The following is a 126,845-nucleotide window of genomic DNA, read 5'->3' as shown; positions in this document are numbered from 1 at the left end:
AATTTGCCAGCTCCACAGCTCTGTTCAAAGCTAACACTTAAATCTTGGTCTCTATTGTTTTTCCATTAGTCAGTCACCTAATAGAGGAGGATGAAGACCAGAGGTTGAGCCTCGGACACAGGAGGAAGCAGCTGAAGTTCGAGTCCAAAGGGGTTTCAGGCCAAGAAATCAAGGGAGGGCACAAGGGCTGGGGGTGGGGGGAGCGGGTGTGTAACAAGTGTGTATCTCTGGTCCACTCCCCAGGAGCAGAAAGACGGAGTCTTGGGAGAAAGTAGGAATGACTCAGGACCTTAAGCTTTGAAAACCCATGGACTGTGTTCACATTTTCTTCAAAAGACTTGGAAATGATGTCTGCGGGCTCTTGGGCAGATCCCTTCATCCAAAAGGCCAGCTTTCTTATCTGCAGAATGGGGATATTAGTAGGAGATGCCGCCTTGAGATCCAGAGTAAAACTGGAATGAGATTGGACGTAAAGCTACTCAGTGCAGACAGTGCTTGACACACAGTGTCACCTGTGTTGGCTCATTTTTATGCATACCCCATCACCGAAACACTGCAGCAGCATCAGTGGGGTGAGTTCCAGGCCTTGGGAAGACGGTCTGAATGAAACCTTCCCAGAGGGTTGCCTGGCCTGACACCAGTCTTCCATGGCTAGCAGACAATCTACATAGTAAATAAGCTGACTGCATTGGCTCCTCCCTAAAACCCAGAGAGGCTGCTTTCTTCTCAGAGCCCAGCTCCTGTTTACCAGTCTCTTCCTTCCAAATCTGGAATCTCAGCCATTTCCTAGAGCTGTTCATGGAAGGCCAAGGCCAGGCTCAGAGCTTCAGCGGAAGAGCGTGCAGGCTTTGTTCTTAATTGTCTGGCCAGCTTCTCTGGAGGCCACTAATCCAGCTGACCCTTCTAGCTACCTCCCCCTCCTTGTTGGATTTTAGGGTCAGCCTTATCCCTAACCACTGAACTTCTGTTCTCTCCCCAACCCCTTCCTGAGACAGACTAGGACTGATTAAGACAGAATTAATGAAAAACAAAAACAAACAAACAAACAAAAAACCACTACAGTCTCTCCAAACTGAGTGGTTCCGTGGGCTACAGAACAGATGTGAACAGAGTGAATACAAATAAAAGGGTCGGGACTGGGGTCGGACTAGAATTTGAGATTTCAGGAATGGAAGCACACGGGGTGTGGTGGCACACAGCTGAAATCCCAGCATATAGAGGATCATGAATTTTAGTCTAAAGCAGTCTGTATCCTGTCTCAAAACAAAGAAGCAAAGAAAACAAAACAAAATAAAGCAAAGCAAAAATGAAAGCAGTAAGGGCATCGTTGGCCAAGTGTGTGCCTTCTGTGTGGAGGACGTGGGCGGTCAGATTGATGAAAGGGACACTTACATGGCTGAAGTCAGCCAAAGATGAGACAGAAAAGGGTATAGCAGGTAGACTCAATGAGCCTGGGATTTCCCAGGTACACTGGGTCCAAGAATGGCTGAGTTCCCTAAGAACAGTATTACTGGCGACAGTCCCCTTTCAGCCTCTTCTGCTTCTACTTTTGAGAACTTAACAAGTTCTCTGCTAGTGTTTCAAGGCCAACTTGGTTTTATTCAGTTTCTATAATTCAGAAAGATGGCATATATTTTCCTCAAAGGAAAAGGACTGGTCAGTCTCAAAGGAGCTCAGATTTATCCCCAGCTCCCTGCTTAGCTGAGCAGAAAGACAGGGAGTAGGGGTGCTGTGACATACACTCGAACCCAGAGTCTATGGCAGTGGGAGAGTAGCCTCATTCTATAGTCACATGTTCCGTCCCATACTTAAAGCTCAGTACTCTGAAGAGCCACTCGTGGAAAACTGAAGTCGATCAGAATGAGCACTGGCTGTGAACCGTTCCTGCAGGACATTAAGACGTCAACTGCATCCAGGCGAACCCTGGGATACACACTCACTTCCAGTACTCCGATTGTCTCATTTCCACAGGCTAAGGAAGAGCCTACCACATGAGTCATGGGGATGGGAGCCACCTCCTGTTTGTTTCCATTTTGGGTAAGTTTGCTACTTTAAGGGTCTGGTGACATGCAAGCCCAGAGAACGTTTAAATCCTGAGATTTGCCTGAGGAAAAAACAATTCCACCATTTTGAGCCAAACTTAAAGCAAACATCATTAATTATTAAATACTGACCAAGAGGTGGACTTTAGTCAGGATCATTCTCTGAACTTTTCCAGCTGAGAAAGGCCACGTGCTACAGGAGTTTATAAGCATGAACCTATAGGTACATTCCCATGAGGCTTTGCTAAGAACTACAATTCCCAGCATTCTAAGAAGTTACTGGGTCCCTAGACTGATAGGGCTTACAGGTTAATTTTGGGCATTAAAATATAGCACAGACCTCTTCCTGACCAGCTTAGCCATGGTGAACCACAGACAACCCTAAATATGCTGAGGCCTAAAGACTTTACCTGTTTTGTGTCTTCTATTTTCTTCTTTTTAAAAATTATTTATTTCTATTTTATATTTACGGGTGTTTCCTCTGCTTGTGTGTCTGGGCTCCACCTGCCTGCAGTGCCCTAAGAAGGTATTGGATACCCTAGGACTGGAGTTACAGATAGTTGTGACCCAATTTGGGAGTGCTGGGAAGTGAACCCTGGTCCTCTGCAAGAGCAACCATCTCTGTAGTCCTTGCTCAAGTTGGGTTGGTGTCAATCTCTGTGAGTTTTCTATTTTTGTCCCAAGCTGCCGAAGGCTAGAGGGAAATTGAGTCAAGCCAGGACACAAGGATGATTCCCCTTTGTTGGTTAGGAATAGTGTACTGATAACATTGTGATGGCTCAACTTATCTCTTAGTGCATTGTTCCGTTCCAGAAGCCTGAAATCACATCTGGATATATACACACTCTCTTAAACTTTTTCTTACTTCATAGTTTGTGTGTGTGTGTGTGTGTGAGAGAGAGAGAGAGAGAGAGAGAGAGAGAGAGAGAGAGAGAGACAGACAGACAGACAGACAGACAGACAGATACAGAGTAACAATATGGAGGTACATAGAGAGGAGAGGACACCTTGTAGGAGTTGATTCTCTCTTTCTACAAAGTTGTAGGTTGTCAGGCTTGGTGCAAGTGCCTTACCCACTCTCTAAGTCTTACCAACTGCAACACATCTTTTCTCTCAACTCTACATCACCTTTATTTTTTTTTTTCAAGTAATTATGGGTCACACCTATAGCCAACACTGCCCAAACTCAAATTAGGAGGTTTCAAAGGCTGACGTCATCTATAGGTGTACATTTTATGTTCATTCTGCTATGCATCACTAGCCAAAGACCACCAGACATAACTGTGTGTAAACATGTTGTGCTCCAAGCTGGGAGGCATTAGTGCCTTGGGGGAATATGTGGTGTCTCAATAAGAGGGTATTAGGAAGGACCCACTACTGTAGAATTAGGTCATAGCAGGGACATTTATGAAGAGGGCCCAAGGAAACAAGAATCCTATATTAGGTGCAATCTATAATGCTTTCTTTCCAGAACAGTACCAGAATCTTTCTTCACAATATAGTGCCTAGTCAAATATGTTTCTTTCATACTCTTATGAACACCACAGCCACCTTAGTCAGGGTTTCTATTGCTGGGATAAAACATGACCAATAGCACCATGGGGAGAAAAGAGTTTATTTGACTCATATTTCCATAGCACCATTGTTTATAATTTAAGGAAGTCAGGACAGAAACTCAAATAAGGAAATAGCCTGAGATATTGAGGCCATGCTAGAGAGCTGCTGACTGGCTTGCTCCCTGTGGCTTGCTCAGCCCACTTTCTTATAGAACCCAGGATTCCCAGCCCAGGGGTGACACTACCTATGAAGGACTTGGCTCTCCTTTTAGAGGTATCTTCTTAATTAAGGTACCCTCCTCCAGATGGCTTAAGCTTGTGTCAAATTTACATAAAAACTAGCCAACACAACTACCTCAAAATTTTATTTGGACAAATTCCCTCCAAAGCCCAGAATCCTGCAGCAAAAAGGACTTTGCCAGTTGTAGAGACTTAATCTTGACTTTTCTAGTTTCCAAAACTGTAAGAAATATGTCTGTGTTCTTTATACATTACTCAGTCTTAAGTATTCTGTTACAGCAACACAAAATGAACTAAAATAGACTCCCAGCCTGATACTCTTAAGGGTTTAATGGTTTCTCTAGAGCAAGCTGAATGGAGTTGGTTCTGGATTCCAGGATCTCAGAACTTGATAGTGAAGATGGGAGGTTCAGGAGTTCAGTGCCATCCTCTGCTACGTAACAAGCATGAGAATAACCTGAGATTGTCATAGAATAAAACAACAACTCCACAATAAAATAGTAAAATAAGTTTCTAGAGCATACGCCCAGGAGAAGAATGTCTGGGCCTTGAAATGTCTACATATTCAACCTTAGAGGATATTCCCATTTTTTCCTCAAAATCAGTTTTTTTTATTTGCTTATCTATCTATCTATCTATCTATCTATCTATCTATCTATCTATCTATCTACTATCTAGGGTCTTGTTATATGTCCCAGGCTGGAGTTGAACTCACCATCCTCCAGTCTCAGCCTCCTATGTGCTAGGATTATGAGTGTGCCCACCACCAGGTAGGGGTTTGAATGAGAATGGCCTCCATAGGAGCCTATGTTTGAATTCTTGGTTCCCAGTTGGTTGAACTGTTTGGGAAGGATTCTGAGGTGTGGCCTTGTTGGAGGAGCTGTGTTACTGGAGGTGAGCTTTGAGGGTTCAACCTACTTTCCCCACTTCTTTCTCAGAAGCTTCTGCTATTTTTTCCTTGTCAAATTCCCCGAAAATTTTGTGAAATTTTTTATTCAGGTAGATTGAACATACAGAAAGGGCTGATATTCTACAGCATGGCCTTCTTATTCCCAAACAGGCGTATTTCATTACTTAGGACATCGTCCATACCTTTCAGTAAAGTTTTGTAATCTGTATAATCTTATGCATTGGTTGTAATTAGCTAATGTTCTAGGCTGTACTGCAGGTCATTTGCAAACGTAAGGGTGGTGCTTCCTATTTGCAACGTTTGCTTCCTCTCATCAAGGGAAATGCAACTAGCAAAATGGATGTGGGTGAAAGCACTTGTCCCACAAGCGAGGCTTAGCCCATGGTAGGAGGCGAGAACTGACTCCCCAAAACTGTCCTCTGACCTCTCTATATAACATGTGTGCACTTGCTCTTGTACACACTGTTAGGGGAAGGATGAAGAGAGTGGGGGGCATATGACCCATGAAGGTGCGGCCGAGGCCTGAGGGGAAGGGAGATGCCTCTGAGGGGCCCATGTTGGGAATCCCTTCCCTGAGGGACCAGCCACACAACAGCATAGTACAGAATAGAGTTTATTCAGGTCATGGGAGAGTTAAGAGGGTGGTAGAGGCAGAGAGAGAGAGAGAGAAGTGGAGTAGAGGCCGGAGCACGTGGGACAGAGGGGGGAAGGGAAAAGGGAGAGCAAGGCTGCAAGAGCACAAGGGCAAGAGAGGCCAAGAGAGAGAGGAGGGGGCAAGCAGCTCCTTTTATAGTGTCAGGTCACTGGGGCGGAGCATACCTGGCCACTGCTGGGTAATTGAGGGGTGGGTTATACCTGGCTGTTGCTAGGTAACTGAGGGGTGGGGTTTACAGAATACCAACACACACACCATGAGATAACACACACAGCACACCACACACACCTCAATAACAACAGATAACACTTTTTTTTTTTTCATAGAAAAAGAAACCACTTTTTCAACTCATTGAAGTTGGACTGGCTTCGTGATTTGCTTCGGATACAGCTGAGGCACTGTTGAAGAACCTCCAGGACCAAGCCTTAGAAACCTTGCAAAAGTTGCATTCACCTCTTAACCTATGACTCTGGGGACTACTAACTTGGTTTAGGCCCAGAGAACACAGATCAACTATTACAGCTGGGAAATTCTAAACCTGTGTGGGCATCTGTCAGCAGACATGTGAAGAATTCAGTCATCCGGCTTCAGTTCAAGCTGTTGGATGACATAATCATAGAAATGACCCCAGGAAGCCCCAGCAAATAATTGCCTCTTTGAGCCCAGCACAAATTGTTAATATGAGGGACTGCAAGCAAATAAAATTGTCATTGTTTTAAGTCCCTTAGTTGTAGGGCAGATGGTGATGTTTGCTACATAGAAAAATCGTCTCGTCTAAATAAAGTGACAATTTTGTCTTTGTCATTGTCAATTTTTTTTTTTTTTGCTTTGTCGGTACAATATTAAGTATGGGCATGGTTATAATATAATAACAATTATTATATTATTAAACATCAGTACGTACTTCTTTATTTTTAAAAGGATCATTTCTAATGTGTTACTGTTAATAATGTGCACTGTGTTTTTCGTAGATGTTATCAGAACCTAAAAGTTTCCTTTTCTTTCTTTTCTACTTTACTAAAGACTTTTAAAAAAATCACTTTTAAAATCTTATTTCATTTGCATTGGTGTGAGGGTGTCAGATCCCTTGGAACTGGAATTATGAGCTCCTATGTGTAAACTGGGAATTGAATCTGGATCCTTTGGAAGAATAAACAGTGCTCTTAACCACCAAGCCATCTCTTTAGTCCTACTAAACACTTTTAGTCAAGAATAAACATTAGATTTTACAAATGTTTGCTTTGCAATGTATTGAAATGATTTGTCTCCTTTAATCTGTTAATGTGGCCAACAATATTTATGAAAAGGTGATGGGAATTCTGGTGCCTTGGAGTTCTCCTAAGAGCAAATTGTTGTAAAAGCCTGAGTCTGGCCACTGAATTACTCCTAGGCTTCGTGTTCAGTGGCAGTTTCTGACTCTCTCACATGGTTTTGTTATTGTTGTCAGTGTTGAGTAGATGTCAGTACCATGTCTCTGAAGACCCAGAACTGAGCATCAAATAAATCCCTTCTGTTTTTAAGGCTTACCTGCTTCAGGTGCTTCATTTTAGTAATAATAATAATAATAAAGGATCAGTAAGAAAGGCATATTGGTAAAGACAGGATAAACTGACGCTGACTCAGGCAAGGAGAAGTCAGGCTGTGCTACTGCTTGCATATCTTTTTAGATATCCTCTTTATTTTAATATTAATTAATCAGTTAACGAATTGATTGATTTTTGATTGTTCGAGACAGGGTTTCTCTGTGTAGACGTGAGGAATTCATTTTTCATTTTATCTCCACTTAGAAACTAGACAATGGAGCGTTTGCTATTCTAGCCTGAGTGTAAGGTAGCCCACCTCTGCAGGTAATCCACTGACTGAGTTGATTTTCAGGCTGGCTGCTGCTGGTTAGCACCTCAATAGTGACACAGCAGGAGGCTAGGTAAAGGTTGGGAATTGTGCTTCTCTAAGTTAAAAGGAGAAAGGGAGAGAGGGGATTTATTTTTTTTTCTGCCCTTTGTTTTCCGCTCTTGCAAGACTCTCAGAGCCTGTGTTCACACGGTGAGAAAACTCATTGCAAGTCTGCAAATAAAGTCAGTCATAAATTGATTAAGGGGTTATAACAGAGAATGTCTACGTGCATATAAATATACTAGGAGCAATTATCAGGCTTACCTGTCACCATTGCAGGGTCATGGAAAAGTTTTAGACAAACCCAGGCAGTATCTTCTCTAATGTTTTTGTACCTGGGGTGCTGTGGTGTATACCTTCTTTATGGTTTCTGTAACCCCATCGAATGTGCCTAAATTTTAGAAGTCTACTGTGATCTCAGAAGCAATTAAGCAGTCCCGTTATGAAAGGAACTCAGTGGCCCAGTGGGTGTGCCATTTGGAAACAATGGTAACCTTGCGTGCTAGACGTCTCTGAAGAATAAAAGCTCTTTGTCTTTGCATACTATTTAAGTCTGGGGTCTTTTTTCATTGATTTTTGAACCCTTACAGACATTTCTTTAATAGTACTCTTATTTGCAGTACTGTGGTATTGAACCCAAGGCCTTGCGTTATTAGATAGGTGCTTTATCACTGAATTACCTTAGTTCCCCTTCTCGCTCTTTATAATTTATTTTGAGACAACATCTTGCTCAATGGACCAGACTGAGTTTAAATTCACAATGTACTCCAGACAGACTTTGACTTTTGACCCTCCCTGAGTAGCTGCACTATGGGTGTTACCATCACCACGCCCAGCCTATAGTCCATTCGTTTTATATAAATAGCTGCGTAGCTAGCTTCCGTTTGCTTAGCATTTGCTTGGTATATCTTTTCCAGTAACTTTACTTTCAACTTTTCTAAACCATTGTTTTTAATCTTTTTTTTAATTCAATGGCATATGTAAGGATTTTTTAAAAATGCAATTTGACATATCTCTATATTTTTACTGGATAATTTAGATCATTTACAATTTAGCTTTTTTTCCTATTTTTTTTCATTTTATTGTCTGTATTTTCCTTTCTACCCTCTTTTGCTCTTTTCTTAGAAGTTGAAGAATGGATTGGATTTGGATTTGGATATTTAATATGCTTCCTTCTTTATTGGTAAATTAAATACATACTTAATATATAAAAATATACTATAACAAATGTATCATACTGTAATGGTAGGTATACATGTGGATATATTACTAAAAGTATAAATTGATATAGTTTGTTATACAGTTCAAGCTGCCTTGAAATTTCTTATGCCGCCAATTTTGACCTTGGACTTCTGATCTTTAGTTGTCATTCATATCTTCTTATAAATAAACATAAATACTTATTAAACCCGAACTTATTACCTTAACCACTTCCTCTTCCTCAAAAAACTCAAATATGTTGGACTATTTCATAATGATAAATCTTCCCAACTCGAGCCGTATTATTCATTGTATTTTTGTTCTCCAGGCTTTGAGGACTGCAGATTAGACACTATCATTTACAAGGGATTATTCAGTCTACTTATTATTCATTAGCCTGTCCTGAAAATCATTTTGGAATAATTTTCTGCCATGTATTTCTGTCAGAAGTCCCTTTAACGTTCACGGGAAACCCAGGTTTTGTTGTATTGGTGATATATTGGTTTTATTCTCACATAGGAAAGTCTGTCTTTACTCGGCAAAGTACTCGTGGTTTGAAGTCATTTTTGTCACTCTCTTGAAAAAAATTGCTCTACTTTCAAATGATGTCCACAACTACTATCTTCTAAAGGTGGAAAGTTCCTTCCCCACCCCCTCTAAGATTTTCACTTTGGCTTCGGCTTACTGGATTTTTACTACCATTTATGCATATTTATTACGTGTTAATTATTTCATGTATTAAGAAGGTTTAGCAAACATCTAGGGCTGGAGAGATGGCTCATTGTTTAAGAGCACCGGCTTTTCTTCCGGAGAACCTGAGTTTGATTTCTAGTGCCCACATGTAGCTTCAGTTCAGGGTATTCGATGTTCTCTTCTGACCTCTGAAGGCAGTGTGTATGTGACATACACACAGACAAAAGATCCATACACATAAAATAAAAATAAAGGAAAAAATTTTAAAGGAAAAATTACCTTTAAAACTATCTTTTAAAATAATGGCTTTTTAGGCCTTTTTTTTTTTTTTTTTTTTTTTTTTTTTTTTTTTTTTTTTGGATGTGTTCAGCCAAGCTTTTAATCTTAGCACTCAGAAAACAGAAGCAAGCAGGTCTCTTTGAGTTTGAAACCAGCCTAGTAGTCTACACAGAAGTAGGAGTTCGTTCCATTAGGTAAGTTCTGGGGACCAAGCTCAGGGTGTAAGCTTTGATGTCTAGTGCCTTAACCAGCTGAGCCATCTTACCAGCCCTATTTTTAATGAAAGTTCACCTTGTTCCTTTTCTAATTTGATCACTGCCATACCAGCCTTTGTAGTCTTTGTTGTCTTCTGTTCCTTTTGGCTTTCCACCTCTGTCTCATATCTGATGGTTCCAGCATCTTACGGCTTTGAGGGTTTAAATCTATTGCATCTTAAATTGTTTGATGCTCAATCACGGTGACTTGTTTCCTTATATATTTACTAACCTTTTCTTGTTGTTGTTTATGTTAATTCTCCCCAATGCTGAGCTAGGGCTTTACCATGTAGCCCAGGCTGGCACCAATCATGTGACTCACCTTCATTAACATTCTAGTTGCTGAGATCTCAGGTATCACCATATCCTGTAATTCGTCTTTGAGTGATTTTAATAACAGAAAATTTAAAATCCTCCTCTCCACAGAAGATTAGCAGTTTCTTTTATTATGGTTTCTAGACTTTTTAAAGATTTACTTGTTTATTTATTTATTTATTTATTTATCTATTTGTTATATATAAGTACACTGTAGCTGTCTTCAGACACACTTGAAGAGGGCATTAGATGCTATTATAGATGGTTGTGAGCCACCATGTGGTTGCTGGGAATTGAACTCAGGATCTCTGGGAAAAAAAAAATCAGCCAGTGCTCTAACCACTGAGCCATCTCTCCAGCCTGATTAGCAGTTTCATTGGCCAGTTGTCTTGTGCATCTCCAGCAGGGAAGCTCCCTTTGTAGGACATCAGCTTAGTCTACCAGTCTCAGATCCAGCTCTTCTTACCTTGCCAGTGGGCTAAGCTAAATTTTCAATACAATTCTATGCTGGGCAATTCCCTATTTTATTAGTGTAAAGCACTTTGGGTTTGTCTGGATTTTATTTTGTTTCTGGTTCCCTGGAAATTTCTCCTGGTAATATAAACTAAATATAGTGTCCTCAGGCAGGATCAAGCTGTTCTGAAACAGGATGAACTTTGGAATGCCCAGTGACAAGTATCCAGTTTCAGCTGAGTTAGTCATGACTCACCTACTGCAATCTGCTTTAACTCCTGCTCATGACTGGATCTCCTTATGCCCCCTTGTTGCCAAATTTAGTGTGTGTGTGTGTGTGTGTGTGTGTGTTTAATTTTTTTTTTATTTCCTGGGGATCAAACTTAAAGACTCATCTTCCTTCCTGGGGGTCAAACGCTGGGTAAGCACCATATCATAGGGCTACACATCAATCCCTCATCTTTACTTTGAACTGTTTTTCATACATGAATCCCTCAAAGGTCCTGGCTGTTCTAACCCCGAACCCCACCCCTTTGGCTTCTTTTAGGTGAGGCATCGATCACCACGTGCTTCAGCTGGTCTTGACCTTGAGGTCCTCCTGCTTCAGCTTTCTAAGCACTGAGATTCTAGACATGCACTATTCGTCACACCTGTCCCACTGATCTTGAAAGCCCCTTTGACTGTGTGACGGCCTTTCTCCTATACTTTAACCCATCTTTTCCCGTGTGCTTTTGTAATCTTCTTCGCGAGATCCTTTCAACTCAGCTTCAAAAATTACACTATCTGAGATCCCAGAGGCCTACAGAGTTTTCCTCACTTTCTACCCTACAGTCTCCTAAAATAAAACCATCCATGTCAGAAGCTCAGTGTCCTGAATTGTCCATGTGTATATATGTTCCCTGAGTACTTTCAACTGTATCTTTGTTATTGCTCCTACACGCTGTATTATAATAATCTGTTCACTTACTGTCTTCCTCTGTGAGATTGTTTTCTGAGTAGAAGCCACAGAATAATTCCATCTTTATCCTGTGTCTAGGATATAGTCAATGGTACACAAATGAATGTTTGTTTAGTAACTAAGAGAACACATGAATGAATGAGCGGCATGGCTTGGGAATGGATGGTTTGTAATATGAAAAGAAAGTGAAGGCAGTAAAGGAAGGTAAGAAAAAAAGGAGAGAACTTAAGAATTCATTCAGGTTGTTCGTCTGTTTCATCAAAAGTTTATTGAGCACCCAGGTTGTGCTATGCACTCTGCTAGATGCTAAGTGAATACAAAGATGAAGTTCAAAACAGAGCAAAACAAAAATTAAAAAAAAAAAACCCACTTCCTTACTTACCCCCGATTTAAGGCAAATTTGGCATGAATCTGGGTAGCCAGCCCGGCCAGGATTCAGCACCAGGGTGTGGCATGCTCTCAAGCATCCTATCCTCACCCCTGTGTCTCAAGGCTGAGCAACAGGTCATCCTCTGAGTCTTCCATCTCCCAACCTGCCTGCACTCTCACCTACAGGCACTATCTTATGGTGGATGAGGCACCTGGGAAGGTTAGTGAATTGTGGGTTCTGGCTAAGTGAGGAGAGCTGCAGACACACCTGCCACATGAGCAGGGAGACCATCAGGATGGGGGAACCGAGTCACGCTGGTGGGGTGAGGGGATGCAGGCAAACTAGAAATCTTGGTGCCTGCAGGGCTGGGGCGAAGTGTGTTCTGGTGTGGAGGTGATGGGTACTGGGCCTTGGGAGTTGTTCATGAGATGATACAGAAGCAGATGAGGTTGAGCAGTTGAGAGACAAGAGATGCAAAGGTCCCTGGGGGCATTAGGGAAGAGAGGGCAGAACAGCCTCTCTTCCACCTTCTTGCCTTTCATCTATTCGTGTGCTGTTTTTACACAGTACATTATTTCCAGTTTTCAAAACGCCCAAAGAGATGATGGTTTGAGAGTGGCCCAGCCCCTTTGAGTACAGATTAGGGAGCTGGCTCTGTCTACTGTCCTGGGTTCTGAGCATCTAGGAGCAGGGCAGGTAGGAAGCCATAGGCTAGGGGGCGGGCCGTCGTTGCTTTGACATGTTTGGATCATGTAAAGCTTCTTTCTCTTTCCGTGTTTCTCTGGAGAGTGGAATCTTGTTTTTCTTACAGCTCAAGGAAGCTTCTCAACCTTCCTGGGGATGACTGAAAGCTTTGCAAAACAACAGTCAGGAAGAAGAGCATGATGGTTAAAAGCAGATCCTTGTCAGGCGCAGCTTGCTGGGGTCAGAGGTGAGTGGGCACGCCCAACCACATTCTCCTGAAAACAGACAGGAAGAAAGACCAGTACGGGACACTTTGGGGGAGGCCACTGGAGGCCACCAAGCACTGGGAGCCAGATATTTTGTTCTTGCCTAGTCCAAAGTTCCCAGGGTCTCAGGAATGCATGCGGGGTTCACTCTCATCACCTGGAGAGATGGGGAAGCAGGTGTCAGTGTCCAGAAAAGGTTCTTAAGACAACTCTCCTTTGTGATCGGAACAGGCCCTGTGCATCCAGGAACCAGCATCAGACTTGTCTTTAGTTTTAGGACAGTGCGTTCGGGGGTGGGAGTAAGAAGCCTCTAAATTGGTCTGGGGGGAAAACTACCACAGACTTTTGGGATCGGAGGTATGTGGGGTTGCGGGGTGGATGGGAAGCACAAACGCTCCCAGGGGGAGCATTGATCGGCTCACTGGGTAAAATTACTGTTAGTTTCCATAAGATCTTTTAGGGGATTGGACCAGAAATTTAATAATCTATGTAGTCCTAAGAGGGCACAGCTCATACCCACTGAGAACACAGCCAGAGAACACAGCCAGTAAACCCAGCGCACATGCAACCGGGTTTAACACCAAGATCAGCGCTCCACCCATTTGTGCAAGCTCACACGCGTGTGTGTCCTAAACCGGGATCGGGCCACGATCTCCCCTCACCCCTAACCAGAGGCACCGGGACTTCTCAGCCTCCCCCCCACCCCCGGCCGCGGACGGCCGACGGTGGGCAACCGCAGCGGGCTCCCGAGGAGGCTCAGGCACTGATCTCCACCTGCCCAGCCTCGTCCTGTTCCCGGATTCTGTGCACGCCAGCAGTCCGCAGTGAGCGCGAGGAGCTGCGCGAGCAGCCGGGCGAGCTCGGGGCCCGCGGTGGCGACGTGTGCGTCCGGCCCGTGGCGGGGGAGCGCACTGGAGAACGCGGGTAGCGGCGGGCTGAACGGATGGGGAGCCCTGGAGAGCGGCCCGGCACAGACGGCGACACGGAGTAGCCAGGCGGGCCGGGTTCTGTGGTGCTCCGTGGTTCTGTAGCGGGGTTGTCATCCGGTTCTGAGGAGTCCTGCAAACACAGGCGACCTGAGGGTCAGTGATCCTCTGGACCCAATCTGGGAGTGCTTTGTCTTAGGGACTGGGACTACAGAGGCACGCGCAGGGTAGTGTGTGTAGGGTGTTCCTCTGAGTTTCCAGCCACATCCCCAAGTCCAGCTAGGTGGCAGACAACACTTTGTTTGGGCCAGGCCTCATCTATCCTCTTTCAGTTCTGGTTGTGGCAAACGGGGTTATTGCATGTGAGCAGAGAACAGCGGAAGGGCTCCTCCGATGATCACCAAGTAGGTCTTGTGACTAGCCTGGACATGGAAACTAGGCTGGTCCCTGAGATTGCCCTCTGACTGTCGCTTACACCATGAAGGGCAGGTGTGTCACTCATTTGCTTGTTTAGCCCGTCACACGTTACTTTGTCTCTGTCTCATTTTCCAATCTCTAAAATGGGGATTTTCGCAAATACTTCAGATAGACAACGATTTCTGCAAAGGAATGGTCACATCACAGGCCCCCTAGCATGCTGTAGGGTCTCCTTGACAGAGGCGCTTACCTTGTCCTTCAGGATATAGAGTGCCATTGGGTTCTTCCGCTCCTGTTCTCCACTTCGGGGTAGGGTGTCTGCTGCATAGTGAAAGGATGGAAGTCTGGTCCACGGATAGCTCTACATCAGTGCTTTTCAACATTGCTGCAACCCTTAATACAGTTCCTCATGCTGTGATGACCCTCTAACCATAAAATTATTTTTGTTGCTACTTCATACCTGTGATTTCACTATGAATCGGATCGTATTTTGTGAGGATCTTAGGGGATCCTTGTGAAAGGGCTGTTAAACGTCAGGACCCAGAGGTTGAGAACCACTGCTCCACACCGCCCAGCCCCTATATTCTGTGCCTGCGCCCCTCTTGACTCTGATGATTTCCTCATTGTCCTCTTCTCCTTTTCCCAGCAGGCCTCTCTGATCTGAACGCTGATGGGCTGGGGCCCATGGGTAGCTGGGAGCTTACCTTCTGATTTTAGGCGGTCATCATTCTGATCCATGTATTCCAAAGAGTTTTGCTTCTCCAACTTTCTCTTCTTCCTGAAAAATCAATCCAGCCCCCACCAAGAACAGAGCTATCGGTGATTCCATTGCTTTGGAATGAGGCACATCTAGGTTTGCACGTTAAACCTGTTAGCATTGTGACTGTGAGCAGACTTGTTTATCCAATGTGAGTTTCGGCATTTTTTTTTCTTTCTGTAAACTGTAGGTGCCTTGACTTAAAAGGCAGCACACTGGCCCAGCTGGCTTTTAACCCAAAGAGAAATCACCATTAACAATGCTGGAGTGGTCAGAGATAACTGTGCACAGATGCAGTTCCAAATGAAACGGAAAAACACACTTGGAAAGAGGTGCACATTAGGAGGAAAAAAATGTTCAAAGAGACAAGGGCAGAATTGAGCACTGGGGTGAGGGATGGCTCATTTGGTAAAGTGGTTGGTTGCCTTGTAAGCACGAGGACCTAAGCTCAGTTCTAAAAATCCACATAAAAAGGACAGGTGTATGCACATATAATTGTAATCCCAACACTGAGAGCAAAGACAGACACTCACACACATGTGCACCCATACACACATGCACCAAACCAACTCTCTCTCTCTCTCTCTCTCTCTCTCTCTCTCTCTCTCATGGACACGGGGGGGGGCAGTTTACCAAGTATGAACCTGGCCCCAGATTTAATGCTATTAACATTAAACTTGGGGTTGAAATAGTCTGAAGGAAAAGTAAGGTGTGGACGTTGACAAGTTACCTAGACTTTTTTGAGGGTTTCCAGCAGGCACAGACTGTTACCAGGGTCACAAGGAGAAAGATGCCTCCTGTAGACAAGATGATATAGAGGGAGCTTCTTCCTGAGGGAAGAGAGACAGAGCGGTAGGGACACTTGGAGAAGGGGAACAGAGGTTGTCACTAGAGGACTAGCAGGGGAGGGAAGAGGAAAGGGCCCAGGCAACACAGATAAGGGATATGCAATGGCAGAGCTCACCTGAAGCCCGCCTCTCACTTGTGGCTGTCCTTCAAGCACTATCAGCCCACCTCTACCCCTGCCTCACTCCCTCTAGACCAGAGGTTCTCAAACTATGGTTTTCCATCTCCCTGGGGGATGGTGTCAAAGGACCTTTTCATAGGGCTTGCTTAAGACCATCAGAAAACAGAGATATTTACATTATGATTCATAACAGCAGTGAAACTAAAGTTAAGACATAGTGGTGAAAATAACTGCGGGTAGGCCATTTATCCAATGTGAGTTTCGGCACTTTTTTGCTTTTCCTGTAAACTGTAGGTGCCTTCACTCAAAGGCAGCACACCAGCCCATCTGGCTGTCAAACCCAAGGAGAAATCGCCATCAACAATGCCAGAGTGGTCAGGGGTCACCACAGCATGAGGAACTGTATTAAAGGGTCACGGCGGTGGGAAGGTTGGGAACAGAACCACTCACTGCTCTAGACAGTCACTCTCTGGAATGCCTTTTGTCCCAGAGGATGTCTCTTGGGGAGACAGGGAAACTTACTATAGACAGTGATCTTGACAGGCAGGCTTCGAACCTGGCTGATAGGGTTCTCCACCACGCAGCTGTACAAGTCGTCATCTTCCATGAGTACTCGGGTGATGGTGAGCACCTTTTGGTCAGGGGACAGGAGCATTCTGGAGTCATTGAGGAGGGGTTTGCCATCTTTCAGCCAGGTGTAGCTAGGCTTGGTGCCATTCTCATGGGAGCAGTTGAGGGTGAAGGCCTCACTGAGCTCCAGCACAGTGGTTGAAGCCACTAACACCTGTGGCCTTGAAATGGGCACTAGGACCAGGGAACAGATGGATGGAAATGCCTGTGAGTCATAGTCTACAACATGCTTCCTCCCCTTTCTTTAGTCTCCCATCTTCAACATCTAATAATTCAGTCTGTTGTCCGAGGAGTCCCTCTAGAGATCCCTAACTTACTCCTGTCCAATAATTAATCCATCCATCCATCCATCCATCCATCCATCCATCCATCCATTTATCCATCCATCCATCCATCTATCCATTTACCCACCCACTCATCCATTCATCCATCCACCCATCCATCCACCCACCCATCCATCCACCCATCCATCCACCCACCCATCCATCCATCCATACATCCATCCATCCACCCATCCATCCATTTATCCATCCATCCATCCATCCATCCATCCATCCATCCATTCATCCATCCACCCATCCATTCACCCACCCTTCTATTCTTCATCCACTTAAGCAACTTCTAGACTGAACAACAAACTCATAATGAATGTCCTCCCTCCCTCCTTCCTAAATGCCATTTTGAAACTACGGGGCTTTACTTAAACTGATCAAGAATAGGAGACATTTTAGCTGGGGGAAACTAGGTCAAGCTCTCTAGGTTTAACGCTATACTTTATCAGTTGTAAGATCTTGGGCTACTCTCTGTACCTCTGAAGAGAGTAACATTATCCTTGTTAGTTGTGCCTAGGTACCACCTTCTAATGACCACTCAGACTTTGCACGACATTTTCTAGGGTCTAGCTTTAGTCCCAGTCTGTTCCTGCCTGCTTCCCTGCCGAGTGCTTTACCATCCACGGTGAGGTTGATAGTCTTCTCCCCAGTGAAGGTATCGTCAGTGATGGAGATCTCCACTTCATAGGTTCCCTCATCCGCCAGCTGCAGGTCGCTGAGAAGCAAGGAGCCATTTTCAAAGAGCCGGATACGGTCTCGATAGTCAGGCCGCAGAGTACCAATGACCTCTGTGCCTATAGACTGCACCACGGTCACTGGCTTGTCACGCTTCAGCTGCCACTTCACCACGGGCTTGTCGCTGCTGGTGCTACTGTATTGCACTGAAAGCAGGGCGGACTTCCCCACTGTGCCGTGGATCAGACGTACTGGGCTGGTGATGTTCACCCCCTCCAGGGGGACTGCAAACAGAGGCCCATTGGGGAAGAGGGCAGTGTCAGGCCCTCAGCTCCAGAGCCCACTTCCACCTTCACAGACCCTTAACTTCCTGCCAGTCCTAGCTTCTTACCCATCAGCGCCATCACCTCTCCTATGGAAGGTCTTTGCTCCCTCTCCTCTGTCTTTCTTTCCTTATAGCCATCCCAGGTTTTCCATGGCTTCATCTCTCTGGCATTTTCCTCATTGCCTATCTCTTGCAGAAGATGTACATTTATACACCGTCTACATGTCCCTTTCATAGAAATATTTAATGAACATCTTATGAGTCAAGTCTGATACGGAAACAGTATGGCAGGAAATAGAGAAAACGTGGGAACTTAGATTCCTAAAGAAAGAGGAATGTGGCCTAAGACAGTGCTCAGGAAGAGGAAGCTCAGGGGCCCAAAGACACAGGCACTTCCCAGGCACACTCTGTCCTTACGGGGGGGGGGGGGGGGGGGGGCATAACTGTATCTCAGCAGGGGAGCTCAGTAGAAAGTAGTTCTGCAACTGGAAAGGAAGTCCTAGGAATTCACCTAAACCCTATCCCACTTTTATTCCCTACAGAGGAAGAATTTGAGTGGAGTATTAGAATAAAGAGTTTGGAAACTTAAGGCCTTCCAAGATGGGGGTCTACTCCTTCTTGGCTGGGTACATTTGGATAAATGATCTTCCTAAGCCCCACTCATCCCATTTATAAAACAAAAATAATGACTATAAACCCAGCTCTTTGGAGGTCGAGGCGGGAGGATCAGAAGTTCAAGATCACTCATGACCTACATAGTGAGTTGAAGTATGAATCCAGCCTAGGACACATGAGACCCTGTCAAAGGAGAATGGGGATCAAATTAGGAAGACGGGGCTGTCCTTTTCTGTTTCTTCTTCTTTTACTTGTGCTAGATGGTCCAAACGAAATCAAGAGCTACGTGAACTAGAAGGTTGGTTATGGTAAAGAACTTTTATTTAAACGAGTTTTATTTGCTAAACACAATCAATTCACTTAAAGGGCAGGTGCTTTGTTAGGTATGAGCTCCTCCCTTCTATTAAAGAAAGACCACTTTCCCACCTCTCAATGGCTCAGATTTTCTCTTCGTACAATAGTCAGTTAGACCAGATGATCTCTAAGCAATTTTCAAATTTCACATTCTATCCATCATCAGCCAGGTATCCCCAAACCTCAAGGGAGAGCCCTGCAGACCAAAGCTGTTATAGGTGGGATTTGTTGGGTCCTTTTCATTCGCTTATAGGAAGGAAGCCTTGAGTTGAGGAAGTTAGACTGGTCAAAGATAACTATTTGGAAGCTTTTTCTTTTGTTTTGTCATGTCTTGAGGGTCTTGCTATGCTGTCTAGGCTGACGTCTATCTCACAATCCTCCTGCCTCTACCTCCAGAGTACTGGGATGACAGAAGTGTGCCCAAACATCTCATTGATGTTTTTATCAAGATTTTTCAAACAGTTTCTCAGGTATCCAAAATTGGTCTCAAACTTGCTCTATGGCCAAGAATGATCTTGAATTTATGATCTTCCTGCCTCTACCTCCCGAGTCCTTAGCTATGGATGTGTCAGCACACACAGTTTATGCAGTGCTTAGGATGCTTTATGCATACTACCACACAAGTACTTTTTCAACTGAGCTACATCCCAGCACCTCAAGCATTACTTGTAAAGATTTTTTTTTAATTTTATGTGTATGAATGTTTTGCGCAATTGTATGTATGTACACCACATGCATGCCTGGTGCCCAGAGAGGAAAGAAGAGGCTGTGGAAATGAAGTTACAGATAGTGTGACCTGTCCCATAGATGCTGAGAATTGAACCTGGGTCCTCTGCAAGAACAAGTGCTTGTAACTACTGAGCCATCTTTCCAGCCTTAAAGGTTATTCTTATCTTTGCTTTTAAGTTATCGGTATGTATGTGTGTCTATGTGAAAGTGTATTATGTGAGTATGGGTGTCCATGGAGGTCAGAAGAGACACTGGATTATTTGGAATTGAAAACAGAGGCTCTTATGAGCCACTTGACTTAAGAGCTGGAATCTGGACTCTGTCTTTTAGGAGATCAAGAAGTGCTCTTAACTGCTCAGCCTTCTCTCAAACATTTTATTTTTCATTTTAAAAGACAGGGGTCTACTGTGCCGTCCTGGCTAGCCTGCAATTAGGTATATATACCAGGCTGACACACCTTCTCTGGCTCCAAGGTGCTGCGATTAAATGCATTTGACATCATTCCTGGCCTAATCTCAAACATTTTTTTTAAAGCAATAGTACTTTTATTTTTTTCTAAAACTCTTACATAAAAATGAAAGTAAGTAGAAGATGGTTCCATCTATCTTATTTTGGCAGAAGAGATGATACGGACCTGAGTTCTCTTCTCCCCATTAACAGAGAGCTGCTAGTAATTTCTATGTTCCTGTGTATCAGACTAAAATCCTGTCAAGTTTCTCTCAACTTTCAGGATTGCCGTGAGTTAAGTTGGATTACATGTCTAACACCTACTAGCTTCTATTCCCAGCTAGATTTAGAAAAGCAAGCTTTCAAGTGTTCCTGAGCAGGCAAAGGAGATTGGTGTGCATGACTTGGTGATGTTCCAGTAGCGAGGAGGTATCTGTTCCCGTCTCAGAACCCAGTCTGAAACCACAGGCTCAGCACAAGCTAGCGCTGTGTGTGGAGTCACTCAGAGGTCCCATATCAGAGTCAGGAAGGGCTGGAGAGGCGGTAGCTAAATTGCATACTGTTCTCACAGAGGACCCAAGTTTAGGTCCCAGCACCCATATCAGGTGACTCACAAGTACTTGTAACCCCAGCTCCAGGGGATCTGATGACCCCTGTGGGCACTACTACATACATGTACATATATAACACATACATGTAAAAAATAAAATAAGTATTTTAAACATTTGAGGGACTGGAGAGATGGCTCAGCAGTTGAAAACATTGACTGCTCTTGCAGAAGACCTGGGGTTCTATTTCCAGCACCTACATGGCAGCTCACAAGCGTCTGTAACCCCAGTTTCAGCTCCAACTTCACACAGGCATACACACAGGTAAAACAGTCAATGCACACAAAACAAAAATAAATAAATTATTAAAAAAGTAAAAATTTTGAATAAGAGCCCTGTTGTGGTTTGGATGTATTTTGTCTCTCCAGTGTTTCTGTGTTTTTTTAAGCCTTTTCCTCAAGATGGTGGTATTAGGAGAGAGTGGAGGGGGAAGCTCTGGAAGTAGAGTCCTTAAAGGAAATTAAGAAAGTCATCGTGGGACTTTGTTCATTCTCCAGAAGTTAAATTGCTATAGAAGAATGAGCCCAGCTCCCTTGAGCCTGTGCCAGCTTCCTGTTTTACTGATCTCTCTTCCCATAGGCATTCCTTGATGCTATCCTGATAGAATGAAATGAAGTTGAGGGTATTTTCCAGAGCTCATGTTACATGGTTTGGAATTTCTACCTCCAAATCTGTGAGCTAAATAAACTTTTCTTTAGACACTGTTCAGCCATGAGTATTTCGTTATAGAAATGCAAAACTGACTAATACAGACCTCAAGCATCAAATTCTGAGGGAGGTTTCTCAGTTCTTCCTACCAGCGATATTCCTGGACCTCAGACAAGCAGAAGGTATCAATAACCTTTCTCACTCCTGTAATCTCTGATCTCTTTCTCTTGAGCTTCCCTGGGTTATATTGTCTCCTCTTCTACTTCTAGATTTCCAGTAGCCATTTTTGGTAATGTTTCCCTCTTAATTCTGCTTTTTTAAAAGTATCAGTTTAGATTATATTTGGATAGAACCATGGAGAAGATGCAACCTTTGAATTCCTCCTAAGTTGCTTTAGCCCAGGAGGCTGCCCTCCGTATTGTGAACATGGGCATGCTCACAAGAAGAGATGCACACACACTCATTGGAAGACCATGGTGCCATCTTTCTTAGACTCTGATGACAAGAACATTTTTGCTAAGCATGCACTGTTGCCTAGAAACTGGAAAGAATCTAAGTTTGGGTTTCATAACTTCCAAGAGACACAGAGAACTGGGACAGGAGCCAAAGCAGGATGCAGAAATGAGGAAATGGATAACACCTCAGGCTCAGAGTGGTCATAAAAGGGAGGAGGACTGTTCAACCTGGAGAAGCAATTAAAGTAATCTTTGTGTCTGAGGCATCATTATGTAGAAAGTCTGTTTTCCCTACCACAGGCAAAACAAAAGGAGATTACCATATCTATAAAATGTTCCTATCTAATTGAACAATGCCCTGGTGTTTAGGTCAGTAGCTTCTGCTCAAGGAGGATTTGACCTCCTGTGACACTAAGTCAAGGCAAAGTTCAAGAGTGTACCCAGGAACTGCTGTCTCTTTATGTCCCATTCCTTAAGTCCCTTGAAAGAATCACCTTCTACTGCTTTTCATACCTTTATGAGACAAAGTCTCCATCTGGCCTTAAAGTCACCTTTCAAAAGCTTCAGCAGATGCTGCCGAATTTGTGCTGTAGGACTTGCCTCTCTTCTCCTTCCCCAAATTCTCTAGCATCAGAAACCACACTTATAACCTTTTTTTTTTTTTTTTTTTTTTTTTTTTTTTTTTTTTTTGTTCCTGTTTGCTTGGGTCTTTCTCCTTACATTAGTCATTAGTTTGATTGTCATAGATGCCTTTTCTTGGGCTTTCCCCGAATGGATTATTTCCTTTCTGAAGTATGATGACCAGACCTCCTCATACAATTACCCAAGAGCAGCAAGAGTTTTGTCCTCTGAAAGGAAGGACATTTTGTTTTCTGCTTTTGGTCTTTAATATCTTTCCTTTCTATTTAGTAGTGATCCTGAGATGATCTTGAGGTAGGCCAGACAGATGTGCACAGAGCAAAAAGAGACAAGCTGTATGGTGTTTGGGTGGTGATGCAACTATAGAGCTACATTGCAGAAGACATCATAAGACTGCTCAGTTAGGAAAAGTCAACTTTATCCAGAACCATCTACCAGCACCTGTAGCCAGCATGGCCAACAAAAATTACTGTCTGTCCTCTAACTCAGTCTTATTGTATATCTTTAGCAAACCCCATCTCAGAAAAAATAAGAATAGTATAATAATAATAATAATAATAATAATAATAATAATAATAATAACAACAACAATAACACTTTGACCTATAATTTAATACACTACTACGCAAATCTCAGGAAACTTCCTTTCTTATTGTTGTAAAGACAGAACAAAAGAGTAGTCCAGAGTACACTTGCATATGACATGTCAGTTTATGACAAAGGTGTAGCAAGGAGCAGGTTTGTTGTCCTTGGATGACAGAACCACTGTTTCGGAGTTGTCCCCTCCCTTTGCCCTTCCCAAAGGTGCCCCCTCTAATGTTTCTGCACTCTTATGCTACTCTCTTTTGCCAGGCATCCCCAATTCTGAAAGAGAAGCCCTGGTGCAACTGTCCTGCTAGGAATGAAAATACTCTAAAGAGACACTATGCTGTCCTTGTGGCTATCAGACTATTGAAACAATGGTCTCCAAGGAACTGGGACACCTCAGGAACCTTACAGTTGGAGAAGGAAAGGCTAAAGTTTGATGCCAGCCAAAGGGAAGAGTTCCTGTAGGTCTGACTTATCAACCATCCTGCTCAAACAATGATGGGTCAGTGATAGACAGGACCACACTGTTGACCAGGACTGTTTAGGTATGTATTCCTCTTGCTCTCTGTATAAACCTAAACTTCTTGTCTGTACCCCAAAGCCTGACTTGTAGGGATGGGTCACTGGGTCTTTCTCTGTTCCTTTTCCCTTTATGGCTACACTGGATTTTTACTTTCTGTGCTTTTTATTATTGCTTGTTTTCTTCTTTTTTAATATTTGTTTGTTTGTTTGTTTGTTTGTGGAAGGCACAGTATGTGCCCCAATGCACACTCCAGTTCTCTCCTGTCATGTGTTTTTACCATGGATCACAATTAGATTGTAAGACTTGGTAACAAGTACCTACTGACTGAGTCACCTCACGAGCCCCTTACTGTCTTTTTAATTGGGCCATTGAGGACAAGTGTCTGAGCCTAACTTGTTAGAGTTGCCAGGGTCAAGCCTCTGACTCTAACACGTCTGGTAACATCATCTAATGATTAGGCCCTGCTAACTCTGGAGACCTTTGTAACTCTCTCCTTAGTCTTTGGTTATGTGCACTGACCAACATACAGCATATACACAAATGTAAGGTTTAACTTAAAGAAAATAATGTCCATCTGAAGAACTACAGGAGCTCATCAGTCCCAGAAAGTTGAGGTCCACTGCGATGCTTCAGAGAAGAAAGGAGAGGATGCATAGTTTGGATGAGAAAGACTTCTACTCACTGTTTAGCCTTCCTGATTTACACTCCGCTCCCACAAAATGTTTGCATTTCTCCCCACTAATGTGTTAGTGTGCATGCACATGCACATGTGTTCACTTATGCAGGACACTGCATGTCCTCCTCTATTACTCTCTGCCTCATGCATGGAGACAGTGACTCTCTGGACATGGAGCTAGGCTAGTAGTCAGGAAGTCCCAACAATCTTCCTGTCTCCTCCCTGACTCCTGATGCTGGGTTTGACAGGCATGAACTTGACACCACCAGTCTTTTTATGCAGGTTCTGAACATTTGAACTCAGCTCTTTAAGCTTCTGCAACAAGTCCTCTTATCCTCTGAGCCACCTCCTTAGGCTCTAAGGTGGAGCTTTAAGGATGATAGTTCCTTATGGACAACTCTTGACTAAACAGGGTCCTTCCCACTAACTCTGGGCTCCCCAGTACTGACCACTGAGTAGCACATTGCCTGGACTTATTCCAGTAACAATCATTATAATCAATAGTGGTGGGAGGTAAACATGTGAGGCATATATCACTTCTACATTGACTGGAGGGCTACATATGAGCGGGTAAACAACGTTTTAAACAAGACAGTGTCTGCCTGGCCTGAGAATAGATACAGACTCCTTAGAGTATACACACACACACACACACACACACACACACACACACACACTTAAGATAATATAAAACAGATCCTAAGTCCTTTTTAAAAAGATTTAGAACAGGTACTTCAGAAAAAATATATCCAATTGGCTGATAAAAATATGAGAAAAGCACAACTTGATTATCATGGCAACGTAAGTTTAAACTATATTGATTCCATTTCATACTAGCTAGGACAAGGAGATTGGGAGATGAGTGACTCATGAAGGCATTAACTTCATCAGTGGGTGAATTCATCAATGGTTGGTTCTAAGAGGGCTATTAAAATATAGGGCCTGCTTGGAGGAATAGGTGGCCTCCTTGGAGTCATCTGGTTCCAGTGCTTCTGGGCCTGTGCTTAGTAGCGGAACATCTCAATGTTAGAGGACACGTGGGAGAGCAAACCAGCTCCTGGCAGTTTATCTATGGATAAGAATCTGCACTAAACTCTGTAACTGATAATCGCGTGAGAAGAATGAGAGACTTGGCGGTCATAGGCCTATGTGAGTCCTCTACTAACCACAGAGAGAGAAAATGATGAGGGAAAAATCACAGAAAGTAATAAGAAAAACACCAACACAATGAATTAAATAGACAAGGCTCGGCTGCCTGAAGTATGGATTGATTATTCACCTTTGTTCTTGTTCCCTATTGATTGGGTTAGTTAGTAATGGTCTGAATAAGGCAGATCTGCTGATGGTAATAACTCCACGATTGCTGGCTCTGTGAATAACGTGCTGTTTAAAGATTCACTTCCTGCTTCTGTTTATTGGCTTCTGTAGTAACAGGCAACACAAACTACTTGGGTTCATATCTTGGTGAGTACAAAGCCAAAATAAACAGAGTCAAGCCATAAAAGTGGAGTGGAGACAGATTTATTACCTGAAGTAGAGAAGGAAAACCTAAGATTTATTTCTAAAGCAATGCCCTCTTTGAACAAAGGGAGAATGGGGATCTCATTCTGGGAGCCTATACAGACTCATATAGAGAGTGGTTGGCCAAACCCTAAGCATCACAGCTTAGAGAGTATACCCTGGGCATGCCGATATGACACTGTACATGTTTAGAAGGTTATATGATGATAGTAATGTCTCTGAGCATGCTCAGCTTGCACCACTAAGTTTATGCTGAAAGTGAAGGCTCTCTGAAGGCACATTAATACAGAAGTCTTCTTTGAAGGTGCCTGACTCAGTGGCTAAAAGCAACTGAAACAAATATATAATTGGGTGATTCTGAGGTAATAGCATTTTTTTTTTTTTTTTTTGAAACAAGGTTTCACTATGTAGCCTTGGCTGGCCTGGAATTACTAGATAAACTAGACTGCCCTTGAATTTACATAGATCCTCCTGTCTCTGCCTCTCCCAAATTATTGAGATTAAAGGTGTATTTCACCAACCTAATCATATCCATTTCTTTGTCTAGAGGATGTTTATATGGGCTCATTAACTTGTTAAGGGCACATCAGACTATATCTTTAAGCCTGATGCTTGTTCCTCTGTGGCATTTCAATTACATCATTTGTTAAACTGAAAAGCATCACCCTGTTTCTTGGTAGTGAATTTAGGCTAAAAGGATACTTGGTGTGATGGCTCATACCTGTAATCCCACAACTCAGGAGGCTGAAGCATGAGAGTTGTCTAAGTTCAAGGATGACATGGACCACAGTGTCAGACCATTCTCAGTATCCACCCACTTCTCCAAATTCAGCACAGAAATCAGGCAGAGGAGCAGAAGAATCCAGAGAATAAAAACTCCAATGTTTGGATTCATACCTCTTAATGTTCATCAAGGTGTCAACACCATAAACTCTGGAAAAGGCTTATTTGAACATTCTGTGAATTGTGCTATGATGAGTTTAAGAAGCAGAATGTGGCCTGACTTGGGGGTCAGCAAGATGGTTTGGTGGGTAAGGGTTCTCGTCACCAAACCTGATACCTAGGACCCATAGAGTGGGAAGAGAGCTTAGGAAACTTGCCTTCTGACCTCTACAGTTCTGTGCCTCACTTCCACAAAATAAGCAGATAACAGTGAAAACAAAGGAGGAGGAGGAGGAAGAGGCTGTGGCAAAGAAAACCTGAATGTCAACATCAGAACCTGAACTTCATTTTATGTGGATGGGTGTTCTGCGTGTATGATGTGTGTGTGTGTGTGTGTGTGTGTGTGTGTGTGTGTGTGTGTGTGTGTGTGTGTGTGTGTGTGTGTGTTGGGTGGTGGTCAGAAGAGACCACCATGTGGATGCTTGGAACCAAACCTAGGTCTTCCCCAGCTGCAGCAGACACTCTTAACTGAGCCATCTCTCTGACCTGCTCCGTGACAGTATTAATACTACATTTCCCAGCTCTCTTTGCAGTTCGGTATGGACGTGTGCCAAAGTTCTAGCCAATAGAACCAGTGAAAGTAATATGCACTACTCAGAGACTTACTTCGGAAAACCTTCCCTTACATGTCTCTTTATTGTTGTATGTCTTAATTAGTTATGTTGTTTTTTTGTTTTTTGTTTTGTTTTGTTTGTTTGTTTTTGTTTTTAATTCTCTTTTTGGCCAGGCAATGATGGTCCAGGTGGAGACTGGTAAAGTTGAGGCCACTCTGGTTTAAATAGCACCTTCCAGGACAGACAGAGCTAGAGTAAGAAGACCCTGTCTCAAACAAACAGACCAACAAACAAATGCTCTTTCTAGAGTAAAGAGAGGCAAACCCCACAGTACTGAAGTCCTAACCCCCATTTCCGAGCCCTGCAGCTCACAACCCCATGTCCTTTGGCAATGGGGTCTTTTCAGAGCCAAGGAGTTAAGATGAGGTCATACTGTATTAGGGTGGATCCATTTCCGCACAAGTCCTTGTAAAACTCGGACATTCAACACGGACACGCAAACAGGAAAGCGCCACCTGAAGGCTGGAATTTTGCTACCACAGCCAAAGAAGCCTGTCCTTAGTGCTCTCTGAGGGAGTGTGGCACGTCGTCGGTACTTTGATCTCCAAGATCTGTTTTTCAGAACTGCAAGAGACCAACTCCCTGCTACCTAAGCCGCCTAGTCTGTGTTGTTCGGTTCATGGGCTCAGGAGAATGAAGTCGGTCTCCATGCTCGTCCATTTTGCGTTGTTTCTCCTTCAGTGCCTCACCGAAGACCAAGAGATCCAAACAGTCTATCTGAACCTGCCAGGTCCCACGTTAAAGATCAGACAGCATCCCCATCCACCATTAATCGACTCCATCTCGTTTTCTGAGAGAGGTTTACAAGACTTTTACTGAACTCAGTTTCCACTTTCCCCTCAGCAATGCTGAACTTCTGGGCTACGCCTAAACACACGAGACTATTTCAAGCGCTTGACCTTTGTTTCCCAACAATAATCTCGCTCATTCTCCTACCTCTTTCCTCATCTTCTAAGATCCAGTGCAGACATTCTTTCTACAAGGAAACATTCCCTGGTTTTCAACACCCACCAGCATCCTGCCCCACCAGCCCCAGCTTCCTGGATGGAGGCAGGTGACTCCCCCCCCCCCCCATTCCTGCTTTTTGTTAAAATGATCTATGTATCTGCTTGCCATATAAAGATGTGCATTTCTAGGCTCCCTGTAATTGTGTGTATGTACACATAAATATATCTACAGTACTTAAAATAAGACCAGTTCTCTACGGAATTGATAGGGGGCGCTACAAGAGGTCTGTGGCTTGGAGTAAATAATGAATAGGACTGATTGCTATCCTACATCAGGAGACTCGTTATCTACAAAGCATCTTTCATCTTTCACACTGTTTGACACTCAAAGAAGCCTCAGTGGAGGTTTGGGAGGTGCAAAACCAAGATTTCCCCTCCTCCTCCCACCAAGAGCTCACATAAGCCCTTAAAAAGAATGCTGGCCTGGCTGGCCCAAGCGAGCAAGTCATCCCATAAGTGGCATGATGCCTTCCAGCTAATGTACTGAATGCCGTGGGCGCTCCAAAGTCATGCAGCCTTTCGGGGCCAGGGGCCAGGCGGGAAGCACCGGGAATGAACAGACAAATTCAACACAGATTCCTGAATTCACTGAGATGCTTCCCACGGCCACCGAGTCTCTCCCCTCCTCCAGCCCCGAAGGTATTCAGGCTCTGCCCTTCCCTTCCCTCTGTCAAAAGCCCCCCAATTCTTTTCTCCAGACCCTCTGGTCTCCTACCTGGCTGGATGAGAAGCAGGTAGACAAAAGGAGAGAGGCGCAGGGCCCTGGAGGCTCTTGACAGGGCTCCCCTTTCTCTCTTCATTTTGGGTGGCGTTCTTCAGCTCTGGTGCAGACAATTAGCATGATTTCTCCACTCCGGGCACGTCCCTTTGTACCACTCGGAGTTTCTCTGCCCGGGCACAACCCTGCCAACTTCCCTCTGAATACACAGAGCTCTGTGTGTTGCTGGCCCTGTTCTCTCCTCTCGCTTTGCTCAGACCTAGCATTTTCTACTTTCCAAACCCTTCGCCCCCCTAGTTTGGACAGGAGTATCTGTTTAGATGCTAACCTCGATTGCAAGTTTCATCCTATGTGGCTCCGGTGGTCCAGTGGTTCTTGGCTTGTCTTGCAATAAAGTCCCACTCCCAAGGCAGAGGCAGATCTGTGCTCAGTGTCCCAACTCACCAGGCTCCACCTCACACTCCTCCTTGTGTTTCGGGACAGACTTCTAATAGGAGAGAAAAGGTGGCCAGGCGGGGATGGGAGGGGGAGCGTTTGGATATCTCGGTGAATGAGAGACCCCAAAGAATTGCTGAAGAAGTGGAAAGCCCTGCTTTAGCCCACAAGAAGAAAAGTGGGAAAGGGTTTGATTTCGGTAACGTTCACAAGTGTTCTAGTTGGGACTGTCTCCTATTACAGGTTCACATAGATGCTGGGAGCATCTTTCTAGTACCCACTGTAATCCCTTTGCCTGCAGACAGTGTTCTAGGACATGTCAGAGGAATGATGAGGTTAATACTTCACAACCCTTGGGTTCTGCTATCAGTGTGATAGCCTAACTTGCCTCCTGGCTATGCCTTCTCATAAAAGGCTTGGTAACTTTTCGGTAATGGAATGGACTCAGTGCCTTTGAGCCCTTGATTTTTATCTCTGTAAAATGGCTAAAATAATAGCCTCCTCAGAGGAATTGTTGGGCGGATTGGTGAAGGGTTGCTCTAGAGTGTCCAGGAAATGCTTAGCGAGGGAGAAAGCGTGTGAGTATGCAGTACACGCCTGTGATCCCAGCACTAAGGAGGCAAAGGCAGGCAGATTGGGAGTTCAAGGTTAATCTGAGGTTCACAATGATACCCCTGTTTCAAACAAAACAAAACATGTATAGTGGTTCATGCCTCTTATCCCAGTACCTGTAGGACTGAGCACTTGGAGAACTGCTCTGAGTTTGAGGCAAGTTTGGGCTACATCATGAGTTCTCAGTTAAGCTGGGCTGCAATTCGAGACCCTATGTCAGCAAAACAAAACAGAATAAAACAGAAACCCCAAACCAACCAACAAAACAAAACACCAAAAGGACATTTTATTTCTATTTTATTGTTCTTAGCTATACATGAATGTATTTAATCTTAAAGTCAAAATTAGTCTATGTTGATAGACTTAAACTTTGAGAAGCACTCAACAGTCTTGCTTCCCCTCCCTTATTTTTATGTTTAAAACATTTAAATTAAGACATAATTCATATATCAGGAAATTTACCCTTTTAGTATGTCATTCAGTGGCTTAAATTTTACAAGGTTCTGAGACTACCACAAATATCCAATTCTAGTTAGCTCTCCCCAAATACCACTCCTACTCTTAGCTGTCACTAACTGTACTTCCTCTTGCCAGCCCCATTAACTACTGACCTACTTCCTGTCTGTATGGATTTTGCTGTTATGGGTATGATATATCAATGACGCCATATCACATAGATTTTTGCCTATTATGGGTATGCTATATTGATGACACCACACCTGTTTAATAACGTTTTATGGAACTCCCAAACTCTTTTCCCAAGAACCTAAATCATGTATAACCTCTCTAGCAATTCTCAGGTGGCACTGTAGGATAATTCCCATTTCTGTTTGTCTTTGTTCTTGAGACAAGATCTTATATACCTCGGTTGCTTTCCAGCTGGCTGTACAGTTGAGGATGACCTTGGACTCCTGATCTTCCAGCTCCCATGTCTCAAGCATTGGAATCTCAAGTATTCAGCACTCTGCCCATTTTATCAGCCCTCTCCCATTTAAAAGAGCTAACTAAAAATATTTTTTTAATCCTTTGACTCTTTTCTACATGTATCTAGTATATTTTGTTCATTTCCCCATCCCATCACCTTCTCTTATCCCCTCACCCCAAATCTTCTGGAAAGGCATTCTTTCCAACAAACCCTCTTCCTAATTTTGTATCTTTGGGGGGTGGGGCGGAGGGAGAGTCAGGATAACTAAGCAAAGAAATGAAGCTTATTGAAGACAAAAGAAAACAGCTCTCTGAAGCTGTGTGTGTGGAGGAGGAGGAGACTGGAAAATAAGTTATTCTTTTATGTTTTTGCCTTGTTTTGTTTGGTTCTGTTCTGTTCTGTTTTGTTTTGTTTTTTGACCCACTATATTTAATCAGAGGTGTTTACATGAATGTGGGCAGAGGCTTTCTGTCTGGGGCTTGGCTGACCTCCCAATGGTTCCACCACAAAACAGGACTCAGTCTTCCCTCAGCAACCATTAACCATCTAACGCTTCAGGAAGAGGTAGGGCCTCATGAGACCCTCTCCCGGAACCTTTTACATCTTTTAGAAAAAGATTTATTTATTTATTTAAATACACTGTATCTGTCCTCAGACACACCATAAGAGGCATCAGATCTCATTACAGATGGTTGTGAGCCACCATGTGGTTGCTGGGATTTGAACTCAGGACCTCTGGAAGAGCAGTCAGTGCTCTTAACCGCTGAGCCATCTCTCCAGCCCACCTTTTACATTTTTAAAACATATAATTTGTTTATTTATTATGTGTGCATGTGTGAGTGCCTGCACAATTGTGTAAAACAACTTGAAGGAGTTGATTCTGTCCTTCTACCATGTTGGTCCCAGGCTTGGTAACAGGTATCTTTACTCGATGACCTAGCTGTCTTCATGGTCCCCAGAGCCTCCCTCCCTTTTAAAGCAGCCTTTTCTTCCTTCCTCTTCCATGCATGCAGAGATCATTTTATCTTGGTGAGAGCAAAGTTCACAACTCCCTTCTATGTTTATTTATTTCTTTTTTAAGGAAAGAAGGTCTCATTGTAGCCTTGAACTCCTAATTATTTTTCCTCCATCTCCCAAATGCTAGGTCTTCAAGCATGTGCTATCATACCTGGCTTCACAACTCCCTACCCATTACTTTTATATCTGGTATTAGTTTTGTAAGCATAGCAGCTGTCTCTACATATTCTCTTTACAAACTGGGCCACGCCCAGGTACGCCAGGTTCCTAAGAATGAAGCACCACTCTGCTAGCCCATCAGGGCCAGAGAGAGCATCCTGGAGGAACTCCAGATATTGTTTTAAATCTAGTTTTGGTTTTGGCTTTTGGTTTTTCCCCATCTCTGAGTCTGTGACTGTTGCCTAGACAACTCAAGGCACCCCTCTGCTTCTGGAGAGCTATTGTTATAACAGACAAGCAAAATGGATGGGAAAGGCAGTGCTTAGCTCTTGGCATTTAAAAGTTAGAAAGAAGATAAAAAACTTAATAGCTAGTGTTAGGGGAAGGATGAAGAGAGTGGGGGGCATATGGCCCATGGAGGTGCGGCGAGGCCTGGGGGCAAGGGAGATGCCTCTGAGGGGTCCATGTTGGGAATCCCTTCCCTGAGGGACCAGCCACACAACAGTATAGTACGGAATAGAGTTTATTCAGGTCATGGGAGAGTTAAGAGGGTGGTAGAGGCAGAGAGAGAGAAGTAGAGGAGTAGAGGCCGGCCATGAGCACGTGGGAGAGAGGGGGGAAGGGAAGGGAAGAGGGAGGCTGCAAGAGCACAAGGGCAGGAGAGGCCAAGAGAGAGAGGAGGGGTCAAGCAGCTCCTTTTATAGTGTCAGGTCACTGGGGCGGAGCATACCTGGCCACTGCTGGGTAATTGAGGGGTGGGGTATACCTGGTTGTTGCTAGGTAACTGAGAGGTGGGGTTTACAGAATCCCAACAGCTAGTACATGTAAAGGACAAAAGAGCACTGCTTTTTTTTTTTTTTTTAAATTGGTCTCTCTAACATATCATGGAGCAGCCTATAGACAAGATCACATTTTTTTTCTTTTGTTTTGTTTTTTGTTTGTTTTGGTTTTGGTTTTAATGTTCTAGAGGAATCACTTTTGTTTCTGACGGCTTGAGATTTCCTGAGTGGGAAAAGGAAATATGATGTTCAGAAAACAGAAAGCCTGACATCTGGTCCTTTTAGTCTGAAGTGCTATAGAAAATAAACTGGGACAGAGGGAGAGATAAAAAAAAGATTTCAATTTTCAATACCCTGTTTTTCCCCCACTCTGGTGATGAGGCTTAGGCTCCTGATACCTGCACAAAGTCTGCAAGTGCCCTCAGAATGTCCATAAAACCAGGGAAGGCTCAGGGATGCTGATAGAGAGCAGGAGAAAGCAGAAGGCAGGTATAGGGATTTGGTGCCTGAGGAGATGAAGGGATCTCATCTCCCCTCTCATATGGAGACTGTAGACCAGCAAGGGGATACAGAATAGCAGTCAGAGGCACCAGGACAGTCTGTTTCTTGCTATGTACCTCAGGCAGGCCACCAACACGTACCCTTCCTAGGGTGGATCTGGGGTTGAAGGAAGGAAGGAGAAGGGCAGCCCTAGTGGTCTGAATGACTGAGCTACTTGAGGAGAAAGAACCTTAACAAGCAGAGCTCAGGAGGAGGAGCTGGTGAGATTCCTGTTATCCTAAAAGACAGAGGCCCAGTGGCCTCACAATAACAACAAACACGTACAAGTACTGTTTTGCCTTCATTCATCTCAGGGAACGATGTATAATTTTGCAATCCTGTTTTGGATGCTCTTGAGAATAGCAGACTTGTAGAAGCTTATAAATAATTGTCTGCTTGTATGCCTTTCTCCTCCAATAAGTAAAGGCTCTTTAATTAAGAGCTGTTGTATGTCATCTGTCCTGGCTTACATGTCATCCTTCCGTGTGTGCTTAGGGTCCTCAATCTGGGTGTATTTATCTAATCGATTTTGTGGAGGGAGGGATTCTGACTCTCCACCTCTTCTCTCAGAGGAGCCTGAAGTCCTCACAGCAATGCAGTTGGCCCCACAAAGGTCCTGTAGCTCAGAACAGAGCCCCCACCCCCACCCACTATTCACATACTCAGCAGCTGAAACTTTGGAATGTGTGCATTCTGGAACAAAGGAAGGGGAAGCTAGTAGGTTTAGCTGAGACATCACCCTAAGTAAGCCTCTTCAGGAACTAGAGAAAACAGTCTGAAAAGCAGGATGGAGAAATCACAAAGGTAACATTCTATCTTCCAAGCGCTGAAGGCCTTCTAAGGCTGGCGCAGGGGAACCTAGAGCAGTGAGTGTCCACAGTCACAAGATATGCCTTTGTTCCACTTCCTCATGTCCCAGTGAAGGACACCAAGAGGCAGACAGACTAATTAATTTGTCTGGAGTTAGAGTATTACTGACCGGTGTACCAACCCACATGCACACACATATAATAATAATAATAATAATAATAATAATAATAATAATAATAATAATAATAGAAAAGGGCTTGAGATGAGTTCAGTGCTACAGTACTCACCTAGTGTGTGCCAGGCCTGGCTTCAATTCTGTGTGTTGCAAAACAACAGTAAATACAGAATACAAGGTAGAGTTTGCTAGATGTATGTTTGTAATCCCAGCACCTAGGATGCTATAGCAGGAGAAATTTTATGAGTTCAAGGCCAGCTTGGGGTGAATAGTGAGTTCCAGGGCATCCAGGCCTATAGACTGAGACCGTGTCTAAAAAGAGAGGCACATGAAAACAGAAGAGGGTCTCGTTGGAAAGATGAAGGGGGTTGTGAGAACGGGACAAAGGAGTGTAGCAAGGATGAATATGATGCAAATGGGTGATCTATATTCACTATAAAAATGTCACAAAAACCTATTCTATATAGCTAACACAAAAGTAAATTTAGAGAGTAGAAAAGACACACGTGTATGAAAATGTGCCAATTTTTAATATCTCTAGCCTTAGATTTCCCATTGTCCTCACCTACTGGCCTCTTCCTGGTTTCTGGGCTCTGGGAAGTGTGAGAATACAGCCAGAAGTTTCGAGTTGACCTTAGTGACAATATTGGATCACTGGCAAATTTTATATTTATAGCCCTCTCCCTTTCCTCCTCTGTATTCATTTCCTGCTATTATTTGAATCGTATCTGTCTCCTTCACCAAACTGCAAATATTCTTTGGGAGTAGAATAGAAAAAAAATAAAAAAACAAAGGAATAAAACAAACAAACAAAAAACCAACCACCAACAAAAAGCAACCCTTTCGCAAATGTCACCAAAATTGCTCCGTGGAAGGAAATTTTCTTTTCTTTTTTTTTTTTAAGTAGATTTATTTATTTCATGTGTATGAGCACACTGTAGCTGTCTTCAGACACACCAGAAGAAGGCATCGATCCTATTACAGATGGTTGTGAGCCACCATGTGGTTGCTGGGATTTGAACTCAGGACCTCTTGAAGAGCAGTCAGTGCGCTTAACTACTGAGCCACCTCTCCAGCCCGGAAATTTTCTTTAGCAAAAAAAATATACCTACATTCCACATGAAGGGGTAAGTAAAGTCTAGAACATAGTCAAGGAATAAAAAGAGAAACTACTTTGCATTAGAAATAGACAAGAATTTGGGGATAGAAAAGAGTAGAAAGAAAAGAAATAAAGCCAAAAAGAGGAGATAAGAGAGCAGCAGCTATGAGAATAGCTTGGGATACAGGATTTTCCCCAAGATAATATTTGTACTGATTATTTGGGAGTTTCATACAACACACCCCAATAACACTTGATTCTTCCCATGTGTACCCTCCGATCTTTGTGCACCCTCCCCCCACAAAAGAAAACAAAACCACACCAAGTCCAATTTGTGTTGTCCGTATGCTCACTGGAGCATGGTCAAATTCCCAGTGGCCAGCCCCTTAAAGACAACTGGGTCCTTCCCATTCCCCCACCAGAAGCCATCAACTGTGAAAAGCTACACTTCATCATCTTTATCACAATTTTAAGGACTTTCTTCAATGGTTTCCTGTCTAGACTGTTTCTTTTTTGGTGTGTGTGTGTGTGTGTGTGTGTGTGTGTGTGTGTGCATGTGTGTGTCACAGAAGCCTTCAATGTCTCTCATTCTCAATGATGATTCCACAGTCATTAAAATCACTGCAAAAGAAGTTTTCTTGCCCAGAGAACCTAGCAGCAGCATGCAGTTTCCGGTGGCATGGACCACATCATGGCTTCCAGTAACAGCATGGCCCACAGACCCCAACATGGCCCCTAAGCTTGGATGGTACTTAATGCCTCACCCATCCCTCACCTGCCTTCAGAAAAATTGGTCCCACTCACATTCTTAACATGTATCCCATTCACATTCTTTTAAAATTATCTTTTTACCATTGAAAATTTCATGCAATGTGTCTTGATCATATGCACCCAAACTACTTCCCTTAAGTCCTCCGAGATCCGTCCATGTGTAGCATGGATCTATGTGTGTGACAGGTACAAGGGCTTGGGTTTGATTCCCAGGCCCCTTCCTCATCACAGGAAGAAGTTAGCCATTTACTATTTACTTCATTAAGTCACACTAATGAAAACCACAGAGACTGTTTGGTTTTGAGGGTCACATGGCAAGGCACTATGTCAGTTTTAGGAGCTAAGAGCATCAACAGCAAGCAAAGGAGTAGGAACCTCAGTTCTACACCCACAGGAACCTATGAACTTGGAGGAGAATGTGAACTCCAGCTAGAAACACAGAGTAAATGACAGGTTGTCACATGTTGGAGAATGAGACACAGAAGGAAGTCAATGAAAGTAGCCAGCCTATCTAGTAGATCTGCACTGTGGACAAGTAGAATTCAACCTTCACGAGAAGTCTGGAGAGCAGTGAAAAATGTGTCTCAGAGTTATCCAACTCCATTGCAGGGGCAAGAAAGGTGCGATACTTACCCATCACTAACTACATCACTACAGCCAGACTCGATCAGAGCTGCTGAGGCTAATAGTATAATTTCCCAGACATCTACATGGGACCATCTGTGGAAGCATCCCACCCAAGCTTCTTTCCTTTCGTAACTCCCTGCCCCTACACTGTCTGTGTGTGTGTACATGTGCATGTCCATGCGAGTGCGTGGGCGTGGGTGTATGTGTGTTGTGTGAGTGTATGTGTGTGAGTCTTTCTGTTCAGTTGACTCTGTCAAACCCTTTACCTGTAGTTATTAATTCAATTTTCCCAGGACCTACTTTAAAGATTATGAATAACCTTATTTTACAAAGAAAACCTCAACTTCTAAAAGGTTAGCAATTTGCTAAGATCCTGTAGCCACTACAGATTAAATCAAGGACTCCAGACTGATAAGAAAATTTAGGCCTTTCTCCATATTCGTGGCCCAGTCTTTGCAGGAAGTCCTCCTCCCGTCTGCTTTAATCTCAGCTTTGGTCCAGCTTTTTATCAACAACACCTCTAACTAAGCTCAGGATGTGAGGTGGCCCTTTTTGCTCATTCCTCGTGCCCCTCCGCACTATGGCCAAAGGTATTTTTGGTTTTGGTTCATGAGCCTGTACACAAATAGTGCTGTAGTTGCTGCTTTTCTCAGTCCAGTTCGATGTGGAGAGAGGCTGCAGGGCAGACAGCAGCCAGCTAGTTTGTAGAGCCGAGTAGCGTTGCCTGGGAAACAAGGAATTTGTGTGCAGTTTTGTTGTGAGGAGGTGGGGGCTGGGCCTCGCCAGCAACTTCTGAACACAAGGGGCAGATTAACTAGCAAAACAAGCCCTTTGAAGCTTGGGCATTGAGGGATGGCCCTCTCCAAGGACATTTTTTCCCCTCTTCTCTTTCTTTCTAAAGTTCCCCTAGGTGGCCTTACTCTGAGTGGCTTCCGAGAAATATCAAATAGGAAGTGAAGGAGTCAGGAGCCCTACCCCCACCCGTTTCCTAGGCCCTTCACCCTGAACAGGGGCTTTACTGTCTGGATATTTGTTTGTATATGATAAGACACTCCGAGGAAAGGGTTTCTGAGGAGATATGTATCTCCGAAAGCTTCAGGGTTTGTTAGGAGAAATATATGACCCAGTCAGGGTACCCAGGGGTCCCGGGTAAAGTTTGAGAGGTTGAAAGAAGGTGAACTCATTTCTGTTCTGGAAGCTGAAAACACATGAAAGCCCTTTGTGCTGAGAGTAAATATTTGATTTCTGAATAGAATTCTCGCCCCCTCAGAAACCCAGAGGAACTCAGGCCTGTGGTTATGGTTGCTAAACGTGCCCTATTCAAGCAGCTCTCCAGAGGAACAAAGGGAAGAAATTAATTGGCCTTAAAGAGTTGGAGAGAACTAGCCAGCTTTTGCTGACCTACTTAAGATGCTGGCCTCGAATCTAAAGGACATTCTAGGGAGCATTGCTAGAGCCCCATGCTTGTAAGGCTTTGGTGTTGGTTATATACACAGGCTGGGAAATCACAGGAAGTCACAGATGATGCCCACTCCTCAAAAGCACCATGGTCTCCTGTCTCTTTGTTGTTGTCTACCCACCAACACCATCCCAGGCAAGGATTCCTTCTCAATCTCCCTTCTCACCAGCCTCTCAAAGAAGGAGGCACAGAAATGAAAATCAGCTGGCCGGCATCCAATAATTGCCTACTGTGTGAAGAGAACTCTATGTCCCAAACATTAAGAATGGTGGACCACAGGGAGGGGAGCGGCATATTTAAAAGCTGGCCTGGGCAGGAGCTCAGTGGTAGAGCATGTGCTAGGCATGCACAAGGCCCTGGGATCAGTCCCAGCACCCAAAATCAAAATAAGTGATAACTGGCACTATCCCTATTTAGGAGCATAAGTATAGTTGGGGAAGCTGTATCTAAACTGTCAGCGAGTCAAAGATTATTAGTAGTACATTTGAATTGCTATTTACAAATTACTTTTAAGGTGTGTGTGTGTGTTGATAATGGAATCTCCTTCAGTAAGTGTGGCCTCAAAATTACTATGTAGATGTGAAAGATCTTGAACTTCTGGCTCCTCCTGCTTCCACCTTCTGAAAGCTAGGATCATGGCTGTTTCTCAGTTCTATGTGATGCTGGAGGTCAAACCCAGGACTTCATACATTCTAGACAAGCATACTACCATTTGCCCTCAGCCAGGATTCAAAGAAAACAGTGAGTAGAAAGAAAGGGGGTGTTCAGGGACTGCAGAGATGGTTCAGCAGCTAAGACCATCTCTTATGATTCTGGAAGACCTGAATTGGCTTCCCAGTGCCCACATTGTACAGTTCACCATTTCCTGTAACTCTAGCTCCAAGTGTTCCAACACTTCTGATTTACACATACACATAGACAAACACACACACAATTTTTTATTTTAATTTTAAAACAAAAAGATGAAAAACGGAGGGCTCTGAGAGAGGATGTGGGAGAAGAGAAAGGTGAGGAATAGAAAAACTTAGCCTCCCCCCCAACAAAAGACCAACCAACCATCAGTGGTAGGCTTGAGACACAAAGGTATTTGATACATAAGGTCAAAGTAGAGGAAAAAATAAGGTGTGTTAGTAAATTTCCACTCAACTGGTAGGGTAGGTAGCTTCAAAGACAGCCCCAAATTTTCACCCCTTGTGGCAACATTTAAAAGGATTTGGGTTTGCTTACTTTACAGATTCTGGCCACAGTCAGCTGGGCTCTCTGGAAGCTAAGGAACAAAACTTGTCAATATCCCTTTACTTGGCTAGGTTAATGGTGCACATCTTTAATTCCAGCACTGGGAGTTAGAGGCAGAAAGAGCTCTGAGTTTGAGGACAGCATTATCTATATAGTGAGTTTAAGGACATCCAGAGCTACATAATGAGATCTTGTCTCAAGCCATCACCACCACCACCACCACCACCATCATCACCACCACCACCATCATCACCACTATCACCATTCTTTGGTTATCAATGATTCATATCGAACTATTTAGCAGGTGTGTGTGTGTGTGTGTGTGTGTGTGTTTTTCTTGTGTTATGTAACAATATTAAGATGAAAACAGGAAGTAAGATGCTCAAGTATCAAGTATCATCCCAACAATTATTGTTAATGGTGTCTGCTTAATTTCTCAAACTTTTTAAGACTTTTTTGATGGGACCATGGTTGCAAAATGCTGTACAATATGAGTATAATTCATTATAAGCCCCAAATAGTGGGAGGGTTCTACTCCAACAGTATTAAGTATGGTACAGGTTAGTGCTATGTGGCAAGTAGGGCTGAGAAAGCAAATGATAAATTGTACCTAATTTATGCTTTTGAGACAGAGTCTTGCCACATTGCTCAGGCTGGCCTTGAACTCACTATGACACTCAAGCTGGTTTCAAATTTAAGCTGCTTTTCATGCTTCAGTTTTCTGAGTGCTGGGGTTACAGGTTTGCACCATTATAATGGGCTTTAATTTTAATTAAGTTATATTCAGTGAGTTTAGATTTAGATAGTGAGAGGCTAAAGCCCATACTGCCCTTACACTCTGAGCGCAGTTCCCAGCACCTACCTACATGCAGTGCCTTCTAACTTCCTGCAATGCCAGCTCTGGAGAACAGGGAGCTCTCTCCTTTTCACAAGCACCCACACACACGTGGTATACATACAGACACACAGATACGTGAATAAAAATAAGCCTACACTTAGATAGTCATGCGTTGCTAGTGGTTAACACACGGGTTACACAGCACTTATCCAGACAGCAGTATCTTCATGGAACAAGTAAACAACTGTAACCCATCACCTAAACCAAACCAAACTAAACCCTGTTCAAAGACTGTGGTTGGCCTAGTTTTGGTCAGAGGCACAGCTCTGGATCAAACTCTGCAGCTAGAAGAGCTGCTATCCCAAGCCGGGCCATGAGCCTCATTCAATCACATTAAAAGGAGAAATGGGGGAATGGAACTTGGACAGAAAAGTGATCATGTAAAAACTTTATCACTTTTATTGATTAAAATGTAGCATTGAATTTTTATTTATGTAAACTAGACTAAGAGAAGAAAATGAGAGAAGAGTAACTAAGGGAACATGGGGAGGGAAAACTTACACTAAAGGCCTTTGGAAACACCACATGGAAGCTTGCTACTGTAGAAGCTTCCTAACACTGTATACATAAAGAAATCTAAACAGAGTCACCTTAAAGAGGGGGAGATAATGCCCCAACCAGACATCTCGGGCATCAAGTAAAACCTCCAGCGCCAGAAATGGGGTTATATCTTATTGAGTCATTGGGTGAAAAGGTTCCCACAGAACCCCAAAATGTCACTGGTAATTGCCAAGGCTACTAGTTGTTCTTTACCTGATGGTAAGGTCCTCTTGCTGAAGACAACATGTACTTATGACATTGAACATGGAGAAGTTAAGCGGGTATCTAGCTTCACCCTTGCTGACAAGTGTTCATGGTGCTAGACACTACCAGTAGAAAAAGGTAGCCTGTATCATACAGGTACAAACCCTGAGAGCTACAACAGCAGCCTGCCTATAAGCTATACTGGGGCAATAGTGGTACCAATGTTAGAGAATAACCAACCACTTTAACATTTTGTTTTTGTTTTTTAAAATTAATGCTACATGCCAATAACAGCTTTCTCCTCCCTCCTCTCCTACACATTCATCTTTCTCTCCCCTCTCTCCCCTGCCTCCCTCAGAGAAAGGGTGGCCTCCTATTAGATATCCGTCCACCTTGGCATGCCAAGTTGCAGGAGGTCTAGGCACATATTCTCCTACTAAATCTAGACAAGGGAGCCAAGTTAGGGGGAAAAAAAGGTCCAAAGGCAGGCAACAAAGTTAGACCCAGTTTCTGCTCCAGTTAACTAACCACTTTTTTTGTTTATTTGTTTGAGATAGGTCTCACTACAGAGGTCTAGCCATCTTGAAGCTCACTATGTAGACTAGGCTCTTGTTGAACTCACAGAGATCCCTCAGTTTCTGCCCCTCAGTGTTAGGATTAAAGGCCTGTGCCACCACAACCAGCTTCAACCACTTTTTGATCAGATGTAAGATTCATTGCATAAGAAGAAACCTATACCTGGCACTGCCAAGTTGGCCAAGAACCTGACACTACATAGGTTATAGGCTCAGGGGAAAACCTAATACTTTTATTCTGCTAAAGGACATGATAATAAAATGACTGCTAATGACACATTGCTGTACCCATGGAGCAGTGCTTCCTCAGAGAAGCTTCTTCTTGTAGTAGATGTTAATTAACACAGAGATGCACATTGGACATTGTGCAGAGAGTGACAGACTTTGAAGCACTCAGTCTTAAATGGAGTATCTTCACCAAAGCTTTCCTCCCAAAGCTTAGGAATATATGTGGAAGAGGGTGTGTAGGGACGATAAGAGACTGAAATGGGAATGACTCCAAGGAAACAATGTCTTTGAGACATAACAGAGCTGATGGTATACAAACATGTGACTCGGGCAGCACACACAAGACACACAAACACGCCAGATGGGGGTCCCAGAACTGAGACAGAAGGTGGACACGAGGTCCAGCTTCTAACCAGGAAACTATCTGCAACTGATACACTTTGACAAAGGGAAATTGTTTTCTACAATGAAGTGTCACCGGGCACATCAACCACACTCCAGGGGACGTCTCCATGACCAAGAGCAGTTGGCTAACACAAAATGAACTCCATTTGGTGTTGCTCTTGTTGTTGTTTTGTGGGCCTTTGTTACACTGGGAGGGCACTTATTTTTGTCTTATTTTTGTTGTTGTTGTTCATTTGTTTGTTTTGATTTTTGTTTTTTGTGGGTTTTTTTTTTTTTTTGGAAAGTGAGTGAAGAGGAAAGAAAACATAAAATTAGGTGAGTAGGGGGGTAGAGAGGATTTGAGAGGAGTTGAGGGGGAAAGCTAGCGAAATATTATTAAAAATAATAAAATGGGCAGGGCTATGGTGGTATATAACTTTAATCCCAACACTTGGAAGGCAGAGACAGGTGGATCTTTAAGAAATTGAGGCTAGCCTAGACTACAGAGAAGGCTCCAGGACAGCCAAAGTTACATAGTGAAATTCTATCTCAAAAACAAAAACCAACAAACAAAAAGCAAGTAAATAAGAAAAGAAAGAAAGAAAGAAAGAAAGAAAGAAAGAGAAAGAAAGAAACAAACAAAAGGAAAAGAAAAAAGAAATGGAAAATCTAAAACCATGTATTTTTTATTTTTCCTATGTATCATAATTCTTACTACATGAAAGGTTTTTATCCTGCTAAATCTAGAGATCTGGTAACAAAGACTCAGGTAACATGACTCCATTACAGGTGGCAATAAGGCCATGAATATAAATCCAAAATTTTTTCAAAGTCTTTGTTTTATCCACTATGATATACTACTTTTAGAGATTAGGTACAGAAAATGTCAATATTAATTATGGATAATTATAATACTAATAGCCAATACGCAAATAAATGGTTCAAATTTCTTAAAATGGTCATTGTACCGCCTGTGGTGTCTGTTGTGCCTGCCCACTCTGTATTTTCCTCTTCTTTTTCATGTGTATGTAATGTGTGTATATGTGAGCCTTAGGTTCCTATTGGAAATCTTCCTCAATCCCTGTTCTTTATTATTCTTTTGAGGCAGGGTTGCTCAGCTGAGTCCAGAGCTCACCAATGTGGCCAGTCTTGCTAGACAGGTATCTCTGGAGCTCCCCTCTCTGCCATCTAAAGCTGGAGTTACAGGTGAAACACCATGCTTACCAGGCATTTGTGTGAGTTTTAAGGGTTTGAATTCTGGTCTTTTTTATTTTGGGCTGAGAGTTTTGACTTCCAAGCCATCTGCTCAGTCCTACTCCATAATTTAAAAAAATTTCTCTTTTGAACTAGACAAGGTGATGCCTATCTATAGCCCCAGCCCTTGAGAGGTATCATGAGAAGGATGAGGTATTTGAGTCTTCTTCAGCTAAATGAAAAAAAAAAAAAAAAACTTTAAAAATTGTCTGAAGTATAGTAAGTAATATAAGTCCCAGGCTAGATAAAAATCATGACCCAAACTAGCTTTATAGTAAAGACAAAGTTCCTAAATCTGCCAAGCTTCTTTGGCTTTAAAGATCAAATTTCTCTGCCAGTGTGGTGGTGGATGCCTTTAATCCCTTCACTCAGGAGGCAGAGGCAGGAAGATCTCTGAGAATCTGAGGCCTACATGGAGAGTTCCAGAACAGTCAGAGATATAGAGAGACACTGTCTTAAGATAGAAAGAAAGGAAGGAATGAAGGTAGGAAGGAAGGAGAGAAAGACACACACACACACACACACACACACACACACACAGAGAGAGAGAGAGAGAGAGAGAGAGAGAGAGAGAGAGAGAGAGAGAGAGAGAGAGAGATGGAAAGATTCCAGTGGAGTTCCCACCTCACCAGAGGACAAGAAGGCTATGTGGATGCAGATCTCGATCTGGCATTAATGAATCCAAACATTGCAGTAATTCTTCTTTGTTTTTTTTTGTTTTGTTTTGTTCTGTTTGAGAACTCACTATACAACTCTGGTTATCCTATGGAACTCACTATATAGACCAGGCTGGCCCCACACCCACAGAGATCTGATTTCCTCTGACTATTGAATGCTGGGATTTGTAGATTGTCCTGAAGCTGTTTGTATTTTAATGTTAATTCTACTTCCCCAAGAAGGGCTTCCTAGTCACCTACTCAAGAGGGGACTTCATCTGAACCTTCCCATTTTAATTAGTAAAATAAAGAAAAGCCAGTGACTGGGCAGGGTGTCTGAGGAGGTCAGAGGACAGAGGGTGAAGGTCGTGGCAACATGGAGGTTCCCAAGGACCATCTGGACCCAGGTGGGATGGACTGGTGTTAAATAGCCATGAAAATCAAGAACTTTATAGGTCTAATATGTCGTATAGAAGGGCAGTTTGTACCTTTGTTTATTTGATGTAATCTTTTTGTGTAGAGGGTTTGTGGATTGAGAGTTGAATATATAAACCTGTATGAAGATCTATCGGGCTGTAGAGTTGTATTTATGTGGAATTTTGGGGTAGAGAAACACCCCGGGACAGAGGCAGAGAACAGGCTATAGAAAACCGCCAGGGAAGGGAGTTGCACAGACAAAGTTAGCTCGTGATGGCGGCTCAGACCGGGCACCAGAGGTGCACCAGGCTCTGTATCAGGGTTGGGCCTGAGGAGTGAGACCTCCGGGTTAATATAGAGATAAACCATTTTTATTTTTTAATATTTACTGCAACAGGGACTAAAGTCACATGCATACATAAAGTCACGTGCATACATAAAGTCATGTGCATACATAAAGTCATGTGCATACATAAAGTCACGTGCATACATAAAGTCACGTGCATACAGGCACATGCACCTGACTGGAACAGTTCTCGATACCAGTTTTGTAGGTAGCTCTTATTCTTTCTCCTTGTCTCCTTCATTGTCCTCTCTTTACCCGTCACTCAAGTGACAGTTTTTCTGTGTTATAAATAAGAAAGAATACTAATTATATTATTAATAAATTACTCTTTGGTTCTTCTATTTAGAATGTCTGCCATGGCCATAGCCTAGAGAGCTAATCTTGTTAGAGATCCCACATCTCACGTCATCAGAGGGTAGAAGCTGAGAAGCAAACCGTTGAAGGGATTAAAATATTCTCAAAATGTGACAAGATTTTCCCCTGGACATGGATCTGAGCTGTGTATTTCTTGTCTGTCTTAGATATATATTTGGAAATATGGAAAGACACTGAAACCCCTATGCTTATATGTATAAAAATACATATATAAACACCAAGAAGAAAGTTTCTGCGTTCGTGTATTTTGCAAGATGCTTTTTAGAAAACCTGGGTGCCATTTGTGGTCCACTTACACTGAAATGCTATTGCAGGAACCTGGCCTGCCCAGAAAGCTGAAGAACCATTCTAGTTCTTGTAGTTAGAAAGGCTACCTTTGGAGATGGCAAGGGAGGAAGAAGAGTAACGGGTAGCATTGTGGTCTGCTTTTAGGACATCAGCCAAAACACTAGTTAGCTGTGGGTAACGCTACCCACACCTGGGGCGGGGGAGGTCAAAGTGGGCACTTTGCTGCCTGGCTATGGGTTCTTAACACTCTGTTCCTCTAAGAGCTGGGACAGGAGGACTTCTTTATTACTCATATGGAGCTTCTCCTTGGCACAAGCTTTGAGGAATTAAGTATGACTGAGTTTTCTATACTGCTATGGCTCAGCTAATCACAAACAGGAGAATAACGACCGAATAGCAAACTTCTCCCTGGTGTTCAACAAACAATTGGTTCTGTGTAAGGGGGACTGCTGCCAAAAACACAATGACTTGCGGCTTTGTGCAGACAAGATCAGGGATTCCCAGTTGCAGAAGAAGTATTATTTAACTCTGCTGAGGGCTGTTCTGGAGCCGAGACTCCAGACTCTGTTGGTCAGCAACTTGGTATTTTAAATTTCTGAAGATGCACTTTTCTAAGTGAACAGTTCCTTTACTCAGTCCCAGCCCGGTAGCATATAAGCTTTGTAGAACATGAACTGGATCTCTGATGTGAATCTTCTGGATTTATGATTATGAGTTCTTAGAAAACCTCTGGCCTAGCTTTTAATGGAAAACAAAGCATTTGAGGTCAAGGTTTGGGGAGGGCAAGAGGCTATTTAACAACACCTGTCCCTAATGGTGTGTGTGTATATGTGTGTGTGTGTGTGTGTGTGTGTGTGTGTGTATGTATGTATGTATGAGAGACAGAGAGAGACAGAGAGAGAGAGAGAGAGAGAGAGAGAGAGAGAGAGAGAGAGAGAGAGGGAGAGAGAGAGGGAGAGGGAGAGAGAGAAAGAAAGTTAATCTCATCTTTGTCTGACTATTCTGTTCTCTTCATTATCCACCTGGGTGGAGGCAGGATTGTTTTTGTTTTTATTTTTGTTTTCTTGCTATTTCGTGCTATTTTAACCACCCCCTTGCTTTTTCTTAACATCAACCTTGATTTTAAATCTGTATTACCAGACTATACTATACCATTTACTGATTTCCAACTTACATTAACCAATCTCCAGCTATTTTTTTTTTTCTGAAATGCCTTAAAGATTGTTGTTCCTGAGAAGGACTGACCTGTGTTTATCATACGTTTTTCAGTAACTTCAGACATCTCCTGGACAATTTGCCCGATACTCTCATCTCTCATTTTGTTGACTACACACAGTGTTTTGCCCACATTCCTATTTGTTCACCATGTTTGTGTCTGGTGCTCACAGAAGTAAGAAGAGGGTAGATACCCTGGAAGCCCATTTCCTCATTTCCAGAGTTAGGGATCAGAGACTATGTCTTGGCTGCTCTAACCAGTTAGCCTTGACTAGCCAATTAAAAGAGCCACATTAAACATGAAAAGCAGAAAATGATTTACTCAATATGGCTACAGTGGGAAGAGGGACAAAGAGGTCCATATTCCAGGGTCCAAACGTAAGGATAAAGTTTAAACAGAAGCCATAATAGGCCATCCTGGCCAAGGTATGGTTATTGACCCATAATGGTTTCAGCTCCTGTCTCCTGTCAGATGCTCTGCTAAGTTATTGGCACTCTGGGACATTTCTTTCTGATTTCTGGGAAACAAGGTTCCTATAAGGCTGGCACCAGACTTCAGCCTCTTCCTTTTAAATCATGAGATTATTGGGGGAGAGTCATAACAGGGCAATTGCTATAACCTCTTGACTAGCCTTTCCCCACTTATTCCTAATTCTCAACACAGCATATGGGATGCTTTTTAAAACTGGTACTCATTAGCTCACAGTTCTCTAATGGTGCCCCATCTCAAGGCATTACAGTGCTCAGCATGCTCTATGTGACTTGTCATGCTTGTCTCAGATCTTTCCCTTTCATCCTGTTCTAGTCATACTAGCCTCCTTCACTTTTCCCAGTCAGTGTTCCCACATTAATCCTCACTTTCTACCAGGAACATTGTGTGTGTGTGTGTGTGTGTGTGTGTGTGAGAGAGAGAGAGAGAGAGAGAGAGAGAGAGAGAGAGAGAGAGAGAGTGTGCATGTGTGTGTGTAGGTGCCAATAAGGCCAGAAGAGGACACTGAATCCATGGAGTTGGAGTCGCAGGAGATTGTGAGCACGTGGGTGCTGGATATAAACTTTGGTCCTCTGGAAGAGAAGGAAGCAAGTCTTAACCATCCGTCCAGCTCCTACCTGGAATAGTCCTATACCTGGGTATGTTTTGTACCTGTTATTCCAGCCCTTGGGATGCTGAGGCAGGAGGAACTGAACTACCTAGGAGATCCCACTAAAACTAGCCAAACAATCAACTAAAACCCTCCCTTGAAGAGTATAAAGGCTTGTTCCACGATCTTATATAGTCTTTGCTTAGTTTAAAAAAAAAGTTGGCAGGGCATATAGTTTTTGACTAGCATGTATGAATTTCCAGTACTGAATAAGATGAAATACAAACAAAACACATAGAACAACTTCAATTGCCTTAGTGATATCTTCTCTGAAAAAATCTTTCAATGTCATTGTATTGTAATTCTCCAAACAAGGGATCTTTGTTCATTGGTAGTATTTGGAGTACCCAGAGAACATATTGATACATAAAGTGCTTGCAATAATATATATTGAAATGAAGGCTGGTGACACAAGCCCGTAACACCAGCCATTGGGAAGCCTAGAGCAGGAGGATTCCAAGTTCCAGGCCTGGGCTACATAGGGAACAGGTGCATGGGCACCTTATTGAGACCCTAACATAAAAGCAAAAATACTAAAGGGGGCTAGAGTTTCTGCTGCTGCACGTGCTTAACATAACAGAGGCCCTAGCTTCAAACATACACCTTGAATGAATGAGTGTATGTCCTTTGGGTTTAATGAAAAGCCCTAAGCAGTGTTTGGAGTAGAGGAGACCACTTACTAAGTTGTGATGGTCACATACAGGAACATGTCGAGGGTAATCATGAAATAGAGTTGTAAACCTTACGAGCTGCATAAAAGCACAGTCTGATTGTTGGCTTGGTCTGTATCTAGAGGACCCACTGGCAGCATGTTCTAGCCCAGAGGTTCTCAACCTTCCTAATGCTGCGACTCTTTAATACAGTCCCTTATGTTGTGGTGATCTCCAAACATAAAATGTGGTTGGCGACTTCGTAACTGTAATTTTGCTCCTGCCATGAATTGTAATGTCAAATATCTCATTGCAGGATGTCTGATATGCGACCCCCAAAAGGGTAGCGACCCTCAGGTTGAGAAGTGCTGTGCCTTCTACCCGCGATTTCCTCAACGGTGAACGCTCGCTTGCCTGTTCATCATGTCAGACATCTCTCTATGAGACTTGAGACACTACAGCGACAGCGCCTAAGCTCTCTGGGGGTTTCACCAGCCCGCTCTGGGCCTCCCAACCACAAAGGACAGGAAGCGGAAGTGACGTAGCGCTCAACGTTCGCATCCCTGCCTTCCCAGCCCAGGACGGGTGACGAATACGGAAGGGGCAGGGCAGGTGTCCGCCGCAGGGTGGCAGTTTGCTGTTTGTCCCTTGCGTAGCAGCCCGCGGAGTTTGAGTGTGAGAAGGTCCGGATCGCGGCGGGCTCCAGGCTTCACAGGTCCCCTGTCCTTCTGCCCGGGCCTCAGGCACCCTCCACCCCCGCTGCGGTGCACAGGCGCTTTTCCACAGCCGGTCATCTGTCAGACTCCCGTCCTGTCCCTAGCGCCCGCCTCTGCTCACTTCTGGGCAGTTTTGCATCTCCCAAGTGAATCCTCCGTCCTATCGTCTCCGTAACTTCCAGAAAGTAATTTTAAAGCCTTTCCCCCTCGTCCTTATTTCTTGTCCCTCTTTCTCTTTTCTCCTAACCAGAAGTCAATGCCAGGAGGTATGGTGCCCCTCAAGAAGCCTCGGAACCCCACAAAACTGCCCCTGGCTTTAAACCCCACGAAGAGCAAGGATGTTTTGGCAGTGCTGGCTGAGAGGAACCAGGCCATAATACCAGTTGGGGCTTGGGTGGAACCTGCCTCACCAAATTGTTCGGGAATTCCAGCACATGTGAGTGTCTGACCCAAATACTGTGTGATCGCTGCCCTTTTTTATTAGCCTTCTCTAATTTTTGGTGCTTAAAATGAACAGCTGGAGGATGCTGTTTCCATTCCGTTACAGATTATATTCTTGTATCCAAATTATACAATAATGATGTATTTTCCAAAACTTGATTCATCTTTAGTTGGCACAATCAAATATTATTTAGTTCTTACTGTATAGAGCAGACTAGTTTACTTCACAAAAAACGATTGTTTGCCCTGAGAGGCATAGGTACTGTGTACATCCACCTGACACTCTGTAACATAAGAAGAATGACAGTTGGTCACTTTGTAAATGTTAATCAGTTGCTCAAAGTTTGTAGGTTTTTAAATAAAGATCCAGGCAAAATAAAATAAGAAAATGAAAGAGGTTAATCCTAACAAACTCTGAGGGAGTTGTAAATTCCAGGAGGACAAGGAACTTGTTTATTCTTGTTTTGGGGTAAAGTAGGTCCTTCAGGATGTTGTTTTTGAGTGAATGAGGAAATATGGTCTTGGTTGGCTGTGAAGGAATGGAAATGCAGTAAATGCAGATAAGGTAGACACTTTTCAAAAGTTTACACATGTAAATATTTGATTCTTTTGCTAAGAAATGAGAGTGGTTTTGCAAGGTTTTTGTTTGGCTTTGTTTAGTATCTCAACAAACTGTTCCTTAGCTCTTCATTCCAATTTTATTGTGCATAGGGAGCAAGTCACTCACATGCCACACCCCTTGTTTTTAAAGTAAATAATATTGCCTAATATATATAGTAATACACAGTAAGTGTTTATGGAATGTAGGAACTATGGGATGTTCTTAGAATGTATAAGGTACTAAACATGGGTGATTTTAGAGGAGAAATAAGACATTGAAATGTCACATAAGGATCTGGGAGGTGGCTTTCAGGTAAAGACTTGTGTGCATGCCTGATGGAGCCATGTCTAGTCCTGGAGTCCAGGGGTGCGTTGGGTGGAGCACTGTAATCCCCACAGCCCTGTGTTGACGTGGGAGGCAGAGAGACAGGGGACTCTGCCAGAAGCCTGGAGTGAAGCAGCAGAGATCAGAGAGATCCTGTGATGCTGGTCTCTGCTACTTTGCGGGTCCTTTCTTTCACCCTTCTCTACTCCTTCACTTCCAACCTTTCAATACCCCCCCATTGGTAGAGAGAGAGAGGGGGGGGGGGAGGATAGGGAGGAAAGGACAAGTCAGGGGCTGGAAAGGGGCAACATTATTGCTGGACTACTTCCTGCTGTTGGAAGGCATTGAGTTCCTTGGTGCAAGTTTGATCTTTGTCATCAGGATATCTAATTTCTTCTTGTCTCTTCTTTGAACACAGTTACCTAACAACCCTAAACAACAACCAACTAACCAACAACCCAGCACATCTCTCAGGGCCCTAACATTTGTATACCCTCTGAAAAGTCCCCCGAATTCCAAACATCACACAGTTGTAGAAAGTATTTGCAGCTGGCAAAATCATACCCCTGCTAGAGCACCAGGCAAATCACAGTCACCTGCTGTGGACAGTCTGAAGTAGCTCTATATCACTACACCTAGGATCAAAATGAAAACACATTCTCATAATATTTGTGTGTTTTTTAAAGAAACCAAAATGTCACTATAACTGTGCCTTAAAATAAGGTGGGGAGAGAGAGACAACTCCTGAAAAGTCCTCTGATCTCCACAGATGAGATCATACCATCAAATGCGCACATTTGTACACACTTGTACAACTCCCCCAACACATACGCATACACACACTAAAATTTTAAAATGTTGGACTAGAGAGATGGATTGCTCAGCAGTTAGGAGAATTGGTTGCTCTTCCATAATTCTCAGCACCCATATGGCAACTAACAACTGTTTTTTAACTTCCGATTCTAGAGACTCTAAAAGCTTTTGGTTCCTGAGAGCACTACAGACATGTAGTGTATTGACATACATGCAGGCAAAACACCCACACGTAAAAGACACAAATTAATATTGAAAAGTTATAGATGGCTAGATGTGGTGGCATGTGCCTTTTATTCTAGCACTAGGGAGGCAGAGACAGGTAGATTTCAGAATTTGAGGCCTAGTTGGTCTGTGTAGGACATTCCAAGTCAGACATAATGAGACCCTGTCTCAAACAAATCAAAACAAAAAACCCTAAAGCATCAATGCCCTCCCCAGTTATAAATGTTAGTAACAATGCAATATAGTAAGTTAGTTTTATTTATGTTCATATTATACATAGTTACACATTCATTGACTTACCTACTTTGTTACCTTTCAAGAAGGAACTTAAAAGTTGGATTGCATGTGATTAAGTGCTAAGAATATCTCTCTTAATCAAAGAAGAAAAATACGGCTGGGTTAGTTGGGATGTTTAAAAGCATCTGGATAAGTAGATATGAGATGTTTCTCCTATTAAGGGGATTAAAAACAGTAGGAAATAAGGAAGTGGCTGTTAGAAGGTGGGTTAGATTGGTTGGAGGGGAAGGTTTAGTGGAAGGATGAAGGATTTGAAAATAAGGAGAGTGGGAAACTATAGAAAGTCTTGACTTAATTCAGTATTTAACATTTTTATGTACATTCCAAATCAAGCTGTTTTGGTTAGATTAATTGCTTCAAAGTTTTAAGAGTTAAGGAGAGATAGGATAGAGAGAAACAAATTAGAATAAATTGAGACAATTTAGACATGAGGCATAACATTGGAATTTCTTTATTAATGGGGAATGGAGGAGAGGAGCACCTTGAAAAGGGGGCATGAAGTGGGAGTCAGTAAATAAGAATTGGTGCAGAGTTCTGTCATTACTGAAGTCCGTACACGTCAACAAACTTTTAATCCCACCCACTTATTTGTGTTTGTAGTGCTGAGGTCTGAAGGCTGTAGAAATTGGTTCTCTCCTCCCACCGTGGTGTGGAGCTTGGTGGTGGCACTCAGCTCCTCAGAGCCTTTACCTGCTGCACTATCTCACTGGCCCAGTATATCTTTTTAATGACTAAGACACCTTGACAGTGCCAGTATACTGCTGCTCAAAATCTTTTACCGGAACACCCTTCTTCCTGTTAAAAATAGTCTAAGTTGTCACATGGTAAGAATATTACAGTCTTGAGACATGTACACATTGTCTCCTTTTCTCCTTTTAAATACTTCTACAATTAGTTTTAGTCAAAGGGAATTTGATCAAGCATCTGGTAGAGCTCTGTATTACTAAAACATTGGGAATCCATCCTTACTAATAGCCCTGGCACTACCAATGCAGAAATATGGTAGTTACTTCTAAAGCTTGTCTTCTCTAAAGAAGAATTTAACATTTCAAGGTTTGTAAAGGCCTCATAGCTTCAGAAATTAATTTCTTTTTGGTAATTAAATTGGTGGTAAATTAATTTGGTAAGTTAAATTATTATGAAAAGTCATTGTGGTCTTAAATGATTTCTCTTGCATGTTAACCTTATCTTTTGTTATGTAACAAATCCTATGAGAACATAGTGGTATAAAGCAGGTAATACTGTGTGTCAGGAGTTTACACAGGATAATGTGCCATGTCTTATGTGCTCCAGTGTCCTAGGCCTCAGCTGAATGGCTTAAGTAACTGGATATTTGAGACATCTTAATGGGTCTGGATGTTAAAGTTCTTAGTTCGTTGTAGGCTTTAACGTCCAGTAAGTCTCTTTCATGTGTGTGGCCTTTGGGCTAGGATGGTTAGAATACCTGGGGGCTGGCTGAATGTCTTTCTATACCATATGGCTAATTTGGCTAGTTGTGCTTCCCTCCAACATGGGAGTCTTAGAGTAGTCAGAATTCTTTTGTGATACTGACTTTCCCCATGGTGGGCATTCCAGAGCTCCAGTTGCTTAATGACTTTGTTGGGGAAGTCATAGACCCAGTGCTTCTGCCTCATTCTGTTGTTCATGCAAAGACATAAAATTCAGTGTGGGAAAAGACTACACAATAGCATCAATACCAAGAAACTTGATTCATTTAGGTTAAGTTATATCCTTTTTGTAGAATAATTTCTATATAACTTAAGCATTATTTCCATCATATGTAAATTATCTAAGGGAAGGAGTGTTAAAGATTCTCTATTCTCAGAATTCATAATATAGGAGGAGAGTTAGTGAGTACTACATTTTAGTCATATTAAAATGAGGGGCTGTAGCAGAAGGGCTCAGAGGAAAGTGCTGGGAAGCAGGGTAGTCTTGAAGACTCAGGAAGCCTTTGCCAGGTGGGTGAAAGGAAAGCCAAGTTAATAATGGAGTGAAAGGCATTTGTGAGACAGGAGTTTGAGGTCAGCTCCAGCTGTGTAGTGAGCTGTAGACTAGTTAGGGCTATAATAGTGAAAGAGGGGGTGGCTAATTCTAAGTATGAAGACACCGGACATTGGGAACATGTCTGGTGAATGGTGAGTCTGTTTACTTACATTAGGAACCATAACACAAATGGGTCAAAATCAGTTCCTTAAGAATTAATGAAGAAGTCTTTAGTTCTAGTTTAATAAAATATTAAAATTTGATACAAATATCCCCAAATTCCATTTTTTGTTAAGTTTCTGATTTGCTTAGATCTGTGGTTTTGAATTGTTATTTTCTTGCTCTTCTGGAGAGAACAGATTGTAGAACTGAGTTTTTCTTCGTTACAATTACATGCTAACCTTTCTGCATTCATAGCATCCTCATGGGCCAAATCGATGACACTAAAGTCCACTTTCTATTTTCTTCTCTTTAAAGACTTCAGCATACATAATTGAAGAAGAAATAAAGGAACAGCAGCGAAGAAAGCAGGAGTCTCTGAGGCATTTTCAGAGACAAGTCAAACACCGGGTTAATCAGCAGGTTAAACTGAGGAAAAAGCAACAGCTTCACAAGTCTTACAAAGCAGTAAGTTCTGAAGTGAGGTAGTATGAATGGACACACTGTGAGTGTGAATGGACACACTGTGAGGCCGTAGCACAATTATTTCGCTTTTTGATTCTGGTTGTTAAAATCCAGATTTCTACTGAGCACAGCCAGTTTCATGTAGAGAAACTGTTTTTACTCCTTTCACTATGTGAAAAACAGATGCCAGGATTTTGAGTACAGATTTAAGTCTGAATCCTGTCTTTGTCACCTTTTGCTTTGTGTCCTTGGGCTAATTACTTAACTTTTCTAACTGCATAATAGTTTTCTTATTTATAATGTAGACAAATGCTGAGCATGGTGGCTTATACCTCTAGTCTCAGTACTTGGGAGGCTAAGGCAGGAGGATTGCTACGAGTTCCAGACCTGGACTACAGAATGAGACCCTGTTTCCCCCTTACCCCCAAATCATCAATATATAATATGTATGATTTATGTATCTCTATATGCTTTATGTTATATATATGTGGTATGTGTATTAAGGTTCTATAAATGAACAAAACTTATTTGTAGGGAATTTATTAGAGTGACTTACAGGCTATGGTCTGATCGATGTCTGTCTTCGATGGAGAGGCCAGGAATCCTATAGTCATTCATTCCATGGGACTAGATGTTTTTGAAGTTCCCATGTGGTGCTTGGGTCCCAGAGGATCCTTAGAGAGCTGCCATTCTTTAGTATGTTGGAATCCTAAAGAAATAGCTTCTCATACTAATGAGTCAGTAACAGAATTGATGAGCTTGCCAGTGAGAATGAGAGCAAGCAGGCAGAAAAGCAAAAGCTTTCTTTTTTCATAGTTTTTATATGGGCTGCCACTACAAGGTGGCCTAGATTTAGGGGGTTCTTCACACCCCAAATCATCCAGTTAAAGAAATCCTTCACAGGTATGCTCAGCTGCTTAGTCACAATATATGATATACACTTATAGGATTGTATAGGAACTAGGTGAGATAGCCTACTTTAAATGATCACGTTAGTTCCTCTGTCAGCTGGGGCCTCCTTTCCCTACTCCCTTGTCCCAGTTGAAAATCTTCTCGCTGCTAGGTGTTACTTATGTTAGAGTGGAATAGAATCTCATTATTTCTCCTTCTTCCTTTGTGTAGGCAGAAAAGGAAGGTTCCATAGCCATGCGCTATTCAGATTCAGCACATTTAACATCTAAAAGGACAAGTGTTTTCCCTAGCAATTTGAAGGCTGCTGTTGGAACTTTTAGGTTACCCACTTCCCAGGTGCTTGGTGATACAACAGAAGATGGAGAGAATCAGAATCAGTTGTTCCAGCGACAAGCTCAAGCTGTAAGTACAGGTACATTTTATTCTGTTTCCCTTCAGTTCTCTAATGTATAGATACGATATATCCTAATAAAGTAGATAATAGGAGTTGACCTATTGACTTTCCCTTTTTTCTTGTATGTATGTGTGGTGTATATGTATGGGTGTGTGTGTGTGTTTGTGTGTGTGTGTGTGTGTGTGTCCATGTACGTGTGTACGTCTTCATGTATAGGCTTGAGGTTAACATCAGTTGTCTTTCTCAGTCACTCTTCACCTTAAATATTAAATGAATGAATGAATGAATGAATGAATGAATGAATGAATAAATAAATAAATAAATAAATAAATAAATAAATAAATAGGCAGGGTCTCTTACTGAACTTGGTGGTCCACTCCCTATCTTTGACACCCATTGTGGGATTTGGATTTTTCTCAGTTCTGAGGGTATGAGCTCTGCTCTTCACAGTTACACAGCCGGTTCTTACCAGCACAGCTCTCTTCCCAGTTCAAACTACTGCTGCTGCTGCTGCTGCTGCTACTTCTCCTTTTTGGTTACTTTTTATCTATTAAAAGTGAGACAGTATTTTCAGTTTTCAAAAGTTGTTTATTTGTGGATTGAATGGCCTGTTGGTTGATAATGTCTTGCTGTGTGGCCTAGTCTGATGTGAGATCCAGAGTCGTCGTCTTTTTATCTCCCAAGTACTGGGGTTACAAACACGAACCACTATATGTTCCTTATTTATGAATATGCTTTTTATATTCATTTGTTTGTGATAAGACATTGTAGAACTAGCTAAAGAAAGATATCAAAAGTCTCGAATTAAAATGTATTAGTCTTGAGTCAAAGAACATGACATTTCCCAATTGTACTGAAATTATGTTCTATATATGTTATTGTCAGTTTGTTGTCAGTGTGTTTATTATATATAGTTGAACAGTGAGGCGTGCTATTGCATACAGCTGAATTGAGGAAGGAGGGCTTATGGTATACAGCTGGATCAGGGAGGCATGCAAGTAATAAGTTCTAGGTTAAGAGAACAAGCAAGACAGTGAACACAAACAGTCAAGGAACACGCAAGGCAGTCAAGTCCTGTGATGACTGTTTCTAACGGCTTATCAGGATGACAAAGATACCTGAGGCTACTTCCCTGTCCTGGCCCAATGTCAAATTTCTGCCTAGTGGCCTCAGAAGCTTTCCATATGAGTCCCAATTAAATATATTCATTTATAAGAGTTGATGTGGTCATGGTGTTTCTTCAGAGCAATAGAAACTCTAACTAAGGGCTGAAGAGATGGCTCAGCAGTTAAGAACATTGACTATTCTTCTAGAGGTCCTGAGTTTAATTCCAGCAACCACATGGTGGCTCACAACCATCTGTAATAGGATCAGGTGCTCTCTTCTGGTGTGTCTGAAGACAGCTACAGTGTGGTCACATACATAAAATAAATCTTAAAAAAAGAAAGAAAGAAAGAAAGAAACTCTACCTAAGACAGTATTTGGTACCAGGGGCTGGGGTAATAGTGATAGGCCTGTCTGACTATACTTTTGTTTGGAGGATTGTGGACTTTGGATTAGAAAAGCAGTTGAATGCTTTAAGTGGGACTTACTAGGCCATCCTGTTAGGAAAGTGAAAGACTGGTGCTGAGGATGATTTGAACTATAGGGGCCTGGCTCAAGTTGTTTCAGAGAAACATGTTAGTATGTGGCCTAGAGACTTTTTGTGGTATTTTGGTAAAGCTGCTTTCTGCCCTTTTTCAAAAAATCTGCCTGAGGCTAGATTGAAGTGTTTGGATTAGTTGTATTGCCAGAGAAAATTTAAAAAAACCCGCGTATATACTCCTGTCATGTGGTTATTAGTGTTCACTCTTATGAAGATCTACAATGAAAAGGAACAAACTAAGCAAGGAACAATATAAAATGTACAATTCAAGGAGAAAAGGGCACCAGGAAGTGGAATGGGGATAAATGGTTCAATGTAATAAAGGGAGAGATGACTTCAGGACAAGATCCTACCAAGCTAAGCTTTCAAGATCAGAGTCTGGTATGGTGGTGCACACCTTGACTCAGCACTGCAGAAGCAGAGGCAGGCAGATCTCTTAGTTCAAGGCCAACCTGGTTTGCAGAGTGAGTTCCAGGACAGGCAAGCTTAGGCAGTGAAGATACTATGGAAAAGAATAAGCTAATGAAGATGTAATTGAACGAGGGGGCCGTGTTCCAGCCCTAGCAAGCAGAACTTGGCAGCTTCAGCCACATGGTTCTGGCTTTAGAGTCAAGGATAGAAGAAAGGGGTCACAGGATCTCCCTTAGAGAATAAAGAGCCACAGAGCCAGGCATGTGTTAGGAGTGTGTCCCTGCATGGAAGCTTTGAGAGGCCATTAGGGGAAGCTGTGAAGGTAACGCTTTGATTGCTTGGAGAATCCAGAATGTTGGAGATAGCTAGCATCATGTGATATGAGCTCAAGAGCTGCTAACGGGGAGTGCAAACAGCCCAAGAGAAAGAAGTAAAGAAGTTGTAGTAAAGAAAGCTGACAGGAGTTGAAGATCTGAAGAACATCAGACATGGAGATGCAGAGTTTGGAGCTTGCCCAGCTGAGTTTGGTCTTGTTTGATCAGTGTTTCCTCACTATGCTCTCTTTCTACCCCTTTGGGATGGGAATGTGTATCCTGTGTCATTATATGTTGGAAATATGTGATCTGCTTTTCACTTTGATTTTTCAGGGGCTCATAGTTAAGAGATTGCATGAGTGTCAGAAGAGACTTTGACCATTTAAACAGTGGTCAGACGGTTAAAGACTATAAGGACATTGGAAATTGGGCTTAGTGCGTTCTTGTTTTATGATATGGCTACAAGCCTAGAGTGGCCAGGGAATGGATGTGGTGGTTTAAAAGAAAATATCCTCCTTAGAACCATAGGGAATGGCACTATTAGGAGGTGTGGCTTTGTTGGAGGAAGTGGTCATTTGGGGAGGCTTTGAAGTCTCAGATGTTCAAGCCATGCCCGGTATGACAGTCGTTTCTTGATGCCTGCTAATCTAGATGTAGAACTCTCAGCTACCTCTCCAGCACCATGTCTGCCTGCATGCTTCCTATTATGATAATAATGGACTAAACCTTTGAACTGAATGTCAGTCCCAATAAAATGTTGTCTTTTATAAGAGTTGATGTGGTCATGGTGTCTCTTCACAGCAGTAAAACCCTAAGACTGGGTCCTTGGCATGGCTGTGTCATTTAGCAATGCACATTCACCCAGAATTTCCTCTCTTCCCACAGTACTTGGTCATTATTGAATTGTGACCTGTGTATAAGTAGAGAGAGAATTAGAAAAGACATTCTACCATCTTTCAATCTTGATTTTCAATTTCTTTTGTCCCAAACTGGTTTTCATTGTGTGGGGCATTGTGTGATTTTTAGTAATCATTTTAATAATTATTATAATTTTATTTTTAAAATTTATTAATAGGAGCCAGACATAGTAATATATACTTAAAGTCTTAGCCTTCAGGAATCAGGTCAGAAATATTTAAAGTTTGAGGCCATACTGGGCCATGTAGATGCTGCCTTAATATAAAAGAAAGAAGGAAAACGATGAAGAATTTATTAAACTAAACATTGGATACATTGTAAGCAATAGAAGAGTGACGCGTAGGTTCAGTCATCATGGTTATAACTGTACATTTCATCATAATAGAATTTCTCCTGTTTGAACACATCAGTCAGCATGTAAGTGAGCACATGTGTTAGACATTGTAGGAATTCCAATAATACGTGAAAGAGGACCCTCTGGGGGTTTATCTTTCTAGAAAGATATACCGTAGTCTGTTAGACCCCAAAGGTTGTGCCATGGGAATTTTAAATTTTAAATTATAAGGGAAGAGTACAGGGAGAATGCCTGCAAGAGATGAACTGTTTATTTTGAATTGATATGCTGAGCTGGATTGATAAATTCGACGTTTTGAGATAAGAGCAGTAAAAAGTGTAGGATCTGTAATATGCTTCTAGAAAAACTGATGAAGTCTCTAGTTGGTATTTTATGAAAGAAAAGAGCAGAAATGAGGTGAGGTAGGAGATCAGGTTATAAAGAACCTTAGTATTATAAAAGTTAAAAAGTTTCTATACCTCCACTCCCTTTTATTTTTCTTGAAAAGAGATGACTTACTAAAGGATGTTGGGTGACTTATTATTAATCTGGTCCTTTGAATTTTTGCCCACACAGCCAATGGTTGTTTTTATTTTTACTATTTCTATTGCACTTTTAATCCACTAGATGTCATTATGAAACCAGACAATGAAATTGTTGAAGCATTAACTCCCTTATCTAGAACTGATTGAATAATGGCAATGGCAAACAAATTTGCCTTCTGAATGTTAGTGGACTTTTCAGATTCTGTTTCTTTAAGCTGTAGAAAAATCGAATAATGGGGTTGGGGTTTTGAGGTTTTTGTTTCCTGACTTTTTATTATTTAATATGATTGGGCATTTTGCCTGTATGTACATGTCTGTGCATCATGTGTGTACAGTGCCTGCAGAGGCCAGAAGAAGGCATTGGAATCCCTAGAACCGGGGTTACAGAGGGTTGTGAGCTGTTGTAGTGCTCAGACTTGAACTAGTGTCCTCTGGAAGCAGTTAGTGCTCCTAATTGCTAAATTGTTTCTCTAGCCTCTGGCATTGATTGGTTTTAGTTTGGTTTGGTTTGGTTTGGTTTGGTTTGATTTGGTTTGGTTTAGTTTAGTTTGTTTTTTGTTTTTTCAAGATAAGACTTCTCTTTGTAACAGTCCTGGCTGTCAGAGATGTGCCTACCTCTCTGCCTTGGGAGTGCTAGGATTAGGGCGTGTGCCACCATGCCTGGCCATCACTGGGTTTTTTAAATTTATCTGAAGTTTACTTATTTAAGGATAAAATGGTTTGACACCTGGAATATACTTGGTAATATAAGCGTCTGCTATTGTCTTAATTATCTTGCTGTTGCCTTGATAAGATCCTTTGACTAAAGCAGCTTAAGGGCTAGAGAGATGGCTCAGTGGTTAACTGACTGCTCTTCCAGAAGGTCCTGAGTTCAATTCCCAGCAACCACATGGTGGCTCCCAACCATCTGTAATGGAATCCTATGCCCTCCTCTGGTGTGTCTGAAGATAGCTACAGTGTACTCATATAAATATAGTAAATCTTAAGGAAAAAAAAAAGCAATGTAAGGGTTTATTTTGGCTTATAGTTCAAGTCTATGTGGCAGCAGCCAAGGAAGGCATGGTGGCAGGAGGTTGGCTGTTTACATTATGTCTGTGCTCAAAAAGTAGAGTCTGTAGGAAACACAGCCATGCAAAAGCCTCAGTACTTACCCCAGTGACCTACTTCCTCCAGCAAAGCTCCATCTTTTAAAGGTTTCATAACCTCCTTCAAAGCACCTCTAGCTAGGGATCAAATATTCAAAGTGAGCTTATGTAATACAGTTGACATTCAAACCATAGAATGTAAAGAGTTATAGGTAAGGCAGGGTTGTCTAGGAATATTTTAGCATCTGGGTATTATGCTTGAATTTTATGTACTTAATTACACTTCCCTAAAATATAAGGAAGGAAGGAAGGAAGGAAAGAAGGAAGGAAGGAAGGAAGGAAGGAAGGAAGGAAGGAAGGAAGGAAGAGATTGTTCATAGGTTAAGGCTGCTCATCTAAAGGACTCAGGTTCAATTCTCAGCATTCACATGGCAGCTCAACCAGTCTGTGATTCCAGTTCCAGAAAATCTGATGCCTTCTTCTGCCCTCTGCAGGCACTGAACACACATGGCTAACAGACATGCAGGTGTAATGCCCATGCACATAAATCTAAAATGAATAAATCATAAAAGAAGCAAAACCTCACTCAAGCATATTAAATAAATAATTTAAAATATTTTTAAAAGATGCAATAAATAACATTTTTAGGGGCCCATGGCTCAGTGTGGGAAGGCACTTGCTGCCAAGTCTAGTGATCTGAATTTGATCTCAAGGACCCACATAGTGAAAGAAGAAAACCAACTTTTTATAATGTAATAATACTGGTCTGGATCTTGACATTTAAATCAACATTTGTTTATATACTATAATTTTTATTTCATCAGAAGAAGGTCTTTTTGCTAATGAGTTAAACTGTTTTTTTGCATGATAGATTTTTCTGTTGTTGTTACAAGTAAAAGACACTGTATCAAGACCTGATATACAGCTAATCAACTACTGTTTCAAGCAGCTAAGGCTGGGAGGAGGCTGTCAACTTTTAGTAGAGCTTGTTCAATACCTGTTTTTCTCAAAAGGCACTAGAAATGGCCCTTTATCACAAAGAGGATACTGTCTCTTAAGAGTCAGTGTGAGTGAACATTTGCTGACTGATGTTTCTATTGGATGGAAGAAAACCTAGGCTTGTGTTCTCTAGTATATGCCTGAAGTCTGAAATAGAATGTGCATGTTTTATAGTTGTGTACACAAATAAAAGAATAAGGTGTATGTAATATCCATATTTTAAAAATAGAAATACTCTGCCCATTTCTCCCTCCTCAAAAACAACTATCTGTTTTTTGTTTTTTGTTTTTTTTTTAAGTTTTATGTTTTGGTAGCAACATTCATGTTTCTAAATAATAAGCTGTTCTGTAGAAAACTTTATCTGAGAAGATTGAACACACAGGTCTACTGAGCCTAATTAGGGGACACATACTGCAGTACAGACACCACCAATTTGATGAACCAGTGTGTTTTTCTAGGGTTACTTACAGAAGTATAGGTGAGGAGTTACTCACAGGAACAGAATGATTCAAAGAGAACTTTGAATTACCAAAGCCCACCTCAGCTTGAGTGACAGCTCACACAACAGGGAACCTGGAGACCACCACACAGCGTGCAAACAGCTCCACAGGGTGGAGAGTATCCTTCCCAGGTGCCTTAGTTTGGCTAGGTCTCTTCCAGGCAGCTGATCTGGTCTGAGTCTTGTGGATTTTCTTCTCTGAGAGTCTTCTTCAAAGCTCAGCATGTTTGAGTCTCTGGCAGCTCAGTTTTCTAGTCTTCTGTGCATCTTAGCTTCTGTCAGAAGTAGATGCTCAGACTTCATTTACTTTGGGAGAGTCTAGTGAATCTGGTTGTTAACCGTCCTGTATAAAGACTTCCCTACAGGATGGGACCAAACATTCCAATCTCAGAGGAGACTGTTAACACATCCAAGCATGTGACAGAGAGTATTACTGTGTCCCATTCGGAAAGGTGAGGATTTGGCTCTCTGCTTTCCCTCATGCCATTACAAATGTACCTTCCATCCTCTCCCCTCGCTGTATAATATCACTATATTATAATTTTGCATAGATTGAGATTCAGCACAATTGAACCAGGTTGTAACTGCAATTACTTTGTTATCTGGAGTTATATTGATTCTTTTATATTTGCTAGGTTTTCTGTACAGTTTAGAATTTTTCATCTCTACAAGGGAATTGTTTCTTTTTTAAATTACTGCTTAATTTTATGTTGATACGTGTGTTGGGTAGTGGGGCTCATGGGGGCCAGAAGAAGGAGTCAGATCCTTTGGAGCTGAAGTTAAGGTAATTGTATATTTGAATATACTTTTAAGCAGATACATATAACAGCACACACAGTATAATCACTATTATCTTGCAACACAAGTGTTCTTTTATACTAGTTTCTTTTATTTATTAAATAATTTTATACTAGGAATAGCTATTTTCTGTGTTTTGTGTTATGTACATCTAGATTATCCAATTTAAATGATTTTAAGTATCAGAAATGTATTTGTTCATGGTTCTAGACGCTGTACATTTAAACTTGATCCTAATAAGGTAGCAGCAAAGCCATGCACTTACAGATTTTAGAAGAAAATACGTTGCTTGACCTTCCCGGCTTTTGGTGTTGATCTGCTGCCATGCCTTTTCTCGTAGCTACAGTCGGTCAGCCTTTGTCTGCATCTTCACATTGTCTCCTCTCTGACAAGGACACTTGTGATGGCAGCTAGTGCCCATGAGATTGTTTCCAAATATAAGTGTTCTTAACCGTATCTATAAGTACACTTTTTGCCTTATAAAGTGTCATTTGGAGTTCCAAGGATTGGGACCTAGTATTTTTGGATGGCCAGTATTAAGACTGTTAAAGGTCTTGTCATTGAAAAGGCTTTCATAAGGTTGAAGTTTGGCAGTTAGGGCAATGAAAGAGAAACAGAACACTGTGCCTTTTCTGGCTGCTAGACCAGTTGAAAAACCTGCTTATGACTCAAACTCTAAAAGAAATTAGTAATTGAAGGGAAATGAAGATTCTAAATACCTGTATTTGATGTTTTACAACAGACGTTTGGAATCCTTGACCCAGTGATCCGATAGGTCATTGAAACTTATTTTACTTAACTATAAATAATATAGCTGTGGCTCACTCTGTTGTTTAACCCCAACCGCACAGAACGTGTGCTTGCATTGTGAATGACTGGCTTGATTTCTGTAGCCACCTGCACTCGATCCAAAAGGCTTCCTTTTGGTAGAATAAAGAGCAATGTTTCAAACTTTTTTATCTGACTAGAGGTGTAGCTCTCTAGAACCAGGCACTAAGGAGAAAAGGTAGACTGTGGAACATAGGTCTGATAGTAAGAGTAGTTTTTGTTTTGATCATTAGCTCATTATTAGTAAAAATCATATAGTGTTGCATACTATATTGGTAAGTCACAGTTTTCTTCAAGGAAGATTTGATACCTTTAGCATTTTTAAATGAGTGGGTTAGAAGCATTCCTAGCCTTGCTATAATTCCTTTAACTAGTATAGAAATATTTGTTCTTTATCTGATGCCTTACTTACTTATCCTAAACTAAAAAGATACATAGGTTTTTTTTTCTTCTAAGTAAGTATTATTTGAAGATTTGCGAGAGATATTTGTGCTACTGGAAAAGAAAATAGTTTTGTACTAAAATCACTAGAATAAGGAGTAAATATAAAACTATATGATGGTCACATATCATTTGTTTCTTAGAATAATTAAAACAAGTTGGTTCTTTTATATACATATGCATTCTATATTAACTTAATGTGATGGTTAGCCTTCATTGTCAGCTTGACACAATCTAGAATACCTAGGGAGAGAGTTTTAGTGAGGGACTATCTGCATGAGGTTGGCCTGTGCACATGTCTGTGGAGGGTGTTTCAATTAAATTCATTGAAGTGGAAAGACCCAGCCCACTGAAGTAGTACCATTCCCTAGGCAAAGGGTTCCCTGGAATGAGAAAGGAGGAATCAAATTGATTACAAGCAAGGAATCAAGTGGGCATTTATGCATTAATTTCTTTCTGTTCCTGACTTGCTATTATGTGACTAGCTCTTTGAATTTCCTGCCTTGGTTTCCCTATAATCATGGACTATGACCTGGAATTGTAAGATGAAATAAACCACGTTCCTGTTCCCCACCCCCACCTCAATTACTGAGTTGCCTTTGTCAGGGAATTTTTTTTTTTTTTTTTAATCACAGCAACAGAAGAAATGATATTTAGGAAGGCTTCCTGGATGAAAAGGAAATGAGAAAAGGCTAGTGTTAGTTTTCAAGTGAGGTAGGTAGAGAAAAGACTCATGTAAATAAGGAAGTAAGAGTTTTAGGGACTAGGTATGGAGTCTTATTGAAGGAGTAATAAAAACAGTAATGCACAATGACTAAAGGCAAGGAATGTACTTGCTCAGTAATAAGTATATTTAGATATTTGGCATTTCATGTATAAGAGGTACATATTATTTAAAATAGATTTGATTAATAAACCTTAAGTCAAGTCACTAAGTTACCAAGTTTTATCTTAGAATATTGGTAGCAATATTATAAAGCACTGTAAGCAGATTAAAGTCTCCTTTGCAAGTAATCCTCTTGTCCTAAGCCTGTCATCTTTTAATAACAGAGACCTGATTTCCTGTTGGATCACCCAGTACATTTGGTATTAAGACTTTAACCTGTTTTTGTTTTCTTTTTTCCACTTTCCCTGGCAGCTTAGTCAAACTATGAAACAGGCACGTCACCAGCTGGCATCTCTTAAAACTGTGAGTGAAAAAGAGACATCAGTGCTTCTAAATGGTGAAAGGAAAAGCTCTCCCACCCAAGAGGTATATTCATTTCCAATATGCTGCTTTAAAAAATATGTGAAAGTATAGTTAGCAATTTATTTTTATATCAGCATAATTTAAAAATGCAAAATAATTGCAAGTAATCTTTAATATCCCTTAATAGGGAACACTTGAATTAATTAAGATCTAAATACAGCCATTCTTTAAAAAAAAAAAATCATATGTTTGAATAGTACCTGAAGGTTAGGAAAAACTTGTAGCTGAAAAATGTAGGATATAAAATTACATATTCTATAATGTTAATTAAAAAATATGTTTATTTAACAAATGTTGGCATTATGTTGGTGAAAATAAAGACAGATCTGTCAGGGGACTTCTGTACTAGTATGGAATTATTTAATAAATAAGTAAATAACCAGAATCTGAAATAAGAAGTTGTATGTGATAAAAAAAAAAAAAAAAAAAAAAAAAAAAAAAAAAAAAAAGGAGACAGGGCAAGAATGCTGTGCATACAGACACACTTGGTTAGAAGTGGTACAGGAAGTTAGTACTGCTTTTTTCCCCACGCACTTTCTGGGAGTCAAATTGAGGGCTTCATACTTTTGTATAATATTATAGATAATTTTTATTTCATAATATATGTTTTATTTTCTAATAAGGAAATAGTAAACACTAATTTTATTTGTTTTTCAGAGACAGGGTTTCTCTGTGTAATCTTGGCTGTCTTGGAACTAACTTTGTAGATTAGGCTGGGCTTGAGATCACAAAGATCCCCCTGCCTCTGCCTCCCGAGTGCTGAGTGCTGGGACTAAAATTGTGCACCACCACTGTCTGGTGTGAGTACTATTTTTAATAAAGGAATTTAATTCTAAACTTAAATTTAGAATAAAGAATTAGAAACTAAGTATAGATCCAGGCTTAAAAGTCTAAGTATATTTAGGCTATACTTGTAAAATGATATTGTTTGGATGTCCTGCTTATGATTTTACTTGATGGATGCTCAGTTCCTGTGTTTTTAATGTGCTTGCTCATTAACTTTGATGTTTTGGTGGCAGCATCTTGTAAAGTAGACACTTAGGCTTTTTAATATATTTTATCCATCAACTGTTTCTCATTTCTTTCCCAGTTTCAGTGCCTACTTAGCATATGGCATGGACATACACACTGTGTATTGCTTGACTACAGCGATACATTCAGAGAAATGTGTTGCTAGTCGATTTCCTTATACAAACTAAACGTTACAGCATCATTCATTAGGCGATAGTTTTATGGGACCCCCACCACATAGGTGGGTTTTTCTTTAAGTGTTGCAACATGGCTGTCTCTAAGTTTGCAATTGGCTGGGCACTAAACTATGAATATGTTCCTCTTCTGTATTAATTTAAGTTTAAAAAGCAAATGGGCATCTATATGTTCACATACGGAAGCTCGTCACAGATATAGTCATATGATAGCTTTTCCCCAGTATTCTGTTGTAGCTTTTTAAGTACCTTTTATTTTGTGCCTTGTTTCTTCTTAAACCTGCTATGGATTCAAACTGGTGGGTACCATTGGAAAAAGGATTGGACACTTTCTAATATGCCAGGGAAAAGGTATTGTTAGTTCCTAGAGACTGATATTTTACATTGTTTGGAATATATTCAGACATTTCAATTGGAGTTTTTCTAGAGAAAATACTGTTCACATAATTAATCCTGTAGAAGCAAGAATTAATCCTGAGATAACACCCTCGTACAAACCAGTTGCATACAACAGAGGTGCCATATGAGTGTGACTTATTATTATCATGATGATATTGATAATGAGTTCAGGCTGGCCACTTCTTTCCCGAGAATGCCATGTTCTTTTTCAGACAAAAGAATAGAAATAGATCCATTTCATATAACTGGGAATGATCTATGGAATTAGTGGAACGTTTCTTACACTTACACTTTCATTTATCTCTGACCTGTGTTCTGCCTTCCTATATGTGTGAAGCAGAAACTACCAATCAACAGAAGTACATTGTAACCCAGTTTAACTCTGCAGTCATCCTCTTATTGCACTTTAGTGACATCTATTTGTCATTCTCAGTAAAAATTTGAGATGCAAGTACATGTTCTTGCTTGGCCCCTGTCAGATTGCCAAGACTGAAATTATAGAAAAACTGCAGGTTGTCACTTTTAAAGTTTATATATTCTTCCAGTATATTTTATTCCACATGTTGATGTGTGATTTATTTGTATATTTGAAGTACAAACAACAATTTTCTCTCTATTCTAAGCTACTGTTTATTCTAGATCATCCATAAAGATTGCATATCATAAGGACATTGCTTTCTCTAGATTATTTATATATAGATTGGCTTGTTTTACCTCCCCAGAAAGCCCTTCTTAGAAAACCAGCATATATTAAGATAAATAAATAAACAGGAGAGGAACAGTCCCCCCCCCCCCGTAAGATCCATGTACGCCCTATAACTACAATGTATTGCCAGAACTGTATAGAAAATCAGGTTGAGAAATGTAGATGTAGATGCTTATTTGTATCTCTTTTAAAGGAAATGTTTATTGAAAAATTATAATTGGATCATCTTTTTCATTGTAAAGGTTTAAATGGCCCTTCTGTGTTATGAATATTAGTCTATTAGAAAGTAGACATGTGACCTTCTTCCATTCTGCATACTATCATTTCACTTTGTTAGTAGCATCAGTTTATAGGCTACACATTTGAGCTTTGGAATGGGCTGATTTGTTGTTGTCCTTCTTTGTTTGAATTTTTTGTGTTGTCTCTCCTACCTGTTGATTACCCATCATCAAGTTTTATTCCTAGGTTTCCTAAGGACATTAGATTTTTGGCTCTTACTTTGAGGTCTGTATTTATCTTAAGTTGGTTTTCATGAGAGAATTGAAGAAGTTGTTTATCTCTTTCTCTTTTCATTTGATACCCACTATCTTCATGCCATTTGTTAGAGTTCTTTTCCCAGTGAATTGTCCTGGCACCCTTGTCAAATGTCAGTTCACTATAAATGTGTGGGTTTCTTTCTTACTCCTCATCTTTCTAATATTCTATGTCTGGATGATATGCTTATTAATTCTGTTGGCTTTTTCTGTCTTGCTTTTTTCCTTTAAGTCAGCTGGCATTTTGATAGGGATTCTTAAATCTGTAGATCAACCTGCAATCTTCAGTGTTGAAAATGTGGCCATGGTTGGTGTGTGTGTGTGTGTGTGTATATTCAATAAGGTTTGAGAATATTTCCCAGGCTGGTCTCCACTCATGAGTTCATGTTGTTACCTTCAAGTTCTGGGACTACAGATTATCCACCAAATTTTGTAATATTGCCAGAGAAATGTTGTCTCTCACTATGAATGTGGAATATCTTTTCATGTATTTAGATCTTTAATTTTTTAAAATTATATATTATAGTTTAAAGTGGACAGCCTTGTACTTTATAAACATTTAATGCTATTTGAATACATTCTTCTGTTAGACTTGTTTGCAGTACCTAAAGTATTGTTCTTAAAGTTTCGCTGTACATATATTTTTTCTAATTATTTTTGTAATAGCTACATTGGTTTTTTGTTTTGCTTTGTTTTTATTTTTAATTGTTTGCTTTTTCTTTAGGACCTTGGCGGCAGGAAAATTTCATTTGTTGAGGTAAGTGAGGAGAGAAACAATTTGCTTGTGAGCTGCCAGCAGGATCTCCTTTCTGAAGACAAAGAAAAGGTCTTCAGCAAAGTTCAGGTAAGGCAATAAAATAAACCAAGGCTCTAAGGGCTCCATCTACAGCCTTAGCTACTGGAAGACTAAAGCAGAAGGATGACAAGTGCCAAATCAGCCTTCAGAGTGAGTTCAAGGCCAGCATGAACAATTCTGTGAGAACTTACCCCAAAATAAAAAGAGGATTGAGTATGTAACCCAGTGGTAGAATGTTTGTTATGCATGAAGCCCCAGTTCAGTCACCAGTAATGCAAAAAAGTGTTCTTTAAGAAGTTTGACTTAGGGGCTGGAGAAATGGCTCAGTGGTTAAGAGCACTGACTGCTCTTCCAGAGGTCCTGAGTTCAAATCCCAACAACCACATGGTGGCTCACAACCATCTGTTGTGATCTGATGCCCTCTGCTGGTGTCTGAAGACAGCTACAGTGTGCTCATATATAATAAATAAATCTTTAAAAAAAAAAAAAAGAAGTTTGACTTGGGTTAAGGATTTATGGTGTCTGAAGCTGTTTTAAAGTAGAACAAATACTAACATTTCATCTTTTATTCTAGTTCTGTTTGATTATGATATCATTTAATATTATTTTAGGATTCATAGAAAAAATATGTAGATTTTTGTTACTATCTAACAGTCTCTGTTTTTTTCTTTTTTTAGAAAGTAAAATTCAAAAATCCATTATCTGTTGTGATAAAGGAAGATGAGCAAGAGCAGTTCCATCCGCATAGCCCTCAGGCTGTTCTTCGAGAAGCCCAGAGTTATTTTGTAGAAGTTCAGAGCAGCCTTCCAGAGTCTCAGACTGATGTGGTAGATGTCCAGAATGTTGAGCCTAGAGCTTCAAGAATTGAACCTAAAGCTCCAGGTGGTGAACCAGACACCCAGGCTACTGGATTGGAGTTTCAGACCACAGAGCCAGAGGGCCAGGCTGTTAAGACAGAGATTCAGGACATTCTTAAAGTCCAGGCTATTGAGCTAGATGGGAATACTGAGTTGGAAGCCCAGGATTTTCTACCCTCACACCAGGCCTTTCTATCCAGAGACCAAGATTTTCTGCCCGATTGTCAATACCAGGATTCTTTACCCAAAGATCATTGTGTTCTCCCTAATTACCAGAATGTTTTACCTCATTACCAGGACCAGCATTTTCTACCTGTAGAGCAGGAATTTCTACCTAGAAGCCAACTTGCTTTACCCAAAGAACAGAATCATCCACTCAGATGTCAGAAGCAGGATCTCCCACCTAAAGAACAGTTTCCCCTGCCCAGACATCAGTATTTTTTACCTATATATCAGGACAGAAGAGATCCGCATGTTCTTCCTAAATGTCAGGATCACGATGTTCTTTCCAAAGCCCTGAATTATCTACACAGTTACCAGGAGCAGGATCTTCCACTCCAAAATCAGGTAAAATAGAGCAGGAAGAGGGTACAACATGACTCTCAGTTTGTAGTAAGTTCTACAAGGATTCCTCCACAGTTGACTTGGAGATTCCTAGCTGGGAATGGCAGTTTCTTGATTGATTTTTTTCCCCCAGAACTTTGGGGTTCTTACAAAATATTATAGTAAAGTCAGCAGTGTATTTCATTTATCTGGGAGATTTATGTATAAAAAAATGATTCTTTATTAGGATAAAGATTTCTGGAAGCTATCATCTTTTTTTTTTCTTACAACTTTATTTAAAAAAGAGAGATGTACATGTACAGAATTTTAAAAGCATTTTGGCATAACATTATATGAATATATTTTTGTCAGTACTTAATTCTTTTAGAGGTTTGATAGCATGCATTGAAATCTTACTAGTTACCATAAGCATAAAGTATATGTAGAACAGAATGTAACATGGAAACAGTCGGAGTTTTCTTGGTGTGTATAGATTAAACATAATGATTTTTGAATACCAAAAATTGCCACAAGGCTATATTCTTAGCTCTTGAATTATTAATGATTTAAGGTCCAGGAGTACCACACTCTGAGAGGGTGCTATACAGTTATTTTTTTTCTAAGAAGGACTGAGGCAGCCATTATCTTTCAACACAAGCTCCAGGACAGTTTTTTGCTAGAGGTCATTTAGAGGGGAAGGAAGAAGTTGACGTCAGAGGACAGCACTTGGGATTGTGGTTGGCCTAATGTCACTCCAGCCAATGGTCTAAGCTAAGCTGTTATTCTTAATTCTGCAACCAGCACATGTGTTTGCTTTTTTTTTTTTTTTTAAGCAAATATGGAAAAGCCAGAATTGGTTCTGAGAGATAGACAAGGGAGGGAAGCACTTGCTCTGATGTCTGTCAAGATCTCCGTGGGTACTATCAGGCCTCCATCAGCAAGGCAGAGCAGAAAAAGGACAGATTAGTAGAAACTTAACTGTTTGGTGTTTAACTTAGATCTTCTAAGACTCTCAGCTGAACTTCAGAATTGACAAAAAATGGCTACCTGTCATTATATTTCATATTATTCTGAACTTAAAAGTTACTTTGGGGTTTTCACCAGTCTTAAATATCATTTCTGTCATATTATTCTGCTACACAATGTATTTTTTTTCTTTTAGGAAGTAAGCTTTAAGGAGCTATTCTCTGATATAACAGATGGGGAAGGGAGAGGAATATTTTTTCTGACAAGTTACCAGTGTCTACCTCCCAAACCACAAGTCCAGCACTTTATCAGAGACAAAGTAGGGCAGAATGGCATTAGTGGGAATGTAGTCTAAGTTCTGTTAGAATGACACTCTGCTTTAAGAAGGATGAACATTCGGTGTAAACCTTCGAGAAATCAGTTCTTGGTGCTCTCTTTTTTTTTTTCTATCTTGCACCTAATAGTACTATAACCCTGGTTTATTTAGTGAATCATGTAAGTCAAATAAATTCTCCTAAAGTCAGTTAACTGTTGTAATTTACAAGGGTCATTCTCTATTACTGATTCCCATAGTATTATCACAAACCCATGGCCCTGACATGAACATAAAAAGTAGTAGTTGACCTTAAGCTATTTTAAGGTTTGGTGAGTTTGTTAGACTCTCTTGTGTGTGGTTTAGGATGAAGAATTAAAATGGAAGGATTTCGATTAAGTGTGTAGCATTGTCATTGGTTCTAGATTTCCAAGGAGTTCTCACTGAAGCACTTTTACAGTCATGAAAGATTTGACTAGCTTATTACTCCATGGCTGGATGATGATGATGATGTTATTATTGTCATTATTATTGTTTTGTTGTCTTTTAGGATATGTTTCTCAAGCAACCCTCAACTTTTATGGTGAGAGAGAGAGGAGATGAGTTGCCTCTGGAGTGTCTTCAGTATGCTCCACCTCAGATGCAGGGCCAAGTCTTCCTTGGAGAACAGGTAGAGAGAAGCTACAGAATGAGGACCATAGCACCTGAGAAAGAAGAGGGACCGTTATTCCAGTCAGGATTTGTCAAGCCAGCTTTTATGTGCAATACACAGACTTAAGGCTAAGAGCAAAGTGTTTAGGTATTTTGAAATGTGCCAAAATAATCTGTGGTGTGCTTTAAAATAATCCTAAGAAGTTGGAGAGGTTACTGGAGAGATGGCTCAGTGGTTTAGAGCATTCCAGAGGATCAAGTTCAGTTCCCAGCACTCACTGTGGCTCACAGCCTTCTATTGCTCCAGTTCCAGGGAATCCAGTGTCCCCTTCTGACTTCCGCAGGCACTGGGCATACATGTAGTGCACAGTCATACACATAGCAAAGCTTACACATGAAAAATGCATGCAGAAAATAAATTTTAAAAATAGTTGGAGAAGTCATAGATGAAAAGATAAAGGTTGCGAACAAGGACACCATCAGAAATTTATTACATTAGTTTGTTCCTACTTCATGGTGAATTTGGAAATTTTTGTGAGACAGATACACATACACCACATATCCTCTGTTCTGTCATTAGTCTAGAAGTTTCTCTTGTATTAGAATGAGCCCATTATTTCTATAGAGACAGTTTGTAGTTCCTTTTGATTGAGTATATCAGACAGACTTTATCTGGAGAGAAGTGGAGGATTGCATGAGGAGTTGCTTTGGAAGACTGTACTCATGTTTCATACAGTATTTGAGACCTGTCCTTTCCAGGAGAGTAAGTAGAAGTGGAGGTAGTAAAGAGTGTGCTGCAGAGAACAAAACGCTTAGGTTTGGACTCAAGACTTGACAAGCAGTGCAGTAATTGCTTCAGCTATAGACTGTTAAGGCCAAAAATCATGAGCAAAGAACAGAAACGACTGCCTTTTGTTCTGTTTGCCATTCTGATCAATTAAAACTACTACAGTCCTCATCATAAGCTTCCATTGTTGCTGTAGATGTTATCCAAGTGTTTGGGCAACTTATATTGATATTCATATTGTCTTACAGTACAGGAGCTATGAGCTGGCATCACATAATATGATAGATGAAAGATAGCAGAAGGCATTGTGTACTATGGATCATATGAAATCCAGGACTCACTGCTGGCAAGCAGGTAGACTGGCATTTAGTACAGATGGTGTGAGCAGTGGGAACAATTGCTGTCTTTATTAATAACATTTTTAAAGCGATAGTACCTTCATGAAGTATTAACAATAGCCAAAACAATTTTAGAATCTTAAATTCATTATCTTCCTGAATTCCTAAAATGACCTGGGAGATACTGATATGATCCTTGTCTTATAGGTAAAATTTACAATTGTTTTACAGATGGTGCTAAGATTGATAGTGACAGGAAATGTTTCTACTTTTATGGTATATAACAGATCAGAACATTCTTGCTTATTTAGATTACCTGGGGCTATGACAGAAGCCTGTAGTATTTTTCACTATTATGTTCCCATTTACACAATTTGATGTGTGTTTCAGAGCCAGCAGCCATCTGTTAGGACAGCTGAAAGGCGGCAAGAGGATTTGTATCTCAGTGGTCATGAACGTGTTCCACCCAGACAGTGGAGAGACACATGCAGCAGGCATCAGGTAGGGCAGACCGCAGAGTATGTATGCTGGTGCAGATATCTTACTAAGTAGGGAGGCTGATCAAAAACCACATTTTTGTGAAGGTTATCTTAGAGTTTGTACCAGAACTTCTTAGGGTAGCATTGGCCAAAGTTTAAGGATATTGAATTAAGATCTCTAGTGTTAAAAGAAATGTCACAAGGCTGTGATCTTACGTATTTCTACTAAAATTCTACTACCTTCTATATTGTTTCTATTTGTGGGTTTATGAGTTATTTTAGAATTAAAGGCTCAAGGTGAGTAGTAGTGTTAGGGTGCCTGAAAGAGATCAACAAATTTCCTCTTGGCCTCTTTAAAGGAGTCAAATATAGGAAATAGATGTGGGCTGAGGTTTTTGCTGAATTGCTGCTCTTTGGAACTTTTAGTATGGGCTGCAAGGTTGGCCTAGGATGTGCTGTCATAGCTTCTTCAACACTGTCATCTATACAGTCTGAAGGACTGAGGGACGACGCCCTTTATCAGTTCATTCTGTCTGTTATAGTTTAGTTTAAAATGTCCCCAAAGGCTCATTTGAAGGCTTGGTCTCCAGCTGGTAGTGCTCTTGAGAAGTGATTGGATCGTGAAGGTACTGGCCTCATAAATGGGCTCTTAGAAGGTGAAGAGTAATATAAAAGATCTTCACTAGGCATGTAACTTGGAGGAATGTACCCTTTTCCTGGCCTTTGCCTGTGTCACTCATTCCTGTCTGTGTGAAATGTGTCATTTTGCTCTACTGTATGCTCCTGCCATTATGATCTGTCTTACATGGTCCCAGACAATAATCCTGTATCATGGTCCCAGAAGCAAAACATTCATTTGACCTTAGGCTGAGATCTCTGAAACTAAGCCCACATAAGTCTTTAAAGCCTCCCTTAGTTTACTTTATCAAGAATTTTGTTGCATAAAGAAAATCAAAAGCTGGGCATGGTGGCATATATCTTTCTTTAATCACAGCACTTGAGGCCAGCCTGGTCTACATAGACCCTGTCTCAGAAAAAAAAAAAAAAAAAAAAAAAAAAAAGGAAACCAAAGCTTTCACAACTATTACTGCTGTTATTAGTTATTAGTTATTTTTGCCAACATTACATAATCTGACTATATTAGATCAAGAGTGGTTTCTTTTTGGATATATATTCTACATGCATTTATTTTTTCTTGTAGACTCGTTCCATTAATTATCTTATATCATGAATGTATCTTAAACTGTTTCTCTTGTATAGATGTTCTCAAGTGTTTTCCATTTAAACGAATAAACAAAAAACCCAGAACTATTTTGGACCAGAGAGTATGGGTCGTTAGTAGAGAGCTTGCCTAGCATGCCCAAGGACCTTCCTTCCTTCTCCAGCACCACAGACACAGAATGGAAACAAGAGTCCTTGAGCTCTACAGACAGTGGTTTTGAAGATACATGATTCTTCATGATACTTACCAAATTGGGATCTGCAAATAATTTTAGTGATCATAACAACTAGTTTTTTAAAGAAAACAATGATAACTAACTCCTTTTTATCTTTCACTGACTTAAACATATAGGCAATTTTTCAGTCCTTACCAATATGCTCTATACTTCTGATCTCTGAGACAACAACTTAAAGAAGGAAATATTTATTTTGGTTCATGATTTTAAAAGGTTCACTCCATAGATTTTTGGGCAGAATATCATTGTGGCAGTAATATGTGAAGGGGGCATTCAAGTCATGGTAGACAGAAAGAGAGGAAGAGACTGGGGACCCAGTATAACCTTCACTGTCACATTCCTAATGGACTACTTCCTTCAGCTCAGCCTCACCTTACCTCCTGAATGTTCTAAAGCCTACCAAAATAGCACTGCTAGCTAGGGACCAGTGTATGAACATCTGGGGTAGCAGAGGAGCAAGTCATATTCTAAGCATACCTGCTTTGAAAATTTCTTCCATTTCCTATGTTACCTTTTTATTCTGCAAGTATTCATTTGTATGCAAATATTAATGTAGTGCAATTTGTTTTTCTTTATGTTACCTATATTTTTTATATCCTATTCAGGAAATCGTTAAATGTGGTGTTAAATAGCTTTCCCCTCTTCTAGGCACATACGCTAGAATTGTTTGTTTTCTTACATTATTTACATCTCTTAATCTGATTCATGTTAATTTTTGTAAATGGTATATATTAAAGGCTGAACTTTATTTTTTTTTTTGTATGTGAATAGCCATTTCCCTAATGCTCTTTGTTGAAGAGACTCTTCCCCACTGGATGGTCTTGACTTCCTTATCTAGAGCAATTGTTCATATGGCTTATTTATGGTCATTTAATTAGTATACATTTTATATTTGTTTTATATATTTCTGTATTAAGGTCTTAATTTAATTTCTATGGCTTGGCTAGGGATATAATCTAGTTGTAGAGTGTTTGCTTAAGCCCCTGGATTTTAGCCCCTGCACCACAAAAAGAAAATATATGTGGTTGATCTTAACGATCTCAGCCAGTAACATGATAACTCAAACCTGAATAAAACTTGTCTCGAATGTATTTTCTCTGTGAGGCACATAACCACCTCCACCCACTGTACACACATCTCTTGTGCTAGAAATTGAATCCACATCACAGCCTTTCTATGCTTAGGAGTGATAATATATCTGCAGTATAATGGAAGTGGGGTCATGTTACCAGAGATATTACCAACAAAATGCACAAAAACACATGAGATTTGTCACCAAGTAGACTGCAGAAAAGATGCTTATTTATGTCACAAGAGCTGAAACAGCCCCATCTGGGAGCATGCGTTCTTTTATGACTCAGATCTCTCATGTCTCTGCATGTCTGCAAAGGAATACATGAGTACTGTGAATGTTGGGGTTACATGTAGATTTGGATGAGTGTAATTTGTGGGTATGATTTTGAGTTACAGATGTACAGTTGAGTATTTTGTGAGTACTTACAGGGTTGGGAGCAGGCACGGTCAGTATGAGAACATTTTCATCATAGCCAAAAGATTCTGTTGCCTGGAGTTCCATAGCCCTCCCTCCAGTACTAAAGACCAATAATTAAAAAAAAAAGACTTATTTATTACATACAAGTACACTGTAGCTGTCTTTAGACACACCAGAAGAAGACATTGGCTTTCATTACAGATGGTTGAGTCACCATGTGGTTGCAAGACTTTTTCTAGAAGCTATAGTAGGTAATCAGCCCCAGTTTCTCCAGTGCCATACCAGACAGACATGGAGAGGAGTCACAGAGCTGTTGGCAGTTTTGTCACATTTTGTCACTGGACTTTGTAGCAGGTCTATGAGGAGTATCGGTCGGGACTGAGCCCTGAACAGCAGGCTCTGCTGGCAATCCAGTCTGGAGTGGATCAAGAAGAAGACAAAAAAGAGGTATGCCATGGTACTGCTTCTGAATTCTGTGTGAAGTTGGAAGCAGTCCACTAGTCTAACTCATTAGAACAACAGATTCCAGGTAATTCTCCTGGAATTCTCCAGCTCTGAAGACAGAGCTCAGCAGGTAAGAGCACGCTGCCCTTTGAGAAAACCTGAGTTCAGTTCCCAGCCCCTACATGCTTACAACCACCTACAGCACCAGTCTCAGACGATCTGATGCCTTCTGGCCTTTGCAAGGAGTGTATATGCACTTGACACACAGGCATACATACATGCAAAACAACATTGCCAACCTGCACAAGAGAAATGAAAGATTTGAGTAACCCAAAATACATGTTGCCTGTTGAGACATATAAAAATAAATAAATATTTTTTTAAATGAAAAAGAAAAATCAGAAATTCCAAAGATGTTAAGTCAGTATACTATGCTTAACTTCTCTTACAGGCTCTTGGGATTTAAGCTGCATTTGTGTGAAATCAAAGAATTGATTCAAGTGAATTTCTAGCTACACATATTTGCCACTATAACTTATGTAAGGGAATAATACTCTTATGCATGGGTTTTCTGGCCCTTCAATGAAAAGGTAGTTTAAACCAAGTTTTAAATTCTGGCTAGCCACGTGATGGTTTCAAGTGAAACATTCTTCTGATGCATCTTCAATAATAAGAGTCCCTCTTCAGATTAAGAATCTTTTACCCAAGTGTATGAGTAGATATGTCATCTCTTTGAACAGCCTGTGTCCTTGGAAGAGAATATGTTAATCCAGGGGTATAAACAGGTTGTGCACAGTGTAGGGGCACTTGCTTTTATTATGTTCATTCTGTTTATGAGCATGCTACTCTGATACACTTCATCTCTTTTGCACTTCTCCTTATCATGTGTGGCTGGACTTGGTGTTTATTTTTGTGATGATATTTTGGTTTTACAAGTTAAATGGGCTATAATTGTTCTACTATAGAATGCCTCCCTGCCTTTCTCTGTGGCCCAGCTTTTATGATACTGCTTGAGAGCACAGAGTAAATATAGCATGTACCTTATTGTGTCAAATATAACAATTTCCTAGGTGCTGTTGATACTGAGGGAAATCAAAAGTGTGTGTGTGTGTGTGTGTGTGTGTATGTGTGTGGGTGTATATGTGTATGTATGTCGGTGTGGGTGTGTGGGGGGGTATTTTCAGATCATAGTAACGATTTCAGCTTTTACTAAGGGTTAACTAAATTTTCACTTTCACCGGTTGCCTATTAACAAAATAGCTAAGTACTTGAAAACAGTACTGTTGTTAATCTAGAAGGAAGTTAATGATTTTATCACATGTAACTTCATTATCTGAAAGTTTTTTTTTCTCTTTAGAATAAAAATATTACACTTCTTTGCAAAGTTGTCTGAATGGGCTTGGTAATTTTAACTTTTTTCCTTTAGCGTCAAAAGCAGTATCTGAGACACAGGAGGCTTTTCATGGAGATTGAGAGAGAACAAGTCAAAGAACAGAACAGACAGAGGGAGCAAAAGAGGAGGGTTGAAAAGTAAGTTCTTTTGATTCTCATTCTGAGACTTAATGACCACCCAGGGTAATGGAGTGCTGGGCTTGTGTAGCCCAGTGGTAGGACATGCTTAGCATTCATGACACCGTGTTCAATCCCAGCTACCACACTACTTGATACCTCAAAATTTAAAAAAAAAAAAAGAGGAGGAGGAGCAATAATTAGGCAGTAGTCTTGTTTTCTTTTTCTGTGACACATCTACTTTGTAGGAACTCACTATCTAGACCAAGCTAACTTCAAAACTTGTAATCATCTTCCTGCCTGTGTGTCCCAAGAGCTAGGATTACAGGTGCACTACCATGTCTTACTTGTTTGATTTTTCTAATAAACTTACCTTTTTAGAACAATTTTTAAGTTCATATTAAAGCTGAGTAACAGAGTAACCTGCAAGTAGCCTCCTGCCTCCACATATGTACATCCTTCCCACTGGTACCGTCTGTTACATCTGATGAGCATACATCAGCATACTGGTAGCCAGAGTTCATGTCATGCTGTAACATGCCATTGTATATTCAAGTATATGAAAATGAAGTGTGTCACACACATATCATACAATTGTTTCCACTGCTCTGAGAACCCGTACTTGGCCATTTCCTCCCTCTAAGGCCATCACTCCTTTGGTTCTGTAGTTTGAGTTCCTGCAGGGTGTGTGTAGGCTTTTCAGGCCAGTTTCCTATAGTTGTGATATGCTTGAAGGTTTTTGCACGTCCTTTTCATGTTTTCATACTTGTTTCTTTAAAAAAATGTATTGTGTATAAGGGGCGGGGGGGGGGGCTATTAATACCTGTGGAGATCAGAAGACAGCCTGTGAGAATCAGTTTTATTGCATCCTAAGGATCAAACTCAGGTTGTCTAGCCTAGTGACAAACACTTTTGCTGATTGATCCATCTTATTGGCCAAATAGCTGTTTTAAAAAAACATTTAACTAAAAAATTAAACAGTAGTCTACCTTCTTGATGTATAACTGTTTTAAGTAGCTTTCTGTCTGCTTAAGATGCTTATATGATTTGGTACTTTTGAATAAAGTCACTATAACAACTGCTGTGTGAGTTTTCCTAAGGACATATATTGTTGGCTCATTTTGGTATATGTGAAGTGTGACTTCTAGATCATGTACAAAGTGTGCTTTATCTTTGTAAGAAATTTCCATAGTGTCTTCCGAGTTGGCACCTTTTGGATTCCCACCAACAGTGAGAGTTCCTGTTGCTCATATCCTTGTCAGTATTTGGTGTTGTCAGAGTTTGGGATATGGACATTCTTTTTTTTTAAAGATTTATTTATTATATATAAGTACACCGTATGTAGCTGTCTTCAGACACACCAGAAGAGGGCATCAGATGTCATTACAGATGGCTGTGAGCCACCATGTCGTTGCTGGGAATTGAACTCAGGACCTCTGGAAGAGCAGTCAGTGCTCTAACCTCTGAGCCATCTCTCTAGCCCTGGATATGGACATCCTAATAAACATGTCTTAGAGGAGTGGTATCTCACTGTTAGTGTTCAACTCCCCGGTGACCTGTGACATGCAGTGCCTTCTCATATGCTTTTTTTGCCATCTGCTTATCTTCTTGGGTTCTGTGTCTATTCAGATCTGTTGTCTTTTTTTTTTTAATTGGATCATTTGTTTTTATTTTCTATTTTTATTAATTTTTTGTACAATATGTTTTGATCATATTCTTTCCTCTCTTCAACTCCCCACAAATTCTCTCTACCTCCCTCTCCACCCAACTTTATGTTCTTTCTCTTTCTCATAACAAACCTAAAAAATTCAAAACAAACTAAAAAAAATCAATAAGACCAAAAAAAAAAAAAAAAAAACTAAACAAAACAGAAAGTGCACAAAAATTCCTGAAGTCTGTTTTTTGATGACTAACTACTCCTGGGCATGGGGTGTTTGATAATACCCATTGAGTCTCCATTTGAAAAAAATCTGTTTTTTCTTTTCCTATCAGGTATCAGTTGCAAATAGCTTCTTGGTTAGGTGTGGCACTTTGTGTCCAAGTCCCTTTCTCAGTGAAGGGATTTTCTGGTTTGAACCTGTGTAGGTCCTGTGAATTCTTCCTTGGTCTCTCTGCTCATATATGTACCAGATTGAGTATGGAAAATGCTTTTTCCTTAGAGCCATCCCCTTACCCCAGCCTCTGATTCTTGCACTTTTTCTGTTTCCTCTTCACGTAGACCCTGAGCCTTGAGGGGAGGACTTTGGTAAACACATCCTGTTTAGGGCACACTGCTCCAAAGTCTCTCGCTCTCTGCACACTGCCCAGTTGTGGATCTCAATGCTAATTTCATCTACTGCAGGAAGAGTCCTCTCAAATGAGAGCTGAGTGATTTCTGTTCCACGGGTATAACAGTATGTCACTAGGAGTCATTTTATTGCTATGCTCCTTTAGCAGAATAATAGTATTAGGTTCAAGATAAAATATCTTTAGGTTCATGAACTATCTAGTCTCAGGTTCTCAGCCACTTTAGCAGTATTGGGTATGGGTTCCATCTTGGAGTGGGCCTTAGAATCCTATCAAAAGGCAGTTGGCTGTTCCCATAACATTTGAGCCACTGTTGCAGCAGTATAGCTTGCAGGCAGTCTCTGTTGTACAAAGTTTGTAGTTGTGTGATATTGATGTTTACTTTTCTCCTTCAGTAGCCTAGTCCCCTTCAGCACCAGGAGTGCAGGTCAGAAGAGGAAGCACTAACTCTGTTTCTCCATTTTCAATGATACTGTTTTGTGTTTGACTTGAGAGAGAGAGAGAGAGAGAGAGAGAGAGAGAGAGAGAGAGAGAGAGAGAGAGAGAGAGAATACTTTTAAAGTATTTTCTTTTAGAAAAATATTTAAAATTCTTTCAGTCTCTATCATATTTTTTTTATCCCTTTGACGATGTCTTTTCAGAGCAGATTTTAATGAAGTCTGATTTTTCATTTCTTTTTTTATGGATTAGTTCTACCATATGCAAATCTTCTAGTTTTGTCAGTTCCATTATCTTCTAGGAACTACATGGTTTTATTTTATGTTTTGCTCTATAAGTCATTTTGGAGGTTATTTTTGCTTTTTAAAACAAGAGCCAGACTGTCCTGGAACTCCGTGTTATCTAAGAACTGTTGTTGCTACTTCTTGCTCTTCTCAGTACTGAGAGTATAGTATAGTTCTTGTTGGCACCATGCCTGCTTCAGAAGTGGGTTTTTTTTTTGTTTTGTTTTTGTTTTTTTGTTGTTGTTTCTTGTTTTGCTTTGTGTGTTTTTTTAAACAGGATCTTGAAGATAAGCCCAGATTGGTCTTAAACTCATAATCTTTCTGTTTAAGAAACTGAAACTCTGGGATTATAGGTATGTGCCACCCTGCCTGGCTGCACTGTTTGAGCAGGTTTTATAAGTAATGCAGGAGTCTGTGTTTAAATTTATTTTGCATAAAGATACACAGATTTCTCCAGCACCAATACTGAAAAGACTGTCTTTTCTTCATTATGTTCCCTTGCTCCTTTGCAAAAGGTCAGTTAGTTGCATTTTATGTGCTTCTGGAATCTCTGTTCTGTTCCATTGATCTATTTGCTCATTTCCTTTGAACATAACCAATAACACAGTCTTTTCCTTGTAGATTGTTTCAGCTATCCTTTTATCTCACAGACTTTAGATAGTTTGGTGGAGTCCATAAGTACTCACTTGCCTACAACTGGGGAGGGGGAGGGGTGTCTTTTTTGTTCATTTGTTTTCTTCTTCTTTTTTTTTTTTTTTTGAGGGTTTTTTTAAGCTTTATTTCATGTATGTGAGTATTTTGCTCACATGTATGTCTGTGTATCATATGAATTCATGCCTGTTGCCTACTTAGGTCAGAAACCAGAGTCAAATCTCCTGGAACTGGAGTTACAGACAGTTGTGAGCTGCCGTGTGGGTACTGGGAATTGAAGCTTCGGTTCTCTGAGAGAACAGCCAGTGTTCTTCATTGCTGAGCGTCTCCCTAGCTCTGCTTTATTTCTTTTTCTTTCCCCTCCACCCCTCTTTTTTTTTTTTTTTTTTTTTTTTGGTTTATGCAACTTTATTGAAGAAAAATAAATCAATTACTAGGAGAGCTATTTGTTTTCACTCATCCATTGACAACTCACATCATTTATTCAGTGCTATATTAAACAGTATTGGAAGATAGATTAACTAATAGCTCCAAGCCTCCTAACAATTTAAATGAAAATTACAAAATGTTTTGAGACTCTATTTTGGAATACAAAGGGTGTTTGACTTCCAGTTTCCACTCTCTGTAGGACAAGAACAGGTCATTCCTTTATTGACATGCATAAAATACATCACATTTTCTGTTCTGCTGATGCTATAATTCAATACCAGTTCTCCAGCCACATTAGTTATGAGCATAAAATATATCATGTAACCTCAAATCTCTAACAGTGGAAGGTTAGAGAAGAGTGGATGCTGTTAGAATAATGCTTCCTTCGCTGTGACAGCTGAACACCCCCCGCCAAGATGGCTTCTTCAGCATGTTAGAGTGGTGAGGACTGGTCTAGTCTCATAACTAAGTTAGAGTGAAGACATTGGCCACATAATACACATGCTCCAGTTTTAAAAAGAGTTCTGAATCTTGGGCAACTGTTCTCTTGTAACTACTTTACAGTTTCTAAAAGCAGTTATTGTCCAAAGCTGGAAGAACTTAAGTCTTCTCAATGAGCATGTGAATGAATGGAGGGAGGTAAACAAGAAATAAAATTAAAGAAGATGAGGTCTGATAGGGGAGCAGCTGGATAAGAAAATCAAAAAAGGAACAGTAATTTAACGTTTATTCCAGCTATAATGCAGATTATTCTGACTTTAAGGTAGCATCACATGGCATACTTCTGGATCCATTCCCGAGATACACTGTTGTACTTGTCTCTGTCTGTGTTATAGATCCATGCAATCTCTGGCACTAGGGGGTCATCTGGGTTTGGATCACATAGCAGTGAACAAATGGATAAAAGAACTTTAGAAATAGTTAAAGCAGGAGACCACTGTGATCTTAGAATATCGAGACAAATGCTGCCATTACTGTTAATATTTGGATGATAAATTCTTGTTGTAAATGCAACCTTAGGTGGTTTGAAGGGGTAGTCTGTAGGAAAGTGAATTGTCAAAAAGAATACACCACCTTGATATGGGCTGTCATTAGGTCCCATAATTGTGGCTTGCCAATGAAACATGTCATCTCCAACTGGACCATTGTGCTGGAGGGTCACGGGCCAAATCACTAAGTTCCTTATTAATCCGTTTCAGCGCCATAGTCTGTGCTTTTCGCCGGGCTCCTCACTATCCCTATGTGTACTCAAAGGTCTGGCCAAAACTCTTGTATTATCCTGGCGGCAGGGAAGGATTGTCTCTTCTTCTCACACCGGCTCTGCCAGACACCGGCGCAGAGGGCCGGGGCCTCCCTCGAGCTGGGCCTCGGCCTCCTCCCCGCGCAGCAGCTGGTGCCTCCCTGGCTCACATGCACTCCAAGAGTTAGTTTTGGTGATTCTTTTGAATATCTATGTAGATGGCATACTATCTTTGAGCAAAGACATTTCCTTCTTAGTCTCTAACCTTTATTTCCTTTTCTTGTCTAATTGCATTTGCTAATATAATACTCCTATCTTGGTTGTTTCTGACTTAAATATGGAAGCTTACAATTTCTCACCAAGAAATATGGTCTTAGCTTTACTTTTTTTGTAGGGCATCTAGAAGTCAGAGGTAGATGAGACAGCTATCTCTGTCACACTCCGCTTCATTTTTGAGACAGAGTCCTTCATTGAACCTAGAGTCTGATATTTTGGCTAGGATAGGCCCTGGGATCTTTGCTTCTGTTCTTTAGTGCTGGGGTTACCATGCCGGCTTTCCATGGCTCCCAGTGCTTCCAGGCACTCCACCTAGTAAGCGGTCTCCTGGCCCTCTGAGATGCATATGGTGATAACATGAAATGGAGAAATATGTAGAAGACTTACTTTGGTGTCTGGCATTTAATAAAAATTATAGTAAAGAGTCTCTATCACTGCCACAAAGTTTAATAAATAAAAGACAGATGGAGAAAAGGAGACCCAAAAATGTTAATTACATTGCTAAAAGCAGAGCAAGGATCTAAGAAGTAAGACTTCTTAAACCTTTTATTCTCAGTACTGGTTTTATGCAAACCTGAGTATACAGTTTTATAAGTGGTTTATAGCTGAAAATTTATTGACAAATCATAAATTTACTTTCATTATATAATTATATATATGTAATTATATAGACAGCATGATACTAAATTTTTGCCATGTATTAAAGATGAGCAAATTTGCATACTAATGAAATGAATGTGCTCATTTAGTTTTGCATAAATAATTATATATTGACTTTAATATTCAATCTTCAGGTCATAGAGGATTTTCAACATTTTTCAGACTTGATATTTTGAGTTGATAATCATGAATGCTGGGAATGCACTTCAAATAAATTCACAGTACAAAATTCACAGAAAAAGTTATGTTCATGTCCTTGTTAGACGTTGCTGGAAATTATTTTCTAATCCCTAGCCAAAATGTAATTAATGTTTTTTTTTAATGAAATTTAGTTTGCCACTTTTAACAACAGTTTTTAAAACTGAAATATTCTAACACAATACAATTTAAAGATTTAGTAACTGAACTTTCCAGCTAATACAATCTTAAGATACAATAATTTTGTCTTGAGGAATGATGTAGGAACACACAAAACGTTGTTAAGAGCAGGAAACTTTCTGTGAAAAACACTGTACTTTGCAACGTAACAATATCTCAAATCTCTGCTGTTCAGACACGGTACGCACACTGCAGAGTGTACACTCACCTCACAGTCAGCGCCGCAGGGTAAAGGTGTAACTTTGGACTTTCATTGTTAGCTATCTGGAAACCTTTCACTTTTGCCAAAATTTTTAACAGTTCTCTGTTAAGCTGTATAATCCTGTATGAGCAAGTGGCACACAGTTTTAAGAAATTGGACACTAGAGAATCAGACCAAATTCCCACACTAAAGAAGACTTGCCATCTGTCCTGTTTCTGATGAATAGATATGTTCTGAGAGCACAGGCAGTTAGACATGGTAGCAGTGAGTCTTGGCCAGTGACACCAAGGACAATTCTGATGGCAAATCTGGTATACATAGCCACCAGGCTCCATTGGGGCTGCCTGAGCCTTCCCTTTTTGAGACAGGATCTCACTGTATACCCTAGACTGCTCTCAAATTTCACCTGCCTGAGTGCTGTAACTACAGGCTTAAACTACCCTGCCCAATTTGATTGATTGATTGATTGTTATACTGTGGGTCAGACACTAAACTCAGCCTTGTACCTGCTAGTCACACACTTGACTACTGAGCTAAATCCTCGACCCATGGATATTTCTTCTCCTTCCTCCCTTTGCCTTTGACTCCCTCCTCCTCTCCCATACCCCTTCCTTCCTCCTTCACTACCTTCTTCTTGTTGGTTTTTGTTTAAAAGATTTATTTGTAAGTATGTATATGTATGTGTGCCTGTGCATGTGTGTCTGTATGTGTGTGTGCGTGCGTGCAGGGTATTTGTTTGGAGCTGAAGGTACAGGGGAGTGCTGAGAATCAAACTCCTGTGATCTACAAGAGTAATACCTACTCTTAACCACTGGCCTGTCTCTTCATCTCATTTTGTTTATTTTGTTAAATCTCCATGTAGCCAAACATGGCCTTGAACTCCTGATCCTCCTGTCACTATTCCATGATACTATGGCAGACCCTGTCTCCCTCCCTCCCTCTCTCCCTCCCTCCCTCCCTCCTTCCCTCCCTCCCTTCCTCCATTGCTCCCTCCCCCCTCTCTATCTTTCTCTCTCTCTCTTTTTTTTTTTTTTTTGTTGTGCCCCCATTCACATTAGAGTGTACAAAGACACAGAAAGTTTTTATGTGATACTCCACTGGTGTTTGTTATTTTGTATATGTCAGGCACACACACACACACACACACACACACACACACACACACACACACCTATGTATCTCCCACTCCAAGGTATGTAACAATACTGATGATACTATTTTCTGAAAGACACTTGATAAAATATGTAAAAGGGAGAAGGAGAAGAGAGAGAGATTGTGTGCGTGTATTGGGTTAGGTTGGTAGGTCCTGGAAAAAATCCTTATGAAGTTATGTAGTGTAGTTTTTTGGCAGAGCTCTAATATCATAACAATATTTTTCTTTTAGAAGTAGGGTTTCATGTATCGAGATGATTTTGAACTGAGCATGTAGCTGAGGATGACCTTGAACTCCTGATCCTCCTGCTGTACCTCAGTTTCTGAAATTGCAGGCATGCTTGGATTGAACCTGCAGCTTTGTATATTTTAGGCAAGTAGTCAAGTAACTACTGCATCTGTAGCTCAGATAGTCTGTGTTTTTAATGCTCTTCAGAATTGTGGTTATATAATCTTTCTCAATAACAACACTAGGACCTAAGTAAGAATATTGGCTCTGAGGAAGTAATGCATATGCCAGATTTATCTTAGTATGTCTTATCTTTTAGACATAATTACAGTCTGACTAATATTAAAAATTTCTTTCAGTTCTGTGGGCCAATAGGTTAAAGACAGAACAGAAATGCATTTAGCTCAGTTTATTTAACTGAAACCAATATGCCTCTCCTGTAGGTTTGATGTCTAACCTAAATCTTAGGACACATGGCATAATTAGTGGGGAATTTTTATTTAGCAACATTTTTCCTTAAGGCTTTTATCACTGTCTTCTAGATACTCTTATTCCCCTAGATTTATATTCTTGACCTTAGAAAATACTATTAAAGTTACTAATTGTTTTACAGGTGGCATCAGAAGACTTAAAATCATCTTGTTGATACATATGTAATTTTTTTTTGCTTTATTCTTGCTGAAGAAACTAGATTTATGCATTCTTTGATGGAGATTGTGTGTTTTAACTTAAAGGCAAAAACTACTTTCTAAAATAATCATGAGTCTGCTTTGTAAGCATGAATTTATAACTACTTCTCATTGCCCACTTATGAGAATTGATTTATCAGCCACTCATGGTACTTCTATTTATTGGTGGATGCCTTAGATTTAGGGACACAAGAAATGAAAACTACAGTGCTGGTCTTTAAAGCACCCACACGGTAGATTGGGCTGAGGAATGAGGAAGCAGATAAATAAGTAGATCACACCGTGCTTTGTATTAAGAGTTATAAAGCATCCACGTTTTCTCTGCTTCCTACCTCCCTATAATTGAGGATATTAGTATATATCTTACAGAGGTGCTGTGTTGACTGAAATAAGGTAGTATCTTATCTAAATGAACTTGACATGGAATTTCCAATAGCTGTTAGTGGCTGCTATTATTATAAGAAATAATAGAGAGCTGGAGAGATGGCTCAGTGGTTAAGAGCACTGACTGTTCTTCCAGAGGTCCTGAGTTCAGTTCCCAACAATCACATGGTGGCTCACAACCATCTGTAATGGAATCCAATGCCCTCATCTGGTGTGTTGGAAGAGAGTGTACTCACATTCATAAAATAACACAGAAACTGTTCTTAAACCAAAATTGAGGGCCTGAGTGGCAGATAGGGATGACTTCTCAAACCTAGGTATTGAATTACTAGGAACTATATGAGATAAAGATGGAATTGTAGGTTAAAGGACCCCCATTGCAAAAGCAGTGTGTTGTGAGTTAATATGACATTTCTGATGTGATCAGAGCTAAATAAATGGCAAGAGGTGAGCCTTAAAACATAAAGAATTAGTATGTCAGCAGGAAGTTGGGCTTTAAACTGAGAACAGTTAGGATCCCAGTTAAAGGCATTGGGGGAATAAATAAGACTAATGTCTAAAGGTTATTGAAATAAGACTAGAGAGTAAAATTAATTTATAAAAATATATTAAACCCTTGTTGTGAGTCCGCTGCATTATAGAGGTTACTGTGTCCAGTTGATTCAGCCGTCCTCCGTGGTGATGTTTATACTCTGTTAGGAATGATACCTAGTACTTTAGAAATATTAGCTAGTGTGCAGATTTCAGTAACTTGATAAGGTAGATTTATTCTTTTCATTTTAAAGATGAGAAAATGAGCCCTAGAAAGGTTAGGCAATCTGCCTAGTGTAAGATTACACTTAACAAGTTACAGAACTGGGGCTTTAGCCCAGATTTGGTGCCATCACCTGAATTTAGAAATCTTTAACATGGCTTGTCACGTGTGGTAAGACGAGGGTGGTGATAGCAGAAGGCAGTTAAGAGGGGGTTTAATGGTGAGTCCTAGACCTGTGGTTTGTGTTACCAAGTGAATGAAGTGTGAGTAGGGGATACATTTAGACTGGGCATATGAGCTTGAGGCACATAAAGATTTCATAGAAAATGCTAAATTCTTCTTACTGTTATTGTCATTGTCATTATTAGAGATGGGTCTTATATAATTCAGCTTGGTCTGGAAGTCACTATGTATCTGAAGACAACCGTGACTCCTAGACTATAGAAGCCCACACCTCCTGAGTGCTGGGATTTCATGTGTGAACTGCCATGCTGAGTATTGATCCCAGGGCTTATGCAATGCAAGTATCCCTTGCTAAATAAACTAAGGAATAATGCTTCGAGGGAAGGGGAGCCGTGGAAAGCGCTGGATAGGAAAGCGGTGTGAGCAAAGATTGAGACTGTGCTGGGTTAGGCTTTAGGATTTAGTCCTGTGGATCAAAGAAGAGAACTTACACCTCCATGAGAAGCTATTTTCTATCGGAGCACCTCTTTCTCTTAAGAAGAAGCCAGTTTCTCTATCGTAGAAACCAAATTCCTTTTATTTGAGCATATTATTAGTGTTGGCAATTTCCATAATTGCACAGGAAGAAAGTCCAGGGAGCCAAAAGATAAGCCCTAGTTTCTAATGTGTATCAAAAGTGTATGTTTGCTTAAGAAGCTTTGATGACATTAGAGAATAGACACTTGTTTATAGAGCAGTTTATCAGCCTTTGTAGCACTGTCATTTTGGATTTTTTGTTCTTTTCTGAAAGTACTCTACAGTGGTAATTCTTATCCTGAAAATTCTGGCCAAAGCTATGGATTCTTTCGCTAAGAAAATGCCTGTGACATATCCAGTGGAAGTGTCAAATTGACATATAAGTAGACTTGGGTCCCAGGGACACAGTCTATGACAGTACTATGGCTTTGAGAGCTGTAGGTGGCTGTGGGTGGTAACGGAAGCAGAAGCTATTGGTTAAGTCACTTGGGGTGAGGATATCATGAGAAAAGGGAAATATCTACTAGAGCTTTAAGGAGACAGGTTTGCAAGGTAGACAGAGAAGGAGGAGTCTGGACAGGTGTGTGACAAAACCTAGCAAAAACAGTCTGTCCAAAGGCTGAGCAAGAAGCTTCAAGAAAGGAGTAGCTAGCAAGGAGAGAGCAAGTCAGTAAGAACTCCCACCCTTCCTCAGTCTTTTCCCATTGTTGCCAAAGAGCTTTGGTTTGTTGTTGTTACTGTTTTGCTTTTGAGACAGTATTTCTGGCTGTCCTGGAACTCAGTCTGTAGATGAGGCTGTCCTCAAACCAAGAGATCTGCGTGCCTCTGCCTATCAAGTGCTGGGGTTAAAGATGTGCTCCATCCACAGCTGGCTTGCCAAAGACCCTTGTTAGACATTTTACCAACACACCCTAAAATGTTAGTACGCAGAATGGATTTTTGTTTATCTGTGGCTTTTTGGAGGGTCACAACTATTGTAATACTATTTTTGTCCCCGAGGACAGTATTTCCTATACAGAGAATGCATGTAATAAAAAATGGATTGAGTGACCTTAAAGGGCCGTTTTACTGGAACAATGAACCTATAAGCTGTTTCAGAGTCAAGGAAGTGTAGAACTAGAGGCTGGAAGTTGAGGTAACTGAGGAGAGTTAATGCCATCAATTCTGTCTTGTTAGCAGTATCTAAAATGTCAGCCCCAGTAAAGAGCCATCCTAGTCAGAAGGAACGTCATATGAAGTTATGCTGCTGCTTGTAGTGCACAAATTACCACGTGTTTTGAATATATGCTGATTTTTTCTGTTATTTCATCATTGAAATCTCACTCTGCTTCATTACTGACCTTAACAAATATGAACATCCTCATATTTCTTAATAAAGTGTTTCTTAACTGGCTGTCTTTTGAAAAGTTATTTGGTCAGTGGTCTCTGGGAACCCACTAGTAGGCACACCCACTTGTAGGCACACCAAAGAATGTTTTACTAGTGCCCCATGTGTTCTCAATTCAGTCAGGTTGATCAAGATGAATCATTACTGAGCAGAATTGGGGAGGGATGCCTGGTGACCACTGTGACATTGCAGATACAGCAGTTGTAACCATGCTCAAAAGCTTGGGTCACCATAGCATAGTTCACAGTAAGATAAAGAAGTAGTGAGTAGGGCTGGAGAGATGGCTGAGCAGTTAAGAGCACCAGCTGTTCTTTAGAGGATCCAGGTTTGATTCCCAGGACCAACATGGTGGTTAAGAACCATCTGTAACTTCAGTTCAAGGGGATCTAATGCTATATTCTGGCCTTGGTGGGTACCACATGCATGTGGTGCATAGTCAAGCATAGACAAAACACCCATACACATAAAATAAAAAAAAATACTTTTTATATTTTAAGTGAAAAAGCATGCCTTTAATTCCAGGACTTGGGAAGCAGGGTAGGCAGATCTTTGTGAGTTAAGAGACCAACCATGACAGACAGCTGTACGGAGAAACCCTGTCTCAAAAAATAAAACATAGCAAAATAAAAAAGAACAAAACCAAACACACCAAACCAAACCAAAGTGTCCTTTATGCTTGTAGATCCTAGCCCAAGGCCGCTGCCGTCCTGGCTTCACCTGTCATGTGGTGTGTTTTCAGTCTTTTCCTCATTCCCTGTCTTATGCTGAGCGCAGCATATAAAGTCAGTGTGGTCTGTGTATGTGCTTGTGCTGGGTTTTCCACCTCCCTGTCTCACAGTCCCAGCTCAGCACCTCACGTGCTTTTCTTTCCTGGTAGAAAGAGATTCCCTGTGCCCAGGTTGCAATAATGAGATTTCTCAACTCTGCCCTAGTACCCTGTATGTTGTACTGCAGTTTCAGTCATACCATAAAAACGGTTTTTATGTGCTTTGAGAAATACTCAGCTTAGATTTACAGGGGTAGCTCAGAAAATACAGCAAATGTGAGAAGGCAGTTGAGAAACCCTTGTCGAAGGTAGGCGTGTTCTCCTGGCAGTGGCTTGTGATTAGCTATCAGAATATGGATGAATTGGCTCAATGCCAACAGCATCAGTTTTTTTGGTGCCCGACAACAGTTGGCTTAACAACCACAACACCTATTTTCCTAGTGCCTGATCTTTTCATTTTTGTAGAATGGTGTCTAGAACTTAATTTAATCTAATAAAATAGAGGCTTTATTTCCCCCTGGAGTTCACAACCACCCCTGCACCAGAGCATCTGACACCCTGCAGGCAGAACATCCAACACATAAAGTAGAATAAATAAGTCTTCAGAAAAGTATAAGTGTGACTTTGCTCTGCACAACTTTTCAAATGATAATCTTACTTGCTGTGAAGTAATTTTTAGCAGTTGACCTGGAGAGCATGTATTTATGAGTTCTAGCCTTGACTCAAGACATTATTTTTTCTATTTTATTCTGGGGGATTGAACTCAGGGCTTTGCAGATGGCAAGCATACCTCTGCAACTGTGTTCTAACCCTAACAGTCATGCTTCCTAACCAAAGCTCTTTAAACTTTTCCATGATTTCTCTCATTGCACTCACTGCTAATTTCCTCTCTATAGTTATGACTGGAGATTTAACTAGATATAATTTATTGGTGTGCAGTAAACTGTACTGGAAGTATAAAAGTTGATAGTGTCTTTGTATGTGTGTATATATTTTGTGTGTATGCACATGTGCACACATGTATTTATAGCCTAGAGTGTACAGTAACTATATGCTCTTAATAGTTTTTACCTTATTTTTTGAGAAAGGGTCTTTGCTGAACCTGGAGCTTAGCATTTCAGCTAGACTGGCTGAGCAGTGGCCTGCAAAGATCGTCTCTGCTTTGCCAGTACTGGGGTGGCAGACACGTGCCACTGCACCTGACTTTTTCTTGGGTGCTGACAATCCAAACTAATACCCTCATGCTGGTAATGCAAACACTTCAGTGACTGGGCCAGCTGCCCAGCACCGAAAATTGGTAAGTTTTGAAATATATGACATGAAACCACCACCAGTGTCATGACAGTAAACACACCTGTTGTGCTACCTAGTTTTATGTCAACTTGACACAGGCTAGAGTCATCTAAAAGGAGGGAACCACAATTGAAAAAATGTCTTCCTGTGATCTGGCTGCAGGGCATTTTCTTAATTAGTGATTAATGGGGGAGGGCCCATCCTGTTGTGGGTGATGCCATCCCTGGGCTAGTAGTCTAGGGTTCTGTAAGAAAGCAGGCTGAGTAAGCTAGTAATCAGCAACCTCTGTGGCCTCTGCATGAGCTTCTGCCTCTGGGTTCCAGCCCTACTTCAGTTCCTATCCTGACTTCCTTTAGTGATGTGGTATACTGTGGAAGAGTAAGCCTAATAAACCAAATTGCTTTTCGGTCAGGGTCACGGCAGTAATAACCCTAACTAGGTCATCTAACTTCCCTAGAACTTTTGTCATGTCCCTTGGCATCCTTCAATACCCTCCTCTAACATAGGCAATACTAGTCTGCTTTTTTAGTGGACTGGTCAGCATATTTTAGAGTTGTATTCAAGCATACTTTGGAGATACTATGGGTTAGGTACCACTGCAGTAAAGTGAATATCACAAAAGAAAGCCACTTGAATTTTATTTCCACTGCATATAAAAGTTTTCTTTATACTATAACATAGCCTATTAAATGTGTACTAGCATTGTATCTAAAAATATAATATATACACTTTTTAAACATTGTATTGGTTTGTGTGAGTTTCACGTCTTGCACCCCAATCCCACTCATTCCCCTGTCACCTTGTACCCACCCTCTACCCTTGCAGCCTTCCTCCCCCAAAAAGAAAAGTCTGTGGAGAGATGTCTTAGTTAGGGTTTTACTGCTGTGAACAGACACCATGACCAAGGCAACTCTTATAAGGACAACATTCAGTTGGGGCTGGCTCACAGGTTCAGAGGTTCAGTCCATTTTCATCAAGGCAGGAACATGGCAGAATCCAGGCAGGCATGGTGCAGGAGGAGCTGAGAGTTCTACATCTTTATCTGAAGGCTGCTAGTGGAAAACTGACTTCTAGGTAACTTAGGATGAGGGTCTTACAGCCCACACCCCCAGTGACACACCTACTGCAGCAGGGCCACACCTTCTAATAGCAGTACTCCCTAGGCCGAGCACTTGCAAACTATCACATTCCACTCCCTCGTCCCCATGAGTCTGTGGGGGCCACACCTAAACACAGCATAATGAAAAATAAATTTAGTCCAACTTCAAAAGCCTATAGCAGTCTCAACAGTGTTAAAAGTCCAAAGTTCAAGGTCTCTTCTGAGATTCATCCAATCACTTAACTGTAATCCTCAAAGCAAGACAGAAAACCAACTGGGCAAACTCCAAACTCTGCATCTCTGTGTCTGATGTCAATCTTTAGATTTCCAACTCCCTTTTCATCTTCGTTGATTGCAACAAACTTGTTTTACCTGGACTGGTTCTACTCCCTGTTAGCAGCTTTCCTCAGCAGATTCTGGCATCTTGAACATCTTAGGGTCTCCAAGACAACTTCAGTGTTACAGCTTCTTGTTTCAATGTCTAGGATCCACACATGATCTTCTGGGCTCCTCCAAAGAGCTGGTGTCACTTCTCCAACTCTGTCCTCTGTAGTACTGTAAGATCAGGTTGATCCATTGTCATTGCTATTCTTGGTGATTATGTCCTGGTACTGGCATCTCCAATATACTGGGGTCTTCCACTGCAACTAGGCTTCACCAGTAGTCTCTCATAGGCTCTTTTCATGGTGCCAAGCCTCAATTCCTTTGCATGACTCCTTCAGTTCTGGGCTGTCAACTGCAACTAGGACTGCACCTTCATCAGTGGCCTTCCATGGTCTCTCACAGTGTCATACATCAGCTGTTCTTCATGCCACCTTCATACCTTCAAAACCAGTACCACCTGGGTGACTCTTACATGTTACCAAGCATAGCTGCAGCACAAGGTACAACCTTGGCTATCTCTGGAACACAGCTTCTCTGTGTTCTCAGAAAATACCTTTCAAAGATTTAACCTCAGTGATGTTGGTCTCTTCTTAATCACCACTAATTTCTTAGCTCCAGCTAACCCTAATTAATTTTCTCAGTAGTCCCTTTTATTCTGGACTCTAAAGCCAAAGCCACTTCCTTTAATATTCAAGCCATATATTTTATATTTTTCCTTTCTCAGCTTGCTATGCTTTTTAAAAATGTTCTTCATGAGACTTAACCAGAGAACAAAGTTTCTGTTGGGCTTTTTGAGACTTCCTTTGTCAATGTAATTTATATAAATCTCTTCACTTTAGCCTCAGATAGACTCTTCAGGCAATGGCAAAAAGTAGCCTAATTCTTCACCAAATTACCACAAAAACTGTTTCTAGGCCACATATTGAAATTCTCCACTGAAACCTCTTGGGCCAGGTTCACACAACACAAATCACTCTCAGTAACAAAGTCTTCCATGTTCCTACTAGAATAGCCCATTGAGCCCCATTTAAAGTATACTACTGCTTTCCAAATCCAAAGTCCCAAAATCCACATTCTTCCAAACAAAAGTATGGTCAGGCCTGTCACAGCAGTACCTCATTCCTTTTACCAACTTCTGTCTTAGAGTTTTACTGCATGAACAGACACCATGACCAAGGTACCTATTTTAAAGACAACATTTCATTAGGGCTGGCTTACAGGTTCAGAGGTTCAGTCCATTATCATCAAGGTGGGAGCATGAAAGCATCCAGGCAGGCATGGTGCAGGTGGAACTGAAAGTTCTACATTTTCACCTGAAGGCTCTAGTGGAAAACTGACTTCCAGGCATCTAGGATGAAGCTCTTATAGCTCACATCCACTCCATATATAGCTCACATACCTACTCCAACAGGAGTATTAGAAGTAATAGTGCCACTTCCTGAGCTGAACATATGGAAACCATCACATGATAGCTGTAGTATGTCATAGTGTGTGGCACTTTTCCCCCTTTTGTCGACATTTGCAATGAGTCATTGATCTGGTTTGAGGCCTTTGGCTTCTGCTACACTTTCAATACTGGAATCTCATGGTATTCCTCTCAGATTTCCTGTTGTTGCCCTGTGTCATGAAGATCCTGTAGTTTCGGATCTCTAGGACTTGCCTGTTCATGAGCTCCATTAGTTCATTAATGGAGTGGGCCAATTCAAAGCACTGAATCTGAGCCTGGGAGGTATCTGAGCTGGTTAGCTTGCCTGCTCTCCTATACCCACACCTCCAGGGCAAGCTTTCCATCACTGCCCTGCCTGTTCAACCAATGTTGCAGCCACCAAAGGACAGAACCAGCTTTCATATACTCGGTAATGGCTCACCTGTGTCCAAACCATTAGACCTGCTCCCCTGAGTGCTATAGCAGGTGAGAGGCTGGGCAAGCTCTCCTCACCTTATATCCTCAGGGTGGCTGGCTTACCCACAACCATCCCCTACCACCAGAGTCAGTTCTACTGTGTTGCCCAATCAAGATGTAGGGCCCTCTTTCCTGAGTGCTGCAGTCGGAGAGGAGCAGAGCCAGCTCTTTTGCTCTCGTGGCCCTGGGGATGTGGGTATACTCATATGGAATGTGGCAGGGGTGAGAGTAGGGGAGGGCATCTCTCCCTCACCACTGTAGTTGCATGGCAGACAAGTGGCAGGGTTGGCTCTCTCACTCTAACCCACCCCCTTATATCCCCATCTTTCCCACTCCCCATTTCCACCCACCCCTCACTGGATTGGTGATTGGCTTAGTCTCACTCCATGCCCAGACCACATGGCCTCGGGTAGAGGTTATCTCTGGCAGGGGTTGTGGTCATGGCGTGCTGCCTAGGGCCTGTGGGGTGCTGGACTGGTGGTTGTCTAGAGCTTGTTTCCCAACAGGGCCTCAGGATCCTGGTGAAAGTTGTCTTGTCTCAGGTTCACTCCTCATCTCTCTCCTCTCTCTCTCTCTCTCTCTCTCTCTCTCTCTCTCTCTCTCTGTGTGTGTGTGTGTGTGTGTGTGTGTGTGTGTGTACCTACCACTGGGAAGGCAGAGGCAAGAAGATCTCTGTGATTGGAGGCCAGCCAGGTCTACATAGTGAGTTCTAGGCCATCTAGGGTTATATAGTGAGACCAGGCCTCAAATTTCTTTATTAGTAAATGTTGACAATCATCTGAGTCTTTAACAAATTGTAATCTTTTTATTATTGGAATCTCTTGTCCTTATGTTAATAGATGCTGACTTATCAGAGTGCTGGTTAATAAGTATTGGAATGGCTATGGCAGTTTCTTTTTATTTATTGTTATTTTAAGACAGGGTTTCTCATTCACTTTGTAGTCTAAGCAGGGGTAGGACTTGCTGTGTAGCTCAAACTAGCTTGATCTTCTGCAGACACCTAGATAATAGTTTCTTACAATAAGATAACAGTGCCATTAACTGACTCTTCTTTTTATGAAATAAATCTCTGTGGTACATGGCACTATTTGATAGCATTTTCCCACAATAATACTTTCAGATCTGGAGTCAAGGACTTGAACTGTCACTTAGCTGAGTTGAAGAGTGATTGTCTAGCTTGCATGTGTCCCTTGGCTTTGTGTCTGGTAGCAAGACATTAATAGAAGAGGGGAGAGTTTTAACTGGAGGAAGAAGAGAGAACCGTGAGTTAGAGCCCTGCCTGGGCCACATCATGAGACCCTGAGCAGAACAAACAAGCAAAGTCTTCTTAGACCCTGCTGCTTTGTGAATTAAGTTCTTATAATGTAAATCCTCATTTCAGCGGTGTTCACAGCAACTTAAGCAGAAGTAGAGTTCTTTACCAAGACACCATGTTCTTTGTTCACCTCTTGACTGTAACTCCTGATCATTTGCAACAAGTCTTGCAACAGTTGGTGGGTCTTCAGACTTCACTTCAAAGTCTAGTTTTTATGTTTTCTCTCCTGCGGTTGGTAGCTATTTTCTCCACCTACGTTTTGGATCCCTAAATGTCAGCCATAAAGATTGGCATCAACCTCAGCCAAGATTCTTAACAATACTTTATGCAGCCTCATAGGCTCCTAAAGAATGGTTCTTACTGGCAGTGAATCCTTTCCAGAACACTTAGAGTTTACTTTGCCCAGATCCTTTAGATCTATCTATCCATTGAAGTATGGAAACATCATTGGTCTCTTCATATATATCCATCAGAGGTCTTGGGGATTCAAGATTATTTTCTTTTTTTTCAGAAGAGCCTTTTTCTTTTTAGTTTTCCCAAAGAAGTACTTCTCAACAGCAAGCTTAGACTACTCAGTGACTACGCTAGGGATATAGCTCACCTGGTAAACTGTTTGCGTGGCACACACACACATCTGTGGGCCTGACCTGCAGCACTACAGAAACTGCTTGATAGTATACACCTATGATTCCAGCCCTCGGGAAGAGACAAGGAGGCCAGAGTCATCCCTTGCATCCTGGTTAGCCTTCGTTAATGTCATCTTGACACATGCTGGACTTCCTAGAAAGAAGCCTTAATTGAAGATTTGCCTGGATCAGGTTGGTCTGTGGGTGTATCTATGAGGAACTATGATTATTTATAGATGTAGGCAGGCTCAGTTAACTATGGGTGGCACTTGTTCCTCGGGCTTGTAGTCGTGAGCTATAGCTAAGCATAAACCTGAGAGCAAGCCAACAAGCTGCATTCCTCCATTGTTTTTGATGATCAAGTTCCTGGTTGACTTCCTGCCTTGACTTCCCTTTATGATGGACTGTGACCTGGAAGTGTAAGACAAAATTCTATCACAGCAACAGAAAGGAAACTAGAACACTAGACTACATGGGGGATTTCAGGCCATCCTGGGACACATGGGGCCTGTCACAAAATGTCTTTCCAGTAAACATTTATATGAATATTTTGTCACTTAGGTTTCGTTCCATTTAGAACAAAAGGAAAGTAGATCTAGTATAATGTAAAGTCTCTGAGAATTTTCAGATTGGGAAATGAGCATTGGTTGTAACTTAAAGAAGCTTCAGCACCTAACCAAATAGTCATCTCATACTTTGAAGCTTTGCAGACAGGCATTGACTTGGTGTTAAAGCTCCAGTGAAATTTGTAAGCAAGCTTTAGTATGCTTATAGTATACCTTGTCTTGACTAAGTACCTGACAAATGAGCTAGGTGTGTGCTTCAGTCTTAGAAAAAGCTGTCACACTGTTTTTCAAAGTGGTTGTATCAATATCACTGCAAACAAAGAAAAGCCACAGATAAGAAATGGACCCAATCCAGAAAAAGGATCCTTTAAATTTAGTCTTGCATAGTCTCAGGACACGAAAAAAGCAAAGACAAATTATTTGTAGAAACAGAGTATGAATTGCCTCTAGTTCCATTCCCAATAGAATTCATTATATCCACCGGAGGCATTATGAGCTCAGGCTTTACTGCTCACACTTGTATCAGCATTCTGAGCTCAGAGAATCAAACAACATACTAAGAGGGCAACATATTATTACCAAGTGGGTTGTACCCCAGGACTAGAATTTGATTTACCATTCAATAGAAGGAATGGAGAGAGAGAGAGGGAGTAAAGCTACATTATTACATTGCAAAATCCAACAGCCATTTACAAAAATTTTAAAACCTTTTTAAAAATTGGAAAGAATTTGGTAAAGAACATCTATTGAAAAAATTTACTGCTAATGTATTTCATATGAAAGACTAAATGCTTTCTTTCCAAATTAGATGCTGCCCATCCTTGTCGCATCTATTCAGGTCATACTGAAAGTAGGTTCTAGTTAGTGCAGTCTAATAAGAAAAAGAATAAAACAACCTAATTCAGACGAAAAATAAAGCTGCCTTTACTTGAAAATGACATGATCGTTTTGTAAAAACCCACTGGAATTTGAAAGGGAGTTTATTAAGGTTACAGGGCACATTGGTGTCTAAAGATCTTGTATGCTATCAACAACCATAAATGTAAATCTCAAAACAATGCCATAATAGACCAGAAGTAGAGAGAACAGGCAGTGGGGGTTGGGGGGTGGCTCAGTAGTGTTGTGCTTCCCTAGTAAACACAAGGCCCTGGGTTAAGTTCTCAGCTCCAGCAGAGAAAATAGACAAAATACATTATTTTATTATGTGTATGTTGAGAGATGCTGACTTGTGATTTTGTTTTTCTGATTACTTGGGAAGTTGTTTGGGCTTAAGGGTACGCTAATGCTAGAGAATGAGGGGGAAGCACCTTCTCTCCTCAGTCTTGTTGGCTGAGTGACAGCTGGCTTTCTTTCTTCAGCATTTGGTAGAATTTGCTTTTAAACCCATGTGACTCTAGGCTTTTCTCATTGTGAAAAACTAACTATAATTTCATTCTTGCTACTAAAGGACGATAAGTCGTTTATCTTTTCTCTCATAGGCTGACTCAACAGTTATCAGAGAACTAACTTTCTTTTCAATATTTTTTCTGTTATTTTTGTTTCCTATCTCTATTATTTCCTTCATTATCTCTTCTTATACTTGACTTTGATTTTTCTCTTAATAAATTTCTTAAGGTGGAAACTAAGGCCTTTGATCTGAGGGTCATTTTATTTTATTTTTCTAGTATATATATTTAATGCTAGAAATTTACTACTGTGAACTTTTTAAAAAAATCTTATTTTATATGTATGGATTTTTTTCCTGCATGTACATCTGTGTACTGTGTGTGCTCCTGGTGTCTGCAGAAGCCAGAAAGAGTATCAGATCCCTGCAACTGGAATTATAGACATGGATGAGCTGCCATGTGGATGCTGGAAATCCAAATGGGTCTTCTAAAAGAGCAGCCAGTGCTCTTATACCCGAGCCATCTCTCCAGCTTTCTATTAAAATATTCTTTAACTGCATCCAGTAAATCATTTCACTCTGTTAAAAATTCCTCTGAATGGCCACTTCTTTTTGATCATGGGTTATTTAGAAGTACATCATGTACTTCCCAAATATGTTGGGTTTTGTAAGAATTTGTCTGTTTTTAACTTTTAATTTAATTCTATTATAATCAGAAAAAAATGCTGCTTTATTTGAATCCTTTTGAATTTATTGACATTTGTTTTATAGTCTAAGGCAGTGGTTTCAACCTTCCTAATACTGTGATACTTTAATATAGTTCTTCATGTTGTGGTGACTCCCAACCATAAAATTATTTTTGTTGCTACTTCATAACTGTAATTTTTGCTTTGAATTGTAATGTAAACATCTGTGTTTCCCAATGGTTTTAGGTGACCCCTGTGAAAGGATCGTTTAACCCCCAAAGGGATTGTAGTTGTTGGTAAAACTTTCAAGTGCAAGAGCTTTGTAGTAAAAAAAAAAAAAAAAAAAAAATATATATATATATATATATATATATATATATATATATATATATATATATATTACTCTCAGTAGCTTATCATATTTTATAGATGTCAATTAGGTTGGTTCATAGGGTCTTTCTACTGTCTCATATTCCTTTTTCTGCCTTCTTATGTCAGTAATTTAGGTAGAGACATTGAAATTTTTTGCATGTATTCGAAGTTTTTGATATTTCTTTATAGTTCTGTGAATTATTACCTATGTGTGTACATAGTCATATATATTTATATATATATATTTAAAACACATAAACATAAAATTTAAAAATATTTTTTATACTAGGTGTTTTGCCTGCATGTTTATCTGTGTGCCACTTGTATGTTCAGTGTCTAAGGAGGCCGGATACATTAGATCCCTTGGAACTGGACTTACACGTTTTTTGTGAACCATTCTGTGGGTGTTGGGAATTAAATTCACGTTCTCTGGAAGAGCAGCCAGCCTTAACTGCCGAGCCATCTCTTCAGACCCCAAAATATATTACTTTATATGTGGTACTGTCGATTTACCCCAGGGTCTCATGCATGCTAATCAAGCTTTCTACCACTGAACTATATCCTAAACCCGACATGTATTTTAATGTCTACTTTTAGGTTTAAAAATGTTTGAGATGTAGGTCAGGTGTGATGTGTTGTTTAATACCAATAGCTTTAATTGTAAGGCAGAGGCAGGTGGAACTGCTTAAGTTCAAGGCCATTCTGGTCCATATCTTAAGTTCCAGGGCAGTCAGACTTATGTAATGAAACATTGTATCAAAAAAAAGCATATGTTAGATCTTCTTTTTTCAATCTGTCATTTTCTTTGCTCTGAAGTATACACTGGTGCTAATATCATATACACATATGTATGACCTATACCTGATATATTTACATACATATATATGCTTTCTTTTAATTACTCAGGTATAGTGTATCTTTTAAAAATTATTTTATTTCTAAGTTTTTATTTATTTAATGTATATGGGTGTTTTACATGCATGTATGCATGTGTACCGCGTGCATACTGTGCCCAAGGGACAGGAAGAGAGTGTCAGATTCCCTGGGGATGAAGTTGTTAGCCACCGTATGGATGGTAGGAATTGGTCATACATCCTCTGGAAGAAAAGCCAGTGCTTTTACCTTCTGACGCATCTTTCCAACTTCATGCTTCAAATTGTTTTCTATAGTGGCCTATCATTTGGATCCCATTAGCAACTGCACAAGGAGTTTTTCTTTTTGCCTAGGCTGGACCTGAACGTCTGATTCACTTTCCTTGGTTTCTCAAGAAGCTGGGTTTGCATACAGATAGGCCATACCATGCCTAGTGTCTGTCTGTCTGCCCACCCCACCCCACCCCCGTCTCTCTGTTGCTGTCTCTCTCTCTCTCTCTCTCTCTCTCTCTCTCTCTCTCTCTCTCTCTCTCTCAAGCTAGCTTTGAACTCTTGAACCCCCTACCTCTGTCCCTTAGACACAGAACTAGGAATATACCACAACCAATTTTATGTGATGCTTGGGTTTGAACCCAAGGCTCCTGAGTGCTAAGCAAGCATTCTACCAACTTAGGTACCTTCAGCTACTTTTTTTGTTTGTTTGTTTGTTTAATGGTAGCTATTCTGATGGATACTAGATGATCTTTTTCTTATTTGTTTGTTTCAAGACAGGGTCCCTGGCTGTCCTGGGCTCAATCTCACCGAGGTTCACCTGCCTCTGCCTCCCAAGTGCTAGGGTTAAAGGTGGGTGCCATTAGCCTGGCTAGATATTTTAATTTAATTTAATTTTGTAACTTTGGCTTGCATTTCCTTGGTATGGTGAGTGATGCCATTTGTATTTCATCTTTACACAGATGACTATTGAATTTCTTTATGTGGTTTTTAATCTAATTTTGTGCTCTTTTATTTGCATCTCTTTTGCTGTGATATACTTTATCATTTCTATTTTCATGTTTTTAGATTTACATCTCTGACAAAATCTGGCAAAATTATATTGACAAAATTATGTTTGCTGTCTCTTTACTCAGAAATTGTAGTTTTCACCCCTGAAGACTTATTTCAGTCTTTTTCATGTTACTTCTTGTTGTTCAACGTAGGGTCTCACAATGTAGTATAGTCTGACCTGGAATTCACTATATAAATCAGGCTAGCCTCAAACTTGGAATGGTCCTCTCACACTTCAGCTTCTTGAAGTGCACATATATATGCCACCATGCCAGCTGATCTTATTTTTTAACATATGTGTCTGTAGTAACTATGTAAATGTCCTTCTAGCCCAACAGTCTGGTTGCAGTTGATCTTGATTGATAATTCTGCTCATTATCAATTCTTTCCCTGCCTCCTTTGCATACTTGAGGTCTTAGGCATTGTTCTATTGCTGTAGAGAGACATAAGACTATGGTGACTCTAATAAAGGAAAGTATTTCATTGGGGCTGGATCACAGTTTCAGAAGTTTACTTCATTATCATCATGGTAGGGAGCATGGCGTTATGCAGGCAGGTACTGGAGCAGTAGCTGAGAGTTCTGCATCCTGGACCACAGTGGGAGAGAGACAGAGAAAGTCAGACACAGACTCACTCACTCTGGGCTTGGCATGGGCTTTTATTTGTTTGTCTGTCTGTCTGTCTATCTATCTATCTATCTATCTATCTATCTATCTATCTATCTATTTATCTATCTGTCTGTCTGTCTATCTAATTTATTTTGGAAGTTTTAGGAGACAAGATTTCTTTACATTGCCCTTGCTGTCCTGGAACTCACTCTTCAGGCTAGCCTCAAACTCAGATCCACTTGCCTCTGCCTTTCAAGTGCTGGAGTAAAGGAGTGTACCATCATGCCCAGTATAGGGCTTTTGAAACCTCAAAACCCATTCCCAATAGTACATTTCTCTAACAAAACCACACCCCTTAGTCCTTTCAAAATAGTTCCACTCCCTGGTGACCAAGCATTCAAATCTATGAGCCTGTGGGGGCATTTTTTATTCAAATCACTATATGTTAATTAGATATCTGTACTGGTTAGGTTTTTTTGTTTGTTTGTTTGGTTGGTTAGTTGGGTTTTTTTGTTTGTTTGGTTGGTTTGGTTCGTTTTTTTTCTTTTGGGGGGGTGGGGGCTGTTTCTACATGATACAAACCTAGACATATATCAGGAAAGGGACTCTTAATTGAGAAAATGCCTGTTTTAAGACTGGCCTGTATGTCTTTGACATATTTTCTTGATTAATGATGAATGTGGGAGGGGCCAACTCACTGTAGTCTGTGTCACCGTTGAACAGATGGGCCTGAGTTATATAAGAAAGCAGTGTAAGCAGGCTAGGAGAAAGTCAGTAAGTAGCATTCCTCTATGACTTCTGCTTTGATTCCTGCCTCCAGTTATTGCCCCGAGTTCTTGCTCTGACTTCCCTCATTAATGGGCTGTGTTGAGTTGTAAGATTAAACATAAACCCATCCTCTTCAAGTTGCTTTTGGTCATGTTGTTTATCACAACAGTAGAAACTCTAAGACAATATGTAACATTATGATTTATTTTGTACCTTTTGGTTGGTATGTGTATTGCTGTTACTTTTACGCTGGGAATTCACCAGGTTACATTTGAATATTCCCCTATGCTTTAACTAGAAACATTGAAGGCAGTAACTGTTGGCAATAATGGCAACTGCTTTTCTATTTCTCACCTATGAGGGACTATTGTGCTTTGCTAGTTGATGTCAGTGTCTCAAAAGCTGTCATTTCTGGTGTCTTAATCTTATTTGCTTCATTCATTCATTCATTCATTCATTTTCTTGAGACAGGGTTTCTGTATATAGCCTTGGCTACCCTAGAACTAGCTCTGTAGACCAGACTGACCTCAAGCTTAGAGATCCCTCTGCCTCCTAAATGCTGGCATTAAAGTCAAGAGTCATTATTGCCTAGCCTTTATTTGCATTTTAAATTTGTTTGATATGAGGACAAACTTGGCCCCTGTTAACTGTTTTGGTAGTGACATATGTCCTACCTACCAGTGCTTTTAACCTGAGCCTGTTTTTATGTTGGGATTATTACATAAAATGTTTTACTAACCAGTTTTCATTTCCCTTTGAGAACTAATTTATATAGGTGATTAGAAGATAAACTTATGTCAACCAGCATGAATGCTTTCTGAAGATGCTCTTAGACTGATGAACTGATTTTGTGATTCTCATTTTTTGAGGGCATTTCTTGAATTATTTGTATTAGGAAGCTAATTTTAAATAACAGTTTCAGAAAATTCTAATTATGTTTTGTTTTATTTTTAGAATTAAGAAAAGGAAAGAACAAGAGCGCTATGCTGAAGAGCAGAGACTCCTAAGAATGAACTGTCATGAAGAACCTTATTCAGAACAGAAGATAAGTGATGTTCTAGCCCAGTTACAACTGGAAGAAATAAAAGGAGCCAGAGAAAAACAGCAACAGAGAGAAAAGGAATATGTAAGGTGATTTTAAACGTTCTGAATGAAATTCTGGGTCTAGAAGAGACCTAGTATAAAGTAGGCTTTCTCATATTCCTTATAACAGACTTCCTTTAGCCTGGTGATGGTGGCCCATGCCTTTAATCTCCGTGCTCAGGAAGCAGACGCAGGCACAGCTCTGAGTTCCAGGACAGCCAGGGCTACACAGACAAATCCTGTCTCAAACGATACAAAGTCAGAGACAGTGTATGCCTTCTCATTCTTTTCCTTATTTAGGGTGCATGCTCCTCTACTAGTTTGATTGTCTAGGACCTGTTGGTACTAGTACTGCATTTTCCTAGTGCCATGTCCCACTGATAGGAAAACTAGAGGTACAGAGGAGAGAAATCTGGCTGTAAAATCAGGCATATGCATATTATTCTCCTGGTAGCTGATTTACCTGACCGCACTGTATTTTTATAGATATGTAGAAGCTTTACGAGCCCAGGTCCAGGAGAAAATGAAGCTTTATAATATCACTTTACCTCCATTATGCTGTTGTGGTCCTGATTTTTGGGATGCTCATCCTGATACCTGTGCCAACAATTGTATTTTCTATAAAAACTACAGAGGTAAGTTCTTAAGGAATAGTTAAGTCCCAATAACAATTTAAATTAAATTTTTATAATAATTTAGAAGAATTTTATTTATACGTTTATAAAACAAATATGTGAGACAATGAAAGTTATTATAGTTTTATTTCTGATTGCTCCTGCTTATGGTGGAAGAGTGTTTCCAGCTCGTTACACTGTTTATAAGAAGACTTAAATTCCAGATCTTCCCGTAATTGAATACTATTAAGAGATCATCCTTGCTAGGTGGTAGTGCATATGCCTTTAAACCCACAACTTGGGAGGCAGAGTTAGATGGATCTCTCTGAGTCCTGAGTTCAAATCCCAGCAACCACATGGTGGCTCACAACCATCTGTAATGGGCTCCAACGCCCTCTTCTGGTGTGTCTGGAGACAGCTACAGTGTACTCGAATACATAAAATAAATCTTTAAAAAAAAAAAAAAGTGCCAGGCAGAGACAATGGAGTGTCTGTTGTAATTACTTTCTGTGATTACTGTTTCCTGCCCAGCAGTAAGTATTGATTTATAAGACATAAGAACTCTGTCAGCTTCACGTAAACACTGAAAATGTTGCCAGTATTTCCATATCCAAAGTGCTTCATCTGTGTGATGTGAATTTATCGGTCCTATTACTTTAAAACTTCTTACAATAGTATGAAATGCATGACATTTTATATACTTCTCCCCAGTCTTGGGCCACACTCCAGCTCATCAAACTTCCTCCTACATTTTTTGATGTCTCATACACTTAGTTCTCTGCCTATAGTGCGTTTTCTCTTTCCTCAAAAGCGCACTTTAAATGGTACACTTCACATCTTTCCAGGGTTCCCCAGCTGTTCATTCATATCCATCTTCCTATTGTGAAGACATTTTGTATATGCCTGTGGTGTGGAAGCACCTTTCACTACAACTTTATGTGTTGCCATTTTCCATATCTCCTTTCTTTCCTCACAGAGAATTAGCCTCTTTTGTCAGCACTCACTAAATATTTATTCTGTGGCTAGAATGAATGTCTGTGGCGGTCTGGGTCATGAAGCTGTGCCAATTGGAAAAAGAAGTGGGAGGGCGGTCTAAAGTCTAATGTCTCCATCGCTGTGCAAACCTTCATATTTCATATTTGCAGCATATAACCGGGCACTGCATTCAGTCATCAGTTCTTCTGATATCTCTGAGGGGAATGCAACTCTTCGAAATGCCATTCGCAATTTTGCTTCTGCACATAGACGGACCTCAAAACAAAGTTTCCAGTAAGAGTGAAATCAGTGCCAATGACTGGTAGTATTTCCACCTTCATTTAAAATCAACCACAAAAATATATAAGGACGGCTGTTAAAATGTATGCAGTGTGTTATCTGGAAGGAAAGCAAGTCCACGTGACTGTCTGTCTGCCTTGAGACCAACATATAAAGATGACTGCCAAATTTGTCTCTGGCTTAAACCTTTGTGGAACTTGTTATTTTTAATGTAATTAGAAAATTAAGGTTTCTCTTTGCTGGATTACTTTTTAAAAATATATATTTTAAGCTGTTTCTTTAATGAGAGACTCATGAGAACTCTTTGACATTATCTCACCACTGTCCTCTGAGACTGTGCTTTTGCATCCTAACCGTACCGACTGTGTCTGGAGGAGGGAGAGAAGAGACGGACCTCTGAGCTCTAGCGGTCATCCGCTGTGCTGTTGACTTTTCTACTTTTATGGAAGCGTTAGAGATGAGAACAATTTGAATTTGGCATATATTTTTTAAAAAATTTTTCCTCCATTCTCTTTTACTTTTTAAATGACTACCTCTTTTTTTATTTAGTAACATTGGAAATGGGACTCTTACATTTTATTTTATATTAAATTTGAGATCTTATTTTTTTATTTTGTGTATATGAACGTTTGCTTCAATGTAGGTACAGAAGGAACTTGAGTTAACCCAGGATTTCTTTGCTGACAGCGAAGAATTCTGCAGTTTGTCTAAAAATTACTGTATATCTACTACACATAATAACTTAAGAGAAAAAACAAAACCCAAACACTTCTCATGCTAGCCTCTCTTTTTCACAGCTAAAGAGTCTCAGCAAAATGCTGTGTCACATAGAAAACGACGAGATACCTAAAGCTATTGGAAGCCACTACAGTGTCAACAGTTCCAGCCTCACAGTGCACCCCTGAGCTACAGCCATTCCAAAAGGCATTTTCCCCACCAAGCAAGGAACATCCAGAGTTTGTTTTATTGTGTGGTTTACCTTACAAACTACGCGTGTGCTTTATGTCCAGTTTTCAGTTTGGGCTTTAGAGCCAATAATGGTGCTAATATTACCTCACAAGCTAAAAACATAATGCTAGAAACATCTTCAGTGCCTTGTCACAGCAAAAGCAAAATGCAAAGTAAGGAGACCACAAGAGCACCTTTTCATTTTAAAGTGTTTGGAAACATGTACAACTTGGATATAATTTCAGGAGTTCCCGACACACATGTCCACTTCATGTAAACCAGACACTTTGAGAAGCCACAGGTCATTGTGCTCAGATTCTAAATTAAACCCAATGAGGGCAATAGACACAGCTCAGCTAAGTGTGTGGATCATGGTACTCCCCTTTCTATGGTATTTGCCTTTTATTTTAACAATGTTTGGAGCTATGTACAACTTTGATACAGTTTCAGGGCTCTCCGGACACCATGTAAACCACTGACACTTTGAGAAACTACAATGTGATTGTGATCAAATTTTGTAATTAAACCTAACAGGGGCAATAGACACGACTCACATACGAGATGTGTCGATCACAGCGCTCTCCTACTCTAAGATATTCACAAGGAGACAGAGTTTCTATTCATCTTCCTCTTCTTCCTCCTCCTCCTCTTCCTCCTCCTCCTCCTCTTCTTCCACTTTTTTCCGGGCAACTTCAGCAGGACCCTTGGCGACATCAAACTTCCCTTTAGACTTATAGTCAGCAACATCTTTCTCATACTTCTCCTTCAGCTTTGCTGCCTTGGTAATGTAGGGCTGCTCCTCACTGTCACTTAAGTTATTCCACATCTCACCCAGCTTTTTTGCCACATCTCCAATGGAAATGCTAGGATTTGTGGATTTGATCTTGGGGCAGAATTCAGAGAAGAATAAGAAAAATCCAGACGGAAGTCTTTTGGGAGCATTTGGGTCCTTCTTCTTGCCTCCTTTAGCTGGCCCATAATCTTTCATCTCCCGATCATAGCGTACTTTATCTGCCTTTACCATTTCATCAAACTTTGATTTCTCTTTGCTAGACATTGTATTCCACCGCTCCGAGCACTTCTTGGGAAACTCCGCAAAGTTGACTGGAACCTCTGGATTTTTCTTCTTATGTTCTTTCCTGCATGTCTGCATGAAGAAGGCGTAAGCAGACATCTTGCCCTTTGGTTTCTTGGGATCACCTTTAGCCATCCTGACTGTATTGTTCGCTCCATCTGGGCTACTCTTAACTCCACTTGGCCAGCCCTCAGGGCTACATTTTTATGGCTCACCTTACCCCTAGCAGCTTTTCTTCCTCCTACACCTTCTTCTTTCTCTCTTGGTTCTCTTTAGACCCCAAGCACTGGAAACTAAACCCCACCTTTGTCTCTTCTGCCTATCTATTGGCTGTTGGCATCTTTATTTACCAACCATAAGTAGCTTGGGGGCAGGGTCACAGGTCTAAGTGAGGACTCCGGATCTTGAGACCCACCATTTAGCATTACAATAGATAGCAAGACCAAACCTCAACAGAATTAGAAGAGTTCCTGATGTATTCTACACATAGACCCTTTATCAACTGTATCATTTGTATTTTCTCCCATCCTGGGGATTATCTTTTTTTGGGGGGGGGGGGCAGGATCTTCCTGTAGTTCTGGCTATCCTGGAATTCACATTGCAGACCATACTGGCTTTGAACTCACAAAGATTTGCCTGGCTCTGCCTTTCAAATGCTGGAATTAAAAAGTGTAATAACTGCTTCTTTTCACTTTCTTAGTGGTTTCTGCAGCTTGTAGCACACACTTAAATTTAATGAAATCTAATTTATATACATTTGTGGCTTATGTTTTTGCTATAGTCTGAAAAGCTATTACTTAGTTCAAGACCACAAGTGTTTATGTGTTTTGTTATTAGTTTGAAAAGTGTTAGATTTAAATTTAGAGTTACTTACAATACAGTTTGAGTTTATGTGTGTCAAAGGTCATTCTTTTATGTGTGGATACCTAGTGTCCCACTGTCACTTGCTAAAGACCACCACTGCCACATAGAATTAACTGGACATGTCAGCACTTACGTAAACGATCTCTGTTGTTTGCCACTCATCCTGTGCCTGTCCTTACATAGAATATTCCTGGAATACTGGAACTTTGTGGTAAGTCTGAGCCCTGCCTCTTTGTCATTTTTGAAAAAGTTTGATTTTTCTGAGTCCATACATTTTCATATTAGTTTTAAGGTCATTTTTCTATTAAAAAACAAAACAACAACAAAAAAAAAAAAAAAAAAAAAAAAAACCAAAAACCACAGAAGAGCAACTGAATTCTGATAGAAAGCAAACTGAATTCCTGATTAATGTGGGAATAATTGGCATCTGACCTATGAAGGGGGATGCCATCTCATATTGTATGGCTTTAATTTTCTTGGCTGTGTTTTACATTTACAGAGGACAAAAATTGTAAGTAGGTTAAACTTGTTCCTATTCTTTCTTTCTTTCTTTCTTCCTTCCTTCCTTCCTTCCTTCCTTCTTTCCTTCCTTCCTTTCTTTCTTTCTTTCTTTCTACTTTAGGCAGGCCTCAAACTCATGTAGTCAGGAAGATCCTCCCCCGTTTCTATTTTGTGAGTGCTGAAGTTATAGGCATGTACTACCACACCCACTTGATACAGTACAGGGGATTGAACCTGGGGCTTTGTGAGTGCTGAGCAAGTGCTACGTCCTCAGCTCAGAATTTTAGTTTTTTAATTATTAGTTTGTGGAGTGGGGAGGGGCAGTGCTACTGCTTACATATGAAGGTCAGAGAACAACTTCAAAAGTCTGTTTTTCTCCTTCCACTGGGATCCAAGGATACGACTCAGACTACCCGGTAGTTTTATCCACTGAGCCATCTCTTCAGTCCCGGCCAAGAATGTTCTATATGTTGAATGTTGTTATCTTAAAATAGAAACTTACTTCCAGCTCAGCCTTTTATTTCTTTTTTCTTGTCTAATTATTTGTCTCATTACTGATTAGAACATCATGCACAAAATTGTACAGTACAAACAGCAATGAGTTTTTAGTCTTTATAGTATTTATCAGATTTGATGAAGTTCCCTTTTATTACTAGGTTACTGAGTGTTGTTATCCTAGAATTGTTGGTTTTATCTGATGCTTTTCTGCATCTAATATTATATGTGTTCTTTGGGGTTTGTTTTTGGTGTTTTGGATCAGGACCTTGCCATGTACACTAAGCCTGCCTCAAACTTATGCTCTTACCTTAAAAAGACTTTTCTAAATTGGTTTTCTTGTGTTAATACAACATTACTTTCCTAGGATATGTTGTATTGGCTTTTGCTTCTTTAGTCCTCATACAGCTTTTTGTTTGTTTGCTCTAAGTTTGGTTTTCTGAAACAGATGATTTGACTTGTGTGATCTCATTAGTAAAATGATGATAATATTGGGCCATTGAATTTCATCAGAACACTTTAAGTCTTTTAGTTTCAGTCTATATATAAAAGTTTCAAGATTGATGTGTCAGGGCTATATTGCTGTGAAGAGACACCAAGACCAAGGCAACTCTTATAAAGAAAAACGTTTTACTGGAGCTGGCTTACAGTTTTAGAAGTTTAGTCCATTATCATCTTGGTGAGAAGCATGACAGCAGGCAAACACTGTTGAGAAGTTGAGAGCTTTACATCTGGATCAACAGGCAGCAGGGAGAGAGAGGCACTGGGCCTGGCCTGAGCATTTGAAACCTCAAAGCCCACCCCACTGACACTTCCTCCAATGAGACCACACCTTCTGATAGTGCCACTCCCTGATGACCAGCATTCAAATCTGTGAGCCAGTGGGGGCTCTTCTTCCTCAAACCACCACAGATTCGTGTGTTGTTGCACTGCAGTCTGGTCACATGTTAACAGTGGCCAGGGGTGCCATCTGTAACTTACAGAGGTCTGAGAGCAGTAGCATAGATCACCTGTCACACATGGCGGCAGTGTGGTGAATTATGTTTGAAGTGATAAATGTGCTTTGGAAGGAAATACGGAATCCAAGTTTCTTGTTTTGTTCCTAAATTTGCAAAACTGTTGTCCTGGCTAGTTTTATGTCAACTTGACACAAGTTGAAGTCACCAGAGAGGAGGGAGCTTCAATTGACAAAATGTCTCCATAAGATCTTGTTACAGGAAAGCCTATAGGGCATTTTATCCACTGGTGATTGATGTGTGAGGGCTCAGCCCATTGTGGGTGGTGCCACCTCTGAACTGATGGTCCTGGTTCTGTAAAAGAGCCGACTGAGCAAGCCATGGGGAGCAACCACACCTCCGTGACCTCTGCTTCAGCTCCTGCCTCCAGGTTCTTGCCCTTCTTGAGTCCCTGTCCTGACTTCCTTTGATGATAAACTGTAATGTGGAAGTATAAGCAGAATAAACCCTTTCCTTCCTAACTTGATTTTGGTCATGGTGCATTATCACAGCAACAGAAATCCCAAGACATGGTAAATCAAAATTTGCAGGGTAAACTGCAGTCACCTTCCTGGATTAGCAGAGAACTTTAAGGATGTTAAAGGAGGCTGAAAGGTAAAAACTGGTCCTAAGGAGATGGATTTTGAGTTTTGGATCAGGAATAGGATTTGGGAGTAAGGAAAACGACTAAATTTAAAGTAGCTTGTGGCTGGGGAATGTCCCTCAGAGTGTTTGCTGAGCATGTGTAAGTCTGGGAGCTTGACCCCAGTATAGTCAGTGAGTGACTGACTCACTGACTGGATAATAAGGATAGAAAGCAGGCATTTAAGTTGGAAAAAAAGGAGACTGAATAAGAATACTGGGGGCTAGAGAGAGAGAGATGCCTCCATGATTGGAAGCACTGGTTGCTCTCCCAGAGGGCCTGGGTTCAGTTCTCAGCACTCATGTGGCAGGACTGGTGATCTGATGCCCCCACAGGCCCAGGCACAGTGTGCATGGGGTGCGCAGACATGCATGCAGGCTTAACACCCAGACACATAATAATTTATAAAAATTAAGAGAATGAATAGTCCTTGGGTATCTGTTCATATTTTCTGTACGTGTTTCCTCCTCGCCATTATTTGATGACAAGGCTGTCTGCATGCATGAAAAAATAAGACAGCAGGAACTATCACAGCTCCCAGCCTCATATCTACATGGGTACACCTGCCTGTACCGACTTAATGCTGCTACTGTGGAGCTCTCATCCTAGCCTATCCCATCCTGTGACTGAAGTGAGTTCCCCTATCTCCTCAAAGGCATTGCCTCAGTGTTTCCCTTTACTACATCATTTGTTGCTCCCATGCCAGACATGGTGGCAGCACATGCCATTAGTCCCAGCACTCAGGAGACAGTCAGGCAGATCTCAAGAGTTCAAGGTCAGCCTGGTATACAGAGCAAGATACAGGACATCAAGGGCTACACAGAGACACTGTCTCAAAACAAAAGTTTCTAACTATTAAAATATTCCTATAGGTACATAGACCTGTTGTAATTTCTTTCACATTGAAAACCAGCACAACTTTAAAAAAAAAAATAGAAAAAAGGGGGAAAAACCTTCTTGGTTTACCTGAAATACTTTCAGCTACTACTAAACTTTGCTTCCCTTTAAAACAACATTCCTGAGTTCTCGGTACTTACTGCTCCTCACATTTTGCCTTGATTATACATTAGCAGTTTGTCTTACCACTGTAGTAAAATCGTTCCTCAGATTGGGTGTGGTGGTGCATACACTAGAGAGGCTAAGGCAGGTGGACCCTGTGTTCCAGGCCAAAGTCACCAGTGGCTTCTACATTGCTAAATCCAAAGGTCGCTTTCAAACTTTATCCTGATTATCAACAGAAGTTAACATAAGGGATCCATCATTTTTAATTGCCTTCTCATCTGGCTTTCCCATGACTGAAGTTTTAAATTTTTTCTTTTCTGTCTTTCCTTCCCCTTGCTCCTTTGAGCTTTTATCTAGGTCTGTGGCCCTAAGTATCACCTATACATGAACAACTTTGAAATTATTTCTCTAGCTCCTGACTTCACCTCTAAGCTCCAGATTCATACATTTGGCTTGTATAGGTGACATTTCTGTTTGGTTGGTTTTCCAAAGATTTGTGCTTTTCACACTCTCCCCACTATCAGTTAATGACAATTCTGTCCAAAACCTTTTAGAAACCATTGGTTCTTCTTTCTCTCATCCTTCATCAGTCCATTATGAAATGATGCCATGTGTCTACCTTCAGGAAGAACTGTCTCTAGTTCTTATTTCCACTGCTTGACATGTTCCAAACCATCTTTCTTGTGGATTACTTGTGAGTTTTTTAACTGTGCTCCGTCATTTTCCTCTCCTCTCCTTTTTCCTCTGCTCTCTCTCCCTTCCCTCACCCTTCCCCTTCTCTTTCCCCCCAGAAACAGGTATCCTGTAATCCATGCTGGCCTTAAATTCTCTATGTAGCCAAGAATGACCTTGAATGTCTCATCATCCCGCCTCCAGCAGGAGGTAACCCAGAGCTGGGATTACCTTGTGCACCACTACACTGAGCTCTAAATTTAGCACATCTTTCTCTCTCCACCTCCTAACAACAGTGTATACACACCCAAGTCCACTTTAAGTAAATTAGCAACGAATGTCCCTTAGTATATTCTTATCTATCTCAGTAAATACCATTTCCATTTAATTTATTTTTACCAAAAATTGTGGAGTCACTCTCCATTCTTCTGTAAGCTGCATACAGGTTTTATTGGTTTTATCCTTAGAATACACTCAGAATTCAGCAGTTTTTACAGTGCTTGCCCCATTACAGTAATGCTGGTCCAAGTAACTGTTGTGTTTCCCCGAGTTACTAAAGGTAGCCTCCTACTTGGTTTTCTTGCTTCGGTTTATGTGCAGCTCATACGTTGTTAGTGCAGTAGCCAGAGCAGGCCTTTCAAAATTAGAAAGATCAGTCACGCCGTGCCACCTGCACAAACACTCCTTTGTCTACTGATGTTACTCAGAAAAGGCTTGTCCGTGCAGTGTCATGACAGTGTGACTTCAGGCAGATCTGAGACCTTTCTCCTGCCTCATTCCTCTCTGCTCTGATTACCACACTGACTTGTTCTAACGTTGGCACCCCAAGAACACGTTTGCTTCAAGGCTTTTTCATCTGCTGTCCTGTGCCTTCTTCCTTTGATAATATTTGGCTTGTGGCCTTCATCTTTGTTCTGTGTATTTCATCATGAGGCCTCCCTAATGAGCTTCTGGGCCCTTCCTACTCACCCCCGACACAAGTGCCCCGTATTCTCTCTTCAAATGTTTCCTTCATGCTACTTAGCCTGAGTGATGAATTATTTATTATTTTTCTTTCCATTGGATTGTATACTTCTTAAAGGAACTTTTATTTGTCTTATTTAAATTCTGTTATATATCTCCAATGTTAAGATTGTGCCTGATACTTATTGAACTTTGTGTCAATATTTATTAAATAATTAAACAAATGTGTTCCCTCCTGACCTGTTCTTCTGTGTTCTGTTTCATTGTTTTCAGTAGAATGTTCAACAAAGAATAATTGCAATTTTCAGCTGTGCATAAATGGAGCTAGTATTTAACTCTAACGGTTGTAAATAAACATTGAAGCACAGCTCAAGTCCTACAAGCTTCTGGACTCTGGGTCAGCATAGCAGATCTGTCTCACCTCTGGCCCTGTCATGGTGATGTGCTCCCCTCACCATTTAAATGTAGTCAGTACATTTGAGTGCATGTAGAGAATGTGATCTACTGAGCCCTTTTCTAGGACTTTCCCTATCCTCTCTCTGTAGACTTAAGACAACTGGTAATTCTTCATGACTAATCGTCTTACTTAATGTAGTATTCCCTCAGAAAAATCACCAGGACTCATTTTGCCTGGTTTCATATTTCCTTATTGCTGCTGTAATTTAGGACAAATAATTTAATATCTCTGAGCCATGATTTTTGATTAAGTAAGAGGACTGTACTGGGATTTTCAGCACAGCTCTAATATAGCAAGCAAGTGTCCTGTTTTTCGTTTTGCCCTCACACGGTGTGTAGTTGCTCTTCTTGCTGAGTGTAGACTACTGGTAGATTCGACTTGTCAGAGATAAGGGGGCAACAAGGTCTCTATGCTGCCCACTGATGCTTTCTGAGTGCACCAGGAAGGCATGCGTTTAGCCAGAAGGGAAAAGCATTGAGAGCTCAGCTTCAGCTCTTACCCAGAGACATCCTTCATTACCTGCCAGCGACTATGCCGAGAGCTCTGTAGCAGAGGCAAGGTTAGGACCATGTACTGACAAGGATGTCTGCCTGTTTCCTTGTGATAACAACCATCAAAGATACGTGTGACACATTTTTCTAGCTAGTGAGTGAGCTTGTTCCAGATGCTTAGACTTAGGAAGTGCCTGTGCTCTCTCCCTGTATTGCTGCAGTCATTACTTAATTATCCAGGCCTCACCCTTACCTTTTTAGCCCTTTTATGATGGGCGGGACTAGGACTGTCAACAACTTTATTGACCACCGACTATAAACTGAGACTAGAAACTGCTTCTGTCTTTTAACCATTTGAATTGGAGAAAAGGAGATAGCAGGTGTCGCTTTTCTATTCCACCTAAAGTTTATCTTTTACTTGCAGTCATCACTTGGTGCCTCATTGTAGGTATCTTCAGGTTTCTGGGACCAAAAAAAAAAAAAAAAAAAGACTTGAGAGCCTTTAAAATATAAAGAAAGACAAAAACAAATGTGTGTGTCCAGCTCCTTGAATTGGGTGAAGTTTTTAAATTTGCTGCTTTAGATTTTTAAAGCATTCTTAAAAATAAATGACCCGTCTCATCCTGCTCACAGTATTGGTCATCATCCTAACGGGATGCAGTGTCAAGCACACTAAATTGGATTCTAAAAATGAAGGTATTTGGTGTTGCAACAGGAGTCATCTCTTCATGACCCCAAGCTGAAATTTTGGCTGCGTGCCTCCCAACAGGTTCCAGTAGCTACAGCAACTCATTAATGGGCAACCTGTCGGGCAGGTCATCCCTTGTCTGAATCTCCTAAGCCTCCTAGCATCACAAAAAGAAAAGCAAACTGAAACAAACAATGCCTCCCATAAAGCATTTCTACAAAAAGAAAGGGAAAAGGTGTTTTCTATAACCGTATCAGTCTTTTAGCATTTTTTAAAAACCCAGGTTCTGGAAGAAAACTCAAGGATGGCATATAATTCTGCATAAGTAAAAGCTACATTATACCTTTAGTCACAGTACAGGAGGCAGAGAGATCTCTGAATTCAAGGCCAGCCTGGTCTGCATAGTGAAACTTGTCTCAAAAAAGTTAATCTATTATACAAAACAGATCCTGAGTCCTCAGACAACATCATGTTCTGACCTAGATACTGATACTGTGTAAAGAGAAAGGCCTTGAGTATTCAAAGCAAATAGGACCAAGTTTTACCACGAGGAAGCAGATACCTAGAACTTGGGTCATTCTGGAAAAAAATGACTGTTTTTAAAGCAAGATAGTGCCTTACATTCTGGATTACAAGGTTTATAAACCGACTGCCAAATATATAGCAAACCTTGATTGGATGCTGAGAGGAGAGAGTCTAGAAAAGGTAACTTGGACTCATCTAAGAATGTGTCGAGTCATAGCTACTTATATTGTGAGGGGTGACATGAAAATCTGTGACTAGAGATGTAATTTGGTGTAGTGGTAGTTTGTTAATCCCTCTGTTCTCCTGACAGGTCACACTTATGCACCCTCCCAAACTATCTAGATTCTCAAATGACTGCACGTGCGCTCTCGAGTGGACACACACACACACACACACACACACACACCAATTAATTAATATGCCTTGAGAAGCTTAATGGCTGAGCGTTTCTAATCCTTCCTACTGGTACTCCTGAGTCAATATCTCTTAAAATCTATATTTCATTTCTCCTACCCCAAACACAATTGGGGAAGTGGCCTGTGTAAGGGTTTCCCTGATTTTTACATTCTCCCTTTAGATCTGGTCTTTCTTCTTCCCTGTCATGGCAATCTCTTCCTCCTTCCTCCCTCCTCAAAAACCAATTAGAGATAAGGACCTTTAGCATGTGGACACACAGATTCCTAATTTGGAGAGCCAGATTAATTCAAAGCATTAGAACCAATCTCCAACAACTTGGTGCTAAAGCAAATGCCTTAGCATGTTCAAGGCCCAGCCTTCAGTCCTCAGCACCACAAACCCAAAAGGAAAAGGAAGCCAATAATGAAAAAGAAAGGATCTATATCAACATGGACGTGGATGTTGGGGTAGTGAGTGAAACAAAATCCTATCTTGCCATTCATCCGAATTCAACAAAATAGGACAAAAGAGCTGATCCAAGTAAGTGGATCCTGGGGTGGGTTTGTGAGAATCATTATGCTCTCCCCTTTATTTCTGTTTGGATTTTTGTTTGTTTTGTTTTGTTTTGTTTGTTTGATTGATTTTTTGAGTAATTTACAGCTTAAGTCTTAAGCCTGAAATGTTGTTACTACCCCTTTACCCCCTCCCATAAATAAGAGATTTGAAGGAGAAAGTGTTATTTCGAAGTTTTGGATGTTTTCAGATGGTAATAGAACCCAGAAGCTACAGACTAAATAGAAATGAGGTTCATGCTAGTGGCTGGGTTGCCATGGAGGTTCTCTAGCATAGCTCACACCATGAGTAATCAGAGAGGCGCCTCATCACAGCTTTATGAAATATATCTGTGAATTCCCAGCCCTATAAAAGTTGAGAAATCAAGGAGGAAAAACCATAGAGGATATTAGGGTAAAAATGAAAAGGACAAGTCTTTGGTTAAAATGGAGATAAGAACATCCATTCCATTTAACTCAAAGCTGTGAAAAAAATTATTTCTATCTTCTCTCCAAACAAAATCTCTAGTAATTTAAAATTTGTACTTTGATGTCACATAAATCTGTGCATGTTTTAATCTAGAAACACTTCCCCATTTTAAAAATAAAATTAGCTTGTTTTAGAAATGGAATCAGCTCTCCTGGAAAATGACCCGGGTTCCAGATTTCTGCTTCCTTGTGAGTATGGTTTCTTTCTGTTTACATGCCAAAATTGCCCTTTGATTTTGAAGCTCTTTCTTGCTTTATCTTGAGAGTTTGTATTCCTGTGGGATAATTTGTGGAGGAGTTAAGATTGTGATTATGTTTCAAATTCTGGTCTTTGTCCGTTCCAGCTGGGTGACCTTAAGTCAGTTACTGAAGGTATCTGAGTTTTAGATGGGAAAAACGAAACTTCATAGAATCCTAAGAATTCAGTGAGATAGCATATATACAGTGGCTAGCCCAGTGGCTAGCACATAGTAAGTAAAGTGAATATTTTACACTAACACAGGAATTACTATCTCCAGTATCATTCTTATTACCATATGTGAATATCCCGATTGTAGATGTTCCTTAACAATTCAAGAGACAAGGCCTTCTCTACAACATAAGCACATTGGTCCATTGCAGTTTCAGGGTTTCTTAATGAGCCGAGCTAATGGGGCAGAGGAAAGCAAGTACCTCTATATGGCTTTTATGTTACTGCCTAAGTAAAGATATTTTCTTTGTCCCTAGGTTATGGTGGCATAGAATTTGATTATTCAACTTTATTCATTGCTCCATTCTATACTAAATCTACTTAGCACAAAAAACAAGTTTTTTTTCTTTTCTTTTCTTTTTTTTTTTTTTTTTTTTTTTTGAAGGTGGAAGATGAAGGAAAAGGAGTTTGCCAAGTAAATGGGTGTGCCAATTAAATTGCAAATCAGCCTGCCCTCCCTCTTGCTCAACCTGAGGGTGAGTTGATGCCTGTTTGTAAATCCTTCCTGGTTCAAAGCTGTAGGTACCCTCATCTTAGGAGATCCTCCCAGCTTTGAATTGCTAAGATTGAGTTATGTTTCAGTCTAAAGAGGCCAAGCCTACCCTGTGTTCCCCTGTGGACACAATGTCTTCTCTAAGGAATTAAAAACATTTTGTCAAAAAGTAAAGGTACAAGAACATCTTTCTTTTCTGTCATGCATCAGGACATTGTATTACATACATAAAAAAATTGACTTTGGCTGAAAGAAAGGGCAGCTTGGGGGTGGGGGTGAGGGTGGGGGTGTGGAGAGATGGCTCAGTGGTTTAGAGCACTGGCTGCCTTGTAGTGGACCTGGGTTTGATTCTTAGCACCCACATGTTGGCTCACCCACTTGTAGTTCCAGCTACAGAATCCAATGTCCTCTTCTGACTTCAGGCACCAGTAACACACATGGGGCACATACATTCATGCCAGCAAAACATTTACTCACATAAGCCTAAAAAGTTGTAAGATGACAGAAAAGACTGTAATCCTACTCTTGGCTTTGAGGGGCTGGGCTCAGGTAGTCTTTGCATGTAGCTCTAACTCGTCCTCACCCTATAAAGAACTTGGGTCATGCCAGGTAGATACGGGGGGCGGGGGGGGGGGACTGGGAGAGGGTTACACGGGCACATGAGCAGAGCCGAGAGTAGGGCTGGCAGTGGGAGAGCAAAGGGAGAGTCAGAAGCAGAGTGGGATGGAGCATAAACTGACACAACAGGAATGAGCAGTTTAGCTAGTTATGAGTTCGTGACTACGGTTGGTATTTATTATTACCTTTGTAGATTTACATGTAATGGCTCAAGCTGGAAGTCCACTGATTGAGGAATGTCATGTGACACAGACAAGTGATGAAAGCTGCAGACGGTTGATACTCAGTAAATATGTATCTCTTGTTTCTCTTTGTTTAAACTCCTCATCTACTACCTCTTCCTCTTGACAGCTGCCAAGATGGAAATGTATAGATGAGTGGATCATCTGTAGATAGTTCATGAATTGGTTTGGCTCTAGAAGTGTAGTACAGTTGGACCTGCATTTCTATATACTGGCCCACTGAGGCAGCAGAAACAGGGACTTTGTTCAGGCTATTATAGATGGTATAATTCTGTTTATCTGACATGCAGGAAATGGACTGTAAGGCTCCTTTATGTGCCTGTGTTTGCCAGGAGCCCTTATCTTTGTAGTTGGGACTAGAAATCTCGCTAAGATGGGCTTAAGTTGGGTATTGCCCCTTTGTAAATCTCATGGCATTGATAGCCTCTCCTTGGGGCTATAGAGAGCTGGGAGCATTTAGATCAGTTGGCAGGAGTGTCCCTTAGGATTAACTGGCTTTTGTTTGAGTGAAGTGCCCTTTGAATTTTTCAGCCTTAAACACATACTTCCTTTGAGGCAAAGTGCTCGGTGAAAACTTGCCTGAACTCTTGTGGTCAGAAACTTCCCAACACAATACAGCTACTTCAACTATTTAGCACATAAGCATTCTACTATACTGTTTATTTTATATGTACAGGTGTTTTGCCTTGTGTATGCCTGTACCACTTGCATGCCTGGTACCCCTAGAGGCAGGAAAAGAGTGTTGGCTCTCCTGAAACAGGAGGTACAGATGGTTGTGAGCCACCATTTGAGTGCTGGGAACCTAACCTGGCTTCTCTGAAAGTTACTTTTAACTATTGAGCCATCTCTCCAGCCCCAGGATTGAATGTTTTAACTCAGGGCATTTCTACACAATGCTCATTTTGTGTAATGTAAGGGATGTGGTGAGAACCTAGAAGCCCCTGATATATTTCTGCTTTTTTCAAGTGATGCCTGTCTCTATAGCTAGAGCTCAATTGTTATAACCTGGGAAAGATCTCCTTCTAGTTCGTTACTAGGATGTGAGGGCAGAAAGATTTAGGAAAATGATTAAAACCTGAGAATAAGAATTTCTGATAAGATATACCTCAAATTTAGGTCACCCCTACACTTAGTCCCAGAGTCTTGCCTCCTGCCGGTTAGGTAGTTTACACCAAGGCTGACCAATATGTATACATATATCTCTGTCTCAATATATCATGTTTTGATCCAAGTAAGCCCTACACGATCCAGATACAGGATGACTCCATTGTAACCAAGATCCCTTGTGTTACCCTATAAACTTAAACTCTTATCTTCCCCCATCACATCCCTAAAGCAAGGTCATTTTATACCTGTCTATGTCCATAATTTTTCACTACAATATATATAAATGAAATCATGTACTACTTGACTTTTTGATGTAACCATTTACATCAAATGACTTTTTGTTTTGTTTTTCTTTCAAGACAGGGTTTCAAGACAGACTGGCTGTCCTGAACCAGGCTGGCCTCATATTCAGAGGTCACTTTGCTCTGCCTCCTGAGTGCTGGAATTAAAGGTGTGCACCACCTACACCAGGCTTGTAACCATTACTTATTGAGGGATATTTATAAATTTTTGCTATTTAGATGAGCTGCTGTGGACATTTATGTACTGGGTTTTATGTGGATAGAAATTTTCACTTAATCAGTATACATGCCCAAGAATGAAACTTAACTATATGGTAAGTATGTTTCAAATGTCATTAAAAAATGACTCTGTGTACATGCAAGCATGTGCCAAGGATGTGTAGAGGTCAGAAGACAACTTTTGGAACTCAGCTCTTTCCATCCATCCTGTGGATTCCAAGGACTCTGGTTCTCAGGTACTCCAGCAAGCATGTTACCTGCTAAGCTATCTTGCTGACTCACAGGTTACATTTCCTAGGAAAGTATGTTCTGGGGGTCATGTTTTTGCTTTTTGTTTTTCACCTACTCTGCTGGTGCCAATGGGTAAAAGGATGGGTTTCCTACTTGGTCCTTGGTATCACCCTTGTGGGATCAAGTATGCCTCATTATGTTAAGATGGGTGAGAATTCTGACTAGGCCTCTGTTGACAGTCATATGGAGAAAGAATAGACCCTCTAACTGCTCCTCCTCTGAAGTTCCAATGGTTACTTTGGTGTGTGGGTTGGGGTACTCATTATCACTGGAAGGAGGTAAAAGTTTCTTCACATTTGAAGTTCTCGGATGCCACCTGAGGGCATGGGGATCTGTTGTAGAGAGGTGTTAGCAGAAATCTAGGTCCCCTGTAGTCTTGGCTAACAGGAGTGGAGAGCTATAGTGCTCTGTCTGGTGCTTGTTTTAAATGGGCTGCTTATTGCTCTGCTGCTCTTGCCTGGTCCTTTGACTAGCCATGGTTAACTTTTCTGGGCACTTCCCTTCCTCCCTTCTGGGAGTGTCTATGTTACCCTAGGTTGAACCTAGAATTATATTCCTGCCTCTGCCTCCCAAGTGCTGGGGTTTCAAATGTGGATGACTAGGCTTAGTATTTCTGAACCCTTCCTGAAACCCTTTGGACCTGCTGTCCAAAGGATAAAATCTCAACCTGTTAGCATGGCTATTCACTGCTCTTAAGTGCGTCACTACAGTTAGGAACAGTCGTATCTTCTGTAGTTTTCCGTCATGCACATGAGGAAAATGGTTGCCAGCTGTGCATTTTCCTGTCACCCTTTCTTAGAGATCATGCTTGTTGTGGTATGTTGTTTGCAGATGTGCACTGTGGGTCCCACTTCTCATCTTCACTACATGCCAAGCAGCTAGCCATTCCTCAGGTCTGGACATGTTACACAGAGCAAAGCTCTCTGAGATGAAGTATTTGACTGCATCTCGGAGTCATCCTAGCTGAACACACTCTGCAGCGTGCTTTTTTGTTTGCGTCAGTTTACCGACTTACACTTGAGTGGGACTGTGCCATACATCTCTGACCTGTGCAGCTGTAAATTCTCTGAGGTCACCACTGTGCCTGGCTTGCCAGTTTATCCTCAGCCTAGCACAGAACTGACACTGGACAAATAAATGTTTATTAAGTCAGTAAATGGATGAATTATTACTTTCACCAAAAGGCCATCAGCAGCTTGTGAAACAAGGTCACTGAGACAAACTCCATCTTACCATTGCCGTTTACTTCTTAGTTCTCTCTTCAGCAAAGCAACGTTCAAACGTTATGGTAATGAAGCATGGATGCCTCACAGTCTCTCCCCCCCCCCCTTCTGTAATGACTCTGAGGTTGTGCTCTTTCTTCTGTTGTCCTTAGGAGGCTGAATAGGGGAAGCAGCAGATGCAGTCTGCAAAGCCAGTTCTTCAGGACATTATTAACCACCAGTCCAGTCATTGGTAAATCGAAACTCCTGTTAGTGGCTACTTCTATCAAGGTGGAGCTTTTCTTTGATAGGCATTTCAGAAACGTGGCTTTCATTGAGTGGCGTAGCATGGGTTTGTCTTAACACAAGCATACTGTTAAGGATTTTTGCAAAACAAGCCTGTGCCACTATACACATCAGCTCTTGTGAGAACTCTGATCTGATGTCTGATCATACACACATAATCTCTCTACCCACAAGAACTCATCAGGCTCTATTACATATTTGTATTTAAGTAACTTCTAGTTCTTACAGCCACCTTGCACTGCAGGTGTTACTGTCCCTGATTCGTAGATATGGGAACTGAGAAACAAAATTGTCCTTGACACTAAGCAGTGTTTTATATTTTTAGTGTCTGTCTCTCAATGAACAATCCTAGTATTGTATTTCTCCCAATATCCCGACTTCCTGCCCATTCAGTCACATCTCTTGAGATATGGTTTTTCTATTGTGTGTTATAAGACAGGAATGGGAGGAGGGAAATGCATTTTTAAGATGATGTATGCTAATGTTTTATGTTCTTCAGCCTAGTAACTTCTTTTGGCATTTGATCACTAATATTCAGGAGCATTCAAGGCCTTTTGTCCCTTCCATAAAACCAAGGAGGATGCTCATTGCTAAGCGTCTAAACTTTCAGAAAGCCTAGAAAGCCACATGGGTGATCAATGAAATTCAGTAGCAGTTGGCACTGATGCTTCGTAGCTAAAAAGGCTAGTAACATTGGGTTTCTTCATCACGAGTGCCTAATACTGAACCACAGTAATTAGAGGGCTGCCAATCAAGAATTAGGATCTTTTCCTTCAGTGGCTGACTGAGTGGCTCCTCCCTTCCTCATTTCTTCAAACAGCAGTCACATCTCACAGGGTTTGAGAAGACGCTGGATAGGGGTGTCAGATACAACAGGAAGGTGAGGCAGGAGTGGAGAGGTGCTGTTAATGGGGAGAAGGAATACCTGGGGTTAATATCCCTCTGTGCCACTCTCAGGCAGCAGGGAGCATCCAGGTGACCTACAGGAGCAAGTGAAAATGGTCCAGGGCTGACAGACATGCCCCAGGTGCCATCCTAACAAGGATTCAGGGCCCAAATCCATAGGCAGCAAAGACAGCTTGAGGCCTGGCCCTGCTCCTCCTTACTTGCAGGCATAAAGTGGAGTATAGGTTTACAGCCTCAGAGCACTTAGAGTAAGCACTTATGAACACCTAGTCTTATAGTTCCAGCACTCAGAAGATATGACTGTGGACGAGACACCAGCACACCTTTAGAAAAGTATGCAAAACAGACAGCAGTGTACCTGTCTCTCAAATGGAGAGACAGCTGTCCTCCACTAGCACCACAGAAGCCCTGGCAATGGTCTCTCCAGTCCTCTCCTGATACCTATGTACTGAGTAACCTCAGATGACCTGCAGCTTCCTTGGTTCATTTGTATTGCAACCTGATCCTTCTCTTGGTTCCTTAGAAATCAGTAGCTATCATTCTGAGGGTGCTAGCTCACTCTGTTGTGTCTTCC

The 126,845-nt window shown here is 40.9% G+C and overlaps 3 protein-coding genes and 1 pseudogene across 5 annotated transcripts; 1 reads left to right on the top strand and 3 right to left on the bottom strand.

The window, feature by feature from the left end:
• Positions 1–13,389: 13,389 nt before the first annotated feature.
• On the bottom strand, positions 13,390–28,978 carry HEPACAM (hepatic and glial cell adhesion molecule; the record flags this gene model as incomplete). 2 transcript variants are annotated; one of them, XM_080929797.1, is made up of 7 exons in its annotated part: positions 13,390–13,827; positions 14,362–14,432; positions 14,816–14,889; positions 15,599–15,698; positions 16,358–16,639; positions 17,415–17,756; positions 28,879–28,978. In XM_080929797.1, 7 exons carry the CDS (start codon positions 28,961–28,963, stop codon positions 13,525–13,527), a joined length of 1,257 nt encoding a protein of 418 aa, XP_080785923.1. In that variant the 3' UTR covers positions 13,390–13,524. The 2 variants fall into 2 exon arrangements, with proteins under 2 accessions (XP_080785923.1, XP_080785922.1); XM_080929796.1 differs by having other exon boundaries at positions 15,605–15,698; positions 28,879–28,963.
• Positions 28,979–49,666: 20,688 nt separating this feature from the next.
• CCDC15 (coiled-coil domain containing 15) lies at positions 49,667–108,359 on the top strand (the record flags this gene model as incomplete). Its single annotated transcript, XM_080930546.1, has 14 exons — positions 49,667–49,846; positions 54,572–54,721; positions 55,841–56,032; positions 65,980–66,093; positions 69,658–69,777; positions 70,407–71,153; positions 72,292–72,414; positions 72,959–73,078; positions 74,575–74,685; positions 77,964–78,059; positions 79,483–79,586; positions 106,344–106,520; positions 106,959–107,107; positions 108,232–108,359. 14 exons carry the CDS (start codon positions 49,667–49,669, stop codon positions 108,357–108,359), a joined length of 2,511 nt encoding a protein of 836 aa, XP_080786672.1.
• LOC308430674 (ubiquitin-conjugating enzyme E2 D3-like) lies at positions 84,127–85,010 on the bottom strand (annotated as a pseudogene). Its single transcript has one exon. The product of its transcript is annotated as a ubiquitin-conjugating enzyme E2 D3-like (transcript).
• Positions 108,360–109,925: 1,566 nt separating the features above from the next.
• On the bottom strand, positions 109,926–110,519 carry LOC308431166 (high mobility group protein B3-like; the record flags this gene model as incomplete). Its single annotated transcript, XM_080930536.1, has 1 exon — positions 109,926–110,519. The coding sequence occupies one exon, from the start codon at positions 110,517–110,519 to the stop codon at positions 109,926–109,928; it is 594 nt and encodes a 197-aa protein (XP_080786662.1).
• Between the last annotated feature and the right edge of the window lie 16,326 nt (positions 110,520–126,845).

Source organism: Micromys minutus (assembly GCF_963924665.1).
Source record: "Micromys minutus genome assembly, chromosome: 16".
NCBI lineage: Eukaryota > Metazoa > Chordata > Mammalia > Rodentia > Muridae > Micromys > Micromys minutus.
This window is presented reverse-complemented; position numbering and strand designations above follow the sequence as displayed.